General features: G+C 46.3%; 4 protein-coding genes and 1 long non-coding RNA gene across 24 annotated transcripts; 2 read left to right on the top strand and 3 right to left on the bottom strand.

Annotated features, from left to right (window-relative positions):
- Nucleotides 1-36,756: 36,756 nt before the first annotated feature.
- On the bottom strand, nucleotides 36,757-107,372 carry GNAS (GNAS complex locus). Of its 8 annotated transcripts, none has more exons than XM_054541904.1 (13): nucleotides 107,254-107,372; nucleotides 52,173-52,245; nucleotides 48,975-49,019; nucleotides 44,391-44,445; nucleotides 44,185-44,304; nucleotides 42,471-42,568; nucleotides 38,734-38,788; nucleotides 38,526-38,599; nucleotides 38,370-38,428; nucleotides 38,145-38,265; nucleotides 37,868-37,998; nucleotides 37,548-37,615; nucleotides 36,757-37,270 (listed from the first exon to the last, which is right to left on the bottom strand). In XM_054541904.1, exons 1-13 carry the CDS (start codon nucleotides 107,294-107,296, stop codon nucleotides 37,124-37,126), a joined length of 1,089 nt encoding a protein of 362 aa, XP_054397879.1. In that variant the 5' UTR covers nucleotides 107,297-107,372; the 3' UTR covers nucleotides 36,757-37,123. The 8 variants fall into 8 exon arrangements, with proteins under 8 accessions (XP_054397879.1, XP_054397878.1, XP_054397875.1 ...); XM_054541903.1 differs by having other exon boundaries at nucleotides 44,391-44,449; nucleotides 48,976-49,019; XM_054541900.2 differs by lacking the exon at nucleotides 107,254-107,372 and adding an exon at nucleotides 55,964-56,448.
- LOC134760771 (uncharacterized) lies at nucleotides 58,837-70,409 on the top strand. 2 transcript variants are annotated; one of them, XR_010138730.1, is made up of 3 exons: nucleotides 58,846-62,981; nucleotides 64,800-64,912; nucleotides 66,018-70,409. It is a non-coding gene; the product is annotated as an uncharacterized LOC134760771 (long non-coding RNA). The 2 variants fall into 2 exon arrangements; XR_010138729.1 differs by having other exon boundaries at nucleotides 58,837-62,981; nucleotides 64,800-70,409.
- On the bottom strand, nucleotides 92,613-94,811 carry LOC100442753 (protein ALEX). The gene has a single exon (XM_054541898.1). It carries the CDS (start codon nucleotides 94,712-94,714, stop codon nucleotides 92,663-92,665), a length of 2,052 nt encoding a protein of 683 aa, XP_054397873.1. The 5' UTR covers nucleotides 94,715-94,811; the 3' UTR covers nucleotides 92,613-92,662.
- Nucleotides 96,031-131,641, top strand: LOC103888840 (uncharacterized). Of its 12 annotated transcripts, none has more exons than XR_008517050.1 (4): nucleotides 96,833-97,632; nucleotides 99,249-99,287; nucleotides 122,616-122,728; nucleotides 123,722-131,641. XR_008517050.1 is itself a non-coding variant. In XM_054541908.1 (3 exons), the coding sequence occupies exons 1-3, from the start codon at nucleotides 97,609-97,611 to the stop codon at nucleotides 129,653-129,655; spliced, it is 450 nt and encodes a 149-aa protein (XP_054397883.1). In that variant the 5' UTR covers nucleotides 97,254-97,608; the 3' UTR covers nucleotides 129,656-131,641. The 12 variants fall into 12 exon arrangements, 1 of the variants encoding a protein (XP_054397883.1); XR_008517051.1 differs by having other exon boundaries at nucleotides 97,254-97,632; nucleotides 129,514-131,641; XR_008517055.1 differs by lacking the exon at nucleotides 122,616-122,728 and adding an exon at nucleotides 105,923-106,206 and having other exon boundaries at nucleotides 97,254-97,632; nucleotides 129,514-131,641.
- Nucleotides 107,296-108,033, bottom strand: LOC129047212 (neuroendocrine secretory protein 55). Its single transcript, XM_054541907.1, has one exon. It carries the CDS (start codon nucleotides 108,031-108,033, stop codon nucleotides 107,296-107,298), a length of 738 nt encoding a protein of 245 aa, XP_054397882.1.
- Nucleotides 131,642-142,140: the final 10,499 nt, after the last annotated feature.

The following is a 142,140-nucleotide window of genomic DNA, read 5'->3' as shown; positions in this document are numbered from 1 at the left end:
AACAGACATACATATATAAATTGAAAAAAATATGTTTTCTTTACAACAAATAATGCACAGAAAAATGCAGCCTATAATTTGTATTTGCTAGTTAGAAAAGAGGTCAAAGAAGTAAGATGGCTGAAATTTACATAAGTAATATTTCATAGTTTTAGGATTCTCAAAGAATGTGAAATAGGAAGAAGGAAGTTCTTGCCCAGAATCTTAGGAAATCACCACTGTTCTGTTATAATCACTGTCTCCCGAATCGTTGGGGAGTTTTCTCCATCTTTTTATTAGATTTTTGTTTTGTTGTCTCCCAAGTTAATATTGTATTTAGATATCAGAGAGTCAGCCAAAAAGGGAAACTTTTTTCTCTGGAGAAAAAACATTTCAAAAAATGTATTCAGTGTAATACTGAAATGCAGAAAAAAATTAATGTTAAAAAAAACTATAGACGTTGACATGGAAAAGAGATTTAATGTTAAGAAAAAAACTTTACATTAACTGAGCAACACCCTCCTGATAAGTACTATATTAAATATAAACCCATTATGTTGTTAAAAAAAAAAAGAATATATTCCAATATCAAATGGCAAATTTCAACAATGCAAAAACTGCAATTACTTTTGCACCAACCACATATTATATGGAGATATATATATATATATATATATATACATCTTCAAGGTAACTGTTCCTCTTTTTTTCCTAGTCTATCAACATGTCGCTTTCAATGTAATAGACCAATTAGCTGTTACGTGCAATGTTCCATTTCACTGGGAACAATTTATGTTCCAAAAGGAGAGAGGACTCTGAGAAGACCTGTACAGGAGTAAAAGGAAACATCGTCTGGTATTTTCTCTTTCATGATGGAGAAAAATGTGTTTGCACAATCAAAAGTGTATACCAGGGCCAGGCACGGTGGCTCGTGCCTGTAATCCCAGCATTTTGGGAGGCCAAAGTGGGAGGATCACTTGAGGCCAGGAGTTCAAGACCAGCCTGGCCAACATGGCAGAACCCCATCTTTACTAAAAATACAAAAATTAGCTGGGTGTGGTGGCACATGCCTGTAGTCCCAGCTACTCAGGAGGCTGAGGATCGCTTGAACCCAGGAGGTGGAGGTTGCAGTGAGCTGGGATCGCGCAACTGCATTCCAGTCTAGGCAACAGGGAGAGACTCTGTCTCAAAAAAAAAAAAAAAAAAAAAAAGTGCATACCAGGCTAAGCGCGGTGGTTCATGCTTGTAATCCCAGCACTTTGGGAGGCCAAGGCAGGCGGATCACTGGAGGTTAGGAGTTCGAGACCAGCCTGGCCAACATGGTGAAACCCTGTCTCGCTAAAAATACAAAAACTAGCCGGGCATGGTGGTGCACGCCTGTAATTCCAGCTACTCGGGAGGCTGGGGCAGGAGAATTGCTTGAATCTGGGAGGTGGAGGTTGCAGTGAGCTGGGGTCACTCAACTGCACTCCAGCCTGGGTGACAGAGAGAGACTCCGTCTCAAAAAAAAAAAAAAAAAAAAAAAAAAAAAAAGTGCATCATAGTTTCCAGGCATTGTATTGATTTTTCCCAGTGAGAGGAAAATGGGAGTTGAGTTGGGATTGACAGTTGGAGAACCACCTGATTAAGCTAAGGCTAATTCAGCTGGCATCCTGTGCAGCAGCTGAATTGCAGATTCAGTGGGGATGTCACAGGGTCACCAAGCACACCCTTTCCGAGTGTTTGGTGTTTGGGATTATCTACAATATACTACAACCACTGAAATGTGGACTTAAAACATTTTTTAGAGGTTACAATGCTTTTGGTTGCTATTTTGGAGGAAAGAGGAAGTTCCAGTGTCTCGTTTTTGGCCCCGCCCACCATGGTAGCATTTACTCCAGGCCTTAACAAGCCAATAGGTGACGATGCCTGATTCTGAGGAGATCCATCTAGCTATCTACATGTGGACAGAAAAGACCCTTGGGGTGGGCTTGCTATTGGTGGACTCGATCCCCACTGCATCTCTGGATCCAGAGAGACCTCACTCCAAAGGGCAGACCACGGTGATGTCGAGGTTCCTAGGATCCCAATAATTAGCATTAATTAGATTTGATCCAGTATCCAGTAGACCAAAGGTTTTGGTATGTTCTTTCTCCCAGGGCACATTTCTCTTTGGGGAAATGTGAGGAAGAAGCCCTCCAGGTTGCCTTGGTGATTATGTGGGTCTCAAGGCTACCTAGACCATATTACTTATGGTCTCCGGTCTCTAGACTAGAGACTCTGGATCAATGAAGTGACCCAGCGTACAGAATTAGATACCAGTTCTTGACTTCCTTATGTCTTGATTTTCATTAGACCTGGACTTATTTTATTCTTTTTTTTTTTTCTTTTGAGACGGAGTCTCACTCTGTCGCTCAGTTGGAGTGCAGTGGCACGATCTCAGCTCACTGCCACCTCTGCCTCCCAAGTTCAAGCGATTCTTCTGCCTCAGCCTCCTGAGTAACTGGGACTACAGGCGCCCGCCACCACGCCCGGCTACTTTTTGTATTTTTAGTAGAGACAGGGTTTTACCATGTTGGCCAGGCTGGTCTCAAACTCCTGACCTCAGGTGATCCGCCCACCTCGGCCACCCAAAGTGCTGGGATTACAGGTGTGAGCCACCGAGCCCGGTCTATTTTATTCTATTTTTATTTTATGGTTGCATACAAAAGGATGGAGCACCTGTCACTTTAATTCCTGGGAACCCTCTAATTAACCACAACTAAAGATCTCTGGGCCTTACACCAACCATGTTGTGAACCTAATAAGCACACCTGCCCTGTTGCCTATTATGATTACCCGGTCTCCTTGGCTTCTGGCAGGTAACCGTGGCCACGTGGACCAAGCCAATGCCGGCCCTCTCATCTCCATTGAGATCAGCAAGGCAACTCCAGCCCGTACCACCAACATCCCCAGGCCAGGAGAACAGCCAATGAAAGCGCATTTGAAAGACTGCCATCTTCCTCACCAATCCGCTTCTCAAGGCCAGGGTGAGTGGAGAGCCTTCCAGCCCTGATGGGAGCCACATGGAGGCAGGAGGAGCCGGTAAGGGGGAAACCCACTGCAGTTCCATTGCAGCATTCCTATCTCCTGAAGTCTGAATTCTTTCTCTGTCTTATGCCAAAGTGTCTCTGGCTTTGCCATGTCGTTTTGCACAGAGCAGCATTCAGAACATTAGCCAAAGCAGCAAACTGCTAAAGCAGCTGCCCACGCCCCCTGAAAGAATGCACCTAAATCAATAACTTCATTCCAGCTGAGAAATAAACTCCACCCTCTATGCCCGGGGACCCTAAGTCCCTTCTCATGATGACTATACATATCTTTTGTTTGCTTTGTTTTTGTTTTTATTTACAGTATGACTATACATATTGGTGCAGCCATGCTCTTCCTTCAAGAAGCAATTCTTCATTCTCCTTCCATAATAATACATTTCACTCCCAGGCCTGGTTGAGTTTCAGTTCTGGTTACCAGCCAGGTAAAAATGTGTAGTAGCAGGGCATGAGAGCGTGGTTATTTTCCCTCAAAGCGCGAGGACTCTTCCTAAGGGAGGAGAGGCACAGTGGAGTGTTGCCGAGTGGTAGGATCGGGGGAGTCTCGGAATATTTCTGGATATTTTTATTCCAGTTCCATCTTGTCGGGCTTTCTTTCTTTCTCAACCATTGCCCTCACTTTTGGTTAAAAGTACTGTAGGCCGGGCGCGATGGCCCATGCCTGTAATCCCAGCACTTTGGGAGGCCGAGGTGGCTGGCCTGGAGTTCGAGACCAGCCTGACCAAGCTGGTGAAACCCCGTCTCTACTAAAAATACAAAAATTAGCCAGGCATGGTGGCAGATGCCTGTAATCCCAATTACTCAGGAGGCTGAGACAGGAGAATCACGTGAACCCAGGCAGCAGAGGTTGCAGTGAGCTGAGATTGTGCCACTGCACTCCAGCCTGGGTGACAGAGCAAGACTCCATCTCAAAAAAAAAAAAAAGTACTGTACACTGTGAATTCGACTGTGTTAATATACAAGCTGCAGGTTCAGTTACAGAGTTTTTTAAAACTTAGTTGTAGAAAGACTTGAATATTCCCTTTGTTTTTTTTTGGATACACAGTTTCACTCTGTTGCCCAGGCTAAAGTGCAGTGGCGCAATCTCGGGCAACCTCTGCCTCCCAGGTTCCAGTGATTGTCCAGCCTCAGCCTCCTGAGTAGCTGGGATTACAGGCACCTGCCACCACACCTGGCTAAATTTTGTATTTTTAGTAGACAGGGTTTCACCATGTTGGCCAGGCTGATCTCAAACCGCTGACCTCAAGTGATCCACCCGAGTTGGCCTCCCAAAGTGCTGGGATTACAGGCGTGAGCCACCTTGCCCAGCCAATATTCCCTTTTTTGAGGCAAGCATTTTTAGATTTGGGTTACTACCATTTTTAATTTGGCCAGTGCTCACAGAAGCCACCACTGTATTTCATATTGCTTTTGCATGTCTCATCCCCTTTTAATTGGCCTGTAGATGATGATAAGGGAAAAAGGCAAGGCATATGTATAATATGCTACTAATTTTATTGAGAAGTAATTCACATATTATAGAATACATCTTTTAAGTACACAATTCAGTGGTTGTAGTATATTCACAAGGTTGTACAACCATCACCATTATCCAGTTCCAGAACATTCTTATCACTCCAAAAAAAAAAAAAAAAAATCCTGTTCTCATTACCTGTCACTTCCCATTTTTTCCTCCTCCAGTAATCTGTTTCTGTCTCTATGAATTTTCCTCTTACAGGCATTTCATATACATGAAATCATACAATGCGTTGACTTTTGTGTCCAGCTTCTTTCGCTTACCATGGTGCTTTCAAGGCTTAGTGTGTTGTGGCGTGTATCAGTATTTCATCTTTATGGCTGAATAGTATTCTATTGTATATATTTTTAACACAGTTTGTTAACCAGTGGATAGACATTTGGATTGTTTCTACTTTGGGCTATTATGAATAACATGAACATTGGAGTACAAGTTTTTGTGTGAATTTGTGTTTTCCTTTCTCCTGGGTATACACCTGGGGGAGAAGTGCTGGCTGATATGGTAAGCGGCTGCACTATTTTACATTCCTTCCAGCAATCTGCGGAGGTTTCAGTTTCTCCATTTCCTTGCCAATGTGGCTATCTTCGATTATAGCCATGTGAGTGAGTATGAAGTAGAGTATGTTGCCTTTTATGTAAACACAAAGAAGGAAGAAAAATATATCTGCGTGTAATTGCTTAGATATACACAGAGTGGCTCTGGAAGATTACATGGGAAACTGGCAACACTGGTTGCCTCCAGGGAGAGGAACTGGGTAGCTGGTGGCTGATGTAGAGGGGAAATTTTATGCCACCCACCCTTCTCTAAGATATTAAGTTTAGAGCGTGTGCAAGTATTACCTATACAAATAATTAAATTAATATGAACTTAAAATTAAGTTAAAGGTGGCTCACACCTTGTAATCCCAGCATTTTGGGAGGCTAAGGTGGGTGGATCACCTGGGGTCAGGAGTTCAAGACCAGCCTGGCCAACATGGCAAAACCCTGTCTCTACTAAAAATACAAAAATTAGCTGGACATAGTGGCATGCACCTGTAATCCCAGCTACTCGGGAGGCTGAGGCAAGAGAATTACTTGAACCTAGGAGGTGGAGGTTGCAGTGAGCGGAGATCATGCCACTGCACTCCAGCGTGGGCAACAGAATGAGACTCTGTCTCAACAACAACAACAAAAAATTAAGTTAAATGTATTATAGCAGGGATTGGCTAACTATAGCCTGTGTACCAAATCTGGCCTGCCACCTGTTTCTATATGGCCCGTGAGTTAAGAATAGTTTTTACATTTTTAAATAGTTAAACAATCAGAAGAATATTTTGTAGCACATGAAGTGATATGAAATTCAAATTGGAATATCCATAAATAAGCTTTTATGGGGACACAGCCATGCTAATTTGTTTACTTTTTTCCATGAGTGCTTTCGTGCTGCACTGGCGAAAGTGAGGAATTGTGCCAGGGGCTGGATGTAGCATTCTCATTGCCTTAAACTGCTACTTGGCACAATGAGAATTGCAGTTATACAGTTAAAAAACAGCAGGATTTTGAGTGCTACATATATTGCCACACTCTAACTTTAAAAAAATTATGAATACGTATCTTTCATGTTAAAAAAAGGAAGAAGATAAAAGTAGACTTTGAATGTCTGTTTCTAGGGCATAATGGGGTGTGAATTATTTTGCTGTCACATCACATGACAAAACGTTGTATCTGTTGTGCAATGACGTGATAGCTCTTCTAAAACAGGATGATATGCATCAGCATTGCAGAGATCATAGCAAAATTTCTTCACAAAAATTAGAAATGACAAAGACCCATAACTAAAGTAAATTATCAAGCAGTTCATTTGTTAACCAAGAAAGAAATCTGTTTCTAAATGGTAAGTTAATTACATGATGTTTGATTACAACGGCTGAATAAATGTACCCAGAAAAAATAAACTTGTTTAAGAATATTAGCCTTGCATTGAGGATAGTTGGTTGAAGAGTCTGGGACATTGCGAGTAGCATCAATAGTCCACTAAAAAACAGGCAGTTTTTTTGTTTGTTTGTTTTGTTTTGTTTTTTTGAGATGTAATCTCGCTCTGTTACCCAGGCTGGAGTGCAGCAGTGTGATCTCGGCTCACTGCAATCTTTGCCTCCTGGGTTCAAGCCATTCTCCTGTCTTAGCCTCCTGAGTAGCTGCGACTACAGGTGCACACCACCACACCTGGCTAATTTTCGTGCGTTTTTTTTTTTTTTTTTTTTTTTGAGATGGAATCTTTCTCTGTTGCCCAGGCTGGAGTGCAGTGGCGCGATCTCGACTCACTGCAACCTCCGCATCCTGGGTTCAAGTGATTCTTCTGCTTCACCCTCCCAAGTATCTGGGACTACAGGCATGTACCACCACGCCCAGCTAATTTTTGTAGTTTTAGTAGAGAAGGGGTTTCACTATATTGGTCAGGCTGGTCTCAAACTCCTGACCTCAGGTGATCCACCTGCCTCAGCCTCCCAAAGTGCTGTGATTACAGGTGTGAGCCACCGTGCCTGGCCAACAGGCAGTTTTTGAAAAACTTGAGAAGTCAATGCCCAGTTTGAAGTGACTGGAGGAGTAGCTTTTATGCATGTAACAACTATAGGGGGGAATTATTATTATTATTTTTTTGAGATGGAGTCTTGCTCTTTTGCCCAGGCCGGACTGCAGTGGTGCTATCTCGGCCCACTGCAAGCTCCGCCTCCCGGGTTCACGCCGTTCTCCTGCCTCAGCCTCCCAAGTAGCTGGGACTACGGGTGCCTGCCACCGTGCCCAGCTAATTTTTTTTTTTTTTTTTTTTTTTTGTATTTTTAGTAGAGACGGGGTTTCACCGTGTTAGCCAGGATGGTCTCGATCTCCTGACCTCGTGATCCACCCGCCTCGGCCTCCCAAAGATTACAGGCGTCAGCCACTGCGCCCGGCCAGAGGAGAATATTTTTAAAGAAGTTGAAAAAATATTAATTCATTACAATCAGAAATGGAATCCATTAAGGTGTGTTACAACTGATGACAGTAAAAATATGTGTGGAGCAGCAAGAGGCTTAGCTGGACAACTCTATAAAGCATGCAGAAATGTAAGAGGTTTAAAGCCTGTGAAATTCATTGTATTATATATCGATATTTTGAGGAAAATATTTGAATTGTGTGTTATTGAATGAGTACTGTTAACACTGAACTTAACTCTTGTGAACTTAATCATCAGTTCCATGAATTTTTATCAGAAATAGATGATAAATACCTTGACTTGTTCTACCACACAGAAATTGGAAGGCTTATTGGTAGTGAAGTTTTATTGAGATATTTTGAGCTCAGGGCCAAGATTTAAGTTTTTCTGAACAAGAATAGCCTCTGTCAACCACTATTATACCATAGTATAATAATGCTTAGAATGTGCTGTGAATTTGAAAGTATTTCTTAATAAATTCAAGCTAATATTAAAAGGCAAAACAGTGCTTATATGCAAAACTTATATTGTGGTAAAGTCATTTTGCCTTTACTAATATTGTTTGGGTCACAGCTGATGTTGTGTCACTTTAAATACTTCCCATGCTGTCAAAAGTTGAAACAAAAAGGAAGATCTCCATTTCCATATGAATTTCCTGTGGAATTGTGTTTGGAATTCAAGCTACAGTGTAAGCAGTGTTTCTTAGAATGTGATGTATGCTGAAAGGAAACTTACATGCTTCAAAGTCTGTTTAACTGTGCAATAGAAGAGTTTCCAAATAACCTTCAATTCGCAGTGATTAATACATAATGAAATGACATGCTAAAAGGCAAATATCAAGGAAAAAATCTAATAGAATTCTGTAAATGCCTTACATGTGATGAATATAAATTACATTTAAATCACAACTGAATTCAATTCAGTCACAATTAAATTCAATTAAAATCACATGCTTGTGGACTGATATCAGAATTGGCAGTACCTATCTTTGTGAAAAGACATTTTCAAAGATGAAATACGCAAAATCTCTTTACAGATCAGCATTGATAGATGAAAATTTGCAATTGGTTATGATGATAACCAACTTTGACCTCCAATTAAGTAAAATGTTACCTCCCCCCAAAGAGCTTCATTCTTCTCATTAGTAGAGCTATAAAACAAAAAAGTACTTATTATCATATTTTGAATTTCATCAGTTAAAATTTTGTGAATTTTTTTTTCTCTCTTGTTACATAATTGCCTATATAACATCCTTGAGTTTGCCCACAAAGCCTAAAATATTTCCTACCAGGCACTTACTTTAAAAGTTTACTGGAGTAACGTTAGTCGTTAGTGACAATTTCTGAGTAAGAACCTCTAAAAATTCTCTTCTCCAGAAGAGCAATGAGAAAACTGACAAAACAGTCAAAATCAACAATTTTTTTTTTTTTTTTGAAACGAAGTCTCGCTCTCGCCCAGGCTGGAGTACGGTGGCGCTATCTCGGCTCACTGCAACAAAATCAACAATTTTAGAACTTTGAAAATTAACGAAAAGTTTGCAGCCATTAGGAAAGCATGTATTTAAGAAAAATGGCTGAATCTTGATAAGAATAGTGAGCTTTGTGGTATCTTAACTTCCCCTATTTCTATTTCCCTTTCTCTAGTTTTCTGGCAGCCTTGAAAACCAATAGCAGGCAATCAGAGTGAAAACCAGAGCTGGTAGTTACCAGAGAGAATGAAATGAGGTTGAAGCTCTTTCAAAGCCTCCTTCTCAGGAATTATCATTATTTTACCCATCTGGTTTGTTTGCCATGACTGGAAGCTTGTTTAGTGTTAAAAGCCTTTTCCTTGGGGGCATTTGTCAAAACAATTAGGAGCAATTGTTTAATTTTATGCCTGCTTGAGGCAGTAGGTAACAGTTGGGACAAGCAATAGGCTAACCAAAAAGCTGAAAAGGAAAAGTTGGGGAATGAAATGCCATGAAAAGCCATAGGATCTTTGGAAAGCACACGCCCAAGGCTATGCACAGGCTCATGATGAACCAGTGAGGTTCTTTCATCTCTGGGTCACCTTGAGGCTCTATGCAAGAAGGAAGTAAAGACAAGGCAGATTTGTCAGCTGCCTGGTTCGGTATTGAAGGCATGCTCCAACATACGCACAAAGCTCCCTGGCAAAGACTGGGAGAGTTGTTGATAACAAGAATTTAAGAAAATGTCTTTCTAATAATTAGCTGACCACTAAGCTAACAGAGCACAGACTTCAGTGGCCACACATTATAAGAAATGCAGATTTTATGGAATTTATTCAGAAAAGTCACAAAGAAACGACGACAACAAGTAGCAATAACAATAAATAGCAACATCAACAAATCCTGGGGAAGGGAGAGAATTTGATTTTCAGAGTTGACATAATATGTTATTTTAAGAGGCCGGTTTTCAACAAAAAATTATGAGACATGCAAGGAAATGAAGTATTGCCCATACATAGAAAAAAGGAGCAATCAGCTGGGCGTGGTGGCTCACGCCTGTAATCCCAGTGCTTTGGGAGGCCGAGGTGAGTGAATCACGTGAGGTCAGGAGTTCAAGACCAGCCTGGCCAACATGGTGAAACCTCGTCTCTACAGCTGGGCATGATGGCGGGTGCCTGTAATCCCAGCTAGTCAGGAGGCTGAGATGGGAGAATCGCTTGAACCTGGGAGGCAGAGGTTGCAGTCTGCCAAGGTCACACCATTGTACTCTAGCCTGGGTGACAGAGTGAGGCTCTGTCTCAAAAAAAAAAAAAAGCAATCAATAGAAACTTCAGAGGAAGCCCATGTAATCCCTGTCAATATCAACACAGTCTCTGTCAATATCCAGCAAACATTTTTGTGGAAACTGACAAGCTGATACCAAAATTCATAAGGAATAGCAAAAAACCCAAAATAATGAAAACAATCTTGAAAAAGGACAAAATCGGAGGGCTCACTTTCTAATTTCAAAACTTACTACAAAGCTACGCTAATGAAGACTGTGGATACATCACATCATGTGTAATAGAATTGGGAGCTCAAAAGTAAACTCATGAATTCATGGTCAATTGATGTCCCCCCCCCCCACCAAGCTTTCCTTTAATATAAGAGTCAATTGATTTTTGACAAGAGTGCTAAGACAATTCAGTGGTGGAAAGAATAGCCTTTAAAAAAAAATGGTGGTAGAACAACTGGATATCCATACCTAAAAGAAGGAAGTTGAATCCTCTTTTGAGGTAATATTCAAAATATCATTGTCCAGATCAATGTCATGGAGCTTTTACCCTATGTTTTCTTCTAGTAGTTTTACAGTTTCACATCCTTTTTTTTTTTTTAGACAGAGTCTCACTCTGTCTCCCAGGCTGGAGTGCAGTGGCACTATCTTGACTCGCTGCAACCTCCACCTCCTGGGTTCAAGCAATTCTCCTGCCTCAGCCTCCCAAGTAGCTAGGACTACAGGTGCATGCCACTATGCCTGGCTAATTTTTTTGTATTTTTAGTAGAGATGGGGTTTCACTATATTGGCTAGGCTGGTCTCGAACTCCTGACCTCAGGTGATCCACCTGCCTCAGCCTCCCAAAGTGCTGGGATTACAGGCATGAGCCACCACACCTGGCCCAGTTTCACAGTTTCACATTTTTAATCCATTTTTTGTTTGTTTGTTTTTTATATGTGAAGTAAGGGTCTAATTTCATTATTCTTCATATGGCTATCCAGTTTCCCCAACACCATTTATTGAAGAGATTGTTTTCCCCATTGTATGTTCTTGGCATCTTTGCCAGAAATCAATTGACCATAAATGCATGGATTTATGTCTGGGCTTTTTATTTTGCTCTTTTGGCCTATGTGTCTGTTTTTATCCCAGTACCATGCTGTTTTGGTTACCATAGCTTTGTAGTGTATTTTGAAGTCAGGTAGTATGATGCCTTCAGCTTTGTTCTTTTGGCTCAAGATTGCTTTGGCTATTTGGGGTCTTTTATGGTTCCGTACAAATTTTAGGATTGTTTTTTCTGTTTCTGTGAAAATTTCATTGGAATTTTTATAGTGATTGCATTGGACCTGTAGAAATCTTTGGGTAGTATGGATATTTAAACAATATTAATTCTTCTAAACTATGAACACCAGATATTTTTCCATCTATTTGTGTATTCTTCAATTTCTTTCATCAGCAATTTATAGTTTTCAATATACAGATCTTTCACTTCCTTGATCACATTTATTCCTAAGTATTTTTATTTTGTAGCTATTGTAAATTGGTTATTTTCTTGATTCCTTTTTGAGATAGTTTATTGTTAATATGTAGAAATGCTACAACTAATTTTTGTATGTTGACTTTCTTTTTTTTTTTTTGAGACGGAGTTTCGCTCTCGTTGCCCAAGCTGGAGTGCAATGGCACAATTTCGGCTCACTGCAACCTCCGCCTCCCGGGTTCAAGCGATTCCTGCCTCAGCCTCCTGAGTAGCTGGTATTATAGGCATGCACCACCATGCCCAGCTAACTTTTTGTATTTTTAGTAGAGATGGGGTTTCACCATGTTGGCCAGTCTGGTCTAGAACTCCTGACCTCAGGTGATCCACCCACCTCAACCTCCCAAAGTGCTGGGATTACAGGTGTGAGCCACTGTGCCCAGCCTGTATTACAAAGCACCTAACCTGCAACTTTACTAAATTAACATATTAGTTCTAACCGTTTTTTTAATGGAGTCTTTAGGATCTTCCATATATAAGATCACGTCACCTGCTAACAAAGACAGTTTAACTTCTTCCTTTCCAATTTGGATGGCTTTTTTTTTTTTTTTCTTCTCTACTTGCTCTGGCTAGAACTCAGTATTGTGTTGAATAGAAGTGGCAAGAGCAGGCATCCTTGTGTTATTCCTGATCTTAGAGAAAAAACTTTCAACTTTTTACCATTAAGTAGAACATTCGCTGTGGACTTGTGATATATGGCCTTGATTGTGTTCAGATACATTCTTTCTGTACCTAGTTTGTTGAGACTTTTATTCTGAAGCAATGTTTAATTTTGTCTAATGCTTTTTCTGTACCTATTGAGATAATATGGTTTTTGTCTTTTATTCTGTTAATGTGTTATATCACATTTATTGATTTGCCTATGTGGAATCATCCTTGCATCCCAAGGGAAAATCTCATTTCATCATGGTGAAGGATCTTTTTAATGCACTGTTGAGTTCAGTTTGCTTATATTTTGTTGAGATTTTTGCATCTGTGTTCATCAAGGATGTTGGCCCATAATTTTCTTTTTTTGCAGTGTTCTTGTCTGGCTTTGGTATCAGTAAAACTGGCTTTGTAAAATGAGTTTGGAAGTATTCCCTCTCTTCAATTTTTTGGAAGAGTTTGAGATGGATTGGTATTAGTTCCTCAAATGTTTGGTAGAATTCACCTGTGAAGCCATCAGGTCCTGGGCTTTTCTTTGGTGGGAGATTTTTGATTACTGATTCAATCTCCTCATTTGTTATTGGTCTGTTCAGATTTTCTATTTCTTCATGATTCAGTCCTGGTAAGTTGTATGTTTCTAGGAATTTATCCATTTCTTCTAGGTTCCCCCTTTTGCTGGCATGTAATTATTTATAATAATATCTTATAATCCTTTGTGTTTCTATGCTATTGATTGTAATTATTCCTCTTTCATTTCTGGTTTTACTTATTTTAATCTTCTCTCTTTTTTTCTTAGCCTAGCTAAAGTTTTGTCAATTATGTTTGTCTTTTCAAGAACCCAACTCTTAGTTTCATTGATCTTTTTTATTATTTTTCTAGTCCCTATTTTATTTATTTATGCTCTGATCTTTATTATTTTCTTCCTTCTACTAACTTTGGGCTTTGTGTGTGTTTCTTTTTATAGTACCTTGAGGTATGATGTTACGTTGTTTATTTGAGATCTTTCTTCTTTTTTGATATAGGTATTTATGGCTATAAACTTCCCTCTTAGAACTGCATCCCATAAATTCTGGTATGTTATGTTTCCATTCTCGTTAGTCTCAAAATATTTTATTTTGTTTATTTTGAGAGACAGTGTGTCACTCTGTTGCCCAGGCTGGAGTGTAATGGCATGATCATAGCTCACTATAACCTTGTACACCGGGACTCAAGTGATCTTCCTATCTCAGCCTCCCAAGCAGCTGGGACTACCAGCATGTACCACCACAACTGGCTAATTTTTCTATGTTTTATAGAAGGCAGGATCTCACCATGTTGCCTGGGCTCAGGCAATCCTCCCGCCTTGGCCTCCCAAAGCGCTACGATTATAGGTGTGAGCCACCGTGCCCAACCCTCAAGATAATTTTAAATTTCTTTTTAGCCTCATTTGTTGTTAAGGAGCGTGTTGCTTAATTTCCACATAACTGTGAATTTTCTGAAATTCTTTCTGTTAGTGATTTCTAGTTTCATACCATTGTGGAAAAGATAAGATACTTGATATGATTTCAATCTTCTTAATTATGTTGAGATTTGGTTTTTGGCCTAGCATATGATCTATCCTAGAGAACATTCTATGTGTGCTTGAGAAGAACGTGTTTTCTGCTGCTGTTGGATGAAATGGTCTGTATATGTCAGTTAGGTGGAACTTTGTTGGTTGGTTTGTTTGTTTTTGAAATAAAGTTTTGCTCATGTTGCCCAGGCTGGAGTGCAGTGGCGCGGTCTCGGCTCACTGCAACCTCCACCTCCTGCATTCAAGCCATTCTCCTGCCTCATCCTCCCAAGTAGCTGGGATTACAGGCATGTGCCAACATGCCCCGCTAATTTTTGTATTTTTAGTAGAGACTGGGTTTCACCATGTTGGGCAGGCTAGTCTCGAACTCCTGACCTCAAGTGATCCGCCCGCCTCAGCTTCCCAAAGTGCTGGGATTACAGGCATAAGCCACCGCGCCAGGCTTGGAACTTTTTTTTTTTGAGACAGGGTCTCACTTTGTCACCCAGGCTGCAGTGCACAGTGGTGCCATCTCGGCTCACTGCAGCCTCGACCATTTCGGTTCAAGTGATCCTCCTGCCTCAGTCCCGCCAGTAGCTGGAACTACAGGTGTGCACTGCCACACCTGGCTAATTTTTGTATTTTTGGTAGAGATGGTGTTTCACCATGTTGCTCAGGCTGGTCTTAATCTCCTGAGCTCAAGTAATCTGCCCACCTTGGCCTCCCAGAGTGTTGGAATTACAGAGGTGAGCTACCAGCCAACCGAACCCTTTTTTTTTCTTCTGCATTCTTTATTTTTTATTTTTATTTTAAGTTCTGGGACATATGTGTGGGATGTGCAAGCTTGTTACATAGGTAAACGTGTGCCATGGTGGTTTGCTGCACCTATCAACCCATCACCTAGGTATTAAGCCCAGCGTGCATTAGCTGTTTTCCCTAATGCTCTCCCTCCCTACTCCCCGACGGGCCCCAGGGTATGTCGTTCTCCTCCCTGTGTCCATGTGTTCTCACTGCAGGCCAAACTCTTTAAATATTAATAAGAATAAACCTGCAATAGACTGAAGCACATCACATCAAAAATGTTAGTATGATACTAAATAAATTATAATTAATAACGATAGTAATAATTGATCACAGTTGGAGGATGCTAGGGGATCTATACATTGTTTTGAAAATGAGTAAAGAGAGGGGATCAAGCACTTATGTTGCCTTTCCTATACCAACTGTATATTCATGTAACAAAAGAGTGGATGAGAGGAAGTTTCTTTTTCCAGAAGCATAATACATGGAAAGAGAATGCTAAAATTGGATTTTGACGATTTTTCAGCCTCTGGAGAATTAGTGAATGCAGATATTCAATATCAATGGTTGTTCACAATAAAAGGAGAGAAAGCAAGACATTATGTTTTTCCCAATGGAAGTACACAGCACCGCCTGTAAAGTCATCTTGTAACAAAATCAGATTTGAATCTGATGAAGCCTGTAGGCCCAATGGCCAATCTTCGTTATTGAATTCAGGAATTCAATAAACGAATTCCAGACAGTGGGAAATAAACCATTTTAAGGAAGAAAACAGGGAGATAGAGGAGGACCTACAAATTCAGAGACTTGGAAGTCATGTCAAGGAATCTTGTTTCTTGAATTCTCATCTTTTTAATGCTAAAATAATTCATGAGACAATTTCAAATTGAAAATGGACAAGTAAGGGGTTATTTGATGATATTAAGGGAATGTTGTTGATACTTGTAGGTGTGATAATGATATTGTGATATTTTAAAAGTACTTATCTTCTAGGATAAATAACATTTTCCAACAGAGACAGAGACTGATTTGCTGACCTCTTAGTGGTAGAGAGGTGCTGTGATTAATGGGTCCGTTAGTTTTGCTACAAACAGAGAAGGAGAAATCCTTCACATGAAAGGTGAGAAGCCCTATGAAGCTGTCAACCCTCCAGTAGTCTGATATTTTTCTGCCAATTTACCTGAAGGTCCAGCTTCAGTGGTCAAATGATCTAATTCTCACAAGCAAGCAGCCAGAGTTTAACACCAGCTTATCTACTGCATAATGACATTTCCAACCCACCTCATCCCACTTCAGCCAGCTCCACATTTTAAGATTCTGCTGCTTTTAACACTCTACTTCTGTTAGCAACTTTCATTTTAGTTGAGGCCAGGGAGTGGGGGATGGTTTCTTAGTCTCTTAGTCTGTTCAGGCTGCTATAACAACATACTATAGACAGGGTGGTTTGTGAACAACAGATATTTATTGCTCACATTTCTGGAGGTTGAGAAGTCCAAGATTAAGGCACACAGGCAGCGTCTGGTGAGGGCTTCTTTCTTAGAGATGGCACCTTCTTACTGTATCTGTACATGGTGGAAGGGGCAAGGCAGCTCCCTGGGGCCTCATGTTTTATGAAGGCACTAATCCCATTCATGGGGGAAGCTCTCATGATCTAGTGACCGCTCAAAGTCCCCACCTCCTAATACCATTGCCTTGTGGGTCAGGGTTTGTACCTATGAATTTGAGGAGAACACATTCAAACCATAGCAGGGTGCTTTGAATTGCAAACCTCAGAAACCTTATTCAAACTAGATTGGTCAAAAGAGAGGATTACCTGTCTCATGTAACTGGGGAATCCAGAAGCTCATTTTACACATCACTGAAACCAGACATCCGAGTTATCAGGATCAGACTAGGTCTCCTGCCTCCGTCCTCTCTCTGTGCCACCTCCTCCTGTCCCTTTGTCAGTGTGCTTTCCTTGTGACAAAGAGGATGGCTTCCAGGACCTTACAATTCCCTTTTCCCATGCCTGCCTCCCGAAAGGGATTTAGGTGGCTGGTTAGTGTTCTGTTTTATTTAACCAATACTCAATTAATGAATATTTGCCTAGTTTCAAATCTTTCAATATTTTATGTGATTCTGTGATGAAAGTCGTTGCAAGTAGGGCCAGTGGCACAATGCTCTTTTTCAGATAAAGTCCTAGAAGTAGAAATGCTGAATCAAAGTTTATACATCAGTTCCCCCCCAACCCCCACCATCACACACACACACACACACACACACACACACTGATTGTTCTCTTTCCCCAGCTTCAGTTTCATGGTCCATCCTGTCAACTACCCTCTTGCTAACACCCTAAACCCATTGCTCTTTACCCTCTGATCATACGTGTTGGCAGAACCCCAGTCTGGGATGAATCAAGTATGTATCATGCATATACCTAAACAGCTAAGTTCTGCGGACAAAAGCCCACAACAGGATAACCTGATTTCCCAGCAATTCCTGATAACCAACATTAACTAAACCATCTGTTCTCAAATCCTTCTTTCCTCAAGTCAACACATTCTCCCTTTCTCTACAAAGATATGTCAAACTTTCTATTCTCTCCTGAAACCTCTGACTTCACCATTTCCTACCTTCACCCTTCCCACTTTCTGTTGCGGAGAGAAAACAGTCCATGTGCAAGCACCCTGTCACCCGCCTAGCACTGAAGGTTCACCCCGTCAGCATCGGGCTGTCCCTCCCAGGGCCCCACCTGTGCTGAGGATCCTCTGCACTCCGCCCTCTCTGGAGTCGTCTTCTTTGGATAATTCCCCCTTCATCTGCATATTCAATCTCTCCCTCCTTTACCCTCAACATTGAAACACTCAGATTGCTTCAATCTTAAAAAGCAAGGCCAGGCATGGTGGCTCACGCCTGTAATCCCAGCACTTTGGGAGGCTGAGGTGGGCAGATCACCTGAGGTCAGGAGTCTGAGATCAGCCTGACCAATATGATGAAACCCCGTCTTTACTAAAAATATAAATATTAGCCAGGCGTGGTGGCACATGCCTGTAATCCCAGCTACTCGGGAGGCTGAGACAGGAGAATTGCCTGAACCCAAGAGGCAGGGGTTGCAGTGAGCCGAAATCACGCCACTGCACTCTAGCCTGGGCAACAAGATCGAAACTCCGTCTCAAAAAAAAAAAAAAGCAAAATTAAACAGAAACAACTTTTCTTGGCTTAACTTCCTGTGGTCACTGCTCCATGTTTCTCTTCCTCCACAGATGAACTCCATATGAGAGTTCTCTCCTGTTCCAGCTCCCGTGGCTTCAAAACACACTTCAAAAAAGTGTGTGGATTACCCCCACACTCAGTGACATTGACTATTGTAATAGTTTCCATGGGTCAAAAATTCACACAAAGCACAGTAGGGACAGCTCATTTCGGCTCCACCAGGTCTGAGCTTCAGCTGTTTGCTTCAAAAGCTGGGCTGGGATCACCTGAAGGTGTGTTTGCCCACAGATATGGTGGCTGAAGGTCACTGTCAGCTGGGGCCTCAGTTTCTCCCCACTTGCACCCCTCCATGTTGTCCTGGATGACTCTGGGCTTCTTCACAGCAGGGCACCTGCATTACAAGCACAAATATACTAAAAAAGAGAACCAGAGTCGGTCAAATTCATAGAGACGGAAAATGGAAGGGTGGTCGCCAGGGGCTGGCTAGAGGTGGAATGGAGAGTTGTTGAATAGGGACAGAGTCAGGTTTGCAAGGTGAAGAGGGTTCTGAAGATAGATGGACAACACTGGGAATGTGCTTAACTCTACTGCATTGCACACTTAGAAATGGCTAAGTTGGGCCAGGCCCGGTGGCTCACGCCTGTAATCCCAGCACTTTGGGAGGCCGAGGTGGGCGGATCACGAGGTCAGGAGATCGAGACCATCCTGGCTAACATGGCGAAACCCTGTCTCTAAGAAACATACAAAAAGCCGGGTGTGGTGGCGGGCACCTGTAGTCCTAGCTACTTGGGAGACTGAGGCAGGAGAATGGCATGAACCCGGGAGGCGGAGCTTGCAGTGAACCAAGATCGCTCCACTGCACTCCAGCCTGGGCGACAGAGTGAAACTCCGTCTCAAAAACAAAAAAAAGGCTAAGATGGTAAATTTTATATTCTGTGTATTTTATTGCAACAGAGAGCGGGAGAGAGGGAGAACGAGAATGAATATGAATCAGGAAAGCTTTTTATGACCCAGCCTCAGGGGTCACAGCAGCAAATCACTGTTCTCTGTCGGAGAGAACGGTGAAGCCACAGGTGTGTGTGCCCAGATTCAAAGGTATGGGGGTAGAATCTGCCTCTTGATGGGGAGAGGGAAGGTTCTGGAAGCACATGTGGAACTGAACATGTTGCTAGGGGCATTCATGAGAAACACAGCCTTCCATTTTGACTTTCCTCATCTCCATTTCCTTCGTTCCCACAAATCTCATTTCTTCCCAGTCTAGCTTTTGCTCTTTACCTACCTGTCTAAATTCATAAATGATGCAGGCCGGGCGCGGTGGCTCATGCCTGTAATCCCAGCAATTTGGGAGGCCAAGGTGGGGCCGATCACCTGAGGTCAGGAGTTCGAGACCAGCCTGGCCAACATGGCGAAACCCTGTCTCTACTAAAAATATAAAAGTTAGCTGGGCATGGTGGCATGTGCCTGTAATCCCAGCTACTCAGGAGGCAGACGCAGCAGAATCACTTGAACCTGGGAGGCGGAGGTTGCAGTGAGCCGAGATTGCGCCACTGTACTCCAGCCTGGGTGATAAGAGCGAAACTCCACCTAAAAATATATATATATATATTCAAACATATTCAAAAGAAGAGAGACTAATATAATGACCCTCAGTTTCCCAGCTTCAATAATTATCAATGTTTGCAAATCTTGTTTTATCTGTCCCCCTACTCCCACTGGATAATTTTGCAGGGATTTCATCTTTTCTGGCCCCTAGAAGCACTAGACAGAGGTGGCCATTCCATTCCTCTTGAAACACTGGCTTCCCTTGGCCATCTCCTAAACGCCCTTCCCTTCTCAGACCTTTCTTTCTTGGCTGGTTTCTGTTATGGTCCTCTCGGAACCTCTAGGTGTTAGAAGACTGCACCTCTTGGTGCTGCTGTTGTTCTTAGTCACCTGTCTTATGCTCTGGAGAACACTCCAGCACTCTTTAGTGAAATTAAGTGCCTGCTCTTCTACCCAGAAACCCCACTCCTGGGTATGTGTCCCAAAGCTGTGTCCTCTGGGTCTGTGGGCACCTCGTGCAGTCATGAGTCTACACAGCCTTCTTTGGAGTAGCAGGGAGTGGAAGGCAGCCTGGGGGTCCATAGTAATCATCAGGACTGTTCTAGATGTGCCAGCCTTCCTCTCCTACTACCACATGCTAGAATGGAACTTCCCTGCCATATGGGGTTAGGTGGAGCCAGGTAACTTATCTGGGCATGGAAATGTGTGCAGAAGTGATGAGTATCACTACCAAATGAGTCAGGGAATGCTTTGCTATGCCTTTTTGTCTGGCATAGCAAGCGACAGTAATCGAGAGGGCACCTAGGTCCCTGGGTGATAACAAGAGCAGAACCCTCCTGTCAGTCTACAGTGGTCATGCAGTCTGAATGAGAAATGAGCATTTGTGCCTAAACTGTTACCGTCTCAGGGGTGTATGTTATAGCAACATAACCTACTCTATCCTGACTGACGCAGTGACACATGTAGACACTGGAAGCAATGACAGCACATACACAGCAATGTGCATAGATCTGAGAAACGGGGCTGGGTGAGGAAAACACAGAATGAGATCTGTAAGCATATCATTTATGCCAATTAAAAATAATGTGCCCCTTGGCTGGGGATGGTGGCTCATGCCTATAATCCCAGCACTTTGGGAGGCCAGGGCAGGCAGATCGCTTGAGCCAAGGAGTTCAAGACCAGTCTTGGTGACACAGCAAAACCTCGCCTCTACAAAAAATACAAAAATTAGCTCGGCATGGTGGTGTCTGTCTGTAGTCCCAGCTACTCACGAGGCTGAGTGGGGAGGATCGCTTGATCCTGGGAGGTCAAGGCTGCAGTGTGCTGAGATCGCGTCATTGCACTCCAGCCTGGGTGACAGAGTGAGACCCCATCTCAAAAATAAATAAAATAAATAAATAATAAAAACAATGTGCCCCAAACAATGTACATGTTTTTCAATAACACAAAGAGAAGGAACATATCAGACATACTGGAATTGCTGCCTACAGGCAAAGAGAAGTACAGCTAAGGGGAATAAGTAAATAAGTAAAACAAGCACCTTGCACACACCAGTGAAAGTCTGGCCACGAAATGAGGAAGATAACGATTCCCATCTCCGGAGATCCGATAGGGGGGAAAAGATCACTGCTGTGTATCTCCTCCCTGGGGGCATCCAGTAATACCAGTTAGGCCTTTTAAGCATATTCACACAAAGATGTATTCTCCCCTCAACACCACACGCACACTAACAGCCTTTTAATAGAAATAAAAGCACGCCAGTGAATACACTGCTTAGCCCGTTGCCTGCTTCTCAGCCTGTGATGGTGAGGTTGGAAGCTCTGAAGCTTGGGACAGGCTTTGTCACAGACTGAAAAAGAGATTTAGTCTGGGGGAATGAGGCCAAATGCAGATACACACCCTTGCTCTTTACAGAGTATTAGGAACCTTTCAACTAATTTTGCCGTTTGTTTAAGGTATTTTATATTGCATTTCTGTTACATATAACAAATCCCAACTAATACATCTGAATGCCCCTTTAATCATATATTAAATTTCCATAAACTTTGGCCGTTTCTGGTCTTCTGTTTCGTTCCCAGGCTCTGTCTATTCCTGTACTAGAACCGCGCTAGAACGTGTTATAATATGTGTGATATCTGGTAGGGCAACCCCATGGCCAACAGCCTTCACTGTTGGAATTCCATTTGCTATTCTCTTAGATAATTTATTCTTCCAGATGAACTGTAAGATGATTTTGCCACATTAAAAAGATCAGGGTACTCTGGGGTTGCATTAAATTTAGAGTCAACTTAGAGCAGAGGTGTCCGATCTGTTGGCTTCCCTGGACCACACCGGAAGAAGAACTGTCTTGGGTCACACATAAAATATACTAGCAATAGCTGGTGAGTTAAAAGAAAAATCTCCTAATGTTGTAAGACAGTTTATGAATTTGTGTTGGGCCACATTCAAAGCTGTTCTGGGCTGCATGTGCATGGCTAATTTTTGCATTTTTTGTAGAGACACGGTTTTACTGTGTTGGCCAGGCTGGTCTCGAACTCCTGGCCTCAAGCGATCCTCCTGCCTTGGCCTCCAAAAGTGCTGGGATTACAGGCGTGAGCCACCATGCCTCATCTGGGATTTTAAAAATGACTGCCTTACACACACGCACGCACGCACACACCCTCTTGCACACACCCCACACACACTGTTATACACACCCATACTCACACACATTCATACAATGGTGGCCCTTGGCAGAGCTGTTGCTACTTCCTGTCAAAGTAGCGAGTGAGCAGGCAGGTGAAGCTCCCCTCCACCAGGGAAGGTCTTGGACTGTTCCTGAGGGTTAAAAGCTGGGCTTCTGGAACCAAAGCGGGGCTGGAACCCCAGCTCTGCCCGTGAGCTGCTCCCTGACTTCTGGCAAGAGACACCTCTTGGAGCCTCAGTTTCTGCCTTTATAAACAGTGAGATTTTAAAATATAATGTAATGTAGTCTAATATAATATAAATTGTATATGGTTTAATATGTAATTCACCTTATACAGGTGTAATTATATGATATGAAATATACTGTGTAAATATAAATATGTAGTAATGTAAAAGTATAGTGTTATAATATATAATAAAATAAAATATAATGTGGCACAGTATAATATAAATTATATAATTTAATGTATAATATATCAAGTTATGCATATATAATTAGAAAATGTTATAAAAGTTATACATTTAAATTGCAGTTATGTAGCCTTAATCCATATAATAAAATATAATATATTGTCATATGTGATATAAATTATATATAACTTAATATACAATATCATATCACTTTGTACATGTATAATTGTAACACATGAATATATAAATATCAATATGTAGTAATATAAAATATAACAATATTAATAACTTATAAACTATATAATGTAATATAAATTATATGCAATTTAATATGTAACATATTACATAAGTATAATTACACTATAAAGTATATTATAGAAATACATTTGTAGTAATATGTTAATTTATATTATGTAACAGAAATAGGATTTAAAGCCTCTTAATTGTTATGAGCATTAAAGTATTTCAACAGGGTCTGGCACATAATAAACACTCAGTGCGTGTGGTTGTATGGTGTAAGAATAGCAAGCACTTAAGTAGCACACATGTGCATGGTAAGTACTCCATCCATGCTAACTTCTATTATTATAGTTAGATAGTATACTAGTATTAAGAGACTTAGAATGGGGCCTTGGCACTCAGTGAGTGTTAAGCTTTTATTATCGTACACCAAGAGAATTTTCTGTGGGGGTTTTCTAAGCTGTACAATCATATCATCCACACGTAATCACAATATTACCTTCTCCTTTCTCATATTTTCGACTTCAATTTTTTTTGGTCTAATTGTACTAACCATCACTTCCAGACCAAAATTAATAGTGGTGAGAATAGGTACTGTTTTGTTGTTCCTGACTTCAAGAATATTAAGAATATTGCTGGCTGTTGGATCCATACATGCACAGGCACACACATGAAATGACATCAAACAAGCATTTTTTTAATTATCATTTTGCCAAGGGCTTTTGTTTAAAAAACAAAACAAAACAAAACAGAAAGGGACTCAATGCTCTTAGATGCCTTTCAACCCTATTAAGCTGCCAAAGGCATCTTCTCTTTTGACCCATTAACATGGATGGTATATAGGCAAATTTCGTGATACTCGTCCTTTGCATTCTACGGTAAGCCCTTTCGCTGTAGTCTGAATTTTGTTTGCTATGATTTAGAGCTTACTTTGTAAAAAGTGTGTCAAGCATGGGAGAAGGAGACCCAAAGCATCAATATCATTGTAGGAAAAATCAAATGAGCAAGAAGCAAAGCCCAGTATGGCAGCATTCTTCTAAATGTTACCATTGTTGAACTAGCGCTAACAAATGCATGCAAAAGAAAATTCACTGGCATTGTTTATTTCAAGAGCAGCGACAGAAATTAATCCTCAAAACTCCAATGAATTTAAACTCTCACAGTGAAGATTTGGGTTTCAGAAGATGCACTGAATTATCTATGACAAAGCCCTCACTGTGGTCAGATGTGTAGATGAGTTAATTCTATGTCTTTTTATAATTGCAAAAAAGTGACTTTTTTTTTTTTTTTTTTTTTTTGAGAGAGGGTCTCACTCTGTCACCCAGACTGGAGTGCAATGGTGCAATCTTGGCTCACTGCAACCTCTGCCTCCTGTGTTCAAGTGATTCTCCTGCCTCAGCCTCCCGAGTAGCTGGGACTATGGAACTATAGGCACGTGCCACCATGCCTGGATAATTTTTGTATTTTTAGTAGAGGCAGGGTTTCGCCATGTTGGCCAGGCTGGTGTCAAACTCCTGACCTCAAGTGACCTGCCCACCCCGGCTTCCGAATGAAAATTTAAATGTTTATTTGAGGTATGCAAGTGAAAAAGCTTTTTTCTTTCTTTTTTTAGACATAAAGAAATAAGACTCAGCATTTCTTTTCAACCTACGTACTGCCTTTGTGGAATCAAGTTTCACTGAGACTTGAACTTGACTTGAGTGAACTTATATTGTCACAGGCTCTCAAAAGAATTCTTGGCCCACACCAAGGATTTCAATGGTTTCTCCACTACTATTACTTCTTAGTAAAAGTAAAAACCTTAAGGCAAATGATAAACTACTATTATGATTTCAATTTATTGCTGAAACTGCTATGAGAATATTTTAACTTCTATAGGAAGGTAACAGAAATGCTTATAGTTGTGGATGAAGGCAATTATATAATTCCATATGGGGTAATTTCTCGGTTGTACAATGAGCTATAATTTTATGGGTAAAGGCTTAACACTTTGTTGTCATGTACTGTTGCTGTAAATTGAACCAGGTAAAGCAAGTTTAATTCACAGCAACAGTACTTGCATGTAATCAAGTTTTGCATTTCCACTTCTAATTAAGAAAAGGCCTCTTCTCTTTTGTGAAATTTAGCCATTTCTGCATTCAATTCTTGTTCCTAGAAACAAATAAGAATTATTCTAGCTATTCTGGTGATAATAATTCTCTTCTTTGAGAAGATGAGGAAACTTTAATATTTCCTTAAAATTTTGCATATCAGCAGTCTGGTTTCTCCCTCACCTTTTACCATTTCTCATTAGGAGCCTCTGTTTCTTTGACTGATAGCTTTTTAAGGCCAATCTAAGTATGATCTGGTACAAAAAGCTTTTTGGTTTGGAATTAAGCATAACATTTTAGTACCAAATTAGCTGAATGAAACTAGATTAAAGAGCTCCCCCATACTTTAGGAGGCCAAGACATTTCAATCTCAAGAGCCATCAGAAAGAAATTTGTCATTCTGAATACTGCTACTGAAGGCTATAATTCAGACGGAAGGATGAAACTGAGAGAGGGAAATATTGAATAACTACAGATTTACCAAATGCAATGTGATTTTTAGTGATCCTTCAGTTTTAAATCATAAAAACCTAAAGAACGCAGTTCAGAATGCCCTCCCTGGCCAGTTCCTACAATTTCCAAGAATCCTGTTTACTAATGAGCTATAAAATACTAAAGCAAGTACCAATCAGGGGATAAATGATGAGAAAACACAAAAGCATTCTTAACCTTTGCTCCAGGAGCTGTTTGGTAATCCCAACCCTGCACTCAATTTTCCATTTCTCAATGTCTTTCTCCCCTCAAACTCAATTTGATGGGGGACACTCTGTTTCCTTTGAGACAACCTGACCTTGGGGAACAGGGTCACAATATTTTTTCTTTATTTCTCTCCTTTTAGAAAAAGAGAAGAACCAATTCTTATCTCTGGTTCATGGATCCTTATTTCTATTGGCTGATCTCAATTTTTCTCAAACTTGAACTTCATTTCTGAAGCAGTGAAGTGTGTATGCGAGGAGGACTGCAGGTAGACGGGGTTCCTAGACTTACCTTCCCATTATTGCAAAAGCCTCCTTGACAAGGCCGTCAATTTCCAGAGAAAAGTGATGGAAACGCCCTCCTATTTCCCCAGTTGGTTCATTTCACATCTCTTCAAGGACTATTGGCTTTGTGCCAGGCACTGCTTTGGGCTCCACGGATACAGCAGCACCTTTTATCCCAGACTCTGACATCTGAGCCCTACCCTCCTTCACTCTCCTCTGCATGCAACCCCAAATCCCACCTCTTCCCAGGAAAGTGTGTGTCACCAATTTTGGAAACGGAAGATCCTTAGAGATGCAAGGATCTCTAAGCAGCAAGACGTGAAAGTCATTAATTACAAAAATACAGTTGTGTCTCAAAATGTATGTTGGAAATATGTGGTGTGCCCCAGAGCCTTCCTCGTGGGGGCACCCGCGACCTCAAGCTCCTTTCTCCAACCTTCACCCTCTTCCCACCCTTTGAGTCTCAGTTCAAAGATTACCCCCTCAGAGAGTTCTTCCCTAGCCACACCTTTTAAAACGATACCCCTACAACCACCACACCACACGAGCTTGCTGTAGGTAAACTTTGTGACCGTCTGAATTATCTTAATTATTTAGTTGGTTACCATTGTATTGTCTCAGTTCTCCCTCTAGCATGAGAATGGTTTTCTACCCCATTGGCTGCTGTCACCTGACCACCTAGCACAGGGCTTGGCGGATTGTTGAGTGTCTAATAAATACTTGCTGGATGGATAAAAGTCTGTGCTATGACAAAGGATGAAAACATTTGTTCTTAAAATATGAAAAAATTACTCCTAGTAGATTTATGCCAAGAAATTACCAGACCATCATGGTGATGAAAGACTAACCCAGAAATTTATATCAGTAATCCCCCTCTTCTCTGTCTCACCAAGCCCCATATAGATGAAACCCCACTTTGGAAATGTGATTTGCCTCACAGCACAGGGAATGCCCCATTTGAACAGAACCAGCCTGTCCTGGGCACCATCATCTGGTTCAGCCTTAGCTCTCAGGAGGCACTCGACAAAGTTGTGGTTGGGAGAAAGATCTCCTAAACAGCGTATTGTCTATCATTCAGCAACACCACTGCATTTCTTTCCAATCTTACAATCTTGGGTGTTTTGTTGAATCGAGCATCTTGTGTTGGGGGTTTTCTCTTTGTTCAAATCCCCCCTCCTTCTGTCTCTGTACGGGGGAGCTGTTTTCTTGTTCCTTCCTTCTTTCTTGCCTGTTAAACTTTATGCTTCTTAAAACCAAAAAAAATGTGTCTTGGGTTGGAATTTAAAGTTGCAGGAGCCTGGCTACCTGGGTTTGAATCTGGACTCTACCACTTATTAGCTATGTGATCTTGAACCAAGGAAGTTGTTCAACTTTCTTTCTTTTTTTTTTTTTTTTTTTTTTTTTAAGACAGAGTCTCACTCTGTCTCCCAGGCTGGAGTGCAGTGGCACTATCTTGACTCACTGCAACCTCCACCTCCTGGGTTCAAGCAATTCTCCTACCTCAGCCTCCCTAGTAGCTGGGACTACAGGTGTGCACCACCATGCCCGGCTAATTTTTGTATTTTTAGTAGAGACGGGATTTCACCATATTGGCCAGGCTGGTCTTGAACTCCTGACCTCAGGTGATCCATCCACCTCAGCCTCCCAGAGTGCTGGGATTACAGGCGTGAGCCACCGTGCCTGGCCAGTTGTTCAACTTTCTACTCCTTGGTTTCCTCATCTGTAAAGCAAGGATAAAAACATCTTGAGTTATTCCCCGGAAAGTACTTAAATTAGGGACAGGTAGATAGTAGGCTCTCAACAACATAGTTGCTCTTACTATTAATCATCATTCTTTTGTTTGTTTGTTTGTTTGTTTTTTTAGACAGGGTCTCACTCCGTTGCCCAGGCTGGCGTATAGTGGCTCCATCTTGGCTCACTGCAACCTCCACTTCCTGAATTCAGGCCATCCTCGTGCTTCAGCCTCCTAAGCAGCTGGGACTACAGATGCATGCCACCACGCCCAGCTAATTTTTTATTTTATTTTTTTGTAGAAAGACGGGGTTTTGCCATGTTATCCAGGCTGATCTCGAACTCCCGGACTCAAGTGATCCACCCGCCTTGGCCTCCCAAAGTGCTAGGATTACAGGCATGAGCCACTGTGCCTGCCCTACTGTCATCATCAACATTGGAAGTTTTAAAAACTTTAATCTGGAAATGTAAGATTTTTCTTTCTCTTTTTCTTAATTTATTTTACTTTATTTTATTTTAGAGACAGGGTCTTGCTCTGTTGCCCAGGCTGGAGTACAGTGGAGTAGCTCACTGCAGCCTCGAACTCCTGGCTTCAAGGGATCCTACCACCTTTGCCTTCTAAAGTACTGGGATTACAGGTATAAGCCACTGCGCCTGGCCCCTTGTTTGTAAACTTTTGCTTAAAATAGCCAACACATAGAAAATTAGAATAGTGCAATGGACCCCCACGTACTGATCACCCTGTTTTAACAAGCATCACCTCATGGCCAATCTTGTTTCACCTCCACCCTCCTATCAGTGATATGCTGGAGCTGACTGGCACTGTCTGCTCAGAGCTGACTGTGCACATCTCTTCCCAACTCCATATCCAATGGCATACTGCTGGGAGTTTGAAATCAATCATAGTGGGGGATTTACACCATGGGAATTGGCAAACACTAACATCAAGTCTCCCCACGGTTGCCCACTTACAACAGGAGAGCCTGTAGCAAAACAATTTCCAGAATGGCTCCAACTCCTGCCTTCACCCCACTGTATGATTTTGGAACATCATATTATTTTGTTTCAGTAGATATATCTGAAAGATAAGAATCCATGAAAATCATGATGCTCCTATCACACATAAAAATGTTAACACTAGTTTTCTTAGTATTGTTAAATATCCAGCCATTGTTTAAATTTATCTGATGATTTCATACTTTTTAAAAAATAGTTGGTTTGTTCAAATCAGAAGGTTTATAATATGGGGATGCAATCAGCAAAATCTGGAATATGGAAAACTCTAGAGGACAAACAACTCATTTTCTGAGTTGGAATCGTATAAGGGGCAAGAAAAAGAGAAGAGGTAACCCACAGATGACACGGGATTTAGGAGATGAATCAACCAAATGTAACATGGGGACCCTACGCAAGCAGTAGTCTCTTGTATTTTCTTCTTCTTCTTCTTCTTCTTCTTTTTTTTTTTTTTTGAGATGGAGACTCGCTGTGTCGCCCAGGCTGGATGGAGTGCAATGGCACGATCTTGGCTCACTGCAACCTCCGCCTCCCGGGTTCAAGGGATTCTCCTACCTCAGGCTCCTGAGTAGCTGGGATTACAGGCACATGCCACCAGATCCAACTAATTTTTGTATTTTTAGTAGAGAGAGGGTTTTACCATGGTGGTCAGGCTGGTCTCGAACTCCTGACCTCATGATCTGCCCACCTCAGCCTCCCAAAGTGCTGGGATTACAGGCGTGAGCCACCACACCCAGCATTTTCTTCTTAAAGCTTTCTTGTTTTACCTTTCACATGCTATTGATTAAAAAAAATTTTTTTTCTTTTTAAGAGACAGGGTCTTGCCATGTTGCCCAGGCTGGTCTCCAATTCCTTGGCTCAGGCAATCCTCCCACTTTAGCCTCCCAAAGTGCTGGGATTACAGTCATAAGCCCCTGTGGCCAGCCTGCTATTGATTTTTAAAATATTATTATTATTTTAGAGATGGGGTCTTGTTGTTGTTGCATAGGCTGGAGTACAGTGGCACAATCATACCTCACTGCAGCCTCGAACTTCTAGGCTCAAGTGATCCTCTTGCCTCAGCCTCCCAAGTAGCTAGGACTATAGGCATGCACACTATGCCTAGGCTGGTATTGATTTTTACATGTTAATCTTACAAATCTGTACTTTGTACTTTACTAAATCCTTTCACTTTTTAGTAATGATTTCTCTGTGGATTTTTGGAGGGGAGAGTTATAATAATAATCACCTGTTATTTTTATTTTTATTTATTTATTTTTTTTTGCAACAGGGTCTTACTCTGTCACTGAGGCTGGAGTACAGTGGCACGAACATGGCTCACTGCAGCCTCGGCTTCCTGGGCTCAAGTTGTCTGGCCACCTCAGCCTCCCAAGTAGCTGGAACTACAGACATGTGCAACCATATCTGGCTAATTTTTAAAGTTTTTTTTTTTTGGGACAGAGTCTCACTTTGGCGCCTAGGCTGGAGTGCATTGGCGTGATCTCAGCTCACTGCAAGCTCCGCCTCCCGGGTTCACGGGACTACAGGTGCCCGCTAGCACGCCCGGCTAATTTTTTTGTATTTTTAATAGAGACGGGGTTTCACTGTGTTAGCCAGGATGGTCTTGATCTCCTGACCTCGTGATCCACCTGCCTCGGCCTCCCAAAGTGCTGGGATTACAGGCATGAGCCACCGTGCCCGGACTATTTGTTAAATTTTTATTAGAGACAAGGTCTTCCTTTGTTCCTCAGGCTGGTCTTGAACTCCTGGCCTCAAGCAATCCTCCTGCCTCTGCCTCCCAAAGTGCTGGGATTACAGATATGAGCCACTGCACCTGTCAAAAAGATAGTTTTGCTTCTCCCCTTCCAATTCTAGGTCTCTCATTGCTTTCTTTTGTCTAATTGAATTGGCTTATTCATCTAATACAATGATAAAGAGCGTGATGTTGTGAGGCATCCTTGTCTTTCTTGTTTCTTATTCCTGACATTAGTGGGAAAGCTTTTAGAAGTTCCTCATTAATTAAAATGTTGACTTTTGGAGATATTATTTATATACATGATAGATACTGTACTAAATATATTATATATAGATATGTGGTATATATATAGAGTCTTTATATTAGAAAATCATCCATTCATTACTATTTTGTTGGATTTCTAAAATATGAATCAGTATTAAATTTTGGCAAATATTACTGTATTTGTTCATACTGAACAAACCTTGAATTCCTAGAATAAATCTTACCAGGCATGATGTATTATTTTTAATGTAATATGAAATTATGTTTGCTTATATTTCAAAATATTTATATTGATATTCATAAGTGAAATTAATCTGTAATTTTATTTTTGGGTGCAATCTTTGGCATGTTTTGGAATCAATGGTATACTTTATAAAAATAATTTTGAGGTCTTCCTTTTATTATGTTATGGTCTGGAATAATGTAAGTAGCACTGGGATTATTTGACTTTTAAAGGTTTAATATAATTCCCCTGTGAAACCACCTGGGCCTGGTGCCTTTTTCCTTTTCCTCATTAAAAAAAAAAAAGAAAATATAATACATGTACTAAAAAGTTCCAAATCCTAAGTGTACAGCCCAGTGAATTTTCTCAAATGGAATATATTTGTTTAACCAGCATTTAGATCAAGAATAGAAACTTGCTAGCACCCCAGAAGTTTCCCTCATGTTTCCTTCTTGTCATTAGCTTCCCATCCCGGCGAGAGTCTGGAGCCTTTTTGTCATGGAGGCCTCTCACTGTGCTTTGTGTTTTTCTGTGGTACCTGGTCAGCTTAGATTTATGATGTCTCTGCTGGGGTCAGTTTTGGTAAAAAGTACTTTTTTGGATGATTATCTATTTCATCTAGGCTTTCTAATTTATTTATATAGAATTATGCAAATTGTTCTCTTAGGATCTGAAAGGGTTTTATTCTCCCCTAATGTCTTCCCTAAGTCTTAAAACTACAAGCATTGGATATGTTTTTTTCAGATGTTCCATCAAGGTGCATACAACAGGAAATTATAAATCCCAGTCAACCGGGCACAGTGGCTCATGCCTGTAATCCCAGCACTTTGGGAGGCCGAGGTGGGTGATCACCTGAGGTCAGGAGTTTGAGACCAGCCTGACCAATATAGTGAAACCTCAACTCTACTAAAAATACAAAATTAGCAGGGCGTGGTGGCGCATGCCTGTAATTCCAGCTCCTTGGGAGGCTGAGGCAGAAGAATTGCTTGAACCCAGGAGGCGGAGGTTGCAGTGAGTGAAGATTATGCCATTGCACTCCAGTCTGGGCAACAAGAGCGAAACTCCATCTCAAAAATAAAAATAAAAATAAAAAATAAAATAAATCCCTATCTATGTGTGTATGCATAATAGTGATATTGAAAAGATACAGCTAGGTTCAGTGGCTCATGCCTGTAATCCCAGTCCTTTGGGAGGCTGAGGTGGGTGGATCACTTGAGGTCGGGAGTTTGAGACCAGCCTGGCCAGCATGATGAAACCTCATCTCTACTAAAAATACAAAAAATTAGCTGGGCGTGGTGGTGGGCATCTGTCGTCCCAGCTACTCTGGAGGCTGAGGCAGAAGAATTGCTTAAACCTGGGAGGTGGAGGTTGCAGTGTACTAAGATCACGCCACTGCACTTCAGCCTGGGCGACAGAGTGAGACTCTGTCTAAAAAGACAGAAGAAGGAAGGAAGGAAAGGAAGGAAGGGAGGGATGGAGGGAGGGAGGGGGTAGAGGGGAGGAAGGAGAGAAGGAAGGAGGGGAGGAAGGAAGGAGAGAAGGAGGGAGGGAGGGAGGGATACTTTTCTATCTGTTACTTTTACTTTTTGAAGTATGCAAACATAGCTGGGTATCTATGTGTATTTCACATGGTGAAGCGTGAATGAAGAGGCCTCTATGAAACACTGACAAAAAGAGGACAAAAGAGATTAGTTTGGGTTGTCTCTCCCTTCCTCTTCTGCCTTCAGCTGTACTGTGATACCATCTTGCAACCATGAGAGAAGCCAAGAGAATTGTGGACACATTAGTCCTGCCATTGATGAACTGCTGAAATAACGGGAACCACCTACCTCTAGAATTCTTGATAAATGGATATAAACTTCCGTTTGTCTGTGCCACTCTGGGTCAGGATTCTGTTACTTGCAGCTGAATGCATTCTTAACTGATACAGTAAATAAAATAGGCAAAATGAGAAGACTTGTTCGTAGCATATGCGTGCATTTTTTAATGTGGGAAAATTATCCTAGAGATACAAAGTCCTCCAGCTGTGAAATAGGAACCTGTGTAACAATTACTTAAATTAAGTGCTTATTGCAATGACCTTTTTAGTGTAACCTTTATTAAAAAGCATAATTTGCTTAAATTATTCACAATGCTTTAGATATGATTTACCTTTTTCACGTTTGAGCTAACTACTGCACAATGGGATAGGACCTGTTGTACAAATGATGGGATGCTTTTTAATAGGGCTTTGAAAGGATTAAATGAGATCTTCCATATACAGAGTCTAGAACAGTACCCGGCACATAGTAAAGTCCTCCAAAAATGTTTATTATTATTATTATTATTACTGAGAGTCTCGCTCTGTCACCAGGCTGGAGTGCAGTGGCATGATCTCAGCTCACTGCAACCTCTGCCTCCTGGAGGCAGATTCTCCTTGCCTCAGCCTCCTGAGTAGCTGGGACTACAGGCGCCCGCCACCACGCCTGACTATTTTTTTGTATTTTTAGTAAAGATGGGGTTTTACCATGTTGTCCAGGATGGTCTCGAACTCCTGACCTCGGGTGATCTGCCTGCCTCGGACTCCCAAAGTGCTGGGATTACAGGTGTGAGCCACTGCACCTGGCCGTTAATTATGTTTTAATAACAATTTTAAATAATGATGTTAGCTATTAGTACTTGATGGCTGGCTTCTTCTCATCCTTCACATTCTCAGAAGAAAATGTACTACATCAGAGAGGCCCTCCCTAGCTATTCCATCTACAGTGAAATCCCTCCTCAAATATCTCCCATTCCCCACTGCCCGCATCCTGCTTATTGCTTCAGAGATTTTGTCACCATCTGTAATTCTTTTTATTATTTATTTAGTAAGTGTGTGTCTCCCTCGCTAGAACATGAACCCCATGAGAGCAGGATTTCCACTGGCTGGCATGGATCCCATAGTCTCTATGTATTTATTGAGTGAAAAGATGACCAAAGCCATCCAAGAAAGTATTATAATAAGAGGATGCCATGGTCTACATAGAAGGGCTATGCAGATGCGGCCATTTTGGGGGGCATAATTTTGTGCACATTTAAGTAAAAGTGGAGGTAAATAAAAATTCTGTCCAATTCTAGACCCTTCTCATACTGCGAATACCCTAATGATTTATTATCATGTTCAATCCAAAAGGTCAATAAATAGTCATTTATAATATTTGGCTTACACATCTCTACAAAGTGTGGTGCAAATTGTTACCTTTAGAAAAATAGGTTGCTTTGCACTTTAATAGAGATTTAAACATCAGATTAATTTTTTTTTTTTTTTTTTTTTTTTTTTTTTTTTTTTGAGATGGACTCTTGCTCTGTTGCCCAGGCTGGAGTGCAGTGGCGCGATCTCGGCTCACTGCAAACTCCGCCTCCCGGGTTCACGCCATTCTCCTGCCTCAGCCTCCCGAGTAGCTGGGACTACAGGCGCCTGCTACCATGCCCGGCTAATTTGTTGTATTTTTGGTAGAGAGGGGGTTTCACCCTGTTGGCCAGGATGGTTTCGATCTCCTGACCTCATGATCCGCTCGCCTCGGCCTCCCAAAGTGCTGGGATTACAGGCATTCAGATTAAAAAAATCTTTTTTTTTAATGGCTTCTTGTAATCAAAGATGTAGATGAAATTCTTTATAATTGTTTTGTTTTTTGAAGATACTAAAATTTAAATTGGAAAATAGTTCTGTAGAAGTTTTGCTTGGCACCAGGGTCAGAGGGAAAAGGGAAACAAAAATGTTTTAAATAGCAGCAATGAAGCCTCACATAGGGAAGCAAGTCTCAGACGCAACGGGGTGGCTAGTGGGGACAAAGCCCTGACCTGGTAGGGAGGCAGGAGTATGGCCGGGTGCCACGGTCTGTGGGAAGAGGCCCCACTCACTCACCTGGGTGTGGAATCCCATGGTGACCGGCAGGATTTTCGATGGGGGTCACAGGTCATGGACTCCTGATAACTGATATCATGGGAAGAACACCAGGAGACCTTTTTCTCTTTTCTCCTGGATCTTCCAGGACAATAGTATCTTGTAGGGACCAAGCAGTGGGCTTTGGCTACTTGAGTTTGAAGCCCATCCTCCCTGCTCACTAGAGACCTCTCTTGGGGTCTCTCTGGGCCTCTTTTACTCATTGTCAAAATAGCAGCTGAACCTATCCCATTGGGTAATGGCTAGCACTAGTAGATCACCTGATAACTGTGACTTTTGTGGCCCTTCTTCTAGAAGATACCATGAAGTCTCTGTCAGTTATGACCAACAAGGTGGGGTTCTGTGGTATCATTTTCCTTGGCATCTCTATGGCCTGGGAATTTTGTGTTTTCTAATTTTGATGGACATGTGGCTAGAGCTGTGACAATCTCATGTGGATTATGCTAAGAAGGTTCCAGAATTTCTATGTAAAAGAGACATACAGGTAGCCATCTTGGAAGAGGAGCTAGGGGCTGGGGTTCAACCTTGATTTCACTGAGCACAGCCTTCACCTGGATGAATGTTTGTGTGGCACGCTGGTCTTGTGGTTGCACTTGATAGCCACTGTCCAGGTTTTAGGTGTGTTTATTTGGGGTGCTTTGGAGGATTATGGGAACTTGTGGGCTAGTCTTTTGGCTGTATTTGCATAGCAAGCCCCAATTTTTACTTGGATTGTATATTTGGGGGGCTTTTGAGGGCTTTGTACTAAAAATTGCATAGCAAGCACATGTGGACTGAATGTTGTGTGAAAAGTTGGATGAAAGTGCGGGTCTTTGCTACTTTTCTGCCCCCCTTGGGGCTCATCGCTCACCTCTGGTGAGCTACACTATATGATTAATTTGGGTGAGAGTAATTTGATCTGGAAACTAGAATAGGAGTGGATTTGGGACCTGGATTAGAGAATGAACTTGAAGTCCCATTTGGCCAGCTTCAGAGGGCACCATCGTTGATGCTGATCACTTCCTCCCACCCTTCCTGGGAGCCACCCAGGAAGTGACCACATAAGTGACTACACCTTGGGGGATAAGCCTAGGGGTGAAAGTCTAGGGAACCCACAGGACCTCAGAAATAAGCCACACTCCAACCCATGAGTGTGGACCTCTATCCCCACTCCCAATTATGGTGAATATTTATTATGAGTGATGTCCCACATATCCCCAGAGGCTTATCAGCTATTTGTATTTAAGTTGCATGCTTATATACTGTGCCCATTTTTCTGATGGTTTTGCTTATTAATTCATAAGAACTCTTTGCTTACTAGGGAAGTAAACCCTTTGTTAAATTTTTACCCGACCCAGGCCCTTCCCTCATTCAAATTTTAAGTGTGGTTTTCGTTTTTATAGTCATCCCCAACCCCCTTATGGTCTTTAGATCTTAGGTTATGCTGCAGAGAGGCCCTTTATAAACCCAAGTGTTAATTATAAAATAGCCACTTTAAAAAGTACCTCTTTTATTTAGATATATGTGATCAAATTATGTCAAATTTGTTCTGGTGTGTGCAATGAGGTAGCCTAAATTTTCCCCAAATGGCTACACCATTTCTTGAATAACCCCATTGATTTGAAACACTGTGCTCCTCTATTTCTCCACATAATTTAGTCCCTATCTTATAGCAAAAAAATACACTTCTTGGGAAGACTGGGTCAGCAGGCAAAATGTGTGATGATGTAATGGTGTAAGTTGGTAGACTCTTTGGATAGGATGGCAATGATCAAAATGCAGAGGTGACTGGGGCATAGTGGTTCACTATGGGGTAAAATTTAGGAGGAACAGGAGTGGACTTTTCCTATTGTCTGCAAATTGTTTCAAGACACCTACAGATTAGGGTCACCAGAAAACATACAGTTTTAAGATTTTATACCCACTTCACCTTGGGGCCTCCCAACTTTTGATGTAAGGACCAAGTCAAAACCATGAATGACGGGAATTTGCTCAGAACCACAAATAACTCATGAGAGTCCCATCATTCTTTGCTCACATTTAATTTTTATTTTGATTTTTTTTAATGCTGCACAACACAATATTTATTTCATTTGTTTCTTTTATTTCATTTTATTTGTTTGTTTGCTGCTGTTATTTTATTTATTTTTACTGAAAGTGAGAGGGAACTTTTGTGGCCTTTTTTCCTTTTTCTGTAGGCCGCCTTAAGCTTTCTAAATTTGGAACATCTAAGCAAGCTGAAGGGAAAAGGGGGTTTCGCAAAATCACTCGGGGGAAGGGAAAGGTTGCTTTGTTAATCATGCCCTATGGTGGGTGATTAACTGCTTGTACAATTACGTTTCACTTTTAATTAATTGTGCTTAAGGCTTTAATTAAATTTGGGGGTTCCCTTCTTAGAGCAGCTCGTACTGACGAAGGTGCATGCGCTGAATGATGTCACGGCAGTCGTTGAACACACGGCGGATGTTCTCAGTGTCCACAGCGCAGGTGAAATGAGGGTAGCAGTAGTGACGCCCATCTCCACTGGCAGTGCTGATCCTCTGCGGGCACAAACGAGGGGACTTGTCAGTGACACTCTCGCCAGGAACCACCCTATCCCTGATGGGGACACCTACCAGGGACAGCTGTTAGCCTCTGATGTCACATGAAAACAAAAGCAAAAGGAGGGGCGCAAAGAGCTCAAATCCACGCTGGATATGCGTGAACTAAAACCACGGAACTGGGTAGTTGAACCCCTGAATTAGGAATTAAGTAAATTTACATCCATGAGAAAAAGAGGAGGAACAAGAGAGGAAACTAAAGACAGGCTCTACTCACCAGAAACTCATCTCGAATGAAGTACTTGGCCCGGGTCACGCGTGGGTCCTCTCCGGGCTCGGGAGTAGCTATAAAAAAAGGGAATACATATTAATGTAATTAAAAATTCAAGCAGAGCTGGGGTGCCAGCATCACTGTAGCTCCTGAAGTCTTCAAACCCCTGATTTTTCCATATGAGAATTAGTGGGAGTGCGTTTTTCTTGCTTCTCTTATAGATCCTTTATGGTTTAGTGGTGGGAGGGGGATGGGGGTTTTCAGCCTGACCATTTGAAAAAGAACCACCGCAATGAACAGCCAGCAAGAGTGGAAGCCATACACACCATCCTCAGGAGTAGTGTAGCGAGCAAATTCTGGAAAGTAGTCCTCAATCTTCGATTTCCCAGCAAGGACTTTCTCAGCGAGCAGATCTTGCTTGTTGAGGAACAGAATCACAGAGATGGTGCGCAGCCATCTACAAGAAGGGAGGCTGTGTGAATGCTGGGGAGAAGCGCGCTTTCGGCCAGGGGTCTGGCATGCTTGCACAGGGTTCTTTTCTATAAACAGTGCAGACCAGGGCCTCCTGGGCAAGCGCAGGGGGTGGGCGGTCACTCCACAAACCTGTTGTTCCAGATGCTCTTGAAGAGGTTCAGAGCCTCCTGCAGGCGGTTGGTCTGGTTGTCCTCCCGGATGACCATGTTGTAGCTGCTGCTGGCCACCACGAAGATGATGGCAGTCACATCTTAACCAAAGAGAGCAAAGCCAAGAGCATGAGCAGCGACACTGATCCCTAACAACACAGAAGCAAAGCGTTCTTCACGAACAGCCAAGCCCACAGCATCCTACCGTTGAAGCACTGGATCCACTTGCGGCGTTCGTCGCGCTGGCCACCCACGTCAAACATGCTGGCAGGGAGGAGGACAGCTGGTTATTCCAGAGGGACTGGGGTGAATGTCAAGAAACCATGATCTCTGTTATATAAAAAGGTAACAGTTGGCTTACTGGAAGTTGACTTTGTCCACCTGGAACTTGGTCTCAAAGATTCCAGAAGTCAGGACGCGGCAGCGAAGCAGGTCCTAGAACAAAATCGAGGTCAATGGATCTCACCAAAGCCATCCGAAATAGTCAATAATTGCCAATCTAAAGCAAAGGTCTGGAGTAGTTTGGAAAGAGGGCTCAGAGTCCTCTGGTGGTGAGGGGTTTTGCACACCTGATCGCTCGGCACATAGTCAGCCTGCTTGATCACATCGATCTTGTCCAGGAAGCTGGGAGAAAAAGAAAGACACGTGGGGTGTTCACAGCGCTCACATCAATTTGCCAACTATTTGTGTCTCTCTACAAGGTCAGGCTCAACGGAAGTGACCGTCCCACAGTTATGCAGCACTAAGTCAATGGCACATTTGCTTGTGTGTTGGCTACATTTATAACTCAAAGCTGATGCCTTAAGAAGGTTAGGGCAAAAAGGATTTAAGATAAATAATTTGAGGAATCAGGGAACTCTAGACGCGTCTAGCAGCCAGCCTGTGGCCTCAATGCAGTGGGGCCACACAAACAGCACAGCACAGTGGTGGGGCTTTGTTCTGCATGTTTATTTTTATTTTTTCTAATTTTCTTTTTTATTCTTTACTTAGCTTGTTTACTCCTGTTGCTCTCTGGCAACATTCTTGATTTTTAGAAGGTTTTATGCATATCAACCAGTAGAGAAAGGACCCCAAAACCAGGCTGGCCTATCACATTCTGTGCCATTCGGTAATGCTTGACAAAAACATTTTAATTTTCAAATTGCTTGATTAAAATGGCAAACAGTTTGAAAATTGTATACCTCTATATCATTCAGTTAAAAAAAAAAAAAAAAAGTGACATTCTTAAAAACATCAAGGACTTTCCCCTCAAGGGCACACGAGATTGTTTTAGTTACTGAGAATCTGTATCCCTTCCCTTTTACTTTTTAAGAATCTCATTGATTAAAGAGAACAAAAGAGGTTGGCACAAAGGGGCCCTTCTCGCCCTAGCCATCCTGAACAGGAAACAAACACAAAGTTCTCTTCCGTTCTGTTTGTTCCATGAAATAGAACACTCCAGATATTAAGCTTTTCATTAAAAAAGCATCTTGTTTGTGTTGCTTGACTAGACAAACAGGAAAATTTACTTTTGAAAGATTGGGTAATTAATATGGAAAATTAATGTTAAAACCAGTTTATTTTTTGGAGGGAGGGGCATGCAGAGATTGGAATTGTTTTAAAGTGGGCTAATGAGAAAAGAAAATCATAAAGAGAGAAAAGTTTATTTAAAGAAACTGCCTAAGTTTTGTGTTCCCCTCTTCCTTTTTACTAGTTCAGTGTTAGTCTGGCTTAGAGGATATACTAACTTGCCCAATCAATCTGACATTACCGCACCAGTCCAGAAATAGCTCCCCAGCCGCCCTGGCCTCCAGCATGTTACCATGGGAACAGAACCACAGTTCTATAAATAGATCATCAGCACCAAATCTTGTGAGAGAGACATCTGGAGTGGAGCCAGCCAAACCCCAGCTCCACAAATAAAAATAGGCAGCTTAAGAAACGGGCACAGTACCAGTATCTGAACTTTAACATAAAGGCAGTTCAACCAGAAACGTGCCGGCCACGGCAGATGCAGGGCTGTTTGAGCCACGGGTGACGGAGGACATTTTAAAAGTTTTAAGCTGCGTTGTTCTCTTTTTCTCTGAGTTTCCTTAAAACTTTTCATGATCTATACAAATGGTGCAGTTTTTAGACAAAGTTTCAGGAGTAATTAAGTGTTGCTTAAAAAAACCCCAAAAACTTCTAAATGATTTGAGAGAGAAAATGAAACCTGACAAAATTCAACAATCTGGCTAAGCTACTGTTAATTAAGGAAACTGTGACTCCCTGCCCCGCCCCCCCAGCATTCAAAACCGGGGTGGTTAAACTCTCTTAATCTTGTACCTGTACTTAACTTCTGACTTGGATCCAAAATACAAAATGCAAACAATTCCAGGATTTCCATTTGTTTTGCGTTACTATAATTAGCGCTTCCAGCTTTCAGTTCGAACTTTTGAGAAAATCAGGGACTTTGTTGAAGAAGGAGTGGGGGCTGGGGGCCATAGGGACCAGCCAAGATGGACTGTTTTTTCTGTTCCTTGAAAAAATATACACATTTGCTTGTATATTAAACCGTGGAATATCTATGTATGTGGCAATTGAAAATAAAGGAATTTCCTATGGGAAGGCAGGGCTGGGGTTGATAGATTGCACAGACTCTAACATAGGCTTATATGATTTATAGATGAACAGTATTACCTCTTCCTCCCTCCCATTTATTCAGGTGGTTTTCACAATCAGTTCCTTGGGCTTGAGGCTACTAAGTAAAGCAATCTTAGCCCTTGGTGAGTCAGCCTGGCACCTTGGTTCTGATTAGCTAATACTTCCTATAGCAAAATCAGTTCCGAGTTTCAGCTACTTGTAATAAGGACAGCTAAAACATCAAACCTCTACTAGACTCCCCTGGCTCGAGTCACAAGACACTCCTACTTCAGAATATCATTAACTGAGACTGCTTTGTGCATTTCTGCCGCAACAACAAACAAAAGATATCTTTACATTTTTGGCTGGGTGTGGTGGCTCATGCCTGTAATCCCAGCACTTTGGGAGGCTGAGGCAGGCGGATCACAAGGTCAAGAGTTCGAGACCAGCCTGGCCAATATGGCGAAACCCCGTCTCTACTAAAAATACAAAAATTAGCTGGGTGTGGTGGCAGGCACCTGTAGTCCCAGCTACTCGGGAGGCTGAGGCAGGAGAATCACTTGAACCCAGGAGGCAGAGGTTGCAGTGAGCCAAGGTCACACCACTGCACTCCAGCCTGGGCGACAGAGTGAGACTCCATCTCAAAAAAATAATTATCTTTACATATTTTTTAAATAACCCTGACCACCACATGCTTGCTATATCATGGGCAAGATGAGGGAAGCCATAAACTATTTCAAAGGCAACTTTCTAGCTATGGGGTACGATGTCCTCTGGGAGAGACCATGGTGGGTGACAGGGACAGAGGGCGATCCCTGAGGGAACGGTAAGTCAGGTGTTAGGCAACAAGGGAAGCAGCTTGGGCATCAGGTAGAGTTGTGCGATAAAATCTGTTTTTTAAGTTCCCCCCTTCTTCATTTGCCAACACACTATGGCAGGTGAGCCCACCTTTATGAGTGACTTTGGAGAAAGATGCTTTTCCCATTGCTACTGCAGGCCTTAACCTGTCCTCCTCGCAGGTAGTAATTTGTTTTATTTGAAAATAACCCCACCACGGTACTGTACTGCTTAGGTGTACAGTTTAGGATTTAAAATCCACTGACCACTTACCATCCTTGAATCAAGACCCGGCGGGAAGGAATAAATAAGGATATGAAATAGAGTTCAAAAGTCAAGACAACACAAAAACAAACTCTACCTAGAGTCACTAAGATCTAGTAACACTAGGCAGCTACTAGAGTCGCTTACCTGAGAGCAGAAATAGAGCAATCAACAACTACCAAGGAGAGAGGAGGCGTAGCTATGTCTTCACCGTTCCTCTTTGTTTTAAAATTACAGCAATAAAATATAGTATTTTTACATTATTCAAAATGTGAGCACTGCCCTATTTCCCTAAATGCTTGGGGTCAATTCAATTAATTACTTGCCACTAATTATAAATACTATGAAACTCACCATCATTTTGCTCTAACAGGCATTAAATGTTTATGTAAAATAATGTCGCTGCACTAAAAGAAAAAAATGCAATTAAAGACTTTATAAATAAACAATTGAATCAGATTAGAACTTTCAGCCAGTGGGGTAACTGGTTGGCTTCTATGAAAGGAATCATCAACAAGTAACTTTCAAAGCAGGATCACAGGTTTTCATGTTTTCTTGTTTTTGCCTGTTTTATGTGCTGATGGGTTGGGTGGCGGTTACTTACTACTGGGCACAGTCAATCAGCTGGTACTCGTTGGAGCGTTCGTAGCAGGCACGCACTCCTTCATCCTCCCACAGAGCCTTGGCGTGCTCATAGAATTCCTGAAAGTGAACACAAGAAAGTTTAGAGAAAGGCAAGAGCTTGAACTAATCAACAACAGTGTCATTCGAACCCTGAGACCAGAGTTCCCTATGTGACCGACACTTGGTGTGATTCTGAATTTTGAGCCCAATTAATGCATTAATGCTCACAAAGAACTTTTAACTCAACACGTTAAACATATTCAAAAGTTCACGCAATTAGCTGCTGGTCTTATTGTGAATTACTGGTTTTGGGTAGTTTCTTTTTTTGTATGTGGAGGGAATGGGGTAAGCTACTGAGTAATTTAGTTTCTTCACAGAATTGTTGAGGAAGAATATACATGAATCTGTGTTAGAATATGCCAATAAATGGTTCAATGTTGTGAAAAGAAGAAACTTCATTTGTAAAATGTGCTGGGACTAAATTTTCCTCCTGGGAAAATGAGAATCTTACCAAAAACAATTATGATGGGGGACTTGTAGGTAGGAACATAAAAGTTCAGATGTTAGTAGGACTAATAAAAGGTTATTGTTCTGATAGATTTTTAATAGGCTGCTGTTTCCTTTTCCTATTAAATATAGAATCATATTTGAAGAAAGTCAGTGGGTTATATTATATGTATTGTTTTTACTGCTTTAATTTTTTCAAAATAATACTATTTTAAAAATTTAGCTATCTATACTAACTAAATACTACTAATTTCTCTAATTTAAGTTTGCAGCCAAATCCATCTAAAATATACAAACACAAATTCCCACGAAAGCCTGACAAAAGGCAACAATAACTCATTGTTTTAGCTGTAGACAAGTCTCTTCCTTGTGGGTCTTACAAACGCATACATCTTTCCATCTCGTTTCCCGTTCCCCGCTTATAAGCCATTCTCCCCACAAAGGGGCCTCAACGTATATGCTTGGGCTTCAACAGTTTTTTGTCCCTAAAAGTAGTTCTTTAGGAAGCCAACAGTGTCGTGCATCCAGAGGAAAGTCTTTTCCATATGTTCTATTTTATGATTTATTTTTGAGTTATAATTTAGATATATTTCATTTTTTTTTAATAACGAGAAAAGATTTCATTTGCCCCAAGACAAGGACTGACTTTAGAAAACTCTTAATAAATGTTAAAAGGTCACCTGTTTAAAATGAGAATGTCTTCCATTTGGCACTTCACTGAGGCATCCCAAGGTACCTTAGGGCACTTCCAGTGGAGTAAATGGACAATTAGTATTTGTGTGCCATATTTAACATACAGTTTTGTTTGTCCTAAGATGTAAATGAGGGAATAATTAAGCCTGCCATAGCTCAGGACCTTTTTCCTCATACAAATTTACTATCTAATAAAGTGAGATTGTAGTATTCAAGAGTGATGTTTATTTGTGAGGACAGGTGAGCTAAGATGTAGAAGGGGTGACAAATTTTGCTCATCCATCTTGAACAAAGCCCTAATGATTATTATTATTAAATTAAGGTTACACATGAAATTAACTTTTTTCTAAGGATGGACATCACTGAAATGTGGTTTTGCCTGAAGTGTGGTTTGGATGCTCTTGCCCATGTGCAGGGCTGTCACTGATGTTCCTGTATGAACACTCTGCTCAGGTGGGCGGGGCTAAGGCCACACAAGTCGGGGTGTAGCTTACGGGAGGGAAGTCAAAGTCAGGCACGTTCATCACACTCAGAATGTAGTCCACTCTGAACTGGTTCTCGGGGTTGGCCAGCTCCACGGGGGGCACCAGGTTGCTCATGGCGGCCACAATGGTCTGAAAATGATTTAGCAAAGCGGTGAGGGAACAGCACTGGCTGGGAGGGGGCTACAAGACAGAAAGCACAAGGAGCCAGCACGTACTTCAATCGCCTCTTTCAGGTTGTTTTTGATGTCCTGCACTTTGGTTGCCTTCTCACTGCAGTGGGATTGAAAAGAAAAGAAAATCATATTGCACCATGTCAGTTAAGTGTACTGCTTTCATAAAGATATCCCGACTAAAAAGCATAGTATTCTGTTCTTCAGGGAGTTGTGGGTTCGGATCTGTGCAGAGATTGGAGGTAGCTGAATAAACATAGTTGCAAATTATAACCTCCCAAATGTGTCCCGAGGACACGCCCAATCGGGGCAGATTAGCAAATTGCCTTAGCAATCATGACTGTACCAGAAGTTGCACGCAGCTCATTTAATCTTTCATGGGTTTGAAGCCCCCACATTACATACTAACACTTCCTAAAGGCTTCTTCTGGTCCTATCAGCATCTGGGTAGGGGTGAGGCTGGAGTGATAGGTCACTATGAGGTTGGGGTGGAGCAAAACAGTCCCGTGGTTTGACTTGGAATTCACTCAGTTGCTAGATTAGCATACTGAGAGAACCAGTGAGCACAGGTGGTGGTGTTTGTAACAGTTCATTACAGGAGTCTGGTGCGGTGGCTCACACCTGTAATCCCAGCACTTTGGGAGGCTGAGGCAGGCAGACTGCCTGAGGTCAGGAGTTGGAGACCAGTCTGGCCAACATGGTGAAACCCCGTCTCTACTAAAAACACACAAAAAAACTAGCTGGCCATGGTGGCATGCGCCTGTAATCCCAGCTACTAGGGAGGCTGAGGCAGGAGAATCGCTTGAACCCGGGAGGCGGAGGTTGCAGTAAGCTGAGATGGCGCCACTGCACTCCAGCCAGGGTGAGAGTGAGACTCCGTCAAAAAAAAAAAAAAAAAGTCGTATGTGCGATGCTCCAGGCACTGCAGCTACCAGCAGTGAAATTTCTAGTTCGTGTTAGTGCATGTTGGTCCATGTGCAATAGGAATCAAATAAGATTCCACCCCCTAGAAGGCCTTATAATCTAAGGGGGAGGGGGGCCAGATCCCACTGGTAAGTAGAGGTTGAAGGTTTTGTAGCTTTTCCTTGACTTTAACTCGGCCTCATGGGACGGGCTGTGTGGTTTTTATGAATGATCTATATCCAGGGTCACTGGTCCCACAGGTAAAGGCCACACCCTTTGGCTTCTGGGGACCGTAACAGAATGTTAATTTTTATACCAGATTACACTGATCCAAATGCTGTATGTTTTTCAGAAACTAGCCTTCATTAGAAGCACAGCCAGGGAAGGTTCTTGAGTTTATGTTTTTAGAGGGCAAGAAAAGGCCTCTTGTGTGGAGTATGTATCTCATCAGGTCTATAGCCCAAAAATGGAACCAGCACACACAGCACACCTGCTGTACCTGTTAGGCCCTGGGAGGTGAGGGTGTCGTCATGCAGAAAAAAGGTGCTACGGTCCTGCCCCTCTGACGGGGCAACTGAGGCCGAGAGGGGGGAGTCACAGAGGCAGAAACCAATGGGGGTGGGAGATGGAAGGGACAGAGTTTATCTTTTTCACGGTTTGTATATATATAGTTTTTAATCTTTTGAGAGTCCCAGTTTTTGAAGCATTCACTTGGCTGATTCACCAATTCATAGAATGGAGGTAGAAATTAAAACATATAATCCCTCCAGACTAGAACATGACAGAAAGTTAAGGCAAGGGAAAGGCAAAGGGAGGTTAATTAGCAAGAGCAGACGAGCAGGGCAGGGCAGTCAGTGGAGCAGCATGGGTCGGGGGTGGGGACGGACGGTGGGGTCAAGTGCAGGCCTGTCGACAGGCCTTCCACAAATCATTTGGTCTTTCCTTTCTCAAAGAATTATACTTGCAAATTTATTCTTTCTGAATAAATGTTTGTGTACTTCTGGGCCTTCACCTGCTGAAGGATGCCATCTCGCCCCTTTCCTACGTGAAGCCCCTTTCACAGGTATCTGCACCACTGCTCTTCTACGTTGGAGTGAAGAGCTGGTGAAGTTCAGAGGGGTCACGCTCATTAGTGGTGGGGGGTGTCTGGGGTGGGGAGGGGGGACAGATGTTGCCAGGAATCCCCTCAGGGCCATTTAAGTAAAAGTGCTGCAGGTCTGGAGTACCTCAGAAACACAGATGACAGGGAGGTGAGCTTCAGGCCTTGTGTACAAATCTGAAATCTGATTCTGGCCCCCAGACTCTTAAAGCAACCACCTGAGTGAAAAGGTGTGAGTCCTGACCACTCTGTGGGACTGTCTGCTTTGTATGTGCAGAATCAAAGCTCATTTCTGAAATTAAGAATTTCCGGCCTTGGTATTACAGGCTAACATCAATTATTTAGATGTTATAAATTAAAAGGACATGTGTTTGATGGTCCCCAACGTTCACTTTTGAATTCAGAATTTACCTAAAACCCCCTAGGGCAAATCTATTCCCATTCATTAAAAGCAGGCTCCATTTCATAGGTAATGAAAGCTATTAACCTTTGGTTTTGAGGTTCCACAATAGTAAAATTAAATACATTCAGGTACTAAATATCCAAATCTACATACAGCAAAAGAAAAGTATTTCCAGAAACAAGTTTCTTTCATTCAGTTTGATATTTTGGTCTAAGCAGTAGTATGATAATTGGAAAACTTCCCGTCTTAAAATACGGATATTTTGAGAACGTGTTCAGTATTCATCTACGTATGTGAATAGGTGTGGGAGTATATCAAGTATAAAACAGCTAAAATAGAAATCTAAAATCTAATTCGGGTGTGTAATACTAAAACATAAAATTCTTCCATTGAAGCAATTACTATGTAGATGGAGATATTATACTGGGGGTTGGCAGGTTTATCATCACTTTTACTATTGCTTAATGAATTTAACGTTGATTGTGAAATTCAGAGAAAATTCCTTAGATGTCTTTAAACTACTCAACAAAGGCAAAACATATGCCATTAGCTAGAATTCTGATTCGCTACAAAATTGGGACTAAGGCTGGAAGTACTTTTAGGGTCTTGGCTCCTCCTCCCCCTTCTACGTATAAAGCAGATGGGATGCGTTCAGTTTTTAAGAGCTCCTCCCCTCCCCCCGCTTCAGCTAACTAAGTGGTTGGGGGGAGGCTATTCAGGTCTCCACCTTATCCTTGTGCTTTGGTGGGAAAAGACAGACAAAGGAAGACAGAAGACAGACGCGAGATACAGGGATTGCTGAAACATGCAGAGAATTTTTATTTATCACGAATGTTAATACTTATATTGACTTGCAGAACAGAGTCAGAGAGACGTGCAGGCCAAGGTATTAGTAGGGTTCAAGGGTTTAGCAGGACATCTAGTACACAGTAGGTTGCTCACTAAGGACTTGTCATATCTTGCTCAAATGCCAACTTTTGGTACAGCAGATTGTCAATTAGTCATTTCTTAGAGAGATGCCTTTTTGGATAGTTGTCATACTACATTTCTGCCAATTAAGGATTTCAGTCCATTTTTCATTTTTTCAATCATCGTTTAAGGTCAGGTAGTAGGGGCCCCATCCCCCCTCCCCCCTCAGATAACAGAATAGTATTCTTATTAGAAGTTCCTAAGACCGAGCAATTCCAGCATGCAAATTGTGATAGGACATAGCCGGGAAGATGAGAAACTGTAGCCATCATCTAGGGATAATACATTCTAAAAGAAACAGATGAACAAACATGTGTCAGTTACTTTGTCCCCAGACCCCAATATTTTTGCCCCTCCCCTCCCCGGCCACAGAAGCTGTTTCTTTGAGATGCCCTAAACTAAGTCAATGGTTCTGGATGGTCTCATGAGAAATAGCCACTCCACCACCGCATGCTAAATGAACAGCAGAGCTAGAGTGGTTACCTGGCATGCGTGTGTGTGCGCGCGGCGCGTGTGGCTGTGTGTGCGTGTGTATGTGTGTGCGTGTCTGTGTATGCATGTGCATGTGTGTGCATGTGTGTGTGTGTGTGTGATGGGTGTGGGGATGCAGGAAGCGAAGAAAAAATAATTTGATAATGAATGGAAAAATAAAAGATGCCATCATGAATTTCCTTATCCACCAGCTAACGTAAAGTGCCTTTGATTCAAATAAATTTGATCATTTTTAAAAGGCCAGAGGCTTTTCGAGATGATTCTTAACGACCTGCTGCAAGGTACCAAGGCGTTTTTCAAAATTAAAGACGGTGCACCATTGCATATTTTAATAAAGGAAACAAATTTTGTTTCAAAGACGTTTGAAATTTTAAAATCAGACCAACCAGTGGGTAGATGGAATTTAGTAGTTAGTTTTAAAAACAAGTAGCTGGTTCAAATGGAGAGCTGGGGGAAAACAGAAACCATATGGAAAAACATCAATTCTCAAAATCCTAAACTGATCGTCTAAAGCAGAAAGCTATAACTTTCCCCCAGCTGGATCTCATTCTACTTTAAGCATGGCCAAAAAAATTATGTTACGCACTTTACTTGCTCCAAAATGTCAGGAAATTGTGTGTTATTCACAAATGTATGCCAATATGGCTGATGGGCCTTTAAATGATTTTTATTTTCTTCCCGGGTCTCTGGCCTCAGTTTCCCAGTATGATCTTCATGTTTGTTTTGTTTGTTAAAAAATTTTTCTGTTTTTGAATGTGCCTACCCATCGCTGTTGCTCCTTGCAGCCTGCGGGTCCTCTTCGCCGCCCCTTTTAAAGAGAGATTGAAAGCTCACCTAATCTGCAAGGCACCGCAATTTCACACAAACCCCACACAGTCTCTTCTACATTCCTAAACAATCAGCCAAGAGCAAAAGCAACAATTCGCGCGCCATCCATCCTCCCGTCAATTCTTAGGTCGCCTTTCTGGCTAAATTGGAACATCCACTGAGACTGCAGGCCATGGGGGAAGAATCCCACACCTTTGCTGCAGTATTAACAGAGCTCTCTGGAGACTCTGGTCGGAGACAGGAGGGATGGGTAATTGTTTTCTTGTGCTTTCGCTAAACGTACATGCATTAGGGAGCTAAAGCAGTGATTTATCTCACAATTCTTTGCAGAATATGGCAGCACATAAGGCTCCTAATTCTCCCAGGTCAGAATCTTCCCAATGTTGTAACTTAAGGCACAAAGGCATAAACGGGGGAGATTTCTGCCCAGGATTTCCTGCAAAACTAATGACCTCACTTCTTGCAGTGGAAGGAAACTACCTATAAAATGGTTTTATTTATAAATAATTGTTCCCCATAAATTGTCATTAAACTATGTCTGGACTGTGATGCAGCAAAAAAAATTTCAAAGAACAAAAGCCCACCCACCACCACCACAGACAAAAAAACCCAAACCCCATCGTCATCAACAGGAGGAATTCCTCCTTGAAGGCCGAAGGGCAGCAGTCTACAGTTTGGTAATTGATTAGCTTAGTTCAACCAATGTTAATGGTGTTTATGTTTTGTTTTTGTTTTGTTCCCTGGCACTAAATGTAAGAAAAATAGGTTTGAGTTAGAAAATCCGCATCCAACCTCTGTATTTCTGAAGGTCAAATCAGTATTATCTTACTCTTAAAAATTTAATCGGTATGGCAGCCCACAGAGAGTTAAGGCAAATTTAATAGCTCAGCCGAGCCCTAACAAAACGCAAGATCAGGGAGGAAAAACCCTGTACCACCCAGACCACCCTTTAGGGACAGATGTCACTGTCTCATAGGGAATTCCTAGTTAAGAAGGAAATAGCTTTTGTTGCAATACCGCAGTGAAGAAAAAGAAAAAAGGAGGCAGTTGGATGAGATAAAAATAAGGTATCTAGGCTCCCATGAGGAATACCCCTGTAAACCCTCTCACAGGCTAAATTTAACATATCTGTGCCCTTGTCTGCAAAGAAGGCAAACTGGGAATGTTGCTTCCTCTTTCCAAAAAGAAAGCAGAAAAGAGAAGTTCTGGTTTAAAACCCTTGCCTGGTGTTACAGGCTGGCTCACTTAGGAAGGTGAATCCTTTCTATAAAAATTTTTAAATTTTAGGGCAATCTGTAATGAAGCTGTCAATAATTTATTTCAAAGGTGACTTAGCTTCCATCCGACTCAAGCTAAGGTAAACAGTGGCTGCTGCATCTTTGAAAAATGCTAGCCATGTCCAGTTTTAATCAAAATATTGATCTAGAGGATACATGGTCAAATTATTTTTGCTTAACTACTCTCATGAAGAAGTACTCCTGCAAGTTGCAGGGGGAAAATTTATGCTAGATTTTTCTTCAAATGACAGATTCATGGTTGGAAGTCTGTCTCAGGGTTTTTATTTATTGTCAGGATGGCAGTCTCCACTGGCAGGGCTTTATCGAGGGGTGTGTCAAGAATTAATTTCAGAATTGGTTGATGACAAGTGATGCTAACTTACTCAATAGCACATATGTGCATGTTGATAACCCATTGAGAGTCATACTCAGATAAGTGAAGCAGCCCCCTCTGCATCCCAACCAATCCTTCTGAATTCAGGGTTAAAGTAGAAAAAGCACCCTCAACTAACAGGACTATTTGTATGGGTGATGTCATCCTTCTCTAAACAATTATTTGATCTAACAAATTCTAGAATTCTCCATAAGGAGCTGCTTGCCTTGCTCTGAAAGGTGAAAAAGTTCACCTTTGTTTCCTGGATGCTTAGTAAAGGTTTTTTTGTTTGTTTGTTTTTTGGGGGGTGGTTGGTATAATTAAATGCTACACCTTGACTCCAACTACCCTTTTGAAACGGAAGCCGAAGCAACTCAAGGTTAAATTTTCAACTGAATCCAGGTTTAAGAAAGGAAACAGGACTGTGCTAACCAGCTAGTAATTACAAACTAGTGCCTTCAGGTGCTTGAAATCTAGTGAGGTTAATGCTCTCACACCAGTGAAAATAGACTGGTCAACTTAGTTGTTTGTTTTTTTTTTTTTTTTTTTTTTACACATTTTGTTACATGAGAATGATGGGTAGGCCCCATCTGGGGTCTTGGGGAGAAACAGCAAGTTCCCCGATTTATTGAATGTTCCCTGTTTGCATTCCTCATGCCAGGCAGGGCTTCCTAACTTGTCTCACAGGTATAATATAAAGTCTCTCCTGTTTAATCTTCATTCCCACTACGGATTGCCACACTGCATTATACCAGGATACCTGGGAGGACTTTTCAAAGGCAAAAATGCCCCTCAGTGAGGCTGGGAGTGCCTAACTCCCAGTCTTTCCATCCTTTAAATAAATGTTCCCTTTTCTTTTCTTTAGGCAGGGGTACTGATTTGTTTTTTGTTTTAAAGGGAAACAATGATTTGCCCATAATGGTAATTTAAAGGGGGACAAAAAAAAAGAGAAACTGTAAACACGGGCTGCCACTTCCAAATCTGTTTCTGGTGAGAATATTATGGAAACGACGTTTCCCTAATAGTTTAAAACATCCTGTGTTGGTTCATTACATTGAAATCTGCGTGAGGTGGGGTGGGGTGAATTTGCAGTGATCAGCATGCGCCGGACAAGGGGGCGGCCAAAGCCACGTTGAAGACACTGCAGTGATGTCTGGAGGCTGTGGCAGGGACCTGGCCCGGAGAGGGGCTGTCACGGGGCCAAGTGCTGTCAAGCGTCCCCTGCAACCAGGCACGATTTTCTTGGGATAGGGAGATGTCTGTCACGAGCACTGATGCTTTCATCAGTAGTATTTGTTGCACCAAAGATCCAAGGGGGTGGGGGACCCTAAAGAGCCCTTCCCAGGATTTTCTAATATGTAAATCAGGAAAAATTAAGTGAAAACTGGCTGCCCAGCCCCCAAAGCCCACCTATACTTCCTAAAGGTTAGTATAAAGTCTGTTCCTCTTACTTGGTGCCCCCCTGCACAGATTTGACACTTACTCTCCATTAAACCCATTAACATGCAGGATCCTCATCTGCTTCACAATGGTGCTTTTACCAGATTCTCCAGCACCTAGAAAATGAAAGTAAGTCTCAGGTTATGAAGGAGGCATTTTAACACTTTGGGCAGGGAGGACTGCTGTTGTTGTTTTGTTTTTCCATAGAAGCAACATGCAAAAAACCAAACACAAAATCACAGACTTGCAACTTTCCTTGACATTTTGACGCAGAGAAAAGGAAATCAATGTCCACCTCAGTGTCTACCTGCAGTATTTCACCATCAAAATAACAAACAATAATTCAAGGTTTGCTGGTTTTAATTTTTCTTTTGATTGTTTAAAAAATTGTGGGGTGGTGTTGGAAAGGGGCAAAGAGAAGGAATGACGCAATTTTGTCATTTGTGGGGTAAACAAGAAAATTGAAGTTAAAACTGTGAAACTGAATCCCTGAACATGAACATTCACACATAAACGTATCTAGACACATAATTTGTTGTCAGATGTTTCATGGTTAAAATACCCGGGATTCCCAACAATGCCCAGACACTGCAGTCTCTTCCACATCACGTAGCGATGCAGCACTTTCCTTGTAAACATTTTCACAACGCAGCTTCTTTCTGTGCAGGTTTCCTACCCCTTGGGCTACTTAAAAATCCACCCCTAAAACTGCATTACATTTTATCGACTTATCCATCCTCCTCTTTCCTCACAAACTGTATCTTTCTAAAGATAAATTCCCTCTGGGTACAACTGTGTTGCTGAGGAAAACGGAAGACCATCAATTATCTGTCATCTTCTGGAAAAACCACTTTAATATCAAATACAGTTCCTGAGACCCTATTAGCATTAGGTAAACTGCAAAAACAACAGTAAAAAGTAATATAAGAACAAAACTTTAATCAAAAGGAAAACTATCCCTGGGAAGTATTGAATTTGAAAGATTCCAAGTCCTTCCCAACTCAAAGAGTAGAAACACATGCCTCCATTTTAAATCATCTTTCATTTGTAAAAATACATATATGTTTCATGGAAAAAACACATTTCCATCAAGCTAGAGGGAGGATTGCTATTTTGCATCTTTTTTGCAATGCACATTCTCCAACAGATAATCCACGTGTGAATAGTTTTTTGCCCTCCTTCCACACAAATCTGTTTTTACCTTTTTAACTTTTAATTGTATTGTTTTGTTTTAATGCCCAGATAGCAAAGCATTCCTCCTTTACTTGCCTTTTCACAAGCCCGTAATCAATATCTGTAAAAGTTAAAATTAGTTTCCACGGAAACATTGATTTCAAAGCAAACACTATCTTAATGAGCCTAACTCTGGTAAATTAAAAATATAAATGGCACTATTAAAGAGAGGCCACGAAAACAATACGTAATATTTAGCAGGATCTCTAATATTCTAATTTCAGAAGTGTTAAACTGTATAACAGTTACAGGACCTATCTTTTATAGGCAAAAACAGATCCGTGCCTCAGTTTCCACATTTATGAAATGTGGCTGAAAATTATTTTAAGATCATTGTAGTTCTCTAATTCACTTAATTTTTATGTCATTAAGATGGAGTAAAAAGAGGATTTGGGGCATTATTAGGTTTCCTCTTTTGTGGGGAGGCATTATTTGGTGAGAATCACCATTTAAAAATGCAAAATGTTGTGTCACTGGCTTAAGCTGCAGATTCCTAGGCCAGAGGCAATCAATACATCATGATGTAATGTAGTCATATAGATTAGGACACTTAGATTAGCCCCTGTGACGCAAGGTGTGTTCTGAGTAACAGTCTCAAATTAAGTGGAGACTTTGTGATCACTGCACAAAAAGGTGTTGGAAATTTAAGATATCATTAGCATCACACTTGACTTAAAGTAGTATTGAGATAGCATTCACAGAAAAGATTCTAGACTTTTCCAGATTTATACTTTGAAATCAAGTTATACGCATACTAATATCCCAACAGCATAATTCTGCCTTTAAAAGTTTTAGACAAGACAGCAACACATGTACCATTTAATTACTGAAATTGCAAATGCATAAACACCAAAGACACTTATTTTCACTTAATTAATAATTTTCTGCTTTTATAAATCTGGACCCAGGAGAACAAAGTCATGACCTATGCAAAAAGAGCAAACCAAAAGCCACCAAAGGAAAAAAAAATAAAAACAGCCTTTTATATTTTCTTTATACTCAAGCTGTTTTGTTGAAATGTGACCACGAACTTGGTCTTAACCTAGCAAATTCACAAATTTATTCAGATAGCCAAATTATCAAGGAAGTGGAAAACTTCCATTTTTAATTAATGCTGTGTAATTCTTTTGGTCATTTCATTAAATTTTTTCCCCCCAAAACAGCACCTTAAGGAAAAAAAGGAGGAAAGGCCATCTCCTTATAGTTAACCTTTTTTTATCATTTTTATTTTTTTAATCAGAGGAAAAATCGCAATCAAAAAGAGAAGAAAAACCCAAAACCAAACAACTAAATGTCACTTGATAAACAACTAATTAATGTCTTTTTATCTCTTCCCACCTGGAGGAAAAGTCGTCTCCTTAGAGCACTCTCAATCCCCCCTCCCACCTTGAAAAGGACAAAAAAAAAAAAAAAGAAACCACGCCATTTCCAGACCAAGAAGCCATTTACAGACAAATGTCATTCTCCAGTTTTATCTGATTTGTGAATGTCTTTGTTTTTTCTTTTCACAAAGCACTCTCAATGTGGCCAGCCAGCAGGAAAATGTGTTTTTTTAATGGTTTATTAAAATAGTGTTGGGGGGGCGCTGCTCGTGGTGGGTGGGGGGGGCAGCTGCTACAATTAATTCTCCGCTCTGCTTTTGAAAAAGCCTGCAAGTCTGGAAGGGGAAAAAAAGGTCATACTGTAAAATGACGTGTCATTTGGCTTCACTGGGCACTTCTCGTACTAACTCTATCCATTTTTTGGTGTTGGGGGGTGGTCTTATTTTATTTGACTCTCCTTCTCCTCCTTCCACGGCCCGGCCTGGCCCGGGACACGTCTGCTCCGCGCACACACAGTCGGTCCTGCCCGAAACGCACCAAGTCGCGCCCAGCGGCAACCGCCCTCCCTCCTCCCCTCGCCGCCCCCCTCCCGACTCCGGCGCCACGACTCCCTTGCGCCCCCTCCCCCCCACTGCACCACCTTTACCGCTCCGATCCTTTCCGAGGGGCTGATGTCACCAGCCCCCCCACTCTCCTCGGCCACTTCTCCCCGCCAAAGCCTCCCTTTGGCGAGGCCCCCTCCGCCACCACGGCGCCCCCCAGCGTCACCCCCTCCTCTCCTCGCCCCTTTCTTCCCCCCTTTCCCTCTCCCAACAAATCTCACACCCCACGGAGGCGGGTCCCCCTCCCTCTACCCGCCACCCGGTTTCCTGTCCCCGAAACCCTCTTTTTGTCGCAGTCTCCGGAGCCCCATGGGCTCCCCCTCCCCCTCCCCAACACGCACCCAAACCCCTGGCGTCGTGTAGGCCTCGCGGAAAAAGAGAGAAAGAGAGAGAGAGGGGGAGAGCGAGAGCAAGAGAGACACTGAGCGGGCAGGCCGGGGGAGGGGGACCCGCGCCCGCGCCGCCACGGCCCCCCGCCCCGTTTTTGAGCCCCCGCCCGGCCGAATCCGCGCCCGGGGGTCCCCCTTCCGGCCTCGCCCCCCACAGACAGAGCCCGCGAACGGGCGGGGGGCTCGGGAGCGCGCGCCCGGGGCGGGGGGCGGGCTCGGCGCGCGCGGCCTGCGGGGCGCCCTTCGGGGGCCCCCGGGCCGGGGCCGGCGCCCCCCGCCCGCCCTTACCCAGCAGCAGCAGGCGGTGCGTGGCCCGGTAGACCTGCTTGTCCTTCTGCAGCTGCTTCTCGATCTTTTTGTTGGCCTCACGCTGCGCCTTCTCCTCGTTGCGCTGGTCCTCGGTCTTACTGTTCCCGAGGCAGCCCATGGCGGCGGCGGCGGCGGCGGGGCGCGGCCGGGCTGCGGCGGCGGCGGGCGCGGGCGGCCTCACGCGGGCCGGGAGGGCCGGGGCAGCGCCGGGCGGGCGGGCCGGGCGCGGGCTCGGCTCCTCGGCAAGGAGCGCGCGGGGCGGACTGAGGGCCGCGGGCCGCGGGGCGCGCGGACGGGCGGGAAGGGGAGGGTAGTGTCGGTCGGACCGAGGGGCGCGCGCAGCTCCCCGCCCCTCGAGCCGAGGCCGAGGGGGCTGATGGCCGCCGCCGGGCCGAGGCGGACCAGAGCAGGAGCTGCGGGAGCTGCTGCCGCCGCTGCCGCCGCCGCCGCTCTTATTGCCTCGGCCGGGCCCCCGCCGCCGCCCCGAGCCAAAAGCGCCGCGGCGGGCGGGGGGAGGCGGGGGGAGGAGGAGGCGGCGGCGGCGAGGGGGGTGGAAGGAGGAGGAGGAGGAGGAGGGCCGAGGAGCGGCCGCGGCGGCGGTGGTGGCGGCGGCGGCGGCGGCTGGGAGGGCGGGAGCCGGCGGAGGGAGGCGGCCCCCCGGGAGCCCGGGGAGGGGGTCCCTCCGCCCGCGCCCGGCCGGGGACGGGACGGGCCGGGGAGACGCCCCCCACCCCCCGGGCTCGGGCAGCAGCCGGGCTGAGCCGAGGGGGGAGAGGGGGCGTCTCCGCGCCAGTGACGACCCCTCGCACGACGCCAACGCTCCACCCCCCGGACCGCGTCGCCCGGCGCCCCCGAGGCCTCCTCCCCCTCCCGCGGGCGCCGCCGAGGGGCTGGGGTGGGCGGAAGGGGAGGGAGCGCGCGCCCGGACTTAGGAAAATTTTCGAAAGAGCGAGAGACACAGAGAGCCAGAGAGCAGGAGTGTGGAAAAAGCGAGGCGAGCAGGAACCAAAGGACAGAGCAACCGAAAAGGAAAATGTGTCCACACACACACACGAACACGAATAAAAACCCACACTACACAGCGATGGTGGTGTCTGGTGGCGGTGGCGGTGGCGGGGTGGGGGGTCTGACTAGATGAGCCGCTCCTCGCGCCCCCGGCGCCGGGCGCCATGGCCCGAGCCGAAGGCGCCGCTGGCCCCGGAGCGCCCGCGGCCTCTGCGCTTGGCGCGGCCGCCCAAGTAGGAGAAGAAGGCGCAGCCCAGGAACACTCGGAAGCAGCAGGTCGCCCCGAACACGAAGCCGCAGCCGCGGCCCTGCTCCGTGCGCTTCTGCAGCAGGAAGTTGAGCACCCACGAGGGGCTGCGCACCGAGAAGACCAGGAACACCACGAGGGGCAGGTGGGCGCTCAGCGCGCCAGCCTTGAGCGGCCCGGGCCGCCACACGATGCCCCCAACACGCGGCGCCGCATAGTAGGCGTCGTCCTCGTCGCTCGAGTCCGTGTCCCACTCAGCCCAGGCCCTACTCGTGCCCCCGGCGGCGGCGCCCTCCTCGGCGCCCTCGTCGTCGGCGGCGGCGGCGGCTGCGGCGGCGGCGGCCTCGGGGCATCGGGCCTCCTCCTGGGCTTCTGGCACCTTCTTCTTCTTCTTCTTCAGCATCTTCTCCATCTTCTTCCTCTCCTTCTCCTTCTTCTTCTCCTCCTTTCGCCTCTGCTCCAGCAGCTTCTTCTCGAGCTTCTTGCGCTCCTTGTCTGTTAGGAACTTCTCGGGGAGCGCCTCCCGCGCCGGGTTCTTGGGGTTCTTCGCGAGCTTCTCGGGGTCCCCGCTCTTCCGCGGCGCGAGCGGCTCTCTGGGCTCGGCCAACGCCGCAGCCGCCGCCGCAGCTTCGGCAGCCACCTCGGCAGCCGCCGCGGCCGTCTTCTTCTCGCTCTCCGCCGCCCGGGCTTTGAGCTTCATGGCCATCTTCAGCATGGTGGCCAGGCCACCTCGGGGAGCTCGGCTCGCGCCTGGCCCGGGCTCCCTGCTTGCCCCCGGCCTCGGGCTGCCCGGCCCCCGTGCGCCCCGTGTCGGGGGGCTTGGCTGCGGTTCCCGCCGCGCTGTCCCGGGGCCGCGGAGCGCGGCTGCACGGGCTTCGGGCTGCTGGGCTGGCTGCCTAAGAGTTAGCGCCAAAAAGGATGAGCAAACGAAAAAGGGACAAGAACAAACCAAAAAGCACCCAACAACAGCGAGAAACCAAAAAGCACCAAGAAATGTCAACTCAAAAAGAAAAGTGCAAAGGCGCGGATGGCAGGAGTCTGTTGTTACCCTCAGGCGCTCCTTGGTTTGGCTCTTGGGCACGCCAATGGAGAAGAGAAAAGAGAGAGAATTGGAGGGTGCCCGGAGGCGCCCCGGGGCAAGGCAGCGGCGCCCGGGCGCCCCTGCCTTGTCCCGGACCCGGCGGCTCTTGCCTGCGCCGGGCGACTCGCACTTCCGCGGGAGGCCCCGGCGCTCCCCGACTTACATGTGAGTGAGGTGCACTCACACGCAAGGCAGCGCCTGCCGGCCGCCCGCCGCCGCCCCGCGCCGGGACAGGGGCTCGCTCCAGCCGCCGCGCCGCAGTCCGGAGCCAGAGAGCAGGGGAGCGCCGCGCCGGCCAGCCACCTGACGCAGCCCGCTCCGCGGTGCCGACGCGACTGAGTGTCCCCGCCGGGGAGCAGAGCTTCTAACCGGCCCCGATGACGCCCCAGCCTCTTCAGAGGACCGACCCATAGCAGCGGCCCCTATAAACCGAAGGGGAAGCGCGAAAAATCGGCCCACCGGGGACGCACCCAAATGGGCCGCCGCGCACTCTGGGGGTGCAGGCCGGTGCGGGGACCGCGCAGGTGTGGGCCGGGGGCGCGGGGGCCGCGATGTCGGGGGGCGCGGGCGCGCCCAAGACGGTGGGCGCTCAACCCCGCCTCCCAGACCTGCCTCCCAATTTTCGGTGAGTGGTGTAGCCCTGGGCGGCGTGCAAAGTGTGCGACGGCGGCGCTTACCCCTGTTGTGCGCCTCCTTACCTCCAGCCACCCACCCCGCCCTCCCAGCGGCGCGTGCCCGCCGAGGTAGGTGTCAGAGAGCCGAATTCGAATTATTTGCGACGCCCGGACGGAGTTTCGTATCTTCGGACGAGAAAAGTGCAAAGGGAGTGCAAAGCTAGCCCTGCTCGAAGCAGCAGGCGCGCCGGTGTCACGGGAGCCGAGGAGCGGTGGCCGTGGCTGTGGAGTCGGTGCTCGAGGCGTCCTCCCAGGTGGGAGAGGTGGCGGCCTTGCCTGGGCGCCCTGGGGGCTCTGGAACAGAGGGAAAAGTAGTTTACGGAACGTGAACTTGTTTGAGGGTTCTTTCAAAACTCGCAAGTGTCCCGCCGCACACTAGGATATAGCAGTGCACGGGATTAGGAGCAGGGTTACTAAATTTTCAACCAGTTGACCCCAGCCCGCCTTTCCTGGGACCTTGGTTAGGTCATCTGCTGCCACCGTGGTGTCTGCTAGGATACGGTTTATTCATTCAATAAATGTTTGGTGCCTGCGAGTTCCGCGGCTCACCATGTGCCCAGGTGAGCCGAGGCGGCCAGGTAATCAGGCTAAGACGTGAGCAGTGTCTTGGATGGGACACAGGCCTACATCCCGGAAAGCCCAGATATGCAAAGTCCACAAACTGTCTTCCAACTCTTTCTTTGACTTCTTAACAGAGCCCATGAAACTTAAGATGTTTGGATGGAGAAGGAGAAAAAAGAAAAGTCTACCTATAAATGGAAACACATTTAACAGTCCCCAGGGGTATGGGGCGGCTGATACCACCAGAGGCCTTGAGCAAACTGTTGTATCATTTTAAGTTAGCTTTGAAAATAAAAAGACACTGTTAGCCATTCAACAGGATGACTGAAATTCCCCCCTTTTCCCCAGTTTGCTCCACTTCGAGTAATAAAAGGTGTGACAAATGAAGATGCCACATATTATTTTTCTTGGCCTCTTCAGGTACACCGCTGCCCCCATTGTACAAGGGCCTCTTTTTTATGAATCTGAAAGGACAACAGAGGGCGATTCAAAGTCACCAAACAACACTTGGAATTAAGAACAGGAAGCACAGCCTAGACACCGTCCTGCCCTGGGCCGCTGCAGACCCCTGACTTTCTCGAACTTGGCTGAAAAGTTGGGGCCAGGTTTTTGTCACACTCGTGATCATGGCCTCTCTTCCACACAAAGATACACCTTATTTTGAAAATGCTCAAAGGAACTATCCTAGGTTGATGCTTTTCACCTAACCGAAGATGCATAAAAATATTGTGCAGATACACCTGAATGTGCTCGTAGGAAAACTCAGCAGTAAGGCCTCAGAATCGATGATTCCTAGGCTGCCTGTGATAGTGATAGTGAGGCTCACTACCATCCACCACGTAAATTAGAACCGCTTGATGACACAGCACAGGTTCTATATCTTTAGATGGTAAATTAAAAATTCCTGGCTGAATTTGATTGTCATTTTAAAAAATTGTTAAAGACTTGTAAGAGGGAAGAATAGGCCAGACATTCTTGTTATGCTCCATTTGTTCAAAAGCATCTTCCTTCCTGCTTATACTGTGGCAAAGCACAGTTACATTGTCTTTAAGAGGTGCAAGGTAAATAGTAACAAATACAACCTAGATACTTATGCCAGGAGCTACAAAGTTATACAATGAATATAATGAAGAGCCTCCTTATTTGGAAATCTCTGAGCTCCATTACCACCTTCCCCTTTTAGATAAACATCACACCTGAACTTTAAAAGGAGTGAAACTGCCCCATGTCATATACTAACATGCTTTCTAGGCAAGGCACAATTGGGACTATTGTCCTAGAAATGGGTAACGCAAGATCAGGCTTTACTCCTTTCAGCTCTCAATCTATGAGGCCACTCTTGAAAACAAAAATTTTTTAAGTGTAGGTTTCACCTATATTTTATTATGACTGACTACTGATGGATAAATAAAGCATTTACTTTGTAAATAAGTGACAGCAGGTGGAATCATGGGTTTACAGGTAAGCAAATGACACCCAGAGTGCTGAAACACAAGCTGGTTTGTGGTCAGCTAGGCTCTCTGTTTTCACTCCACACAAAGTGAAAGAAGAGATTTTACTGAGCTTTTGGCCTCAAATTTGACCTCTTGAGGCCCTAAAAGTTGTGATTTTTTTTTTTTCTCAAGGCTACCATGATTTGGAGGCTACCATGTGTGACCTTTTCATATGAGTTAGTAATTTAATTGATCATTACTGTTTTAAGTACGTAGTTTATGCTTTGGAAGTGGGGCAATCTATTAGCATAATTCTTGGAACAGTCCAGATGAGAGAGCTTTCCAATGGAAGGGGCCCCTCGTCTGGCTCAGGAAGAGAAGGGAGTTACGGAGATTTCAGGGAGGGACAAAGGGCAGAATATCTTGGGTATAAAATGCCCAAGGAGAGCACAGATCTCTGGCTCAGGAGACTTGCTTCATGCCCAAGCCAGCCAGTTGAGATCATAACACATCCCTAACCTAAAACACTAGGTCACCTAATGAAAAAACTTGTTTAAACAGATGGTGTCACACACTACACGGAGATATGGCCTCGAAACATTTCTTTCCAACATTCCATATTTGACAATGAACAACGTCCCACATCAGGGTTTGAATTCTGTGGTCTTGTCAGCTTCGTAGTGATAAAGGCAGTTTGTGTCCTTGGCCCCTGGGTATCCTCCTTTCTGAGTGAGAATACCTCGTCTGCCTTTCGAAGCAGTGGACTTGCTACAGCTTAGAATCTTGAAAATACTGTTCTGCCTAATGCTGTCACTCAGTTTTTGGACAAGAATGTTATCCTTGGCCTTTCATTAGTTGGGGTCATTTTAAGTTGTCTTCCAAGAGCCCAGAGCAAATATAATTATAATATTATTTTAATAGCCTAGGAAACAATAAATAGGTTTCCACTGAAACAGAAACTTTAGCTGTAAGGTTTTAATAATAGTATTTAGCACTTCCACGGTGTTTCCTGTCTTCAAAGCACGTTCTGCACTTTAATTAGCTAGAATGACTGAAACTGCTATTGCAAATGAATGTCAAAGCCTATGTCATGTAGATGATGAAAGCAGGAATTGTAAAAAGCATTTCCTAGTCCCAGTTAATCCTTTAAGAAGGCTGTATTACTTTAGACCATAAAAGTTCTTAGAAATCGAATGTAGTGATTATCTAGCACATTTTTTTTCTTGTCATATTCACTAGTTAGTAACTCCAACCACAAAGTAACCCTAAACTTGTATTCAAAACTAAACATGATATAAAACTTCATTTCAGAAGACTTGAAGTCAATTACTGAAGAATTAACTACATAGCCATATGACATTTTCCTATTTATTATCCATCAACTCATTTTAAAATGATCTGTTTTTAATTCAGAACATACTCTAATTCAAACAGAATGTGGACGTACATTGGCCAGTGTGTTTGGACCCAATTTCTTGAGCCAGTGGCTTTGAGATGCTGTTCAAACATCTACTTAAAAGCATGGCACATAATATGAAGGCAACGAGGACGTTTTGCAGCCCTTCTTGATCTTTCCTGACTCTCTGATGGGGAGGCACCATCTGTGAGAGAGGCTTCCTGGTCTCTGTGGACAGACGCCCAATTCCCCAGGCCATCAGTGCCTTTCTCACCACATCCCCATGAGCCCCAGAGTGGGCAGGAATGGACTTTTAACAAAGCCACCATCTACCTCAAGAAGGGGGAAGCTAACAAAAAGAGATGACATGTATTACTTTGTTCCTTTTAGAAGCCTAAATGATATGATGCACATGTTACCCTTCATTGAAGATTCTAGTTGGACAAACAACTTGGATATCAACAGGGAGCAGAAAACAAACCCACTAGCAGGACCAAAAGGCAGACCCATCAGCAGAACACAGGCGGCAGCTTCAACAATTAACTCCAAAATTGAAAGTCAAATCCAGGAGAAGACTGAGGAAGCTCCATTTTCTTTGAGGTACATCAACATCAATAACAGATCAATGGCCCCACTTAATGGAGCTCTTAATTGAGTAGAAAAAAATATTTAAGAGTTTTACCGCTCTATAGCAGGAAAGTTAATTTTCCTAAACTGAAATATCCTTCACTTCCCTTGGGGAAAAATTTTCATGAGGACTAAGGTAATGGGAAAACCTGTTGCTTAGAACTTTTAACTTGGCTTTGAAGATGGAAACTCATCCAGGATGGAGAATAATGTAGGGAGACTAGTTAAAAATAGACACAGACCAGTTTACTTTCATGCTTATTTACAAGATGCCTTATTTAAATGACACTTTGATCCAACATCTTACTACACAAGTGACAACAGGAAAAAATAAGAGGCAGTTGGTGCACCTGGAGATGTGATATTGAGACCAGTCAGGAGGCCTGAGGTTCTAATAAAATTTCCTCAGATAAAAGAAGCCCTTTATAATTGTTCTTATTTTAAAGATTTTAGGGTTTTTTCATGGTATTCACTTCATCAAATTTAGCTCCATAGAATTGGAGTTTAGACAGTTAAAAACACTGGATTAATCAGGCAATTCATTTTGTTTAGTTAAATGCTGCTTTGTGGACATATACAAATGAAACAACTGCTAAATAGAAGTTTTACATCTTTGGATTTTATCTACCTGCCAACCAAATGTAGGTGATCATTTTCAAACAGCCTTGCCATTAGGGTCTAGCCTTAGTTTGGGAAAACTGAGATTCAGACTGGGCCTCAGGTGTCATTTGCCTTCAGAGCTAAAACCCCCTCTCCAGTCCCACTTCCATCTGCTGTTGGTAAACCAGGAGGAATTAAGCAATTAACGTGACATAATTAGTCACACATTTAATTCATCTAGAAATGTAGATACCTTTTCATCGTTTTGTGTTTGCCCACACGTTTTAGTTGAAATTGAAAAATGTGTAATTACCGCTTAGCTCCACCTATTTCCCTGGCTTTTATTTTGAGGGGGGAGCTAACCATCGGGGCACAGGCTGCACAGCTCCCAATGAGGAGGGCTGCCCCCTCTTTTCTCACAGGCTCCAACTCTCCTCCCTAAGGCCATCGCAGCCTTCCTCTGCTTGATTTCCATGTGGTCTCCAGTTGGTTGAAATTAAGCATTTGCTGGGGAGCTCAGGGCTATGCCCTCTGCTCTCCCACTCAGCAGTTTGTTGAGGGCTTGGCAGTGTGTACAGAACTCTCACTGGCCTGTCAGGAGCCCACTCAACAGCAGAGCCCAGATGGCACTGTGTCTTTCTAAGGTCCTTGCCGACCACTGGAAGTTATGAGAAGGGGAAAATTATTCAGCCCAAGCGGCAAGCATTTGCAACCAGTCTGGGGATCAGATGAAAAGGAGATTTTTTTATGAGCTACAGACCTCAGCTCTACCCACAGCCACGTCCCAGGGTCTCTGCACGCCGCCCAATACTGGGATGGCTGCCTCTGCCCGCTTTCTTGAACATTCCTGTTTTTCGGTTGCCTTAGTCTCTACTACCCTCTCAGATTACGGCTCCTTTTGTGCTAATTACACCGAAAAAATTGAAAGAATGTCGCTGACTTTACAAAGAACACAAAGCAGACTTGCTTTAAAAACTAAATATAGCCAGTTTCTTTCAGAAGGCAGACAGACTCGGCCTTCCAATGATTTGTACTATGCAGATTAATTGCAGATGGCCAATTCATTTATTAGGACCCAAATGACAGAAGGGCTCAGCTATCGGCAGGACAGATTAAAAATGTGTGTTGCTTTTGGGGACCATTTACATAAAATGAGAAGGTCTGATTAATGACGAACTTTTTTTTTCCCAGCACTTAATTGTAAATTAAGATTTGCTGATGATGATGGGCTAATTTAAGCTACCGTGGAAAGAGGAAAGAAATGGAAGCTGCCGATCGTAGGAAGCAGTACCTGTACTGCGCAGGTAAAAATATAAATGAAACGAAAGAAGAAAATCTAACTTCTCATTCTGGAAGGCAGTGGCTGCCACAGATCAAGAGGATGTTGTTTTGCAGCCCCTCTTCTCCATTATGTAAGAAACGGCCATTATGGAAGACAGACTTGGGAAGGGGGTATTATCTCTGCTAGCCAAGCAAATTATAGATTACTCCCCACCTCCACCCCCACCACCATGAAATCCCGAAAGAGTTAATAGGTGAACAGTAGCAGCTTGGAATGATTTACTTTTTTCCTAAGGAACATTAAATACTGAATTGCTCATGCTGAAATAACGCTACAGCTGTGATCCGTGGGGCTGAGTTTTGGACACTGGCTCGAGTGACAGGTGTACTCGTTGTTTGCCCAGCTCGGCTGAAATTGTGATGCCTAACTCAAATTTTTTCCCAATTAACTGGTGAGGATTCTGGAGCCAGCCAGGAAAGGGCCTTTTGCCACACGCACGGAAGACATGCGTGCTCAGCCTTCAACAAAAATGTCAGCCTTAGGGGAGAATGGAGCCGTTGCTCCCTGATAATAAAAATAAAAAAATGATGCCAGGCGCGGTGGCTCACGCCAGCACTTTGGGAGGCCGAGGCAGGTGGATCACGAGGTCAGGAGATCGAGACTACGGTGAAACCCCGTCTCTACTAAAAATACAAAAAAATTAGCCGGGCGCAGTGGCGGGAGCCTGTAGCCCCGGCTACTCGGGAGGCTGAGGCGGGAGAATGGCGTGAACCCGGGAGGCGGAGCTTGCAGTGAGCCCAGATGGCGCCATTGCACTCCAGCCTGGGTGACAAACCAAGACTCCGTCTCAAAACAAAAGAAAAACAAACAAACAGAAAATGGAGATGGACCTGCAATGTCTAGAAAGATGGGGAAAAGAGACAATCTAATTGGGACAAAGCCCTTCTAGGTTCTAAAGCAAACAGGTTTGTCCTACAATTCAGCTCTTGGAGGATTTTAGGGATTGAAGCAAGTCCAGGATTCTAGGAAATGTGTCACCAAAATTGGTATTATTAGAGAAAGTGGCACAAAGCTACAAGTGCAGAGTCTGATCTGCAACATGCTAATTACAACTATTTTTATCCCAGGGTTGCAGTGACCTAACACCAAGAAATAAAAACTCTGGAAAACTAGCCCTTCACATATAGAAGGTATGATTACCCTCGGGTATGGGAGCCCCTGGGAGAACTTTCACTGGGTCCATGGGTTTAACCTGAGGTGAGAAAGCAGCAGTCACCCAGGAAGGTGGTTGACTTTCAAGAGCACTTGGCAACAGTGAGGGAAGGCACACGGGGAGTTGTGGGATGATGTCAGCATGTAGTAAGAGGGGAACTCTGAAATGTCTAAGGCCAGCCCAAGCAAACAGCGCTATCTCCACGTGGTGCCCTGGTCTGGAGAGGGAAGGAAGAAGGCTAGGCTATGTTTTGTCAAGCCAAGGCTTATCACTGAGGAAGCTTTCCTCAATCCATTCCACTGACAGCAAAGGCCCTGGATCCCTATCTTCTGCCAAAATGGTGCCAAATAGCTGAACCGTACGAAGGAAATTGATATAGAGCTTAATTGGGACCCGGAGACATCTAATCTCCAAGTTAAAGCACCACTCCTTTTACTCATAACCATTGGAGGCATCCCAAAGTCTAGAAAAGCCGAAATGACCCTAAATTCATATTCTGGTGTTATTTAACCCACGCCTCTGGGAGGCGCTCAAGAACAGGATAATTTAATGTCATTCTCAGCCTGAAAACTTCCTTAGTTTTCTTTTAATTAAATCAGTAATTATTTTAAATGCATCATTTCAACAAGATACCATGAGTTAGTTGAATGAATGCATATAAAACCAAAATGTTGACAGGTATAATCCCCAAATCGAATTAATATTTTAATCTTAGGTATAACATACTTTTATATTTCATACCTCGCACATTCTTAAATGTGTTAAATGTGTTTTCCACAACTTGGCATAACTACACATCCACTCAGTTTATTGGGTGGGGAGGCAGAGAAGAGAACTTTGTTTAAAAAAAACAAAACAAAACAAAAAACTATGACTAAAGGATAGAACTCTACAGCAAACATTTAGTTTCTACAATTGATGCCAAAGGTAGAAGAGATTTTGAGAGAAAAAAAATAGATGGATAATTTCTAAAATATGTAAAGCAAAACAGCAAATATGCAAATGCAAAAAAAAAAAAAAAAAAAAAAACCACAACTAGCAGCATGAAAACCCCAGGGAAACAAACAAGAACATCATTGTAATTGATAGTAATTGAACCCCTGCTTAACCTTCCTCCCAATACCTGATAATTCTGTGAAATCACCCAGCTGTTACTCTTGTTCTTTTAGAAACATGACATTGATTTGTCTAGCAAAGACCCATCATTAGAATTCTGAGGTCTGCTTAATGGGGCCACTAATAAATCTAAGTCATCAATTCTTGACCTTTTGTTTCCTGAAATTCTCAGTATGTGATAAACTGCTGAAAACACATTTTCAAGGTCTGTGACTGTAACATGAAAAATAAAGGATCAAGGCTGCGCTTTGAAGGTCTGATCATATCTGGGCTCTGCCCTGCCTGCACCCCAGAGGGAAAATAAGTAAGATGGATTTGGAACAGCATCTGGGGGTCATATCAATACCCTCTTTTGGGCTGAGCTATTTGCAAATAAAAATGAACTGTGTAAGACTGAACTACAAAGGGAGACGTGCCAAGGAGCCATTGCCCCTTCTCCTGCCTCTCCGTGTTCCCTTCCTCCCCCATCTGCCTGGCTTTTCACTGCACTGAGAGATCAGGAAAAATTCCAGCCAAGAGAGTCTAAATTGGCTATGCACACGAGGAAAAAGAGAGAGAGATTATCTAGTCTCAGTTTTGGTGACTTTGAAATAAAAGGTTTGGGTTGGGGAGGGTCAGCTTTTTTTTCAAGGAACAGAATCATGGAAATTTTTTCTTTTTCTGTAAAAGCGAAATGCTTCTCAACCTTATTTTTTGCTGGCTAGATTGAGCTGGTTGTAACCTAAGACAAAATGTGGGCAGGTGCCTTCAGCTTCCTCTAAATTCTAAGATGGCTGCAGGCACCAGACTCTGACAGTGATGTTGCTGAGAGTCTAGCCATAAAGATATCTTTCCACACGGTTCTCCCTCCACGTCTGCCTAGAAGGACTAGCCTGCTGCTTCATTTCCCCCCTCCTCTGCAGCCGATTTCAGATGGCTGCAGCAGAGAAAGTGAGACCCCCACACCTTGTTTGTGTGTACCCTTCCTTCCGCGCCCCTCTGAGTGCATTTGGGCTGTGTTGGGGTAACATCGGGACAGGTGGTTGGCTGAGCTGATCCTCTCAAATATTCAGGCAAACTGGTTGTTTATAGACAAAACATCCAGATGCTTTTTCACGATTGAACTTTTGGCCAAATTGATTGGATGCTTTGGTGTCAAGAAGACAAAAACCCAAGTCAAAAAGGTCCCCAGAACAGGACATTTGCAGGCACTGAATAGTAGGAAGAATTACATATTTCTAGCAATGAAAAATGTGAGTTTTTTAGATTGTGCTAAATGACTCGATATTGACCAGAGCAAAGCTACAAGTGAAAGAATGGATCTTTTTAAGGTTATATTGTTCCCATTTATTTGGCTTTGTGCTGCCGGAAAGTGGCTTGGAGGCTTGCTTTTTAGTGCTCTGTAAAATGTAAATGGTCTAAATTAAGAAGCTATCTAATCTCAAACAATATTAATTGTGACATGAAAAATGAGACCAATTCTTCCGACATTACAATCACCACCACCTCACATTAACTGATCACCTCACTATGTTTCTCAAAAGCCTGAATATTTTCCTTTTCCAAAGTGCCTATTATTAAGAGGAGACAAAAATCCTCAAATACTTTACTTATTCTGATGCTGAAAATGTGGTCTCCTAAAGTGGGCTTCCTTTGGCCTCCAGGCTCTGCAAACCTCTACATCTGATTTGTCTCCCTCCCCCCACCCCCCCCGCACCCCCCCCACCACTGCCTCTGAATTAAAACTCTTCCTAAAATAAAACCACTAAGCAGCCAGACAGTCATAAAGCCAGGATGCTGCTCCTGCATCTCCCTCCTTCCAGACAGAACTGCCGGACCCTAATGTTGCTTTCCAGGAGGAATAGGGGGAAAATGCGTTTTCACATATTTTTTAAGTGTTTTTCCCTAAATGGGTCCATTAAAATCAGCAAGATCACTGTTCCTCCATCTCTGTAGCAGGCAGAATCACCACGCATGGAGATAGGAGCAAATTTGTATTTCCAGTTGGCTCTGATGGGGAGATTGCAGTTGTTCTAGGGAAAGGCGATCTCTCTATCCCTGCAGTACTGCCTCACAATTTCAAGACCACTGCCTCCTCCCATAAGATTCTGCAGATGTTGTACTTTGCTTGTTAAACCTCTTGCTAAATGTAAGAAATAAAGTTGTTTTACTTGTAAATGTCCATAATTCACCTACTGCAAAGCCATAAGTCCTTGCTGTTTCATTACCAGCTGCCCATTAATAACCATCAAATTAGAAGTGTCTCTAGCAGCATGACAATTTAGTGAGGGGAATAAGAACAGAAAATCACAAATTGTTCAGAGAAGTTGCCGCATAGCAGGCCTCCTGGGGCCGGGGCCCGATGCCCCTTGGTGTTTAGTTCAAGGGCATGGGGCTCTCTTGGGTGACATCACTTCTAACATAGATACTGTGTAATTCAGTTACACAAAAGCAGCCCAGACAAGCAGGCTCACATCATCTCTTGTGCTCTGCGTAAGTCTGCACCAGAGGCTCTCAACACAGCCTGTACTTCCTGTTGCATGCCAGGAAAGGGCCCTAAAACCAAGGAGGGAGGTGAAAGGAAGCACAAAATAATGCACCTTCTTTGTTTTTGTTTTTTTTCCTCCCTCTCTGCTCCCTTCATCTCTAAGGACTCCACAGCTAACCTGGACTCATTTTGTTACTTCCCATTCCCAGGAAGAAAGGCTTTTTCCAACTGTGAGAGTCTAGGATTCACTTATATCTCTTTCTAAACACTACCAGCCCAGAATTCTCAGGCCACTTTTGGGAGTTGTAGCAACACAATAGGTGCCTCCTGTGGACACCATGCCCCCAAACAGAGCAGGGATTACCGGCAAGGCCGGGAGGTGGGAAGTCAGTGACAGCGCCATTCTCTCGTTCTTGCTTGAGCTGACTGTAGCCTCTTAACATCTGGTGCTCCAACTCTTTCCCCATTCCTAAAACACAGCTGGCTTCTGCCCATCAGAACATCAGTCCTGGGCTTCCTGGGCTCTGTCCCTTTATCCCGCTCTGAAGCCCTTAAGCGTCCATTTAACCTCACACGTGACTTAGCACCTGACTTTAAAGAAAAACATCCTTTTCAACAATAAGGTATGTGACCACTTGAAACCCCTCCGAGGCTTTCAAAGCCGGTGGAGCAGAGCACAACTAGGAGAACCAGCCCTGGGGTTAAAATCTCACAGAAGGAAAGGGGGAAGCTGGCACATAGCAGGTGGTTCCTTTGGGTCATCCTATTCACCATTTGCCCCTGGTGTCTAGTCCTGGGCCCCCACAGAATGGGCCACTGGTGCACAGGCTCAGGGAAGGGCTTCTCTCCCCCTCTCCAACTGCATCTGTCATTTGGCAGTGACAGCTGCTTCGCACTCTGTACCTTGGCAGCTCACATCTCTTTCAGAGCCCCCTCTTTTCCCCCCACCACGAGCCTCCTCTGTAAAAACCGGAAAAAAAAAAAAATCTTGTTCTTTCATCATAATTAAAGTGCTGTCAGGGAAAATGGCATGGCTGAGTTTTGCTGCTGTTGAAATGACCCTCCTCCTACACTCCTCTTCGCTTCTCTCATTTGCTAAAGTGGTCCTTTCTCTGCCTGAAATCAGGCCCTTTGGTGATGGAAATTTTAGCTTAAAGCAGAGTTCTAAGCAGAATCCTAACCTTGCGAGGGTGGGAGAAAATCAATGCTTTGAGCTGGTGTCTGTTTGCAGCGAGGTGCTGGTGAGGCCATTTTCATCGGGAGGAACGGTGGCGGTGGCTACTTCTGGGCTTTAGATCCACGCAAGGTCTCCTAAATACAAGTCACTGTCATGGTACACAATTTAGCAAAACTTGGAGGCTGAATCTCCCCGTTGACTTAGCTAAGGGTCATGAGGAAGCTATTTAGAAATAAGTACAGAGGTTCTGCATCTGGGAAGATAAAATCCAAACGCTTCTCATGCTCAGAGGGAAAGCATGCCTGCATGTTTACTATCACTGCTGGCCTACGTGCTTGTGTGTCTGAAATAAAACTGTAACTTATATAATTCGATGCTCTCCTCCTCACTGAGTGTTACTGAGTCATACTTGGGTGTGGGGGGGTACTTCTTGTGCGTTGTGGACACCGCATCGTGTAGGGGTCTTTTTAACACCTCATATCATTTTGTGACAATGTCATTCTAATCCTGTTAGCCATCACAGAACTTTCTGAAAGTAATTTCAGGTGGGTGACATTAAAAAAAAAAAAAACCACCCCTCTGAGTGACTTTGAACTCTGCCATTAGAATCCATGACATCTATTCAAATACACATTATGGGAGGGACTAATAATATTCATCCCAGCCGTCACCTACTTACATTATAAGGAAACTCTAGTGTTAGGAGCTTTCAAAATTAGTTTAATTTCCTTTTCCTAAAGATCACACATCTCAGAAAGGCCCCTTTTAACTTACACTGGGGAACTTAATTGGCAGGCTTTTGGGTTTCTGTAAGAGTATTGCTAATATCTGGCAAGTCAAGATGGCAATCTGGGCCACCCTCAATGGAATCATTAGCTGTTAATACACCTCTGAGTAACTCTAAGCTAAGGTGTGAAATCAACCCAAGCGCCACTAAGCCCCAGTTTCTCCTAAGGATATAACCGCAGGACAGTTGGGGGGGCTGTTTATGTAACATACAAACAACAAGGTTGTTTTGCTGCTGGCTTATTTGCTGGCCTGGCCTCCTGCCTCCTTGCTCTTTCCCCTATGCCCTTCACATTATATTTCTTTTTTAAAGAAAGCAAAGCAACCGTATAGTACTCAAGCCTCTTTTATTTCCTGACTGTTGTATGTGTCATAGCCGTGGACGCTGGAGAAAAACATGGGGCTTGTCATTATCGACCGGAGCCGGAATGAGTCAGGCACCCTGAAGGCTACGATCTGAACCTGACTGCCACTGAATGGGGTGGGGGGGCACCCCGCTGCCAGGCAGAATAACACTAAGCACTATGCTGCTACTTGGAGATCTGGTGTGAGGGGTCCACGTGTCCTGGGGTCACAGTGGAAGAAAGTCAATTCATTGCTTAGAGGGGTGCTAGGCAGCCATACACTTGGGTTGGGAAAACAGGGTATGGGGCTGGAACTAGAAGTGGGGAGGGGGTGACTGCCCAAATGCCCTCCCCTGTTCCCCCCAATGCCTCTTGTTAGAATGCTACTCTTAAGAACCCCACTATTAAAAACGTGACTCTCTGGGCTTTTGGGCCTCTAAAGCTCTTTATTAAAATGCACATGTCCCTTAAGAGTAGCCTCATCAGCCTTTGCCAGCTAATGGGATTAACTGAAGAGAACACAGCCACCTGCAGGGAGGTAAGGAGGCCTGGGGCCAAATCACTTTTCAGATGTGCCATGTGCTCATCCACGATCACCCAGAACACAAAATTCAGGCATTCCTCTTTCGGTGGCAATTTTTAAGAAGCCACAACTTAATAATTCTATAAATCTCAATCATATTCACTATGGAGCAAAGTTCGCCTGAGAGTTCTTTCAGTTCAGTCATCCAGACAAAAAACCTTCCCTTGTCTTATTTTTAACATAAAAAATAGCTAGCAATCTGTATTATACACTCATATTTTCAAAAAAAACATAAAGGTCACTATCATGTGCTGTGATAGTTACAGCGACCTATCAATAAGACATATTATTTCAGGGGTAATAAATAGATAATTTAAAAGTATTTGTGCAAGGAAAGTTGGAAATTAAATTCTGGAAATTAAAATATGTTTTTCATTCCACAATGGCTGGGAATTAATTATAGTATTTGAATATAGACTCTCTCTATCTGCATTAGGGAACAAAACAAAAGAGACCCAAAGCTCAGGATCTAAGATGGAGGACAGGCCAGGAACTAAGATGGAAGGCAGGCCAGGAGCAAAGATAGAGGCAGGCCAGGAGCTAAGATAGAGGGCAGGCCAGGAGCTAAGATGGAGGGCAGGCCAGGAGCTAAGATGGAGGGCAGGCCAGGAGCTAAGATAGAAGGCAGGCCAGGAGCTAAGATGGAGGGCAGGCCGGGAGCTAAGATGGAAGGCAGGCCGGGAGCTAAGATGGAGGGCAGGCCGGGAGCTAAGATGGAGGGCAGGCCGGGAGCTAAGATGGAGGGCAGGCCAGGAACTAAGATAGAAGGCAGGCCAGAAGCTAAGATGGAGGGCAGGCCAGGAGCTAAGATGTAAGACTGGAGCTAAGACGGGGGCCAGCCCAAGAGCTAAAATGGAGTGTTGGAGCTAAGATGGAGGATGAAAGCACTAAGGTGAAAGCACTCTGTAGTACATCGGGATCTGGCTGCAAACTACACTTTCCCATCTAACTCTCAAAACACTAATCCTAGACATAGAAGATTTCTAAGGTTAGGTGGGAAATATTGGGCCCATCTTCCTAAGAGAATTTTAGTCTTGAAAGATCCTGGAAGGCATAGTTAGGCTCCAGAGAGTGCACAGTGAAAGAAAGAAGTTGGCAAAAGGCAGTTCTCAGCACCACTCTTGGGCCAGGCCTCTGCAGCCCCTCCTGGAAGCAAGACTGCCTCCTCAGCATGGCCAGTAACCCTCTGGGCTATGCCTCCTGGAGAAAGGCCTCATTCAGTCCCATGACTGACAAGTTATCAACAGGGAGGTCTACCCTATCAACAGGGAGGTCTATCCTGTGACTAGCAAAGGTTCAGTCACTGCTGTTTGTGCAGAAATTTTCAGCCTCAGAGTGGCATGAAAATCTGAATGGCTGTGCCTGTCAAATGTTGTTTGTTTTGACCCCAGCAGATCCTTCTAGGTTTTCTGCAGTTTAATTATCAGCACTCATGACACTTTTAGGTAATCTCTGATTTGGTGTGCTCAACTGGGCTGGAAGACTCTTAGCAGGTTGTTGAAGTCTTTTGGTTGACAATCTTTTCATCTTTCCTTATTTATTCCCTGTGTAATCGCTTAGCAGAGACTGCCCACTCTTGTTAATTTCCTGGGTTTGTTTTGATTCCATCAAGGGAGTAGCAACGTCTCATACTTTTGTCTTCCCCACGGGGAAGGGCACATATTTGGCACTCAATACATGTATATCGAATGAATGAACAAATGAAAATGCCCGAATTGAGGCAAACTCACCGACCAGGCAAGGATTCATCCTTCTAAGGGACGTGGCAGACACATGAGCAGCTACTGCAAGCTTAGAGATGCTACTAGACAGACAAAAAGGAGTAAGGCTATTTCGACCTACAAGTTAACCAAAAAATTAGGAAATAACTTATCAGTGAGAAAAAATGGGTACATGTGCTAGTCCCTGTGTACCAAGGACTAGGCAGGATTCCATGCTTTTGCCAAGTTGGACATAACCTACATATGAGTAAACCTCAGGCATGCCAATAGTCAAACATTTGAAGAATTAATTTGTGACAACTGTTTTCACTTGGAACCATGATGGATTTGACTGTTTCCTTAAATTAGGCAGGTCATTTTATGCTAAATTTCCATTAAACATTTCCCAACAACAGTTCTTTCTTCCTGAAGAACCACCATGACCCCTAACTCCCTGACAACTCCGAAATGTCACAGAAGGCCCATTTTAAAAACATATTGTGAATGAGTTCCTTTTCTTAGCTATTAGATCAGCAATTATTTTCCCCAACACTGGCCCCTAATCAGCCATTTCGCTAAGTCTCAAAGCAACACAAATTTAGCTCAAATCAATTAGCAACACATTTCTAACTCTTGGCGCTTGGGAAGAGTCTGAACTCCTCCTGATGGGATGAGGCTAACGCCTTGAGAATGAACTGAGAGGCAGGTCAGCCCAGGAAGCCACTTTTGCCTTTGTGGTTGTGCTTTACAAGAAGGCCAAAACGTGGGAGAATGGGGTCCAACCACAACAAATTAGGATGAAATTTTATTTTTTTCTCTTGACCTGATGAATGAAGCCCAGGACATAGAAAGGCAGCTGACGGAATATTTTCCCCACCAATGCCAGGAAGCTGAAGGTCTGCTCTTGTGATTTGCATCTGGCTGTGATGTTCTCTCTCTGCCCTCCACCCCTATCCCAGCACAGAACAATCAACCTTGTCCCTGTTCTCCTCCGGCTAAATTCCCCCCTTTTCTCTTCCCCTCACTTTTCCTTGCTGAACAGAATTGTCTTCCCTCTCTAATGAACATACCCCAAGAGAATAAAACTTGTTTTTCAAAGTGGGGAGGGGGGATGGGAGGAAGAAAGGAAGGAAGGGAGGAAGGAAAAAGAAAAAAAGAAAACAATGCCTACAGTGGGTCTGGCTGGAACCCAATTCTCAAGGACATCGATTTGTAAAATTCAAAGGTTTCCCCAACATCAAAGATGTATACTTAACATATAGGATGCTCACTTTTAACCTTAGGGTTTGCTTTGTTTTGTTCTGGATAATTATCAAATTAAAAAATTTATGATTTTTTTTTTTTTTAAAGAACTAGAAGGTTCTCTGTGTGCCAGACTTCCTAAAACAAAACAAAACCACTTAGTGGGATAAGGCACGTGAAAACACTTGTGCTACATGAAGTGTGCTACACGCAGTGCGTTCCTAACTTTAAAATAAAACAAAAATTGGACCATCATTTTAGAATCAGGAGATAAACATTTGGGAAAGCAGTAAGAGGTGAGAGGGCAGTGGTCAGAGCTCAGAGGGTGGTGGTGGCCCCGGTCTTGGCACACAAGAGAGGCCTCTGTCCCAGCTCTTCTGGTTGGCACTTGAACGAACAAGGGACCTCATGGGGCAGTGAGATGGGGAGGAGTGGATGCCCCAGCCTGGATTGTGAACCTGCCTCTCCTCCCCATACTCCTGTCCGGTCTAGCCAGCCTGGCCCCTCAGCTGTGCCAGCCACACCCTCCTTGGCAGTGCTCCACCCCCTGCCTAGTAGAAGGATAATCACTTGCAAACTGATCCTCTCCTCTGTTCTGGACTAGAAGTTCCTAGAGGGCAAGGACCCCATTTGGTGCTTAGAGCTAAACTTGGCAAAGGCACTCTTTTCATTTTTCTTTTCTTCTCTTTTTTCTTTTCCTTTCTTTTCTTTTCTCCCCTCTCCCTCCTCCCTCCCTTCCTTCCTTCCTTCTTTCTCTTTCCTTTCCCTCTTTTTTCCTCCTCTCTCTCCCTTTTAATTTTTTTTGTTTGTTTTTTTTTGTTGTTTGGTTTTTTTTTTTTAGATGGAGTGTCATTCTTGTTGCCCGGGATGGAGTGCAATGGCGCAATCTCGGCTCACTGCAAACCCTGCCTCCCGGGTTCAAGCGATTCTCCTGTCTCAGCCTCCCGAGTAGCTGGAATTACAGGCATGCGCCACCATGCCCAGCTGATTTTGTATTTTTAGTAGAGACGATGTTTCTCCATGTTAGTCAGGCTGGTCTTGAACTCCTGACCTCAGGTGATCTGCCCACCTCGGCCTCCCAAAGTGCTGGGATTACAGGCGTGAACCACTGCTCCCTTTCAAATTTTTAAATTTCATCTCTATTTACTTCTTTCCTTCCGTTTGCACCTTAATTTCTCTTTGTCTCTCTCTTTCAACAATACACAACTGGCCAAAGGGAATTGGTTTTAACTTCTGAGTCATTCACAAAGGACCCCGGGATTTCAAAAGATCAGAGAAGGAAAAACAAAGGGAGGGAAGCTCAGTTCTTTCCCTGCTCTTCCCTGCTAGTGAAAGGACTGAACAAGTGAAAGAACTGTGGAAGGACGGTGGCGAACACGGAAGAGCTCTAAGGAAACTGCCCTGTAGTGTGTGTTTGTGGAGCAGGGGGATTAATATGAAACTGCACACCATGATTCATGCCCTTTCAAAACTATCCATACACCTGAGTAAAGAACAGGGGGAGATAATGATCAGTAAAATCACAGCAGGGTCAGGGCAGGCTGGGGGGATTTCCTGTAATATTATGATGTCATTTTAACCATAAATACAACTAGAAGAGAAGGCGCCCGGCCAAGTGTGGGATGTGGGTTCCATGTCCTGTGGGAAGCGAAAGTGGGCAGTTGGGCCCCAGAAGGGAGAGTTCTAAGAGGGTGTGGTTCCCTCTAAGGGAGGGATTTGTGCATCTGGCACGGGGAGAAGACTGACCAAGAAAGCCACCAAATAAACAGACCAAACCCCCAACCACCTCTCCCCTGAGAAAAGCACAGAATGGCTGTATTGGTGTTAAAAGTAAGGTCCCCGGGACCCAAGACAGGATGAGAGCCCCAACCAAAACACCCTGGAAACATGGGGCTTTTTTTCCATTTGGGCATCCTACATTTCATCTAGAGAATTCCAAGATCCCACTTTCTGAGAGCAGACCCAGCCATTCTGAGCTCTCTGCTGACCTCTGGTGGGGAGGAGCTCCCGTGGCCCAGGAAAGGTTGGAAAGAGGCAGCCACCTGCCCTGGCCTCCTCTATTCCCCACAGTCTACAGGGTCACCTGCCCTCAGCCACCACTCAGAGCTAGAAGTCAGGGACTGTGAGGAGGAGAAAGTGCAAGAAAAGCTTTAAAGAATCCTCAGAAGAATATGGGCATAAGAGAATAATGTTGTAGGAAAGTTATCAAGTAAAAGAAAAATTTTTAAATAGATGGGTGGGAGGGACGTTTACCTTAAATCAACCCTGTGTGTTCAGTTTCTTTAACTTTACAATTTTAAGAGAGAGGGGAGAGAGAATGTGTCTATGAATGGGGTATGGAGGGTAAATTTGATCAGAAAGAAATAAATTCCCATTGGAGGACTTTGTAGGTCCTTGTGTGGGAGGCCTGTGTGGCCCTTCTCAAATAGATGACCTCATCATTTTCCAGCTGCTGGGTGGGGTGGTGGGGGGGCAGAAATGGAAGGGAAAGGCAACAGTACCTGTTATTGGAACCAAGGAATTTGACCCAGACACCATCGGACCCAGCTTCCCCTCTAGTGGAAACGAGGCCTAAAGAAGCCAGAAGCGGCCTGCCCCAAGGCAGTGCTGAGCCTGAGATGGACAGTAGAGGTCCCGTCCTTAGAGAGGACACCTTTGCTAGTGAGAATGCCCCGGTGTGCCGTGAAGCACGGAGAAGTGGAGAGGGGTTGAGGAGGGGAAGAACTTAAAACTAGCCCTGAGGTCTCAGAGATCCTGAAAAACACAATGATGCTTGCATGAATGGAAAAGCAATGATTTATCCCTAGCAAGTCCCTTCTCTGTAAATAATCATTGACCATGTACCTCAAATTCTACTCCATCTCTCCATATTGTCTTAAATGCCAGCTTCTCCAGGTAGGCCCCTTAGATTTCCCTGGTGGAAACTGGAGCTCTGCTCACCTATGAACCCTTTTCTAGCCCTTGATTGAGGTGTGAAAGAGTTTACCACCAAACTCTGCTCCTGCAAAGATTCTCCCGGTGATAGGGACCCAGAAACTATTAATTATTTACCAAAGGACAACAGAGGGCCCTACCATCTGATTTCCTATACAGTCTGCCATTTTGGAACAGACATTTTAAAAAGTATGTGTTGGATAGGGGGTTGGCATACCTTGTCTATTGAAACTTTATAAGATAATTAAATAAGTTTTAAAGTGAGAAAAACATCCCTCCTGTTTTTTCAATTGAGAAAAACTAGAACCAGGGATTTGTCCAAGATCTCAGGACCAGTTCCCAGGAGAACCAGGGCACCAGGGCTGTGAATCTGGAGGTTACCTGATCGTGTGCTTTCCTGCCTTGGCTAAGATCTTCAGATCCACTAGTTAAAATTGGCCGGGATTTGTCAGATGTCAGTTGCTCAACTGAAAACTTTTAAAAACATTCCTCAGCCTTAGGGGCAGGGGCTGTGTCCTTGGGAAGGAGGATTTAGGGAGGGGGATGCGGGTTCTGCCTTAGGCGCCGGCGCAAGAGTGAATTTTTGAAAGCCAGGCTGTCAATAGTAAAAGCCGAGCGCCATCTGCCAGCCGGTTCTGAGTAGCCTTGTTTTCTTTCATTGTTTCCACTTCCCAGCCCTGAATAATTCGTGTTCTCATTTATTTCCCTCCAAAAAAAGGTAGTTCCTGCTCAGAAAGCCCCCCCAAAATAAGAACCCTATTTAAAAATAAATCTCAGAAGAGAGTGAGAGAGCGAGAAAAAAAAAGGAAAAGTGACAAAGAAATTCGAGAACTCCTTAGGAGGCTGCTTTCCACTGTCCCCTTTCTGGGTTGTGAAACTTCTGAGAAAATGAGAGATGAGCCCCCTTTCTCCAACTAAGGCAGCCCTAATGGTCTTGCTTCTTCTTTCTGACCTCCCACCTTCTTGTGCAGAGCAGATGCCCCACTTTGAGCCTGCCTTAACATCTGAAATCAGACCCTAACTCTGGGGAATCAAGATTGTAGGGCCAGAAAAAAAAAAAAAAGCTGGCTGCGGTGGTTCATACCTGTAATCCCAGCATTTTGGGAGGCCAAGGGGGGCGGATCATCTGAAGTCAGGAGTTCGAGACCAGCCTGGCCAACATGGTGAAACCCCGTCTCTACTAAAAAGACAAATATTGGCTGGGCACGGTGGCTCACGCCTGTAATCCCAGCACTTTGGGAGGCCGAGGCATGCGGATCACCTGAGATCGGGAGTTTGCGACCAGCCTGACCAACATGGAGAACCCCATCTCTACTAAAAATACATAATTAGCTATGTGTGGTGTCGTGCGCCTGTAGTACCAGCTACTCGGGAAGCTGAGGCAGGAGAATTGCTTGAACCTGGGAGGTGGAGGTTGCAGTGAGCCAAGATCATGCCACTTCACTCCAGCCTGGGTGACAGAGCAAGACTCCATCTCAAAAAAAAAAAGAAAAAGAAACAAGAGAGGCGTCCACTATCTGCTATATGTTAGCTTAAGTCTGAGGCTGAGATGCCTGCAAGCCTTTTGGATTCATCCCTGGCACCTGAGTTCCAAGTCTCAATCTCAAGCCTCCTTTCTCAAGCTGTCCCTGTCCTGCCCCCATCTTGCGTCTTGACTTTCTCATACATAAAGCTGAACACAGAGATACCCTCTGCTTCTTCCCTGACAACTCATCAAATTTAAGGTGCTCTCCTGACCATGGCAGGACCCCAGGAATACTTGGCAGAATCATTCCCAAATGGGGCCTTGTCAGTACTTTCAAGAATCAAACTTTAGCCTTTTCCCGATGTCAACTTGGCAAATTCATGGAATCCTAGAATAAAGTTCTAGAATCAACCAAGGTCCCAGGAATGAGAACCCCCAACTTCTAACCCAGTGCTGTTTGTACTATTCTAGGACCCTCCCAAAGAGCTGGAGCTCCTCTGCCCACAGCCTCCCCCATCAGATCAGACCTATGGTAGAAGACAGCAAGGAGTAAACGCTGTAAGCTCACAAACACCAAACTGCCCTAGGATAAATGATTTCATAAGAGCGCTCCAGAATGACTGGATCCCATCGGGAACATTTCCAAAGACTCCCACTCAGAAAGGGGAACCCTCCTGGGAGTGTCCATCCTAAAACCCACACTGGCCATTTGTTTTGCAAAACAAAGTGATCTAATGTGCTTCCTTTTAGCAGCTAAAAATGCCTAATTATAAATAGCTAGAAGTTTTCTGGCAATCCAACTTTTAAAAATTTTCCCCTAACGTCTGGCATTTGTTTTTGGGTTCTGCCCTGAGTCTTCTAAGCATTTGCTTGGAAAGATGTTGCACTTTCACAGGCAAAATTTCAAAATCAACATTCAAAACGCTTGCCTTTGGTAATTTCTAGGATTCTGCAGTAAGGAGGTTTTATAGTTAGGGGGCACTTTGCTTAGCTGAACTTGTGACATAAAAAGCTAGTCTTCAGACAAGTTTTGATTTCAAATGATATTTTAAATTTTACATGTCTGATATATAATTTATTAAACTACCAATATATTTCTACACCTTCCCCTAAAGAAATCCTAATAGTAAAAGCTAAAGTGTTGAAATACACCTGCATGTCTGGAGTGGAGAGTGGTCATTGTCTATCTATTTATTTATTTTTCTGGCCTTTGCAATGAAGTCAGAGGTCATAAATGTGAAACTCCCTAAGGAAAAAAAAAAGAAAAAAATATCCTTTGTTTGAAAAAATTAGATCCCTAATGAGTCTGTTTCGGTTGTTACAATCAGATGTTTCAATTTGAAAACTTGATGAGATGAATTCAGATGTTACAATCTGAAAACTATATAGAAAGACCAAATGGGGGCAAAAATATAAACGTGTTATATCAAAATATAACAAAGAAGTTATAAAGTCCCCTTCCATAATGGTTACTTGAGAAAGGCTGGTCAGATGCGAGTTAGGGGCTTAGACCACTGTTTAAAATTAAGATCACAATTTAGTCCTGTTATGATTATTCCAAGAAATAATGGTTACAGAGTCTGCCCTAGGATGGAGAAGGGGGTGTCCACTTTATCAAAGACCAAGCGCAAGACTCTTGACCAGGAAATATCCTTGGATTGTTACTTCTATTGGCATAGCTATGTTTTATTCCTGAGAGATCTTATGCTCTTTCTCAGTCCAGTCATTCAGAGCTGTTCCTTCCACTGCCCCTCTGTCCTGCAATCTACCTTTCTGCCTTGAAAGATCAGTTGCTAAAAGTTATAGGTCACCTCCATGCAGTAGGCTGGTTCTCTATGGGCCTGGGACTAGGGAGACCCAGCAACTGGGGCCCACACACTGCTTGCTGGTATGTACACATTATCAGTTAAAGGCTCTGCTGCTGTTTTGGGGAACACATATAAAGTGGGACTCCTGCTACCCTAGAGCTGATACGTTGTCAGCAGCCATCTGACAGATGGGTCCTTCGTGTCTTGGCATCCTTCTCTACAATGCAGAGTGAATTAATTGAGTGTGCACCAGTCAGAGAGAGAATTCCTAGCCTGCTACAGGAAAAGGCATCCTTAAGAACCCCTAAGTGGAAGATGTGATCATTTAAGGGTAAAGGCTATTTAAGCATTGATTTAGCCTAGCTATGGGACTGACTTGGTTAATTAAAGTCAGCTCACTGTTTACTTCCCTGAAATAATTTCCTTTTCTATTCTAGTTAGGGTCACCTGGGTCACTTTCTTCTCTGAGATTTCTAGAAATTACTTCTGCAGGGTTGGACACAGTGGCTCATGCCTGTAATCCCAGCTACTAGGAGGCTGAGGCAGGAGAGTCGCTTGAACTCAGGAGGCAGAGGTTACAGTCATCTGAGATCATGCCATTGCACTCCAGCCTGGGCGGCAAGAGTGAAACTCCATCTCAAAAACTCCATCTCAAAAAAAAATTTTTTTCTCTGGAAAAAAAATAATAATATGTATTTTATATTATATATGCTATATCATATATGATATATATGATATATATAAATGATATATATGATATATAGATATATATGATATATGATATATATATTTACATATATGATATATGATATATATATGATATATATCATATAAAATATATGTATATATTTTTTTTTGAGATGGAGTTTTGCTCTTGTTGCCCAGGCTGGAGTGCAATGGTGCCATCTCGGCTCACTGCAACCTCTGCCTCCCGGGTTCAAGCGATTCTCCTGCCTCAGCCTCCTGAGTAGCTGGGATTATAGGTGCCCGCCACCACGCCCGGCTAATTTTTTGTATTCTCAGTAGAGATGGGGTTTCACCATGTTGGCCAGGCTGGTCTCGAACTCTTGACCTCAGGTGATCTGCCCACCTCGGCCTCCCGAAGTGCTAGGATTACAGGCGTGAGCCACCGCGCCCAGCCCCGATATATATATTTTTAAGATATGCAAGTTACAGTATGTATGATCTTGAACTCTCCCCAGAATTTCATACTGATGATGTTAGGGCAGTAGTTATCAATGAGGGGTGACATTTGGCAATGACTAGAAACAGTTTTGGTTGTCAGAGAGAGAGAGAGAGAGTGTGTGTGTGTGTGTGTGTGTGTGTGTGTGTGTGTCTGGTATGTAGGGGTCAGGGATGCTGCTATACATCCCACAGTGCATAGGACAACCACCCCATGAAAAAATGTCAATAAAGCCACTTGGAGGACCCCTCTGTTAGACTGAGCCCCCCAAAATGCTTCTAAAATCCTGGCATATAGCTAACTAGAAGAATTCACAGCGTAAAAGTAAAAAGCTGGTCTGGCTAAAGCTTTGGGGCCTACTTGAATCCAAGCTTTGTCCTGGGGTGGGGGTTGGTGGTAAAAGTCAAGGGGGACCCTTCTTCGCCTTTGCCGGCCCTGGCCATCCCTCTCATTTTCACATAGACATGCCACCTGTTTTCTGCCTTATACTGTCTCACCATCTAGTGGTCACCTGAAATATCAATTCATCTTCACCATCTTTGGGCCCTTCTAGAGCCAGTCATTTAAAAATTCCCATGTTGGGGGGCAGTGGGCAAAAGGAACCCCCTGAATGACGTCAATGATTTAATTAATAAGTGAATTCAGCATCTTGAAGGCTCTAGTAGAGCCACAGAAAGAGCAGCTATAAGGAATTAGGATGGACACTTCCTAAGATTTCGAAAGCCCATGAAGGCCAAAAAAAAAATCAAGGGGCTGATTATAAATAAGGTCTGTCTTTTGAAAAGAGAAACCCACAAGGCTTTCTGCTTAAATCCCTCGGACACAGATGTTACATAACCATAGATTTTAAAAAAGGTATCTATTTAAAAGGATGTGTTCAAGTGGTCTCAGTAATGTAAGTACCTATATACTTCCTAAATAACACTATCTATTCTTGACAGGTTTCCTGTTTTCATTTTTTTCAATTGGACCACCAGCTACTACAACTCTAGAAAAATGGAGGCACAGATATGTGGGTCCCAGAGCCCTGGGGGAGCTGGAATGGATACTTGCTAACACACGGGACACGAGATTCTCTTTCCTTTGGAAGGGTCCTGTCACGGCCCTTCTTGGGTTCTGGACTGTCCTACAATGTCTGACTTCAGTTTCTGTGGACCATGATAAGCATTACTCATTTTTTCCCCCTCAAATATCCCACAGCTTCAAACTTACCTGAATGCAGGTTCCCTGTAAAAATACCATCATGTAATTTGCACATTAGCAATCAGTTTGATGAATGGCAAAATTGTTCAAATGGAAAAGAGGAGAGAGATAGTGTGGTCTTTTGATGAAGGGGGAGAGGCAAGAGCCTGATAAATCAGAAGAGAGAGGTGAGGCTCTTGCAGCCCAGGTCTTAATTTCCTTGTAAGAATCAATGCTCACTCAGTGGTGATACTGAGCTTGTGAAAGCTCAACTGTGACACTCTTTAGAAAGTAGTACAGAGATTTTTTTCCTTCCCATTATCAACTCATTAAAGGAAGTTAAAAGTACTTACTCTGTCCCACACACAGTGTGTGTGTGACAATGTCGGAAACATTGACTGACTCATAATAAATTTGAGATTGGATAACAATTTATACTACCTTTATACCTCTCTCCTCGCCCCAAATTGAATCATTAAAAAACATTTAGTAAGATCGAATGTGCAGTTCTGTGGGCAGAACTCCACAAGTCAAAATACTCCTGAATTTAAATACTCCTGAGGTTTAACAAATTACTCTGCAATGCAATTTGGGATTTTACTCTAAGGAAGTACAACAGAGGCACACTCCCTTAATTTCCATTGCCCTGTCACAGATCAGTTGCCTAACATTCTTCCCTTAGCATAGCTCCCAATTGTTGCATGTAGAAAAGTGCTCCACTGATTCTAACTGGAAAGGTGTGTGCCTCATGTGTGCTCAAAGAGCATGTGACGATCAACATAATGAAAAGTCAAACATTGTTTTGTTGTGTTGTTCCCTACCTCTTTCTTGGAGGTCTCTTCATCTTCAATTCCCATGAGCTGGCCTGGTTCACCATCTGGCTGTTGGAAAGGAAACTAAACACATTTTCTTTTCTTTTTTTTGATGTGTAATAACCATAGAACAATCCAAGCTCAGGTCCTTGAGCTCAGCGTTGGTATTGAGTTGATTTATAGTTAGGAGCTAATCAAAACAGAAGGGGGAGCTGGATAGGCAGGGGTGACAGGTGACACTTTTACAGGACAAGTCAAAAAGTAAGTTATCTCCTCATCTCTCTCTGGCACACCATTCACCTGAGAGTGACTTCACACAATTATAAATGTGGCAAGGTGGCATTCGTCTACTTCTTGAGTTGATCTTTATTTACAAAATGTAAACAAAGAATGAACTCTGAAAGGTGGAGACAGAAAGACAGAATGAGATGGCTGGCACTTTTAGAACTTACATGTTAATAGTCTAATGGGAAATGCAAAAAACAGAAAAACAAAGACACAAACAAACAAAAAAAAAACCCAGCAACAACAGAAAACTAACCAAACCCAAAACCTCACTTGGAGCAGGGAGAAAAAAAAAAACCTAGGAGGAAAAGTAAATTTCTAAAATTAAAAGTCGAGGCTTGGTATGGTGGCTCACACCTGTAATCTCAGCACTTTGGGAGGCCAAGGTGGGCAGATCACCTGAGCTCAGGAGTTCAAGACCAGCCTGGCCAACATGGTGAAATCCCATCTCTACTAAAAAATACGAAAGTTAGCTGGGCATGCTGGCAGGCACCTGTAATCCCAGCTACTGGGGAGGCTGAGACAGGAGAATCGCTTGAACCCAGGAGGCAGAGGTTGCAGTCAGCCGAGATCATGCCACTATACTCCAGCTTGGGTGACAGAGTGAGACCCTGTCTCAAAAAACAAAAAACAACAAAAAGAACCCAAAAAACCCAAAACATTTTTGGGGTACTTATATGTGCCAAGCACTGGGTTGAGCATGTTACCCTTTAAAAAAGACTCTAGATTTCTCAAATTGTAACTTTGCTTCTAGTAGCTGGCCCTCTTTTGGGGGGAATTAAGAAAAAAAGGCCAGGTGCCGTGGCTCACACCTGTAATCCCAGCACTTTGGGTGGCCGAGGCGGGCAGATCATCTGAGGTCAGGAGTTCGAGACCCGCCTGACCAACATGGTGAAACCCCATCTCTACAAAAAATACAAAATTAGTGGGGCGTGGTGGTGCATGCCTGTAATCCCAGCTACTCGGGAGGCTGAGGCAGGAGAATCGCTTGAACCCAGGAGGCGGAGGTTGCAGTGAGATGAGATTGCACCACTGCACTCCAGCCTGCGCAACAAGAGCAAAACTCCATCTCAAAAAAAAAAAAAAAAAAAAAGAATATATCCTCTTTTTGAAATACCTCTCCTCTCCTTTGTTCAGGGGCTTCTTTCCCCCAATTTGTATTCGTGCCTTCCTTCCAGTCTCTAAATTGTATAAAGGCCACTTAGGACTTGCAGACTCTTCAGCAGAACTCCCAAAGAGAGGCTCAGATCCATTCTCCTCTTCCTTCCTAAAGAGAACATGATCTTATGCTTAGGGTGACCACAGGCCAGAACAGGAATCTGATGGGAACAAAAGCTCCATTCAGTCTAATGTAATGAAATCTGTGAAGGTGCGTGTTAGGGCCAGAGTCTCCTAGTCCCTATTCCAAGGGGTCAGAGATGGTCAATTAGGCTGCCCAATGCTTTTAGTTCCCTCCGTTGACTTGTTTTAATTGATGGTGAGGACCTTGTGACATCAATTGGCCCTGTCCCTTCTCTCTTGAAAATTGCTACTCCTCCTGAGAAATTTGATTTTTAAATGGGCAAATGGCATGAGTGCGTTTGAGAGGAACCTCACATTTGCTACTACAGGTAAAAGAAACCAAGAAGTGTAGAAATGAATTGTTGTTCGCTACTGATGTGTCTCCTGAGAGTTATTTAGAGGCATTTGAAGAGCCACAGTTTTGCTGGGGTTGGGAGTAAGTTTTATTTGGAGGAAAAACTAACTCTAAAAAGAAGAAGGAGCATGGCTGGCATTGGGAATTTCAAATCTAGGTTACCTTCTCTAAAAATTAATTTATTTTTTGCTTAATACTAACCTTCCTGGCTGGGCGCGGTGGCTCATGCCTGTAATCCCAGCACTTTGGGAGGCCAAGGTGGGCAGATCACCCGAGGTCAGGATTTCCAGACCATCCTGGCCAACATGGTGAAACCCCATCTCTACTAAAAATACAAAAAAATTACCCAGGTGTGGTGGTGCACATCTGTAATCCCAGCTATTCGAGAGGCTGAGGCAGGAGAATCGCTTGAACTGGGAGGCAGAAGTTGCAGTGAGCCGAGATAGTACCACTGCACTCCAGCCTGGGTGACAGAGTGAGACTCCATCTTAAAAACAACAACAACAACAACTAACCTTCCTGCATAAAAGTCAAAGGTGATTTCTAAGACCACACACTGACGCTTGCTAAATGGAAATTAGCCTGGACTAGAAGTAAGGCATACTTAAAAAAAAAAAATCACTACGAAGACTATGGAGCAGAGTTATTTTGATAAGATCATGAGATCCAGACCAGGATTCTAAACATTCTAACACTGTACTTATAATAGAGCTATGCAGAAAAGTAACTGCATTTTATTATTATAATGATTAATTATTATTTAGTGGAAACCTAAACAAGAAGAAAAGCTTTAGACCCTGCAAAAAAACAAAACAAAACACAACAAAAAACAAAAAACTTTAAAGAAAACCTGCATTAAAAAAAAAAAGGAAAACAGTAGCCCAACAAACTAAGACTGCAATGTTGCAATGCTGGCAGATGAGTTAAAGCAAATATGTAAATGAAATATTACCAAAGCAATGACAGCCATCTCCGAAATGGGAGAGCTCATGTTTCATGTGTACTCAATGGATATTTATAACCAGGGATCTGTGAGTTTTGCTATAATTCAGAAAGTAGCAGACTACTCGACACGTGTCATTTGGCAAGGGATTTTAAGAGCACATAGTATACTTAGAATAATGATGCTTTACATTTAAATAATGCTTTATAGCTTATCATCACATTTCTGGTAAGCATTATCTTATCTGAATTTGAAATTTGAGATCCTTTACCTACCTTGCAGTCTTTGAGTAAAAGTGCCTTATGGCCGGGCGCGATGGCTCATGCCTGTAATCCCAGAACTTTGGGAGGCTGAGGCGGGTGGATCACGAGGTCAGGAGTTTGAGACCAGCCTGACCAACATAGTGAAACCCCATCTCTACTAAAAATACAAAAATTAGCCGGGCATGGTGCATGCACCTGTAATCCTAGCTACTCAGGAGGCTGAGGCAGGAGAATCGCTGAACCCAGGATGCAGAGGTTGCAGTGAGCCAAAATCACACCATCGCACTTCAGCCTGGGCGACAGAGCGAGACTCCTTCTCAAAAAAAAAAAAAAAAGTGCCTGATATTTAACCTCTGAGCTTTTGGTTTATTTGCCTATGAAATGGGGCTCTATCACATTTTTATTGCCCAGGACTGTTTCAAGAGACAAATATGACTAGATGAAAGGCTTTAAAAAATGTAAAATGTGGCCAGGCACAGTGGCTCACGCCTGTAATCCCAGCACTTTGGGAGGCTGGGTAGATCACCTGAGGCCAGGAGTTCGAGACCAGCTTGACCAACATGGTGAAACCCCATCTCTACTAAAAATACAAACAATTAGCCAGGCATGGTGGCACACGCTTGTAATCCCAGCTACTCTGGAGACTGAGGCAGGTGAATTGCTTGAACCTGGGAGGCAGAGGTTGCAGTGAGCAGAAATCCTGCCATTGCACTCCAGCCTGGGTGACAGAGGGAGACTTTGTTTCAAACCAAACAAACAAAAAATGTAATCAGAATGTGTTATTATTATTATTATTATTGCTGGTTACTAATCATATTGAGAGCAGTGAGATTTTCCTTTTCAAGTTAGGAGGATACATACAGTAAAGGGATGATCCCCAATTCTTTTTGCTTAAAACCAGTTTTCCATGGTAAATAATGTGAGTAAATTTTAAACATTAATCTACCTATATGGGAAACATTTTTTTGAGAGAAATCTTTAAGAATTAAAACCAAGGTAGAATTTCAGACTTTGAGAAGCATGAATCTTACTAGGAGACTGAAAAAAGAAAATAATAAATCTATCTGGACTCCAAAATTTTGTGACCTGATAAGCCACGTCCTTCCCACCACACCAAAAGCTCAGTGGAGGCATTGAGAATACAAAAACATGGCTGTATGTTAAAAAAAAGAGAGAGAGAGAGAGAAAAAAGAAAAATAAAAAGGTGCTTCTGCAAGACGGAATACAATGCATCACTGTTGCACTTGGTGGCATAAATAATCAATACAATTGTGATTCACTGTATAAATAAAGCATCATAGCAGAATAGCCATTATTATATATAGCATTTGCCTGCACAATTTTAATAAATGTGGCAGATACTAAGAAACTCTGATCTATTAGCCCCCTTCAGTTCTTAAGGAGGAAATCATACCTAAATGAAGTTTTAAAAAATGTTTAAGCCACCAAAATTATTTTAAAATGTAACAGAAACATGGAAAGTCTATCGGTGGATAGTGTTGAGTAAGAAAAAGGCTTCTTTAAAAAGAAGTCTTTAGATATTTTAGAATTTTAATCGTATTACTGATTTCTATCTATCTTTCTCTCTCTCTCTGTCTTTGATTTCTTAAGATTCCCTGTAATGAGATTAAATTGTCCCGGCAATAAAAACAGAAAGGATAAGCACATGAACATACATTTTTTCAAGCAACAGATGAATCTGCATGTCACAAATTAGCAACCATATCAAAGGACGGCCATTTGATCTGCATTTTCAGTGGTAGGGATGTATGGATGTCTTGTTTTATATGTTGGGACTAGAAAGTTAGTAAAAAGTCCTACATGTAAGTCCTCATCCTTCCTCCTCTCCCTGTCCCCCATCAATAATTCAGGTCCAGAAGAGGTACATCACCTCTGCAAAAGGAAGCCTGGTCAAAAACTGTAGCCTGCTTTGACAAACTACAGTGGTACAGTTGCAGCTAGCAGCTAACACTGGCTATCATATTTCAGGCTTATGTTAGACATGGCCCATGGTTTACCAGCCTACCTTCTGGACTATGCTGTATCCAAAGGTGTTTGGCCACCAGCACCTGAGAACAAAGCCAGGACAAGGTGCAAGGTGACCCTAGCAAATTTCCTTTTCTTAAAGCTAATTTTTACTCCTGGTGACAAAATAAGGGGAGACAAAGGAAACTTCTAATATTCTTAAGACTGCTCCCAAATATGGACAGTTTGCTGCAGGATTGATGGCTGCACGATCTATGGTATAAGTCTCCAGTCCTGATGTAAGTGGACTGTGTCTCCTCCACCCCCCACCCCAGGAAGAATAGAAGACTCAAATCGTGGTGCAAAAGCATTCCTTAGTGGAGATCTGCTAGGAAAGCTTCATTTCACAAAGGAGGCAACTGAGGCCCCACATGTAAGGCACATCACCAATTTGACAATTAGGGGTCAGGTACACGCTGTCACTTGGGTCTCCTGTCTGTACGCATTTGTGTCCTCCCACCCCCAATTTACAGGTTTGCTTCCCAGAGCTGTGCTTGGAATATTGAAATGGGTCTGTTATGGCAAAATCAGTTGTCTGAAGGGAAACCAGTGCATTGTCATTTAATGTTTGGTAGCTTTAGTGTAGTTGAGACATTTGAAATTTAAAACAACTACCATATTATATGTTTTTGGGTAAATGATAATGTCATGATCTACCTGGATGGGCATACATAAAATGATCCTCACATTTAAAATTGTGATTTGTGAGAGCCACATCACAATAGCACAGTTATATGCCAATAATGCCATTAATAAAAAACCATCACACATTCTAACATATTTAACAAATGTAGCGCAGCCTTAAAAACTGTGATCTTGAAATCCCTTGAAAGGTCTTAGAGAAAGTCTTAGAGAATAAAATGTAAAAATTAAGCTTGTGAAGTTTGTTTGGAAGTTTTCATTTAAACCACATATTCAGACCATTGCTAATTGATGCTTTGATTAAATATGGCAAAAATAGTTAATGCCCCAGATTTGAAGTTAAGAAGTCTTGGGGGGCGGGGGGAGGGTGGGGAACTGGGAATGGCCAGGGAAAGACTGGGAGATGCAGGAGAGGGTCTTGCTGTGGGGTGAGGAGGGGGATCCTGGAGAGGGGAGGGCACCAAGAGGTGGGGAAATGTGAGCAGAGGAGGAGGGGGAAGGTAGAAGGCCACCAAAATACCCTCCTGATGAGAATATCATGATTTTTAACTTCTGTAATCAAAATACCTTTATATATTTTTTGTATCCAGAGCCAATTTGCAGAAAACCTTACCTTTGACAAGCCTCTTTGCCCCCAGCTAAAGCTGCTTGAAAAAATTCACACGCAAACATTTACTTGTTTTCACAAGTCATATTCAAGGTTTTGCCATACTTTTTCCACACACTTCAAATACACTCAGAGCATTTTTTGAAAACTTTTATTTTAGTTGCATTTCAAACACAAAGGTGACATTCCACTCACAACACATAACCCCCATCTTTTTAAACCAAGCCCCTCCTACTGTACTCTTTGTAAAAATGATTGGCTTACCTCGGGCTCTTCGCTAGGAAGAAAAATTATTTCATATTTTTTAAACACAGCCACGCCCACCCCCTTGGAACCAGCCCCCACGTGGTTTGGGATCCGGACTTGCCTACAGCAGGTTGTGTTTCCCCTTTCCCCCATCCCCCGACCAGGCGAGCTGTGTGTGTGCAGAATACCGAACTGATGTGTGCAGCCCCGGGCGCCTCAGATACCTGTGTGTCTGGTTTTTCAACTGTAAAGGCGGGAGGGTTTGGCGAACGAATGAGAAGTGAGGAAACGCTTAGCGCAAAAGGAAAAAGAGAGAAAGACATACAGGAACAAGGTTACCGAGGCCGGCGAAAAGCGATCCCCCGCTCCCCCAGGCCAGGGGCCCCGCTTATTTCCCGGGAGGCCCCGCCACCTTCCCCGCGTGTCTTCCGCACGGCTCGCCGCAGAGCGCCCGGGCGCAGGTACCACCAGAGTGTGCGAACACTGAAAGTTTTTTGCCCGGGCCATGGCGCAAACCACAACACAGCCCGTTCCCAAGTACAAGTACACAGTCGGCGGCTAATTTGGGGGTGCCGGGATAGGAACAGGGGACACTTGAGCGTATCATGCACAGGCGAACACAGAATATGGACACCAACACACACCAACGACAAGCCGTCTGAGTCCAAGCAGCCGTGCCAGGCGAGGCGGGGGCGCGCCTTCCCCAATGACCCCAGCCCACCGTGGACCCCACCAGCCTAGCCAGGGGAGCCCCGGGGCCCCAGGGCCCCGGGGCCCCTCCCCGGCAGTTCCTGGCTCACCTGAAGCCCCTGCCTCTCCAGCTTACGGTTGCTGGCGCTGGCCTGTCCAGCCGGAAACGACCCTCAGTGTCGCTCGGCACCACTTTTCTCCCTGGAGGGCATATACTTCGGCCACCCGAATCCTCCCAAGATCCCCTCCCGCTCCCAGGGCAAAGTTAGGGTCCCTCCCTGGAACTTTCTAGCAAGTTCTTCCCGCCTTTGGCTGGACCCCCTCCTCCCACTGCCGAGCCCCGAGCCCCACCAGGCAGCCCTGCCACCCCCTCCCCGGTTCCCCGGCGGCCCTGCTGCCCGCAGGCAGAGTCCGCCGCATTACCTAGAAGCAGCAGGCGGTGCGTACACATGTAGCCCATCTTTTCGTCCTGGAGTTGTTTGTCGATGAGCTTACTGCGTTTCTTCTCTGCGCGCTTCTGGGCCCGCTTCTCCAGGGCTTCTTTGCGCATCTGTCTGCGCTTCTCCGCCAGGGGTACCTTCTTGACCTTGAAAAAGCGCGAGGCTTTGGGCTGGGGACTCTCAGATCGACCGAAGCAGCCCCCGAAGGCTTGCACGAGGAAGTTGCGGAGTAAGTTGCGCTGGGGCTTTCGGCGGCGGCGATTTCGCCGATGCTGAAACCAGCGGAAGCATCCGGAGGTCCCATCGTCGGACTCGTCTCCGCTGGAGTCATCGTCGCTGCTGGCCGCCCCTTCATCGTAGTACCCGCGGCGGCCGCGGCTGCTCTCGGACTTGCCCCGCCAGGCAGACGCGCGAGTAGGCCGCGGAGTAGGCGGATCGGCAGCCTGGATCTCGGGGCTGGGGGGTCTGAGATGGATCTTGCGTCTGGCCCCGGAGGCAGGGGCTGCGGAGGCCGCCCGGCGGACTTGGGCTGCCCGGGTGGCAGAAGCGGCTGGGGCAGTGGGAGCCCCTGCGTCTGGCGCAGCTGGGGCGACAGGGGCTGCCCGGGTCTCAGCAGCCGCAGGGGCGGCGGGAGCCTCAGGGGCCGCCCCGGCATCTGGATCGGCTGGGGCGTCAGGGGCCGCCCCGGAGTCGGCATCGGCTGGGGCGTCAGGGGCCGCCCCGGAGTCGGGATCGGCTGGGGCGTCAGGGGCCGCCCCGGAGTCGGGATCGGCTGGGGCGTCAGGGGCCGCCCCGGAGTCGGGATCGGCTGGGGCGTCAGGGGCCGCCCCGGAGTCGGGATCGGCTGGGGCGTCAGGGGCCGCCCCGGAGTCGGGATCGGCTGGGGCGGCAGGGGCTGCCCCGGAGTCGGGATCGGCTGGGGCTGCCCCGGAGTCAGGATCGGCTGGTGCTGTCCCGGAGTCGGGATCTTCTGGGGCTGCCCCGGAGTCAGGATCGGCTGGGGCTGCAGGGGCTGCCCTGGCAGCGGTATCCGCTGAGGCTGCCCCAGCGGCGGCATCCGCTGAGGCTGCCCCGGCGGCAGGGGATCCGTACCCCGGAGAGGGGACTTTTCCTCCCTCCGCGGCATCAGCGGCTTCTTCCATCTCTGCTGCTTCTTCCTCAACTGGGGGTCTCTCTGCTCGCTCTCTCTTATCTGGGGCTCCGGAGACCTTGATGGGCGGGCCGTCAAGCGCGATTGGGGGGCTGTCCATGTTGACGGGAGTGTCGTCGACCCCAGCGGGGGCGCTGCCAATCTCGAGCGGGGGTCCGGAGATCTCCATCCAGGGGCTGCTGCCCGTGAAGTTAGAAGGAGGTCTGACAGCCTCTCGGGATGGGCTGCCGATGGCGCCTGGGACCCAGAGGGGAGGCGCGTTCGCGGCGGGAGTGAGGCGGACCGCACTCGAGGCCGCGACTGCCGCGAACTGGCCGCTGCCGTCGACTTGTGCGATAACTCCGGAAAGCCCCGGGGGTGGGCTGTCGTCTCCAAATCCTTCTCCATCAAGCTCAAATGGCATAGTCTCCTCAGGGGGAGGGCTGTAGCCTCCTCTGGAGTCAGCCTTTGCAGGCCCGAAGGCTTGGGGCTCCTCGGGAGGAGCTCCGGGGACCCCTGCAGCACCTGGGCCTCCTGGAGCAAGGTCTGGGACCTGTGAGAGAAGTTGACTGCAGCTTCTCTGGGCAGGCTGGTCAAACTCAAAGGGCATAGCTTCTTCTGGTGGAGGGCTGTATCCTCCCAGGCCTGGTCTGGCACCACTGAAGGCTCCGGGCTCCATGAGTGCTGGGCCGAAGGCCTCAAGGCCTGCATGGGCCCCACTGGGGAATCCAGGCTGCTCCAGTGTAGGCCAGAAGCTTCCCAAGCTGGTCTGTTCAACCTCGAAGGGCATTGCTTCCTCAGGAGGTGGGCTGTAGCTTCCATGGGCTCCAGCTTCCCTGAATGCCGGGTTGAGGACCTGAAAGTTGGGTCTGGAGACCTCTGGGGGTCCACAGACCTCGCCGTCATTCTCGATGGGGATGGGCTCGTTGTGAGGCGGTTCGGTCTCCATCTCTTCGGCTGGGCTAGGCCCAGCACCGGGGGCAGCTGCCCCTGGGGCCTCCAAAGGTGGTTGCTCGGGCTGTTCCCCGATTTCAGGGGGGATATCGCGTTGTCCTGACATATGATTGCCGTCGAGGCAGTTGCGCACGCCCATAACACGGTGGCGGCCTCTCAAAATAAGTTTGGGGCTCCGTAAGACGGAGCACCCAACCGAACTAGGGTGAAAAAATTATTACTACTATTTTTAAATCAAAGTACCAGCTGGAAAGTTCACCAGCCTCACTTTCCAACCCTTGTGAGGTTGGGGGGTTCAAGGCCTGGAACCCTAGACTGAGGCTGAAGCAACTCAATTGTTGCTGGTGGAATCTTGGCTCCTTCCTGGCCACTTTTTATGCCCCCAGGCTGCCCCCCAGCCCCTCTTCCTTGGTCTGTCCTTATGCCCTCCTTTCTCTTTCTTTTTGCTCCAGGCCAGTCCCGCCTGCTTGGATCTGACGAGCGTGCCGATTCGGTCCGAAAATCGCCAGTAGCGCTCTCTCTCTGCCACCAGAGGACGCCGGTTCCAGTGCCGAGCTGGCTCCGGCTCCAGGAGCCTGCTCCTGGCGCCAGGGGCCCGAGACTTTGGGTAAGGGGGCTGATGAGCGCAGGCCTCGCAGGGACGTTTTGGCTCCTTCCACTCCTCTCCCTGACTGATTTGGAGTCTTTCTCCTCGCTTCTCTGCTGGCCAGAGAAAGCGCTCCTGCGTTGCGGGACACGTGACGCAAGACGTGGGCCTCGGGACGCTGGAGTACAGGAGCTGAAACCCGCCCTCCCCAACCCAACCTACTCCTCAGGGGAGGGGGGACTGAAGAAGGATTTCATCACCCCAGGATACCCCTGAAACTCTGAGTCATAGCCCCCAGCCTCCAGGCAGCCCCGGATCTCAAGCCCCTAGTCCGGAGCGCAAGGCTTTTGGTGCCTGGGAAGGGGCGCAGGCACGCGTGGGGATGCGACAGGTGGTCGTGAGCCCACCAGAGAAACAGAGAGAGGCGAGGGAGAGGGGATGCCGAGTATGCGAGCACGCAATTTGTTTTTAAATGCCTTGGGTGTACTTTTTGCTGCTTTTGTTTGTCACTTGCTGAGGTTGGCTCCGGTAAAGCACGTTAACAGCCCCCACCCCCATCACACTCTAGGGGTCTCCGCTGTGGTCCACAGCGGCGCAAGCAGGGTGCTCCCTTGTTTATGTGGATGGTGACGCAGGGGAATAAGAAGGTCTCGGGTGCGTACCACCAAGAGCAAAGCCCCCTAGGGAGTAGCTGCGGCGGCACCGAGAGAGGGGTGGGGGGCGTGCTGCGCAGAGGGGGACCTCACAAAGCGGCCTCAGAGTTTCGCAGGTCCTGCTGTTCTAGGGAAGGGTTAAAGGGGATTTTGGTTGGGGTTTAATGCCGGTTTAGGGTGGTTTCGAGACTGGACAACGCTGTGCGCACTGAACCCACAGATAAATACCATGCCGCGCGGCAACCGGAGCTGAGGTGCGCTGCTCGCTGCTTCGGGCACCGGCCGCAGCGCCGGTCAGTCAGCCCCTTTAGCCCCACTACAGCCTGTCTCCAGCACCCTTCCAGCCCCTCTCCTCTCGCTCTGGGTATCTTAGGGTAGTCGCTTTACTTTTCCACTGCTAGAGCCCACTGAGGCGACACTGAGCCCGCCAACCGGCCACAAACCTGGCGGTTGCCCGCGCAGCTGCGCTCCCGCTACCATGCTGCGGTGGGCTCAGAGCTAGCCAAAGGTAAATACCCACACCACCTCGTGGCCTTGGTGTGTGCACATGCTATGCCCTGGTCTGGGGTCTGCAGAGGGATTGGAACCCGGGAGAAAAGCTGCTGTTAGGGGGTCACGTAAAACCCGGCAGGTGCGCATCAGGTTGGTCTCACCAGTGAGACAGATTGGCGAGCCACGTCTAGGCACAGAGCAGCTGGGCAGGAGGCAGGGGGTCACCTGACCTGCAGAACCCTGGGGGAGGGGAGGCTGGATGAGTTACACAGGGCGGGCTGCAGCAAGCAGGGCGCACGGCGCGGGCTGCTGTATGAGAGCTGCAGGCGGGCGAACCACCACAAGTTGCGATCCCGTTTAGTCTAACGCATCCCTCTTAGAGCCAGGGTACCACAGGCACCGTGCATCCTTGACCCCCTGCATCCACCATCCACGTGGCCACGCAGCACGGAAGAAGGCGAACACAGTTGGACCCTGGGAAACGTTTGGGATCCCCCAAAGATATATCGCTCTAGCTCTGTGGGTCTACACACTTCCAGATGTCAACACTGAACTTTGATTCAAACTTTGGCCAACTACACCCACGCAAAACGGCTTAACCACTTGAACATCCACTGAATGGCCCAACTGGGTCCCAACACCAACTCACTCCCCTCCGACCCCAGCGCCGGGTCAGCCATTGGGCAGGGGTCATGCCAATCAAGGCTGCCTGGCGAATGAGCAGGGGGCGTCAGACCGGAAACCGGATATGGGTGGGAGGTCCAATAGGGGGCGCCGCGTTGGAACGCCTGAAGAGGTGCTGCTGGGGTGGTTAGAAGCCGTTGGGGGGTGGGTGTATGGCGGCTAGGCCTGGAAGACCACGAGGACCGCTAGCGCCGTGGGGTCATTATTCCTCATGCCACAGGTTGCCGAGCCTCCGGGGAGAGGTGGGGTCCCAGGGGCCAACCCTTGGGTGTGTTGATGGCGGCAGGCTAACCTAGCCAACGGGGTGCCGCTGCCGGGCAAGGTGAGGAGCAAGAAGATTTCCAGGGCTGGGAGGTAGAGGGCCAGGACCCCAAGGAGAGGGCTTACTGCGAGGAGCAGCCCAGGATGGATAAGGAGTTGAGGCCCCAGGGATGCTGAGCCTGCACAAGTGGAAGGTCAGTAGACATTGGGGTTGGAGCCCCAGGGAGGCTGCGATGGGTGCTCCGAAGGGGTTATTTGCTTTCGTCAGGCCTCGCGCTCACCCCCAAAGTACCATTTGTCGAGGAACGGGTTCAGGGTCTCTTTTCGACACCCTCATGGGTCTGTGGGACCCCTTTGTTCATTCTTTCTGATATCAGGATTCTTTGCCAGGGGAGCACATGCATGGAGGTGACTAAAAAAAAAAAAAAAAAGTTAGGCAAATACCAATCCCTCATCCTAGAGAGTAGAGCAGCATACAAATGAAAGAAAAGACCTCCACTTGGGGGGACCTTGAAAGTCTTGGTGGAGAAAATGGCTTTTTATATGGGCCTCCAAGGAAGGATAGACGCCTTGGCTATGAATAGAAGGTGGTAGTGGGGGATGGGAGACAGTTTGCCCACCACGAACAAAGGATTTAATGGTAGGAAACATGGGGCGTGGCTGGGTAAACACAACTGGCCACCTTGGCTGGCTCTTGGGGAGCAGGGGGAGAAAAGTTAGGAGAAATTAGATAGAATCTCTCTGAGGATGCCATGGAGTATGAGGGCAAGCACTTGTGAGGCTATTTTGGCAGGAAACGGAAAGGATGTTGAAAGTTTTTTGTTCCGCACGTGAGGATTTGAGCCTACTTTTAGGAAAAGCAGAAACAGCATGGAGGATGATTCTGTTAGAGAACAAAGGAAAGGGGTTATGCACAAAGGAGATGTTTAAAGGAGAGACCTAGCACGGTGAAGGAAGCAGGAAGGCTGAAGGACGGCACTCAAGAGGGGTCCCAAAGGATCCTCCTGGAGCAGCTCTTATGCTAGAAAGACACAAAAGATGGAGGAGCCAAAGTGTGGCACCCAGATGGATGGAAGGCTGGGAGTGGGACAGGGAAGTCAGTGGGAGGGGCTGGCAAGGTGGCAGTGCTGATTTGGTTTTAGACATGGCAGAGTTGAAGGAACTTTGGGCAGTTGGGATGGAGATTTTTGCAGCCCGTTATCTGGGAGGAAAGGTCTGAAGTTTAGAAAAAGATAAAGATCACACATTCAAATTGGCAATCGTCCTTACAAAGATGAATTTATGGAGTCAGAGAAAACTCTTTAGGGGAGAAATACATTTGGTAATAGAATCTTGAACAATTGGCACACTGGACAGGAAAAAGGGAGACAGTCCAGGAGTGAGCAGGGAGGACTCAGAAGGGAGAGATGGGAGCACACCAGAGGAAGGGGTTTCAGAACCACTCAGCACATCTCATCTAGACTTGGTGTTTTAGCCTCTGCACTGGTGGTATTTGGGGCCAGGCAATTCTTTGTTGTGGTGACTGCCCTGTGCATTGTAGGATGTTGAGCAGCATCCCTAGCCTCTACCCACTAGATGCCAGTAGCATCCCCTTAGTTTTAACAACCAAAAATGTCTCCAGACTTTGCTAAATGTCCTCTGGGGGGCAAAATCTCCCCCAGTTGAAAATCACCACTATAAGCTGAGAAAGGACCCTTAAATTTGAATAGGAATTGCCTTAATTTAAAGGTAAATTAAGACCAGGAAGAATAAATCCCAGTATTTAACCCTGATATTCCCCCTTTTTTCCACTCCTGTTATTTCTCTGTAGTGACTGGCTACCAGACTCGGAAAAACCTAAGTCCTTTAGGTGAGTGGAGCTAAGAGCTGAAACATCAGTAGTGGGGTCTGGGACCCCAGAAGTGTGGCGAAATGTTCGAGGAGTTGACCCACCTGTGGCACCTGAAAGGCCACAGGGACCTGAGGAATCTGGTATAGTAACAGCTGGGGGGTGATCGGCTAGTGGGTTTACTGGAGTCCACCTTGATTGGCCTGATTGGTTGGCTTGTCTGGTGATCCTCCTGAAGGCTGATAATTTTGCTAGCTCAAGACAGAAACGTGGCCTTGATCTGGAGGGAGATGGCCAGTGCTGGATGTTAGTGGGCAGCGTCGTCCGGGGCCTAACCTTGCCAGGGGCGTTTTTAGGATCTGCCATTTTAATGGTATAATAGCAAAGTACCTTAAACATAGCTTTCTAGTGCTGGATGGATTGCCATCATGGGAAAAGATAAATATGTGATAGGACTGAGGAAGGAAAGTCTACTAATGTGTTTATGCAGCTAAGGAAGAGGAAGTCAGGAGAGGCTGGTGCCTGAAAAAAAGGCCGAGTCAGGATGGATAGAAGCTGTGTGCCAGGGTCTTGACCCCTGTCCTGAGGGGCTGTGTGCTGGAGTGCAGGGCTGCAGTGAGATGATGTGTCAAGTAGGGGAGGACAGGATTGGCTGTCGAAACCCAGGGATGGTTTACTTGAAAATTGTGTATACTTGGCTACTTAAAAATAATAGCGTCTGCACTTGATGTACTAAGAAAGGGATGGGAAAAATTTCTCATGCTTCCATTAAACTCTGCATTTCTGAGGAAAGCCAAACGGCCCCGGTGCCACAGGTGGCAAACAGTGGCTTTTTGAAAATATGGAACCCCCAATGGAAAGAATGTATGTATTTCTTTACCATTGACTCTCTGAACAGCACCATTACAGCCCCGTTCCTTGGTAGCGGCACGTGATGCCCTGGGCTTCCCAAACTTAGTCTCACCTCTCTACTGATGCTCTCATGGCACATGTATTCAACAAGTAATTGTGTTTCTACTTACATTCTGGGATTCTTACTCATTACCAAAAGCACAAGGCATATCTCAAGTTTGGGTAGCTACCTGTCAGCTTTCTGGGTTTATCCCTGTAGCCAACAAAGAGAAGGCAAAGTAGAGAGAGGGAAGGGAGGTGGGTGAAAGGGAAGGGACCAGAAACCACGAAAAACAGTATTTTTTTGGTAGTCATTTTCCTTTTGGTCTGCGGCTTTGCAGGGAGGAGGTGGGTGGTGAAGTTTGCAGAAGTGCCTTCTCTGTAGCCCATTCATGTCATTAGTTGTCAGTGGGTTTCTTTCAATTGAGGAAAAAGTGAAAGCAGAAAGAGAAGGTAGAAAAGAATTTAGGCAACTATGAAGTTTCTCAGCCTCTCAGTGACAAATGTTTTCTGAGTGCTGACTGAGTAGTAATAGACTTTGAAGCTGTACAATTAATTACTTTTCAATCAAGACTTGCTGCTGCCATCCTTTTCCCTTCAGCCTCTCCTCTGCCCGCCTTGGCCGGTGGAGGCAGCAGCATACTGCTGTCTGCAGAGGGGTCTGCGTGGCCAGGCTGTTTGAAGCAAATGCCAGCTAAAGGAAAATGGCCTCAAATGGATGAGGCAAGATACCAGGTTAGAGGCAGATGCAAGGCTGATATTAGACGTAGTGGAAACAGTCTTTATGAAAATACTTGATATGCTCAGATTAAAAAGCCCCCATCGTGAATTCAGACCCCTTCACTCAGCTAATTAGCTATAGCTCAGCAACCTTCTCAAAAGGTGCCCCAAATTCTGTTTCAGCCAAGGCATGCCACTGTCCTCTGACCACCTGTGCTTGAACAGTGGGTCCAGACATTTGTGGATTCCTTCTCCAGACTAGCTGATGATGAAGCAGAGAATTTCAGGGGAGGAGAGGCCATTCCGGAAAAGATGAACAGCACCATGGGAAAGCAACTAAGAGCCAAAAGTAGGGGTTGGAGGGGAAAGAGGAATCTCGGAAGGTAAATTTGGCTTTAGTGGAAGCTCTGCTTAAAATTTCTGTAATTCATGGTGGAAATTCCAGCCACCCTGGGGGCTTCTGGGCATCATTATTTGAGGGGAATGGTATATTTCACCTTGTAGAACAACCCCAATTACCCAGAGCAAAGTTTCCTAATGAAATCTAATTAAGACAGCAACATAAGCCAGGACACTCAGAAACCAGCTCTCACATGGGGTTGGGGGAAGAAGAAACGTGGTCTTCTGCTGGCTACCAGTCTTTGGCCTGTGCCCCTTGGACCCCTCAAGTTTGAGAGTGGAGACCTTGAAGACCAACCTTGCTGTGAACCAAAACCCAAGGCTTTAGCCTTGGAGCTAGACAGCTAGATTTCTAGGTGTTAAATCTTTCTCTTTGAGTGTAGCAATTGAAGTACTTGTATGAAAACTCCACACCTATGAAATTGGAATTTTTGGACCAGGTCTGTAAGAAACTCTCAGGGGGACAGTGATGTTAACGGTGTCAAATCTGTGAGCCTCATTAGTAGCCCTCCAATGCCATATTTGGCTTTTAAAAATGTCCTTCCTAATGTTGAGCTGAAGTCTGTCCGTTGATGCACCTGGTTCTAACCCCCTTAGCCACCAGATACTTGAAGCTGCCCTCAACCTTTCTCTCTTCAAGACTCTCTTTATTCCTTCAAACAACTTTCTTTATAACCCCCAAATTTCCTGGCTTTGTGACCCCTTTCCCCATTTCTAAATCTTCTTTTCTGCTCCTTCCCAGGGGTTGTCTTATCTGCCCACATCTTCCTTTTTTCTGTGATCCCTCAAACTCTTCTTTTCCTTTTGTCTTCCTTAAATCTCTCCCCACTTTACTGTCACCACTTACCCTCTGTCCCTGCTGCCTGGGTTTATGTTGGCCTTTCTCATAGCCATGTGCCCTGCTAATTTGTAACATACTTACCCTAAAATAAACACACAGGCTATGCCCAGTGGGAGCTGGGAAAGCAGCCTCCCCATTTCTACCCGGGAATAGTTGCAGGCAGAGTCCTGCCTCTGCTGGCTGAGCACTGTCAACAGGTGATGGTGGCCCCGCATTGCAGGCTCTTGGCCTTGGGAGAACTAAGTCACTAGGCTGTTTATTCTGGCTTCTCTGCCCTGTGAATTAATGGCCACTAGTGCTTGGACCAGCATAGCTATTGGAGGCATTTGAAAAAACTCCTGAGATTTTTAAACAAGGGAAAGAAAACAAATACCAGTAAAAAATTTATGCCCCCCCACCCCCCACGTATGGCCTTTTGATATGTAAGAAAGAAATTATAAAACAAAAATGGGTGCTAAATCACTTTGGGTGCTAAACAAAAATGGGTGCTAAAAATTTGACAGAACCAGATTTTTTTGTTTTTGAAATATTTGCTTTGTTTATCCCATGCATGTGTGATGGAGGCAAAATTGGTTTTGGGGGATGCGGTGTGCAAAAAAGTCTTAGCTGTGACAAGGTCCTGCAGTACATAAACAGATAATGGGGTATAGCTATATGTCCGTGGTATTAAAATGTCATGGGGAGGGGCAAATAAGAAACATGTCTGAAGAAGCTAAGAGGGGAGTGATCATGAAAAAAACAAAGGTTGAGAAAACTGGTTTATCTCAAATAGCTGTAGCTTCTATACCTTTTTTTTCAGGTCTAGCTTAACCAGAACACTTAAAACTGTTACCAAAAAACTTTCAACAACACTTGTGGTCACTTAACCAATGTTCCCATCAGTCTGCCGTCTCCCACAGTGGTTAGCCTCTCCAAGCTGCAGTACTGGGTCAGTACTTGCAACCATGCTGCCTGCTCCTGCTCTGAAAAGCTTGTTCTTAGACACCAAGGTCAGGGACAGAAGGTGGGGAACACACACACACACACACACATAAAACACACACTAAATATGACTCTCAGGATGGCTAAATGTTTCCAGTTTAGGGAAAGGACACAGTGGAATTCTGCATTCTCTAAACTGCCTTTGAGACCATTTTGCAACCAACTGTAAAGCAGATTTGACAAAATTTACATGAAACCAACACAAAACAGATTTCTTCATAGCTGGTGCTTTTTTTGTTTTTCGGGGTTTTTGTTGTTGTTGTTGTTGTTTTGTTTTTTTTGAGACAGAGTCTCACACTGTAGGCCGGGCTGGAGTGCAATGGCGCGATACCTAGCTGGTGCTTTTTATTTGATCAACTTTTGAAGTTTTTGGGGACTTCCATTAGGGTTAAAATCACTAGTGTAGAGTCAAATTGGACAACCCCAGGCTTCTTAAGCTAATCAATCTAGACATTTGGAGCTGAAAGGGATAAATAGGATCATCTCATTCAGCGACCTCATTTTAGAAGAAACTGAGGCAGAGGGGTGTTGGGTCTGACCTAAGGCCACTTGACCATGGCTAGAAGCAACCTGGGCTGCTAGCCCTGGGCCTTTCGTCTTAGATCCCACTGCTCTAGTTTGGGACATCAAGTTATAGGAAATAGAGTCATTAGTGTCAAAACCCCACAACAGAACAAGAAATTTCATCTCTCATTCTTGAACATGGGGATTAAAGATGTCATTTGAGCATCTCATCCCTCTGCTGGGTGATTTTTTAGAGAAGAGCAGCAGTTGAGCTGGCACATGACATCACTGGCCTGGAAGCTTAATTTTATTTTAGTGATTTGGTTTTTGTGATAGGTCACCTTCCAGTTAAGAGACATGCTTTACTCACACCATGGTTTCTGCTCAGTTTCCTCTCAAAAGCTTCCCTCTTCTTGAAGAGCAGTATAATAATAACTGATAATTGAGGTAAATCCATGTAGATTATTAAAAAACCAAAAAACCTCATTCTTACCAACACTGAAGTTTCAGCTTTCTTCCTCCTTAACCTTCTACACAGCTGCAGAAAATGAAGGCTGAAGAGTCAAAGGCTGTAAGCAACTCCAGGGTGAGAAAGGCTTGCAGTGCATTAAAGAAACATCTCAAAACAATCCCAAACTGTAACATTTCTAATTCTTGAATTCTGATGAACATAAAAAGTTTAGTTTGCGAAACTTTAAACCTACATCGGGTTGACCCCACACAATATTGGAACATTGCAACATAAATTCCCAGCTCAGATAAGTTCAGTTACAAGAGCACCTTTGGGTCGCCCTCCCCTCCCCCACAAAAGCAAATTTCCATTAAGCAAATGATTAATGTAGTAAAGGAAAGAACTTCAATATTGGGGGCATATCATCATGTTTAACAAGCTTTATTCTCCTGCTCCTCCTCCTCCCTCACCCTCCATTTGAAATGTTAAAAGTGGTTGGTAATTCACCTATGTGGTTAATGGTAAGATCTGCTTTTTCTTGAGAGCATATCCTCACCCCACAGACCTCACCTATGTAAAAGGGGCAAGTGGGCCTATTCAAATGCTAACCCCAGTTGAGCAGGGTGAGACAAAGGGCCAGCTGGGAGACTAGTGAGTTGGGAATGCTTGGGGAACTTGCTAGAAATGGCTCTGGAAAAGGAAGGCAGCTGAATACCAGTTTCTCAGGCAGAAAGAAGGTTTGCTAGGTCTATATAGCAAAATCCTGTTTTCTCAGGGAGGGTCATAGGTGCTTTGAGATCCTCGGGGGTTGGTATAGCTCTCAGTTGCTTTATATGGTCTGCACTGGCTTTTCCACTCTTGAATCAGGGTGTAAAGAGGGAAGCTGGGGGAGGGGAATTGAGCGGGGGAGAGTGTGTGCCGGTAGGTAACAGGTTTTCACAATTGGGCTGTAATGCAGATGGCGAGGCAGTTTGTGGAAGACTGTCTGAAAGACAGTGTGTGTTCCTAGATTGCCCCTCCTTGCTACATGTGAACATGGTACATTGCTTACAGTTCAGGAAACCTCCCTGTATTGGGCTTCTGTTTAAAAAACAGCAAGATGGGTGTGAGATGTGGGTTCGACACGGAGGGCTTTTAAAAAACTTGTTTATTCATCCTGCAACAAGGCAACATGCTCATTTCTCTAATGAATAAACCTAGCTCTGTGGGAAAACGGGTCTCCCAGAATACCCAGTCTGAAGATAGCTCCCACACTTGAGAGGCACACCAAAAAAATTCAACACAATCCCTGGTTTCTCTTGCTTGTCCCTAGAGACCTTTTGCTTGATGAACTCAGGCTGAGACATTACCAGAGGAAAAACTGAACACTTAATGTCGCAGAAAGCAACACACCATCATTGTTTACATTAAGTAGGAATTTCGATTTAGGGGCAAGCCAAAAGCGGGGCACGCCTAGCCCTTCCGCAGCCTCCAAACTTCTGAGACTAACATTGCTGTCGCAGAAAACCACTTGCAAATAAATTGGCTTCTCCGTATTAGGGAAGACCACAAAGGCATCCAACCACAGTTTGCGCTGCAGCCCGGCAGAACTAAGTCTTGGGCGCCGCGACGCCTTTCCTACGGAATAGGTCCTGGAAGGAAGACCATTTAAGATATTTTCCTTCCATCATCATCCTTTTCTTAGGAGTTAAGAACCTGACCGTCATTCATTTCAAGCCCTCAAAACGCTTTACTATTCCTCCAAATAATTGTCATCCGAATAATTCAAGCCGGCGCAAAATGAGACACGCACACCAGGAAAAAAAAAATCAATTTCCAAGTCGGATGAGATTTTTTAAAGACATTTCACTTATCAGTCTTTCCCCCCAGGACTGGCGAGGAGAGCACGCCTTCCCTTCCGAAGGTGCGTTACCAGATTGCGGCCGTTTTTGTGCTGGGTCATCAGAGCAGATTCCCCTCCAGGTTACAGATTCTAAGCTTAACTCCACCCGAGCTGAAGATGGCCGGAGCACGCCGCCTTGCCTCGCCTCCCCTCCCCAAGGCTGCCGGAGCCGCCGGCCCCTGCCTCCTTTTCGACTAACAGTCCAAGGACTGGCGCCGGATCCAACACCTTTCCCCAGCTCTGCGCGTACCGCGCTCTTTGGAAACGAATTGTAAGTTATCCTGATGTTAGACGCGACCCCTCTCTCCAGCCTGTCCCTTGTTCCGCTTTACCTTTCCGCTTGCGACCATCTCGAGGGCCTCCAGAGGTCCTGCGCAAACAGCCCAGGACGTCTCCTGCTAAGCCGCATGCAGCCTGGCCACCCGACCAGCTGCGCCAAAAGCTTGGCAATACCCCGACGTGACCATGCCTGTGCGTTCAACCCTGGTAGCCCGTAGGGGCACCCCCCAAGGGTCCCCTTACCTCCTCTACCTTTCTCCCAGGTACTTTCCCCTAACCGCCCGCCGCCGGGAGAGGTCAGCTCCAGCGCGCGGTGGCAGGTGCGCCCGCTCTTTGAGGCGGTCTCTGTCCCGCGAGCGCCGGGAGGCGGGCTGTGGCGGCCAAGGCTGGCGCGCGGCAGCTGGAGGCACTGGCGCGGAGGTCCCGCGGCTTAATTGTCAGCTCTGGGACCTGGGCTCCCGGCTCTGAGCTGCTTAGGCGCCGCGCGCGCATGACTTCCCTCCCGGGTAGTCAGTCTCCAGAGTTCTCGGCCATTCCCATTCTCATTACTTTCCGCACATTTCAACAGTGTCTCTACAGCGCGGCTGCTCTCACTTCGTGAAAGTTGGCGCGCGCACCTCCGAACCACATTTTGGGCACCTGAGAAGGCCAACTTATTTGAGACTAGTCTTTCTAGGAGGAAGAAAAGCGCGCAAAACAAGTGACTTACCAATGCCGTTTGGGTGTGCAGCTCCAAATCTGGGGTGCGTTCGGGATTCAGTCGCGTAGCCGGGGCACCAGCTCCGAGACCTCAGGTTGTCTCCAGCGGGACGCACGGGGTGCGCCCCGCCGTCCAACAAGCCTTTGGCCACCAGGGCGCCCCTGGCATCCTGGGAAATTTGGGGGAGCCCTCGCCGCCTCACCCTGACCCCCGATCCCTGGCTGGCCAGCTGAGCCTCCTCTCTTCCCACTCGCCCCTAACCTGCCTTTCCTTCTCACCTCCTTTCCGCCCGCTCCTACACCGCCCTCAGGCTCCCCAATTTAGCGGTGGGCAACTAACCTGAATCCATGAAAACAAGGAGAATCTGGACGGCGTCCTCCATTAGTGACGCCGGATGGGGATGGGTCCCTTTTTGGAAGGGGACTCCGGGGACGCGTCACGGCGGGTGGGCTTCTTCGGCTTGCAGCGACGCCGCTGCTTCTCCTCCTTGGGCTCCTTAGACTCTTCGGGGTCCCTTGGATCTTTGTCCTCGGGCTTGAGCTCCTCCCCTTCCCTGGGGCTCTGGGGCTCCTGAGTGCTGGGCGGCGCGCGACTAGGGGAGGCGTCGGGGCTTCGCAACTTGAGAGCGTGCAGACGCTGGGTGAGGGACTGGCCGAAGATGGAGTGCTTGGGCACCACCGGGCCGCGATCGTCTTCAGGCTCGGTCTCGGGCTCAGTGGTGGGGGCGGTCTCAGGCTCGGTCTCGAAGTCGGTCTCGGACTCGATTTCGGACTCGGTCTCGCTCTCGGTCTCGTAGTCGAACTCTTCCTCGTACTCTAGGCACTCGGGGAGGGACAGCTCAAGGTCTGCCTCCTCGTGCTCGTGGTCAGATTCCGATTCGGGGGACTCAGGGAATACCTGGGCGCTGGAGCGGTGGTGGGCGTTAAGGAAGCTCCGGCGCTGTTGGGCAGCCGCGCGCTGCTGGGCACGGGCGTTGGAGGTGGCAAGGGCGCGGAGGAGTGCGATGGAGCAGGAGAGCCAGAGGAGCGCGGTGGCTGCCCGGCGGCCTATGGGCGGGCACAGGTCGTTGTAATTATGGCGAGCTCGGCGCCACTGCTGAGCCCGGGACCTCCGATCCATCCTCTTAGGCGCACACCGAGAAGCCGGCCTGCCCTCTGGCTCTGCAGAGAGCGGCTCCGAAGCGCATTGGCTGCTGGAGCCGGGAAAGGTACACCCTATGAGGTGAGAAGCTGGCCCGGAGGTCCCAGCCTCACCTCCTTGTGAGGAGAAAAAGGGAAGCACCTACCTGCCTGACCACTTAAGAACTTTCTAAAGCTCCGCGCCTTGCTTGCCTCTCTGAGCAAGAAGAAGGGATGGGAAAAAAGGGAAAGTTCTGTCTCCTCCCGGGCTCCTCTCGCTGAGTCTTAGATTCCGCAGCCTAAGACTTGAGAGAGGTGCCTCCGCCGGTCCTCTTGCCTGGAAGAGGACAGAGGAGACTGAGGCGAGGAGGGACGGGCAGTGAGGTTCTGCGAAGTTGCGCGCCCGGACTTCTGCCGGGCATGTGCAGTAAGGAGGTGGGGGCCACCTCCCCGCGAGCTGCGTAGTGGCGCCGAGGCTGTGGCGCAGACCCTAGTGGGCCGGCAGATGGCAGGAGGGAACCTTGTTTGAAAGGATTTGGGCGAAGCGATGGGCGGGGGGCCTGGCGGGTGGCAAGGAGCAAGCGGCAAGCTAGCCCCAGGTCCAGTACTTGGGCAGGTGGGCGCAGGCTCCCGTGGGGTCGTGCCCCTCCCCAGTTTCCCCAGTTATTGGGGAAATAAACACAGCCTGGGAGCAGCTAAAAACCCAGAACCCCAAATAGCAAATATTCAGGGGAATGAGGGTCTATACACGAGTATTATGCCCCTAGCATTTTCCAATGGCTTAATAGTTTGAGGATGGTAACTTCGGGCAGCCATTAATCGTGAAACTACCTTTAGCAGATCTGTTACAGTGACTGTAATTAGAAAAGTTTCCAAAAAATACGTGCCCAAACAGTCTGAATTGGCTAATTACCTCATCTTCTTCAACAAGGGCCCCCACGGTTGAGGTAGTAGTTTGCAAGTCTGCAAGCCCATCTGAGGACTGCCCTGAGCTCGATTGAGCTGAGAAGGTGGTGCTGGAAGTGGACTAGAGCTGAGAGCATGGGTAAAGGGAAGTCTTTCCTGCGCTCTCAGTACACACAACCACTTCTCTCCTGCGGGGCAGTTCAGGGTGACACGGAGTCCTCACTGGAGGCCCCTTACAACTATTTCCTAGATAGGTGTTTTTGTTTTTGTTTTTTTCGTTTTTTTTTTTTTTTTTTTTTTTTGAGACAGAATCTCGCTCTGTCACCCAAGCTGGAGTGCGCTGATATGATCTTGAGTCACTGCAACCTCTGCCTCCTGGCTTCAAGAGATTCTCCTACCTAAGCCTCCTGAGTAGCTGGGATTACAGGCGTGCACCACTACGCTCAGCTAATTTTTGTAGTTTTAGTGGAGAGGGGTTTCGCCATATTGACCAGGCTGGTTTCAAACTCCTGACCTCAAGTGATCTGCCCGCCTCGGCCTCCCAAAGTGCTGGGATTACAGGCGTGAGCCACCGCGTCCGGCTCCTAGATAGGTTTTTAACAAAGGTAACTCAGCAATACTCATTGGGTGCTTTGCATGTGCCAAGCTGTGTTTTAGGTGCTGAAGGTAGAGTAGTGAACAACAACAACAAAAGTATTGTATTAAGGAAAGGATATTTTGGAGTAATTTGCTGTTAATCAGGAGATTGAATCAGTCAGAATCCCTCTGTACCCACCAACGTTGTTTAATCTAGCTTGAATTCCACATGAGAAAATGATTGGATCAGGGCTAGGGGGCGGTCAGACACCACTAGATCGTGTTGTTGTACTCTGCAAGGCTGAAGATTTGGAGTAAATAGTGCCGCTCTTTCTTGGCCCTAGAAAATCAAATGATGGCTTACAGGAGGAGATCCCTGCAGTGGGAGCTAACCTGGCTGCTGCTTTTGGGGTGCACATGTCTTCAGTCTGGCCCTCCATGATGATTATGGAGTGCCTTTTGGCCATAGTGACAAGTCCAAAGGCGAAACAACTCAGAGCAAAGCCATCGTCCCAGAATCCATGGGAGTATCAAGAAGGTTGTTTCACTTAGGACACATGTCATGGGTTGTGGTCCTTTTCTCCTTCTTGAGTCAGTATGGGGAATCTTAAAAAAAGAGGCTCTACCACTGGGTGGCCCACCAGGCCCTCCTGGTACTGGTACTTCTGCCTGGTGTCTGAAGAGTCAGTCAGGTACCCACAGCCATTCTCACCATGATGGAACTTAACCTCACACTTTCAACACCACACCTGTATTAAAACCACCAAGTGCAGAGTTCATACCCCAGTGAGAGACCAGCAACTGCTTTGGATGTGTTGAGGTTTTCCTTTCTGCATCTTGGCTGTGTCTAGCTTGTATCTTGCACTCTGTGTTAGTTTGTAGCATTAAAATAGTGATTGGGCTGGGCATGGTGGCTCTCACCTATAATCCCAGCACTTTGGGAGGCCGAGGTGGGTGGGTTACTTGAGGCCAGGAGTTCGAGAACAGCCTGACCAACATGGTGAAACCCCGTCTCTACTAAAAATACAAAAATTAGCCAGGCGTGTTGACGCACGCCTGTAGTTCCAGCTACTCGGGTGGCTGAGCCACAAGAATTGCTTGAACCTGGGAGGTTAGTCTGATAAAGTAGGATTGATTTGTCAGACCCCACAAAAGGACAAATGTCTATGTTCCAGTTGTGCCCTGCTCTACCACTTTTCCTGTGGAACTGCAAGGGTTTTATTATCACAGGTGCCTGCGTGGCTGTAGTCACTGTGTGGATATTATCATGGGACACTGGGCAGGGGCATTTAGAGCTGTATATTTCAAATCCTGATCTCTGCTTCTCAGTCCCAACTAATGGGGCACGTTTTCTAGAGGGTCTGCCTGCACTGACCCACCCACTTTATTTCTTCTAGTTAGCACAGCTCCATCGACAGCATATGGAACAGAAATATATTACTCAAGCTGATTTCAGGGCACGTTGGGGGAAAATCGGGAATATATGGGTGCTAGTAAATGCCCTTTGAATGGAAACTAATGTCAGCTGTCAGCAACGAGGTGGATTATGGTTCTTTAGTGTACATAAGAAAGTACTTCATTCTTCAGATGGAGTGCTTTTATGCCTATAAAGGAGATGGCAGCCCAGAGCTGATTCACTAATATAGATACACCGAGATTGCCTGCATTATTAAAAAATGTGCATTACATAATACATATTTTTGGACTAGATTCTGCATTAGCAATGTGCTTTCTTTGCAAGATGCATTTTAATCAGCAAACAAACATTTAACAAAACACTGCATTTTTGAGCCCCAGTCCTGTGTAGTTACAAATACATCTCAGTGTACATTCACCACAGGCTCTGGGAGGAAGGAGTGGGGGACTGCACTGAGATGCCATTCCATCTCACACTTAGTGCCGAGGTCAAGCAAATGGAGCCGTACAGAAGATGCTCTTTAAAATGCATTATGTGCATGACTTTAAAAAGTGCTCGCTGCAGAGTGAATTTCAAACAGGAGCAAGTGGGTGATGAACCACCTCTGTTGTTACCGGGCTAAGGAACAAGGGGCTCTCTCTGTCTGCAGGTAAATAAAGTATGGGCATATATCACTTACGGGGCTCTGCTGGAGGGAGGCTCCTAAACCAGTTGGACAGGAAAGCGCAGTTCCCAGCTCACTGCAGTATCATACAGTAAGCTTCTGATTCGGATAAATTGTGGAGAATATTGTCTTTAGCTCCTTAAAGGATTTTCATGTGGAAGAGGCCTTAAGATTTATTATATATGGCTCTAGAGGGCAAAATTAGAACCTATCGGTGGTAGTTGTAGCAGAAAGCCTTCAGCAGAACCCAAAGAAGAATCTGACATGGAGTGGGCTGTCAGAAAGTTGGCGCTTTGTCAGAAGCAATGTGAAGTCAAAGGACAGGTGACCACACACTGGAGATGTTTTTCATGGTGTGCGTGAGCAAGTGGGGTTGGAACTTGGTGCCCACCGCAGTCTTATCAGGTTAGCCTCTGATTCCATTGAAGGCCTCTGTAGGCTGTGGGAGAAGGGTTTGGGGGCTCTACTGATGGACACGATCCTCCCCCCACCCTGCCACTTTTTACTATTTTGGAAGCATTGAAAGTGCAAGTGGCTCAGTGACAGGAAGGAATGTTGGGGTGGCAGTTTTAAGACAGGGCAAACAGATGTGTGCGATGGACCCAGCGGCCTGTGGAGGAGCTTTCCTCACCAAGGCAGGGTGTGGAGGCTCTTTGCTCCACAACTCACCACTTGTTGAAGCAAAGAAATTAGTCAAGTCCATCTGTTAATTACATTGGTTCTCTTTGCCTCCTCTCCTGGAGCTGTCTCGGAAATTACAAATGAAGTTGGCTATTTAGCAATCATAAATTGAGCCACTTCTATGATCAAGACACTATTCCGGGCATTGTGGGGAGATCGAAGTAATTGAGGATGAGCAATTCCTGCCATCCAACAACACACACATTGATGTAAAGTGCCCCCAAATATTAAAACCAGATTGCTGACAGGTGTAGAGTAATACGTTCCAGCCCAGATAGACAGGGAGGGAAGTTGAGTAACTGGTTAGAATCAGAGGTACAGTCATCTTGTGATTTTCAGAAAGAGATGAGTCTTTACCTAGTCTGACTCTGAGATTTTCTTTTGATTTTTAAAAGCCCATGAGAATTGCTTTCAATCCACTTGTTTCTAACCATGTGTCTACTGTGTGCAAAGCCGTGTGCTAGTGGCCCTGGGGGAGACAGATGAATCATGGGTTCTCAGAAGGCTTGCAGGCTATTGTCAGAGGTCCCATAGACCTCAGTGCATTTTCCAAGATGAAACTCAAGATAATGGATTGGTTCTGCCCTGCCTGGTGAGCGGGTATAATCACTCTTGAAGATATTTTTTGGATAATCATTGGAAAGGACTATTTTTGGAGATGAAGAGCTTTTCAAACTTTCCTTTGGATAGAAATGAATTCAGGGAGTTTGCAGCACTCCCCACCCCTCACTGTGGCAATCAGCCAGTAAGGCTCAACCCCACCGAGAATTTGGTATTGGCCCCTCCCACCTGTTCCCCAGAGAGGACTAGGTACAATGCAGAAGCATTTGGCTCAGTTCTCTAGGGTGCTATTTTGCTGCTATTCAGACTGCACTGATATCAATTGGCTCTCACCAGTAGAAATGGTGAAAACCTCGAGCTCCTGATTTTGAGATTTGGGGGGAATGCCATCTAGAGCTAAAAGCAAACAATAGAGGGAAATAATCACCTTTTTGACATGGCTGGTTTCTGTCTAGGCCATTGTTGGGATTACAATACTGTATTTGTGCCATTCGTTTTTAAAGGGAGTAGGATCAGAAAGGAGCCTTCGTTTTGTGCATAGAGATTGCTCGGAGCTGTCTTCCCAGTAGCTCCCTTACTTTCTCTTCACTTCGTGCTCTGTTGAGCTTCTCCTACTGATACAGTGCCTACCTCCCTCTCTCTCCCTCTGCCACAGGAGGAGCAATTTCTAGACTCTTGATCCAACGGGAAGCATCTAGAAGCCCCCTTGCTCAGGCAAAGCATCAGTACCCAAGAGGGGTACAGGCCCTCTTGGACGTGGTGTCTCATTTCTTTGCCGTGGCCCTGGAGCTTGGCATTCTATGTTCTCCGGTTCAGCCCCTGGACTCTGACACCCTGCCTTGCTTCATCCTGAGCTCCGGCTGTCTGCCCAGCTGGACCTACACTGAGCTTGTCTGGTTCTTTCCTGCAGCCAGCGGAGACATCATTGTCTCAGGACACCCCCAGTCTACGTGGTTCTGGCCCCAGATGTCCACCTCTGCCCTGCCCACCAGCAGCCATGCCAGCCAGTGAGCTGTGGGTGAAAACACTGCTGATTGCAAAGGACCACTCAACCGTCAGGAAAGCTCTCGGCTCGTAGCTTTGTCTTTTGTCCAGCTGTCCTGGACATCCTATCTTTCCTCTAACCCCTAGACCTGACAGACAGCCTCAAAGTTGTTTTCATCTTATCTGCTGAGGATCTGACTCACCCCATCAGATTTTTGGGAGGGAGAGAGCGAGCACGCCTCGAGCCCAGAGGGGAGAAACCCTTAGTGGTGTCACGGTTTAGGCACACGCTCATAGAAATCCTTGCAGCTCGAGCTCTTCAAAATATGATTAGACCAATTTTACATGTCTAGTCACTGAGGCTCCAGTAGATTGGGACTATTTCTATATGTGCAAAGTGAAGTGGATAATTGAGGCAATTATCTTCAGGCAAATGAATCTGGGCACTGTAATCAGTCCATCCTGATAACTGGGGAGAAATCGGCGTCATTCACTGTAGCATTGCTTTGCGTTAAAGAGAATTCTAAGATATTTGTTTGTTATTTTTGCTTGGCTTCATTTTTCTAAAAGACAGTCCAGTGAAGATGAGGTCCTGCCTCGTGCTGGTGTTAGGATGTGTGGCCCCCTTAGGTCTCAGTCAGGTGTGTGTGGGGTTGATCTGGATGGGTTGATAATCAGATCAGTGCCCTAGCAGGGTGCATCCTTGGCTTCCTTGTGGTGGATACTTGGTTTCCACATCAAGGTTTTCTTTCCACTTCTTCCTTCCTTGTGTATGAGAACCCTGAGGTGTTGGATGGGTTGGTCTACAAGGTCACCTCCACTGCTAGGACGATAGGATTCCTAATAGGGCCCATGAGTGACATACACTGTGCATGATAAAATATCGTGGAGCCAGGAGAATGAAAGAAGGGCCTCTCGACGTCAGAAATGAGAACGCACTGGAGGCTGGTGATTACTTCTGGACCCCCTCTTCCCCATCCATTGTTTCGGCTAAAAGTCATCATAAATTGGGAATCCTTCCCTTTACTGGTCTAGAAGTTCCCTCAGGAAGCAGCCGTCACTTCTCTCCCAGCTCTTCACTGAGGAGGGAGGGAAGAGGAGCAAGAGAAGACTTTCCGGTTTTCCAAATGGCAGATTTGGTTTCAGGCATGTGAGGAGCCACATAGAAAAGGCATTGAGGCATGTCAGATTTGACTTAAGTGGAGGAGATCCTCGCCCTTAAGCAATAATCTGTGTATTTAGGGAGCCAACGGCCCAGCAAGAAGTCCAGCAGTGCCTCCTGAGTGCCCGGGCACCTGGTGGAGATGGTGCAGGGTCCCTGGCAAAAGAGCCTCTAGGACAGGAGTTGTGGCCGCCAGCCTGTGTCACACACTCACACTCGCAATTACAGGACAATGGGAATTTAATTAACTGCCAAAGTGTGCTTTTGACCATAAGCATTCTAGGAATGAGGTGCTGTGTGGTTCTTGAGATGAACCTTGGAAAATACTTAAGGAGAGGCTTGTTTTACTCTGTCAGGAAATCTTCATCTTGTCACTTTGTAAATTTTTGACCTTGCTCAGTTAGTTAGAAAAACAAAAACAAAAGCTTCCTGTCCACAACTGAGACAAGAGAGTTTTGCAAGACATCTCTCTGTCCTCGGAGTGTTGTGGCCTTCTGTGGGTTCTGTAGTTTTAATTGCTAGTGGTTTCATTCCTGCTCAGTTAGTGAAATTGCGGCATTTTCCCAGTATCTTAGCGTGACTGCTCTACAGCCTTAACAATGATGATTTTAGACTATATTTTAAGATCTGCTGCAGCAAATGCCTTCTCACTGCATAGTATCTCAGCATTCTCTGATGTTTTGTCCATGTATTTTTCTATATGAATTTAAGAACCATTTTTATCAAGTTTTATAAATGACCTTGGTGATATTTTGACTGGAATGGCGTTCAATTTATAAATTAAGTTGGGAAATATTGTCATCTTTTCTGCATTTAGTCTTAAGCCAGAAGTATGGCCTCTCAATCTGTTCGGGTCACTATTTCTCTCATTAAGGATTTGTGTTTTCTTCATGTAATTTTAATATATCCTATGTGAGTTTGATATGTGAATATATATCATATATTTCCCAAGTATTTGATGCTTTTGTTGCATTGTGAGTGGGCTCTCTTTTTTTAATTATATTTTCAGGCCTCTTATTGTGTATTTATAGAAATGATATTGATTTTTGTACATTTTTCTCATCTTCTCCTACTTTCAGAATTGGTTGGTTTATGAGGCAACCAGCAGCCTACTCAGGCAAACACTCGGAGAAGGTTTCTGGAGGATTTGGTAGAAGAGACTCCCTCATCAGGGAAAGAGTTGAACTAAGTCAGCGGTTCCCAAATGCCAGTCCACAGTGAAATGAGAAAACGAAAGATGTTGTAGTGGGGCTTTCATCAAGTTAAATTTATTCAGGGGAGGGACTTTTGATTTTGATTCTTGATTTTGAGGCTATATAAGCTTCCTGCCTTTTAGAATTTTGATGTCATTTCTTTCTAGAAGGATTGTAGATGATAATTAGGGGTTTTGTTTTGCCTTAAGATTTTAGAGTCTTTGAAAAGAAATAAATCAGAAATGCTTATAATAAATGAATGAATGAATAAATAAAACTGCTTGAATTCTACCCTCCCCAAAAGATTTTAGAATTTTTTTTTTTTTTTTTTTTTTTTTTTTTTTTTTTTTGAGACAGGGTCTTGCTCTGTCTCCCAGGCTGGAATGCAGTGGCTCAATCTCAGCTCACTGCAAGCTCCGCCTCCCAGGTTCACGCCATTCTCCTGCCTCAGCCTCCCGAGTAGCTGGGACTACGGGCACCTGTCCCCACTCCCAGCTAATTTTGTTTTTGTATTTTTAGTAGAGACGAGGTTTCACTATGTTAGCCAGGATGGTCTCCATCTCCTGATCTCGTGATCTGCCCGCCTTGGCCTCCCAAAGTGCTGGGATTACAGGCGTGAGCCACCGCGCCTGCCGATGTTGTTTTTTAAATTTTGCTTTTATTTAGTTTTCAGTGACTTTATCTAGCAGATTAAAAAGAAAGCAAAACAGCTGGCAACCCAATGTGAGTGCCACACATTTCTTTTGAAATATTAGCATGGTCTAGCCGGTAATATTTCATGGCATAAGCCACTGTGCGTAGATTTTGGTCTAAAATCTCAAAATCTAGGAACCTCCAATTCGGTGCCCTTTGGGTTTTACAGTTGTGATATTTGGTAAATCTGGACTTCTTTTTATATTTTAAAATCATTTTTAGTTTATTCTTTTGGGTTCTTCTAGTTAGTAGTGCCAGTTAGATTGATGTTTTTGTTACTTATTTCGGCTTTCTCTGACTTCTTCATCCTTCGTCTATGCCTTGTGGTGTCCTCTGAAAGTGTGTAGGAGAGAGAAGGGTGAAATGGGGGCATCCTCATTTTATATCTGTTTTTAAAGGGATTTTTCTCTAGTGTCTTTTCTCTGACAGTGTTTAGGTGGGCTTCAAAGGGAAAATAGATGGTATCTTATGAGAGGGCTCAACAGAAAGTTTGGAGGTGAGAAACCAGAAGCCAGATTTGGGACCACACAGGCCTGGATATAAATCTTGCCTCCTTCTGCTTGCTAGCTGACCAGTGACTATGCCTGGTGGCGGTGATGGTGCTGGTTATGATGGTGGTGTAGCATTGGTGGTGATGGTAGTGGTGGTGGTGGTGGTGATGATGGTGGTGTGGCGGTGATGGTGATGATGGTGGTGGTGGTGATGATGGTGGTGGTGGTCCTGGTGATGATGATGGTGGTGGTGCTGGTGATGATGATGGTGGTGGTGGTGCTGGTGATGATGATGGTGGTGGTGATGGTAGTGGTGATGATGATGGTGGTGGTGATGGTAGTAGTGATGGTGGTGGTGGTGGTGATTGTGGTGTGGTGGTGGTGGTGATGGTGGTGTGGTGGTGGTGGTTATGATGGTGGTGATGATGATGTGGCGGTGTTGGTGATGATGGTGGTGGTGTGGTGGTGATGATGGTGGTGTGGTGGTGGTGTGGTGATGGTGTGGTGGTGGTGTGGTGATGGTGTTGTGGCAGTGGTGGTGATGATGGTGGTGTGGAGGTGGTGGTGATGATGGTAGTGTGGTGGTGGTGGTGATGATGGTGGTGTGGTGGTGGTGTGGTGATGGTGTGGTGGTGGTGTGGTGATGGTGTTGTGGCAGTGGTGGTGATGATGGTGATGTGGCAGTGGTGGTGATGATGGTGGTGTGGCAGTGGTGGTGATGATGGTGGTGTGGTGGTGGTGATGATAGTGGTATGGTGGTGTGGTGTGGTGATGGTGGTGTGGTGGTGGTGGTGGTGGTATGGTGGTGGTGTGGTGATGGTGGTGGTGTGGTGGTGGTGATGATGGTGGTGTGGTGTGGTGATGGTGGTATGGTGGTGGTGTGGTGATGGTGGTGGTGTGGTGGTGGTGATGATGGTGATGTGGCGGTGGTGATGATGGTGGTGTGGTGTGGTGGTGGTGATGGTGGTGTGGTGGTGGTGATGATGGTGATGTGGCAGTGGTGGTGATGATGGTGGTGTGGCGGTGGTGATGATGGTAGTGTGGTGGTGGTGATGATGGTGGTGTGGTGTGGTGATGGTGGTATGGTGGTGGTGTGGTGATGGTGGTGGTGATGATGGTGATGTGGCAGTGGTGATGATGGTGGTGTGGTGTGGTGGTGGTGATGGTGGTGTGGTGGTGGTGATGATGGTGGTGTGGTGGTGGTGATGATGGTGGTGTGGCGGTGGTGGTGATGATGGTGATGTGGCGGTGGTGGTGATGGTGGTGGTGTGGCGGTGGTGGTGATGATGGTGGTGTGGCGGCAGTGGTGGTTATGATAGTGGTGTAGCAGTGGTGGTGGTGGTGGTGGTGTGGTGGTGGTAATGGCCAAGAGGTGAGAGAGTGAGGGGGCAGGATTTTGAGGAGCCCAGCCATGCAGAAAGAGCCTAAAATAAAGTTGGAGTTGGCAGTCGAGTTGGATTTTTTTTTAATTTCACTTTCCGGTTCTCTTTTAGTGGATTCTTAATGGAAAGCCTTAGAAGCTGTAGAGTTTGGTCTGCACAGCTGCACTGAATGCCCATTCTAGGTCCTGTACTCTGCGAGGCACTGGGAATAGAATGGTGAATGCATGCAGTGAGGGGGATCTGGAAATAATGAGTCATCGTGCTAAGGAGGGTCTCATTACAACCTGAGCTAAGGACGCTGGAAAAGAAACATGTTCTTTTGTTTTTTCCCCGAGTATACAGCAGAAGAAGCCACCCTATATTTGGGCAAGGCAGGGAATACTTTACTGAAAAAGTGATACGGGCACACTTGAGCTGAGAACTGAAGGGTAAGCATGTGGCAGCAGGGGGGTGGTGCAGTTCCAAGTTGAGGAGTAGCCAGAGGGTGGTGCAGTTCCAAGCGAGGAATAGTGTATTTGCCAGCCCTCTGGCGGAAAGGAGCTAAGCCTGTTAGGGAAACTCACAGGTCAGCAGAGCTGGAGGACAGAGATGAATCTGGAGGGCTGGGCAGGGATCTCTGGGCCCAACAGGTTAAACTGCAGTCTTTCTGTTGTCTTGAACAGCCGTAAACAATGGGAAGCCTTTGTCCTGATGGCCATGAGGGACCGAAATCAAGTTGTCTGTTTTAAAGACCTCTGTGGCCACAGAGTAGGGGGATGGAATTTGAGAGGAAGCTAGAGTTGATAATAGCTGGGTCTAGGGAGGTGGTTGGTTTTAGAAATACATAAAGCTGAGGATAGTGAGAGTGGCTTTTAGAGTTACTTAGGAGAGTGTCTTACAAGGCTTGGTGATAACATGGATGTGGGGAATTGGCTGTGTCAGGATGACAGCTAGGTGGAACTAGATGGAAGCTAGTACTTTTCACCAAGCTAGAGAAGCAGGGAAAGAGGCCTAGGTGTGAGGTAGCAGGAGGCCATGAGTTCTGCCATGTTGAGTGGGGTGGTGAGGCCATGAGTTCTGCCATGTTGAGTGGGGTGGTGGGGCCAAGAGTTTTGCCATGTTGAGTGGGGTGGTGGGGCCAGGAGCTCTGCCATGTTGAGTTGGGTGGTGGGGCCAGGAGTTCTGCCATGTTGGGTGGAGTGGTGGGGCCAAGAGTTCTGCCTTTGGTCTGTTGAGAGCAAGGTGCCTTTAGGCTGCACGTGACAAGGTATCGAGACAAGGTGTCAGACAGGTAGAAAGATGTTCTAGGTCTTGGGCACAGTGGAAAGGCTGTCATAGAAGCAGAAAAAGTCTAGTGCTAAGTGGGAGACAAGAGAGGAACACTCCAAATTGAGTTTCCAACCAAAGTCATTATCAACAGGAGTCATCCTGGAGCTGGACGGCACTGGAGAGATCCAGTCTCAGCCCTTTTATTTTACAAGTAAGGAAACTGAGGCTTAGAGAGGTGGGACCTCTCTAAGGTCCCACCTTAGAGTGGTAAAGCCACTCTTAGACTGAATTTTTCTAGTCCTAGTTCTATCCCTCAATTGTTTACTACACCAAGCAGAGAATCTTCCCATGGAGGTGGAACATGAGCCAAGGGCTCAGATGTCAGCCCCCTTGATATCAGATTTATTTTTTGTCAGCAACCAAATGGACGGTTCACAGCTTCACATTCTTTTCTTGATCACTTTAGAACTGACATTCCTCCAGCTCCTTATTAAAGAAAGAGCAAAGCAAGAGCTGGCTAGATGTGGTTTGGAAGGTAGAAATAGACTATACCATGTCTTTAGTCATGAGCCTGGCAAAGTCCACATGGCAGCCGGGAAGGGTTTGGCCAAGGCTAAAGCCAGTATGACTTGGTGGCACTCTCTTTTTCTGTTGGTTGTTCCAAAAGCACCAGTTATTACTTAAAACTGGCCCCTAAAATAGGAGCATTAAGGTACAAGAAAGGCAAGTTCATTTTTCTCAAGATCCTTTTTCAAGATGTCTATACTGTGAAACTGATAACATATCAGCAGCTTCCCCCAGCCATGACTTCTTAACTTTAGTGTTTAACTGCACATGCAATTATGTGAATTACATGTATTATCTAATAGTTTTAAAATATTAGATAAAGCTAAGGCTAATGTCTGCTTTCATGACCCTGCACCAGCCGCAGTTTTCATGCATCACCTCTCAAATCCCCCAGAGGTTACCAACTTGACAAATAATGGGTTTCCATAGAGGATGTCATCTTGAAAAACACAAACATAGTTTCATGTGTTTCATTGGGCTTCACATTGCAGCCTTTTCATCTTTCTGCATATCTTGGAGACCCTTTCCTGCTGGTTCCTGTAGGATTTGCCTTGTTCTATTTCACCATCCCCTCATCGTCTGGGCTGAATAAAGACAGTCAGCAGTCACATCCCTGTCGACGTGCATTCAGCTCTTGCCACTTTGTCCCTGTTAGAAACTGCACTGCCGACCATGTCGCGGTACACACCTCCATGTAAGTGTCACAAGTGTTTCTCTGGAGATGATATCAAGCAGTGGAGCTGCTGCTCGTAGGCCAACACAGAGCGTTGGCTACACTGCACTTCTCTACGAGGCAACCAGTGTGTCCCCACCAGCAGTGCCTGAGTATTTGTCTCCCATCGCCTGCTAGCACCACCCTCTTCTTTCTGGTAGAGGAGACAGTAAGACTGTAGCATCCCCAGGCCCTCTATGAGTCAGGAGAGAGGGCTTGGAGCTGTTTTCCTGCTCTGCTTGTGGGGCTGGGTTTCTGAGGCCCATGACCTTGGCTTCATCAATATTTTCTCTAGCCTGTCAAGAAAAGAAGTTGAACTTCAGTGAAATATATCTCAGAAATTTGCCACAAGGAGAGGGCTAGGGAAACCTAACCAAAAGATGTTAGAAAAGGGAGGCCAAGAGCATCCCAGGTTCTGTGTCCAGTTTCCTTCAGTCCTTCAGGAAGGTGGCTGGGCTGTTTTAGAAATAACATAGTTCAGCCAGGTACGGTGCCTCACGCCTGTGATCCCAGCACTTTGGGAGGCCGAGGCGGGCAGATCACTTGAGGTCAGGAGTTCAAGACCAGCCTGGCAACATGAAACACCATCTCTACTAAAAATACAAAAAAATAAAAATAAAAAAGCCAGGCATGGTGGAGCGCGCCTGTAGTCCCAGCTACTCGGGAGGCTGAGGCAGGAGAATTGCTTGAATCCAGGAGCCAGGATCACGCCACTACACTCCAGCCTGGGTGGCAGAGTGAGACTCTGTCTAAAAAAGGAAAAAAAAAGAAAGAAAATAAAGAAGTAACATAGTTCAAACTGCCATTGGAGAACTCTTAATAGTGCCCCAATTATAAACCATGCATCTCTCCCCGATTATAAACCATGTATCTCTCCCTCACCATCTGATCATTTTAAATCCAGATCCCCTCTGCTAATCCAGGATCTAAACAGTTTAAGCCGGGAATGGCCACAATTTAAAGAATGCTCTCCAGCCTTTGAAATTCAGGTCCCTATTCCCCTTTGGCCCCAAACCCTCCCCCTGCCCGCTCCTTGTAGGCATAGATGAGTTAGTCATGGTGTATAACTAGGGTTACCATAACATTTGTCATCCACCTGGGACATCTTTACGCATGAAAGGCAGCGCTAACCAGGGGGATGCTGGGATGACAGGGGCAGAGCAGGATGTCTGGGCCCCCAGCCCTCCCGTCATGACAGCAGCAGTGTTGTTAATAGTAGTATGACAACATTGCAAAAAAATGTACATGCTCAGTCACATAACTATACAAATAATTAGTATTAATGTTATTATTATTAGCAGTTTTAAAAGAGAAGTAACTTCCCTTCTCCCGCTATTTTTAAATAGACTTCAGCGTGCTGAAAGTTCTCCCATTGAGAGCACTTATGCAGTTGGGTGAACTATCTGCATGAAAGTGACATTTGCTCATCTATCTTTCTTGCTGAAGTCATCGTCTAAAGGTAAGCAAAAGAGTAAGCTCAGGAGAAAGAAAATGGCACACTCTCAGAGACCTTTCTTGGGGCTGCTGATTGAGAGACACGAGGCCTGTGGCCACCAGTTGTCGTGGCTTTATGCAGCAGCAGCAGTGGCAGGGACTCTGGGCTTCCACGCTCCCCTCTCGTCCATGCCAGGAGCATTGCAGCCTCTTCTAGCAGGGCTAGGATGCCCCACAGCTCTGAGCCTTGAACAGGGTAGGGGTCCATTCAGACTGGGGGTTGCTGGCCTAGGGTTATGAGTGACTTTTGTTGGCAGAGACTACAGTTAAAACCATCTAAGTGCACAAGTACCTTAGAAATTAGAACAAAAATTCCACTCCCTTAGGAATATCGAGGTCATTTTTGCTCAGACTTTGATTATTTTCACACCACCTTCACGGGTTTTGCCACATTCCTATACTGAACTGCACTTCACAGTTCTCTCTAAGTCAGCTATTTCTTTATGTAAATACATTGGTTTTTAAAGGAAAATTATACAACTGCTATTGAAAGATTACCAGTATCCCTGGCTTCTGGTTAAGTATTTTAAAAATACTCATGAAGACAAGTGCATGCTCTGGAAATGGCAGCATGGCTGATGTCCCTCCAGGCGCAGCCCTGAGCACCTCCTTGATCCTGTCCCCATCCACCCAGTCTCTTCATTGACCTGAGAAACGCTCATCTGGACTCTAGGAGAGATGGTGAGAGATGGTCTTGTATGACACAAAGATTTCCCACCAAAGGGGACAAATGAGGTTTTGCTCCCAGTATCTGGTCAGGTGCCTCTTAGCTAAGGAGTGATAGGAAGAGTTCTCATTCCAACCAGCGGAAGCCTGTTGAGTTTCAATGGGGCTAAATTACTTGGGGCACATTTTCTTCCCATGACATTTGTTGTCTAATAATAAGTCAACAGATGGAGTTGTCTTGATCTGCCTTTGCCATGACATTTGCTCCCACTTCACATGTTTATGTTTGCAGATGCAGCCAAGAAGCAGTCGGTAGAGCTGTGTCCCAAGCCCCAGCGAGATGAGCCCGGGCACTTCTTACTTCCTGCTGGCACGCTCTGAAGCAGTGTTCCAGCCAGAAGGCCTCTCACAGAACCCATCCACTCACCTCTGTTCTCAGTCCCAGCTTTTCTGGGGATTGAGTGGGGGGACCTGGGTCTGTTCTCCCATAGTGCTCTCTGTTCTTGATAGGATGCCAGAAAGTACAATGCTCTCTTCATCAAGTTCAAAAGCAGGCAAAACCAAGTAATGCATGCATGATAAATGTTTACAGCGAGCATATGATAAACTCAGCTTCTGCATTTGGTTTCTTCTGGCAGGGGAGACCACAAGGAGTGGGAGAAGGACATTCTGCTAGATGAAGTTCTTGGCTGTGTTCTTCCTTGGGTTGGGCTGCATAGGGTCACGGGGTTGAATGATAGTATTTTTAAATACTAAATTTTAAAAGTACGTATTCGGACTCCCTCCATGGGTCAGTGGCATGGGACAGCTGAAACCAACCCAGGGTATTTGGGAGTGGGCCTGCTGTGCTATGGCAAAAGGAGGTTGTTTTGAGGCTGAGCTGTTGCTGACCAGCGTGGTGGGACTTTTTGCTCACCTTTCTTCTTTCTATACAAATTAAGAACCCTCAGAAGAGTTCTTAGCACATATTAGGCCCTCAGTAAATATTTGTTGAACAATTTTTCACATGTGTATTTTTAAACTTGTTGTTATGGAAATTTTCAAGCACACCAAGGCAGAGAGGAGGCCAGCGTAGCTGCGCTGCCCGTCAGCTTCTGCTGCTCTGCTTTCCTCTGTCACCACACCTCTTCTTCTGGAGCCCTTCACAGCAAATCCCAGAAATCATAGTGTTTCACCCCTGGCACTTTTGGACAGCAGAGTGGGTTCTGTTCTGGATTTGTGGCTCTGATCCACCTAACAGTTCGTTCTTCATGGGTTCTTTTTGGATATATTGAAGCCGACCTCTTCCTCCCCAAAGAGAGCGTGTCAGGAAAATGAAGCCTTTCTCTGTATCTCCCTGTGGGGGATTTCCTCGCTGCATGGGTGTGTACTTGGCTGCATGTTTGTGCTGGGCATTGTGCTGGACCCATGTATCAATGATGAGAGAAGAAGCCTGTGGCCTGGGGCCTCTATGCAAATGCAGGCTGATGGCGCGGTTAGGGGAGCGGACCTTTGTTCCTGTGAGCACTAGGAGTGTTCTAAAGCGACCACCCATCTTTTGAGCCCCCTTTCACAACTCCCAAGTTGATCATTGGTGATTTCCCCCATTGCCAAGTCAGAGTGGACATTTTCAGCAGACAGTACCCCAGCGGACTGCAGCTCTGCCCCTTCTGACAGAAGGCACATTGGGAACGTGCAGAGCTCACATCCAGGGTGATGGCAGTTGTCACCATCCATGTGGAAAGACCTGGCCCCGGCCAGCTGCTGGGCCTCTTGGCACTGTATTAATAGCAAGGCCATGGGGCCCACTGGGGTCGGGAGACAGGGGGGGAAGGAGGACAGCTGTGGCGGACATCACTGCATGCTCCAGGCATGTGTGCCCGTCACAGGCATACAGATGGCCACACCTTGACCTGCCTCTCCAAAGCCCCCCAAGCCCCTGCCAGCCTTCTCCTTGTAGGGGCAGGAATTGGCTCGCACTGATGACCCATTTGACAAAGGAGCCAAATTAAGAATGGCATGATTGGAATAGAGGGTTCCAGTGGCCCCGTGTTCAGGGTCAGTTTATGCTTTTATTGGACGCACAGGCATGGGGGCCGAACGAGGCAGTGGTATTTAAACAGCTGGGGATATTGGGTTCTATATGCCAAGGCTGGACAGATATTTTTAAATGTCACAGGCCAAATGGAAGCTCAGTTGGCAGCAGGATGGAGGGGCAGGGGGATTTGGAGGCCACTGCATTGCCGTGGCTAGATATGGCCAGGAGAGCTGAGTAGGATTAAGGCCTGGGAAGAAGCCAGCCTGGGAAGTGCCCGTGAAGAGGGAGCAGGAAGGATCATATGAGGAAACAGTAGGCGCCAGGGGTGGTGGGCAGGCAAGAGCACAGGTGCTGGGGCCAGGGGCGGACAGAACTGTGTGAAAGCACCAAGGACAGGGCCAGAGGAGCCAGGTCAGAGCCCAGCCCTAGCTCGGGAACACGTAGGGAGCAGAGCTGGTGGTTCAGGGCCCTGTTCTGGCATCAGAGAGATGTGAACGCTAACCTCACCACCCTACTTTCCACCCTGGGGCCTTGGGGCAACTTATTTATCTGCCAAGGCAGTTTCCTGACTTCAGGAAGGGGCCAGGAGAGGATTAAGTAAGAACAAGCAGCACCTGACACTCAGAAAAGTGTCCCTAAATGATCGCCGCCTTTATTAATAGTACAAATTAATGGGTGACCAGCCTCCATTGTGGGATGGAGCCGGAAGCTGCTCTCCAGGCCTGCTCTCACCCAGAGACACGGTGTGTTTCGACCACACAGGAGTTCTTTTAAGGATGAATGATGACCGCCAATGGTTAGGTATCAGCAGATTTTACAGAAGCCTTTGGCCATTTGACTTCTCCTGGTCTAGAGGAGCCTCTAGTTTTCTGGGGCTTGCCTCTTCCTGTCCATAGACAACCATAGCTGGGGTGCGGCCGCCCCCTGTCGGCCAGCAGCACACGCACCCCTGTGCCTGCCACCACCTGTGCCTGTCACTCATCTCTGAGTGGGGCCTGGCCTCCTTAGGCATTTGCACTTGCTCTCCCTGCAGTAAAGGGGCGCTATTATTATCTTATAAGAAGCAAGGGTCATCGTCAGAACTGGGCAGGGACCCAGCAACTAAGTTCTGGCTGGGGCCTCCTTGCCTTTGCTGTGACATTGGTCTGGGAGACCTGGGCTGATGGATGAGCATTGAATGGCTGGACCTGGGGAGCCATCATGGCTGCCTGCTTTCCTCCTGGTGGGCCCCTTAGTAAGCTGAGCAGAAACAGAAAATGGCTAGGGCAGTTACCGTGGCCACCTAACATCTGTGCATCCGTCGGCCTTCCCTCATTCTCGTCGGGATAGGGATGACTTAGGAAAGCCAGAGGAGGCCCAGGCTGCTATGAAACCTGGGCCTTGCTTTTCAGCACAAGGATTTCAAGAGGAGAGGAGGTGAGGGAGGAGGGGAGTTTCTGTTGGGGCTGTTGTGGGCCTCAGGCAGCCCCTGAGTGAATCCCTATTTGTATTCAGAATTCCCTCCTTTTCCTTAGTGGGTCAGAGTTCTCTCTTGCTCATCCAGGCCTCAGAGAAGAATCCATGGTGGTTGTGACCACAGCTAGGCCTTAACTCCTTCAGGGCCATATACAAGAAGGCTCAGAAGATCCCCTCATCTTCTGAAGAAGTGTGAGTCTCCTCCTGTAGGCTTCCAAGGGACGCTAGGGTTAGCCGTACTTGCATAGCCTGCCCCACGCTCAGGCTTCTTGGCACAGAGAAGCCCTTTCTCTTACTGATTTATGGTGCCTGCCATGTTCTAGGCATTAGAGAAATGCATTAATTTACTCTTCATGGCAAACTTATGGGAAAACTGAGGTACACACAGGTCAAATAGCTTGCCCAAGGCCACACAGCAGGAAAGTCGTGGAGTCTGGATTTGAACTCCAGTGGCTGGTCAGGCTCTAGAGGTCGCCTTTCAAACCACGGCCCTCAAATGCTGCCTGGAAAATGATGGAGCCGATGGAGGGGTCCGAGGTGATGGCTCTGGTGAGTCAGGAGCCTGCCAAGTCACAGGAGCTGGGGAAAGAGCACACTGGACAGAGGGGACAGCCAGTGGAAGGGCCCTGAGGTGGGAAAGAGCTGGCCATGAGCTGTAGGGAAGCGGGAAACCAGTCTGGCTGCAGGAAGTGAGCAGGGGCTAGGGAAGGAGCTGGGGTAGCTGAGGAGACAGCACCATAAGGGCAGCCCATGGCCATGGCACTGGGGTCTGATTCCAAGTGCAGTGGGAAGCCCTGAGGCTTCTGAGCAGGGCCCTGCTGGCTTGAAGTTCTCCCTGACTAGGAGATGGGATTCTTGTGGCAAGAAGAGAGCGGGGAGAGCAGGAGCTGAGCTGCCCCACATTGGGTAGCTGGGGTCTTTTCACTGAAGGGGATCTGATATGGTTTGGCTCTGTGTCCCCACCCAGATCTCATCTTGAATTGTAACTCTCACAATTCCCACGTGTCATGGGAGGAACTGGGTGGGAGGTGATTGAAGTATGGGGGTGGGTCTTTCCTGTGCTGTTCTCGTGATAGCGAGTCTCATGAGATCTGATGGTTTTAAAAAATGGGAGTTTGCCTGCACAAGCTCTCTCTCTCTTTGCCTGCTGCCATCCATGTAAGATGTGACTTGCTCCTCCTTGCCTTCCGCCATGATTGTGGGGCTTCCCCAGCCACATGGAACTGTAAGTCCAATTAAACCTCTTTCTTTTGTAAATTGCCCAGTCTCAGGTTTGTTTTTATCAGCAGTGTGAAAACGGACTAATACAGGGTCCATCTGGGAGAGGCTGCCTTTCTCTGAGGCCTCTTGCTTGGCAGTGTAGAGAAGGTTCACTAGTGCTTCTGGAATCTTCCTTGGCCCTTTGGGACTCAGCCTATAGTCAGAGCTGGTTCCTTAGGCCTTAGGTGGGGCACCCTTGGAGAGCTCCCTGGGGTAGGTGTCCAGGTGCCATGTATGGCTCCGGTTATTCTGGTGCCTCCCTCCCTTCGTCTACCTTCTGGAGGGCTCGGCTCAGCCTCGTCTTGGCAGCTGGGCCAAGAGGCGGGCTCCGTGGGTTTCCCATGTATATTTCTTGAAAGGTGAGAAAGTGAGCCCCACATGTGTGGCTCAGTGGTCAGCGCCTAAGGCCGCATCTCCAGTTCCACGACAAAAACACCAGGTCAGGTGCATGGGTGGCTGGTGTTCACCATGGCAACACCATGAAGGCATCTCTTTGCCATTCCTGGTGCCCCCACTGGAGCAGGTGTCTGAACTCTGGTGATTGAGAATCTGGGGGCTCTGGTGGGGCACAGAGTGCCCAAGCCCCTCTCCACTAGATGGCACAGCTGCAGTGACAGTACGGACAAGCATTCAGCACCTCTTTTCCAGGAGGGTCACCTGGGGTGGGGTGCGAGAACCCCTTTGCCCTGGGCATCTGTTGGACCTGAGTCCGGGTCCCAGCTGTTCTACCTCACACTGAGGTCGTGGTCACCTGTGTGGGTCTGGGTTTTTTGTCCGTGACAAAGGTTGGGACCAGAGGTAGATGGGTTCGCCTGCTCTATTGTTGCATGATGGAAACAATCCTGGTTGGTTGCCTGGTTTCTGCTTGGGTTCCCATTCCTTGCCCTGGCCCTACAGGATCAGTGGAGCACCATAGCCCTGCCTCCTTTCTCTGGCCAGCCAGAGAGCTTCAGAAAAGGCTTATCTAAGCCTGGCTTCTTGCCCTCTGTTCTTGAGGGCCCTGAAGAAGTTGCCTCTGGCAGATGGCTTGTCTCAGATCACACACAAAGGCCTTGGAGATTGGGACTCCACACCCATTTCATTGAAACCTGCTCTCCCCCCATCAGAAAAAGGGCCATGTTTTCAAAACCATAACTGCTTCTCTCTTAAATCAACAATAAACAACAGCCTAAAGATTGCCCATAAAAGTAAGTTCCACTGATGGCTGTTCTGGCCGTTGGAAGCAAGGTATCAAGTGTGACCACGGGAGATCACGCTGCAGGTGAGTGTGTATGCGCCTGGTTTCATTTCTATTGTTAATCCTTTGCCCTGTTTTTCTCTTTCTTTTTATTCCAAACCTGTCTGCTCCCAAGGGTCCCTGTCTGCTTCCAAGGGTCCCTGGAACCTTCTGCAGCTGTGCCTCTCCAGAGCTCCGCCTCATTAGTGCCACGTTCCTGGTTTGAAAACCATGGTACTTCAACCTCTTCTAGATGGGAGTTAACCTTTGCCCTCTGAAGGAAAGGTTTGATAAAGCAAAGAGAGTTTGGTGAACAAGATCCTTGTGGAGGTAAGAGCTGATCTCTGACGTCCACTGGGAACTGGCTGCTCTGCAGGTTTCCGTATCACATTTTCTGCACATGTCCATTAGAATTGGAGTTGGGGCGTATCTAGTTTTGAATAAAGGCCCAGCAGGCCCTCTCAGATGCACCCTGTCAGACAGAGCATACTGTGGATTCTTTAGAAATGGCTTGACTCATTCTTGGTGGTGACCACGCCACCCACAGGCACCTAAAATGAAAGGATTTTTGTTAGTTGGTTACACCAAACCACCTCAGGCAATACGTGGGAGACTCCAAACCAGCTGCTGTTAAAAAAAAAAAAAAAAAGGCAGCAGAGCAGTCATAGAACAGACCCTTCTTACTGCTGCATACAAGATGATCCCATGGAATGCAGGCAGCCACAGGTTTATCCATATGTGCTCTGTGTATCTGGGGCTGCTAGGCTGGTTAGATTTGTGGTCTTCTTCCTCCTGAGGAGGACCCCAGAGAGAGCCAACCTGAGCCCTCACCATTGTTCCTTCCCTGGCAGCACTTACAGAATGATCCTCTAAGACCTCCCCCCTCCAGCCCTAGCTGGGTTCCTAATTTTCCAGCTATTTAATATCTTCTTTATGTCTCAGTGAATGTTCCCAGGTAGAGTGGCCAGACAGACTCATACTGACAGTTCTCAACAGCCAGTCCTATCCTCCTAAAGATCTCCAGAATCAGCCATGTGGACCTGATGCTAGAGGCCTGTCAGCACTGGGGGACCCGGGAGAAGCAGCTCAGGTCTTCAGCAGAAGCAGGGCGGTTCTCCCAGTGGTTTTCCTTGACTGTGAGGAACTAGCCTGCTGCTTTGCTCAGGAGTGAGCTGCCGGCTCCCCTTTGATGTGCTGCGTCTGTTCAGAACCAGGCAGGGGTGCTTCACCGCGGCAGCACTTGAGTGAGGCAGTGGTTCAGGGACTCTTCTCCCGGGGCCCCACACAAAACATTGTTAGCACAGACCTGCCACTCAGATCAAGGTGGCCAGCAGAGCCATCAGAGAATAGCCTTCAGAAGATGAATGGCAAGGCCAGCCGGCAGCACGTGAGGCCAGGGCAGAGACGCAATGAACTGTTCCACGGCGCCCTGAGCCTGCTGCCAAGGCCGCCTTGGAGCTGAGATGGAGGCGGGGTGGCTAAGAGGCGAGTTTGATGTGCATGTTTGAGAAGAGGGCTCCATGGAAAGTGCTGTAGGGGCCTTGGCTGGGGACCACGTGAGCCCTTGTGCAGAGAGGGCCTGTGTCTGTGGATCTGGGGTCCACCACAGGCTACTGAGATGGGACAGGGCTGGGAGGGTTGAGGAGGGGAGATCCTGAGTGAAATTGTGAAATCGGGCCCAGCCTCATGTGGGAGGTGAGAAGAAAGGACCCTTCCGGAGGGCCCCCCCTCAATCCTGTTGTGCCTAATTCAGAGGGTTGGGTGGAGGCTCTCCTGAAGGGCTCTGAAGAGCACTGCACCCACAGCTGTGTGCCAGGAGTGGAGACAGGACAGTCGATACAAGAGGGGCCCCTGTCATGTCAGCTGTGGGTCCCCTGGGGCAGCCGGGCACTGGGGAATGGTGACCTTGCCGTGCCGCGCCTCTGCCACAGTCTCCCGTGGGTCCCCACTGCCGGGATTTTCACCTACCTCCCAGCCTCAGCCATGAGCACCTGCAGGATGCTGTGCCACCCACCCCGGTGCCTGCTCCCCTTCCGGAGGCTCTCTCCACCCTCACTGCCGCCTCCTCGGGAAAGCCCCCGCTCCTTCCCCGACCTCACAGCATGCCGGGTCTGGGGCTTCTGCTGGGGGGCTTACCTGTTTTTCACCCCTGCTAGACTGGGAGCTCCAGGGCAAGGCCGTAACTGCCGTGCGGATTGTTACGTTGCCCAGCTTGTCTCCACACGTGATACCCAGCAGGTGCCTAATAAACTTGTGTAGAAAGAGTGGTGGATGTTTGCTCTTTTATTTATTCTTCATGGAGCCCAGCTCTGCTTGCTAGAGTCCTCGAAGCAAGTGCGCAGTATCTGACGGTCTTGGGTTGCTTCTGACTCATGGCTGCTTGGGGATCATGCTGGAAACATGGCACCCTCAACTCCTGCGTGGAACCAGTTGTCCCCACTGTGATTCCTCTTGCTGCGGCTAGCCCTGCCTTCATGGCATTAGCGCAGCGGGGAGTTGCAGGCTCACTGTGTTAACGCCTGTCTCCCCCACCAGACTAAACCCCAAAGGGCAGAACTCTCTCATACACTTAGGACGGAGCAGGTCTCAGGTTATTGCTGGACGGACCAATGGATGAGTGGATGGACAGAGCAAAAAGATGAAAAGACAGGAAGGCAACTGGGGTGACAGGCAGGGTGGCCTGACCCTCCCTGTGTGGACAAGGCTTGGTGGGAGGTACCGGGCATGGCTAGGAGGACTTGGGGTGCAAGGTGTCCCCACATCTGTCCTGAGGGCAGAAGCAAGGGTGAGCCTCCCTCCTGCTAGAGCTGGTGGAGTCTCCAAAATAGAGTCTGGACCCGCAGGAGCAGTGGGCCTTCCCAGTGCAAGAACGCCACTCAGAGTTGAAAGTTCTGGGGTCTCAGGGACCCCTGAAGTCCATTCTTGAGCCCTTCCCGTGGCTGTGGCCTCCCCTTAGGCAGGGGAAAGGGGGCCAGTGGGGAGCTTCCCCGGGGACCTCTCTGCAGGAGGCCGCTGGGCACATGGTGGCTCCGCGCTGGCGCTGTCAGCAGAGGTGCCTGGATCCAGACCCTGGTGGAGACAGCAGGCCAGGAAACCAGTGGCCCTTCCGCCCCCCACTGGGGCCCCATGAGTTACACCAGCCAGGCCCCACAGCTGAGGCACCAGGCGGAAAAGGCCTTGGGTGAATGGGGCAAGAGGCCAGGGGCGCTGGGGAAGGCTAGGAAGAGAGCAGAGAGGCCTTCACTCACACGCAAGCGCACGCCCCAGGGGTGCAGGCCTTGGGACACAGCTTGGGGTGGGGGTGTGGGGGGCTCCCTGCTTGTTCCCGCTAAGGCTGGTACCCCAGCCCTCTCTTTTGGGTGTCCCCCATGCCTGGGCTGTGCGTAGTACAGTTCATGGGAGCCCCGCCCCCAGGCCCTGCAGCCCTCACTGCCCCCAGCCCTACTGCAGGGTTGGCCTCCCTTCTGTCACCCCACCTGCCACTTGCCCCTCTGTCTCGGGAAAACCCACTGTGATTCCCTTCCAAGGCTGACCTTCCTTCTGGTGTCTTCTGCCCCATTCCAGCTCCCCTTTCCCCATGGGGTCATTAGATACTGAGCCCTCCCGAGGGCCCAGCCATGTGGGGGTGGAACACGGCAGTCACAGAAGAGGGAAGAGCCCTTTCTGCATGGAGCTTGCTTCTGGAGGGGAGAGAAAGACCACCAACAGGAAGTGGGTGGGCTGCGTCGTGTGTGGAAAAGCGGCACGCTGGGAAATGAAGCGGGGCAGGGGAGCGGCAGGGGCTCTCCCAGGCTTCCCTCCTGCGGCATCTGTGCGCCCCAGGCCTTCACCCCAGTACTGCTGACCTTCGGGGCTGCTTCCATCTCTGATGGGGGCCGTCCTGGGGATTGTAGGGTGTTCAGCAGCTTCCCCGAGCTAGATGCTAGGAGCCACCAACGCCTGAACAAGATAGATGCATTTGCCACCTGGCTGGTTGCTCTCTGTAAACGTGAGCTAAACTGCTGGCCCAGGATGGTTGACAGAGAAAGTCTGTGACTTCCCGAGAGTCCTGGTGATGTGTGATGTGTAGCTTAATACAGAGTCTGGTGAATAGAGAAAGACTTCTCTCCGTAGATGTGCAGAGAGGGTTAGTATATGCACGTTTATTTCCTGGTTCTTTCCAGGGGCTCCCAGAGGACCTTGAAGCAGTGAGGCCACCCAGGCCTTAGTTGGTGGTGCCATTCTCCCATAAAAGGAACCAGGCTTTTGGTGAAAATAGCTTATTCTGGCTGAGCATGGTGGCTCACGCCTGTAATCCTAGCACTTTGGGAGGCTGAGATGGGCAGATCACTTGAAGCCAGGAGTTCAAGACCAGCCTGGCCAACATGGTGAAACGCCCATCTCTACTAAAAATACAAAAGTTAGCCGGCCGTGGTAGTGCATGCCTGTAGTCCCAGCTACTCGGGAGGCTGAGGCACAAGAATTGCTTGAACCCAGGAAGTGGAGGTTGCAGTGAGCTGGGATCGCACCACTGCACTCCAGCCTGGGTGACAGAGACCCTGTTAAAAAAAAAAAAAAAAAAAAAAAAAAAAAGGCTTATTCTTTGGTTGGAGCAAAGACTGCGAGGTAAGCCCAGAGCATCATGTGGTGTCAGGAAGGAAGTGCCCCAGCAATGGCGGCAGGTTTCAGGGACACAGGAGCTGACAGAAGGAGCTCCCAAGGGTCACAGCTGGGACATGGGACTAGCAAAGCAGGACTGGACTGTGACACAATGCATAGAATATCCACAGGTCCAGACTGATAGAAATCATTCAATAAGTAGATGGAAGAGACAAATCTCTTGCACAGAATAATTCCAAATAATTCCAGTAGATACTTCCTCCTCACGGAGATAGAATGTAGCTCCCCACCCCTGAAGTATGCACAGTGCTTAGTGACTTGCTTCCAAAGAGTACACATCGAAGGTGGGAAACGGGCTTCACTGAGGAGAAACCTGGGCAGCTGTGTCTTAGCCAGCTGGAGGCCCGTGTCATCAGGGATCTTCCTGTGCCTAACACATACCCTGGATACCACGGGATGAGGGGGTACTTCACATGGTCTTCCTTCCCCAACCACATCACCCCAACGTAACCATGAACCAAACATCAGATCACCCGAATTGTGGGACAATCTACAAAATACCTGACTGGCACTCCTCAAAATGGTCAAGGTTATCAAAATCAAGGAAAAGCTGAGAGACTCAGCCGAGCCTGGAGGAGCTTCAGGAGATGTGATGATGAAATGTCACGTAGGCTTCTGGATGGAGTCCTGGAGCACAGAGAGGGCATTGGGGAGAAGCCAGTGATGTCTGCGCACCGCATGGGGTTCAGGCACTATTGTTCATTCGTGGTGACAAATCACATGGCAGTATAAGTGGTAGAACCTGGGTGTTGGGGACACAGAAGCTCGGCACTAGCTTTTCAACTTTTCTGTAAATCTAAAAGTTTAAAATAAAAAGTTTATTTAAAGTGTGTGTGTGTGTGTGATATAAACAGTTGTGACCCAGCACTCATGAGCTAGGAGTGGTGCAGGCAGACTCTAAACAGAGAAACGGAGGCATCACGCCTTCTGGGAGAGATCGGTGCTACAGAAAAAAACAGGGCTGTGAAATTGCAACCTGCCCCCAACACCCACACGCCTGATGCCCTGATCTCCCACATGTGAGCCAGAGGAAGAGGACAGCGGCAGCAAGGTCAGACAGGGTGAGTCCCCTGTGGGCCATGGGAAGGAAACAGAGATAATGCCCCTCCACGTACATGGTGGGGACATTCTGGGATGAAGGGGTGTGGGGGAACAGAGCTGCATGTGGAGTGTGTGCACACGTGTGCAGCATTTGTGTGCACATGTATTTGTGTGTGTGAGTGCACATAACATAGTATGTGTATACACTTGTAGCATCTGAACTTGTGCAGTATGTGTGTGTGTGTGCATGTGGGAGTGACATGACCACGCCTGTAATGGGTGAGCAGAAGCTCCTTTTCCCGGCAGCTGTGGCAGCTCAGGTGAGAGAGGATTACGGAGGGGTGACATGAGGAAGGTGGGGAAGGTGGGTGGGCAGTGCAGGCAGTGAGGGAAGGGTCAGCATCCAGGAGGCACCTGGGGCTTTGGCTGGAGCCACAGATGTGCAGTAGGTGAGATGGAGGGGGTGGGTGCTGGGTTTGAGTGGGGGTGCAGGCAGGGCATTGTGGGGTGCCCTGGAAGCTGCTGCATGCTCCTGTTTACAGTGTGGGACACGCTGCTAGGGAAGACCCAAGTCGCCTCCAAAACGAAGGCCATGGTCAAGAGACTCGCTGGCCAGCTGGGGCCACCTAGCAGAGATGTCCTGGGGCCTGAGGCTCTGTCGGTCCCACCTTCCTGGCTGTTGGCAGTGGTTTCCACAAGTCTAAGAAACCCAGAGCGCACTCCTGGCAGAAGGAGAGCCGGTGAGGCCTGCCTGCCCACAAACATCTTCCCACACTCCCCTGAAATTCTTCACTTTCTCAAAAGGCAAGACGTTCTTGTAATTAGAGGTGAATCTGGGCTGATGCCACCCTCTCAAAAAGAAAATGTACCCGTGCACCAGGCATTTGCACCTGCCTTTGAATGCAGCCACCTGTGGCCTGCTGTTCCACACCGAACTGGGAGGCCTGGCCTGCAGTCCAGGCCAGATGGAAGGACACACCTGGCCCTGCTGCAATGTTGAGTCCAAGGCAGGGATGAGGGTGGGAATGAGGGTGCCCCCTCCTCAGCTTTCCGAAGGAACAGCTTCCTTCTGGACAGTCCTAGAAAGACCAGGGGAAGAGGAAGAAAAGAGGGGTCCCTAGCACCATCACCAGCTCCCTGTGGCAAGTCATCACCCATGCCTCCAAGCAGACAGTCCACAAGACAAATGCACACCTACTGCATGCCAGACCCTTATCTGGGCCTGGAGGAGGGCAAGATGGACATGAGCCTGTCCTCATGGAGCTTAACGCCCATGCCTGAGACAGACCCTGGCCAAGTGAATAGCAGGAGGTTAGCAGGGAGGTACAGGGAGGGCTTCCTGGAGGAGGTGGCCAGACAGCCAAGCAAAAGGGAAAGGTGCCCATGTGAGGATGACAACCGCATGGGAAGACCTGGATCTCCTCTCACCCTCCAGCTTGGATTTTCCCTGGGGGTGCAAGCCATTGTTTCACATAGACAGTGACACACCCCACTTTGCATTTTGTAAAGTTCCTTCTAGAACGCCATTGGAGGCCAGAGTGGAAGTCGGGAGACATGGAAAGTGGGTACTATTGGAGTCTTCCTGGGACAAGGTCACAGTACCTGAACCAGGGAGGAGGTGACCGAGGGCAGACAGAAGAGGAACGGGGTCTAAGCAGCCTGGAAGGTGGCTGCCCGCAGCTGTGAGGAGCACGGACAGTGGTGGAGGATGTGGGCTGGGCCGCCACGCGGACAGGGATGGGGAGGCTGGGGGCAGAGGCTTGCTGATGAGTTTGGTGTCTCCCCACTGGTCTTCCAGTGCCCATTTGTAAAATGAGGGAGGTGGATGGACTATTTGCCAAGTCCCCTCCTAGCTCAGGACCCCTCCGAGGTGGCGTAGGTGTATCCTGCGGCCATGGGGAGGTCTCAAACCCCAGCACCTCCAAACTTCAGGAACCACAACCTGTGGCGCAGTCTTGGCTCACTTTGATTAAACATTCAGCTGTACTCGGCGGCAGCCCACGTCCACAGCCGATGCTCTTTCTGCATGGATGACTCACCAGAATTAATGTTCATTTGATTTTTACTATAAATTACGCCTCACATAATTTCTCCATTATGGACAGAGGACGGCTCCTTGGGAAAGACTGGAGCGGCTATTTGGTCGCTCATGCTGGGAAAGCGCTGAGTCATCGCTTCTCCCACGCACCGGCTGGCGGCAGAGGCGGCCACCCGGGCCATGGGCGGGTGGCCTAATGGATACATCTCCCGAATCCACTAATGGGAGTGGCTCACCTTGGCCCCCAGAAGAGGAAGAGGGGAGTAGGCAGTGAGAGCTCCTGTTTTCCTGAACTACCTGAATACGGAAGATTGTGATGTGGAAGGCAAAAAAAAACAACCAAAAACATCACGCTTTTAAAGATGGAAGGATCTTCTTTCTTCCCTACCTCTTTCCTTCAAATATCATGGCCTGTCCCCAGAATCCATACAGTCCTGGGCAAAATGAGTCAGGTCCCAACCCCGGGGTGCTCTCAGTCTCGGGAGGAGACAGGTTGATCAGGTCATCTCTGAAGCCGGCACACTGCAAAGTGTGTGGGAAGAGCCGGGCCTTCCCAGAGGAAGTGGCGCCTGCCGTGGCCGCAAGGCCGAGGGGCGGGCAGCATGCACCAGTGGGGAACAGCGTGTGCAAAGGCCCTGGGGAGAGGACCTGGGGACGCCAGGTGCCCGAGGGAGAGGGGTAAGCACGGAGCATGGGTGGCGCCAGCTCCCATCCCAGAACTGTGCTCCTTTGTTGGAAAAAAGAGGAAAACACGAGGAGGCTCTGATGTCGTCCTTAAGGAGGAAACAGGCACCATCATCATTCCGCAGATGTCCCTTCCACATGAGGACCTGGCCCACAGTGGGCCTGGGGGCCTGACTCAACCACCTCAGGCTGTGAGGGAGGGCATGTCACAGAAATGGAGGCAGGGCTTGGGAGAGGGGACAACAGCAAGAGAGGCTGCCGTCTTCTTTCTTTTCACCAGTTTTGAAACCACAGGCTACTTTGTAAAAATCCGACAAAACCAGGATTGTGACTCATCAACCCCGACTCCCCGCCCAGTGGAATAAACCGATTTGCTTAAGCCTCCCACTGATCTTGTACATTTGTCTTTTTTTTTTTAATATCTGAAGCTCAAAAGAAACTAAAGTTTACATGAAAAAAAACACCCCAAAAACCTAGCATACTAGATTGAAGCAGACTCGTGCTTAATCTGTTTTCCAAAAGAATTGAATTAAAAAACAAAGCCCACAAACAGAACGTCACGACTTTTGCCTGCGTCAGCCCCACCACTGCTGCTCAGCCAGGGTGCCCGGAATCGCTCAGCCTGGGGTGCCCTCCCCTGCCCAGCCCCCACCACAGGAACAGCAAGCCAGGCACACAGTGGGACCCACCAGGCAGGGTTTCGATGGGCCCCACGGGAATCCCCTCCCCCACATCGTTTCTGGGACGCCGTTCAACGACCCGTGGCACGGACGTTGTCCCGTCACTGTCCCTGTTTGCAGATGTGGAAACTGAGGCTCAGGGTGGTCATTTACCTAAAGTTCTTCCCTTGTAAATATCAGAGTGGACCTTGACCCTGGACTCTGCTGCCAAAAAAACCAAAGGACACAAAAGTCCTAAGAGAAAGCCTTACTCTTTTCTTCCTCCAGACATCGGGTTTATACGGAACAGTAGGTACATGATTCCATTTATCTCAGTGGTTCTCAACTGGGGCAATTTTGCCCCCCAGGGGAGCATTTGGCAATGTCTGGAGACATTTTTAGTTGTCATGACTGGGGTGGGTAGCGTCTAGTGGGTAGAGGCTGGGGTGCTGCTAACGTCCTACAACGCAGGAGAAGGCCCCCACCGCAGAGAACAATCCAGTGACAAATGTCAATAGTGCTCCTGGAACTCTGATTTAGGTAAAATGGTGTTGGTAAAATATGTGTATGCCCGCATGTAGAGAAAGAGCTAGAAAGATATGTACCCAAATGTCTACATTTGTTTATCTCTTGGTGAAAGAATTTGGGTGATTTTTTATTTTTCTATGTTTTTCTGTACTGTTTGAATTTTTTAAGAAACAATGTCCATGTATCATTTTTATAATCAGGAAAAAAAAGCTGTTTTCATTTTGTAAAAATAAAAAAGGGCTTCAGGACTTATCGATTCTGATCCAGCCCCCTCACTAACTAGCTGTCAGGAGCAGCTCTCCGGGAAATATGTCTATCTGGAAGTGAGAAGAGCAATCCTTCTTGCATTATATTATGGGAATATAAAGTAACATTGTCCTGGAAAAGCTCTCTGAGCTCAGAGGAGAAAAATCGTTGAGAATCCTGAGATATTACTTCCCTCATATATTTCCCCTCCGAGATGCTGTGTAGGTTTTTGCAGCATAGCAATTTAGGAGACCCGGCCTCGGTGAGGGCCCCCTATTTGCCAGGTACCTGGCTTGAGAAGGAGGAGCACGGATAGGCCCGGTGAACCTCCTGTCCTGAGGGTGTGTGGAATGGGCACTCCCACCTTTCAAAGATAGCATTTAGTCCCGGGGTGATTTTGATTTTGTCTGGTTTTTCCAGCCAGGGTATAACTGTCATTTGGGGTGGGATCATTCTGTATTGTGAGGGCCGTGGACTGGACATTGTAGGATGTTTAACAGCAACCCTGGCCTCTACCTGTGAGATGCAATACCTCCCTTGCAATGGAATTACCGTGTAGTGCTAAAAAAGAAGCAGAAGGCTCATTGTAGAGGGATCAGAGCACCTCCGCCACCAAATCCAAACAACTGAATGTGTCTACAGACAAGGGCACGTGCTAGTGTGGGAGTGACAAAGTCACATGGGTGCAGACCCCTTGGCTCCAGCCTGCTGGGTGTTCTGACGAGTGGACTTTGTGGCGATAACGCAGGCTCCTGAGTCAGGATACTGGTTTGCTGCATTTCTGAGTCACTGCTCATGTTTTCCATCTTCAAAAATTTTCCATTTGTGTCTACCCCCTCCAAGACAGCCTATGCCCAGACAGGACCCCTAGTGGTCTGGACACCCCCAAGTGCCCCAGACAAGCCTTGCTAGGCCGTGTGAGGTGTGGGACCGGGGCTCCAGTTTTCCTACAAATAATGACATGACAGGTAGGCTGTGTTCCATGCAGCCAGGGTGACAGGAACCACAGAAATGAGCCCACGAACGCTGAAAAAACAAATCCCTCACTTCCTGGGATCGCATAAAGCCAAGGACTAATTGTGAGAAGGCCCACAGAGAGGCTTCTGCGGCCACCCTGCACACCAGTGCCTGACATCAGAATGAGAAGATGCACTTCAAATTGAGCAAGATAAAACCAGTTTGGGGAATGCAATATCTCACCTCGCTTCCTGTCTTTTAAAAAATCCATAATTCATAGAGAACCCAGTCAGGGGTGTGCAGCCCAAACTGAATTATCCTTTTTTCTAAAGACTGAGGCTGGGAGAGACATTTTCTTGACATGGAGAAAATAAAAAGCAACTCTTTTGAGCCCATGTCCCCTGATCTTGACTTCCTTGCTACAGAACCTTCATCCCACGGGGATGGGAACATTATAAACACATGCTAAATGACATTCTAAGACGCATGCTAATGACATGGCTAGGAATTTATCCTGCTGCTGTCCTCACACAGGCCCAAAGGATGAATATACTGGTTTATTCATTGCGGAGCCGTTGGTAATAGCAACAGACTAGAAACAACGTAGGTACCATCACAGGATTGGTTAAATAAACCCCATTCCTCCCTTGTGATGGAATTACCACGTAGCACTAAAAAAAAGAAGCAGGAGGCTCATTGTATAGTGATCGGAGACACGTCATTGCATTGGTGAAGCAAGGTGCAGAACAATATCGTATGCTCCCATCTGTGTTTATTTTAAAAAGGGGAGAAAAAATACATGTGTGCACTGGCATGTGTATACCCTGTGCTGGTTCCCAGGAGGAGTGGGTGGCAAGACAGAGGCTACAAAGATGCCTCCCGCCCCACACTTTTGTAGGTTTTGCTTTTTGAACCAGAAATAAGTGCTCAGAAATCAATGTATAAGATTGAACTTCCTTAAAAACAAAAACAAAACCAAAAACATACTGTGATAATTTGTTATATAAAAAAAAATAACATCATAGGGGAGGGAAAATGAATTCCTACAAAACAAACCTGGGCATATTTCCTTAGGGAAGCCCGGCCTGTGCTCTGGACCTCAGCATTCTTCATGCAGCGGTCGTTTTCTAAGGATCCCCTGCTTTTCTAGTATTTTGTGAAGCTTTGGTGTCTTCCAAATAACAACATGGGGCCGGGCCTGGTGGCCCACGTCTGTAATCCCAGCACTTTGGGAGGCCGAGGTGGGCGGATCACAAGGTCAGGAGTTTGAGACCAGACTGGCCAACATGTTGAAACCCCGTCTCTACTAAAAATACAAAAATCAGCCAGGCATGGTGATGTGCATCTGTAATCCCAGCTACTCAGGAGGCTGAGGCAGGAGAATTGCTTGAACCCAGGAGATGGAGGTTGCAGTGAGCTGAAATCATGCACTGCACTCCAGCCTGGGTGACTCACTCCAGCCAGAGTGAGTCTCTGTCTCAAAAACAAACAAAACAACACAAAAAAACCCCACAAATAACAACACGGCCATCCACGTCCTCTAGTCGTGGGCCAAAACTTATTCCAAAGCTCTTGTCCCTTTAACCTTCATTTCCCAAAGCAAAGTAGAGATGGTTTTGGTTGATACATGGACAATTATTATGCTAATGTGCCTGTGCTCATTATGATGGATATTTCCTATTTGTGGCAAGTGACAGAGATTTTTCCATTCACTATGATAGAGTAAAATTTCCTTGTCAAATCATGCATTTAAATAATGAAAGAGCAAAACAATACTAAGAAAATCATAGCACAGCTAGGCCTGCAGATGCAAAAATTCAGAGAGCTGAGACCCTGCTAGCTGAAATTTGGGGTCCATGGCTCTGCACACACCACCCCATCTCCCCAGAAAATCTACTTGACTTTCAGTGACCAGGCCTTTTGGATTCCCTGAATCAGTATGATGAAGAGA

The sequence above is a fragment of the Pongo abelii genome, chromosome 21 (genome assembly GCF_028885655.2).
Source record: "Pongo abelii isolate AG06213 chromosome 21, NHGRI_mPonAbe1-v2.0_pri, whole genome shotgun sequence".
In the NCBI taxonomy this organism is placed as follows: Eukaryota; Metazoa; Chordata; class Mammalia; order Primates; family Hominidae; genus Pongo; species Pongo abelii.
Note: the sequence above shows the minus strand (reverse complement) of the source record. Positions and strands in the feature narration are given on the sequence as shown.

What these genes read in the sequence shown, in the direction of transcription:
- LOC100442753 (XM_054541898.1), bottom strand. Translation starts at nt 94,714, where the DNA reads ATGACGGCGAGGTCTGTGGACCCCCAGAGGTCTCCAGACCCAACTTTC.
- LOC103888840 (XM_054541908.1), top strand. Translation starts at nt 97,609, where the DNA reads ATGCTGAGCCTGCACAAGTGGAAG. An exon ending in TGAGCCTGCACAAGTGGAAG is followed by an intron (nt 97,633 to 105,922) that starts GTCAGTAGACAT and finishes CTTTCCCCCCAG; the next exon opens with GACTGGCGAGGAGAGCACGC. An exon ending in GCGCTCTTTGGAAACGAATT is followed by an intron (nt 106,207 to 129,513) that starts GTAAGTTATCCT and finishes TCTGCTCCCAAG; the next exon opens with GGTCCCTGTCTGCTTCCAAG.
- GNAS (XM_054541899.2), bottom strand. Translation starts at nt 56,102, where the DNA reads ATGGGCTGCCTCGGGAACAGTAAGACCGAGGACCAGCGCAACGAGGAG. An exon ending in GTGGATCCAGTGCTTCAACG is followed by an intron (nt 38,266 to 38,369) that starts GTAGGATGCTGT and finishes TCTTTGGTTAAG; the next exon opens with ATGTGACTGCCATCATCTTC. An exon ending in AAGAGCATCTGGAACAACAG is followed by an intron (nt 37,999 to 38,144) that starts GTTTGTGGAGTG and finishes CCCTTCTTGTAG; the next exon opens with ATGGCTGCGCACCATCTCTG.
- LOC129047212 (XM_054541907.1), bottom strand. Translation starts at nt 108,033, where the DNA reads ATGGATCGGAGGTCCCGGGCTCAGCAGTGGCGCCGAGCTCGCCATAAT.